The sequence below is a fragment of the Saccoglossus kowalevskii genome, chromosome 12 (assembly GCF_978046115.1).
Source record: "Saccoglossus kowalevskii chromosome 12, keSacKowa6.1, whole genome shotgun sequence".
Lineage (NCBI taxonomy): Eukaryota > Metazoa > Hemichordata > Enteropneusta > Harrimaniidae > Saccoglossus > Saccoglossus kowalevskii.
Genome location: NC_140652.1, coordinates 33,352,878 through 33,476,660, shown reverse-complemented (window position 1 = coordinate 33,476,660; position 123,783 = coordinate 33,352,878). Strand labels below are relative to the sequence as shown.

Below are 123,783 nucleotides of genomic sequence, written 5' to 3'. Positions count from 1 at the left end.
ATTCAAGGGTTAATATTTATTGGTATTTATTATTGGTATTTGTGTCAAACCAAAAATACTGCGCTATATCACGAATCGACGGATGCGATAAAACCGCAGTAAAAATTTCATTTGCTTTTCTATTGATAAAGACCGATTCCGTGTCGATGTTTTAAACCCACTTGCGATGTTACAGTATTGACTCTAGTGGTATTTATTTCGCAAAATGTTGGATAATGGCTAACTCGAGTCAAAGATCACAATCATTAGTCACTTAATGAATATATATTTGAATGTTTATTGATAGAGGCAGTACTTAGAACTAGACTATATTTTAAATTGAGACTTAAATGACGAAAATAGTTCCATACGTTTAGCCAATCACTTGCACATCTCGCCACATTACGCATTTTCTTGTTGTTTTGTTTCTTGTTGTTATTGGTCAGATCACCTACCACTTTCGTTCAGCATGTCAGCTGCATATGGTGTCACTGACAATGTAACCAACGAACCAATTTGTGCTCCATCCAGGTACATGTAATCACCAGATCGTGGAAATTTCTTCAACCAAATTATACTAGCAAATACAGCTGTTAATATAGAGTATTGGTGTTGACATTGGCAGAGCTAAACTTCTATGAACAAATTGTTTCGTTTTGCCGCACAAAATGACACATGTTTAAATACGTGGCCATTTTGCCAAACAAATTTGTGGTGTGATTCAGTATATTAACAACTTAAACGAAGGTACATGTGAAATTGTCTCGCACCAGACAAAATCCAACATATACTCCTAATCTATGTAACATGTGTTTGAAATATGAATTAAATTACTGGACTTCCTTGCCTATATCAAATCTACTGCGAAAAAAACACTTTTTTTTAAATAAACTATTTTTAAGTAAACTAAACAGCTGATTGTTCAAGTAGTTGGTTATAGATCAAATTACATACACAAAAACAAATGTCAAGCAAAAAATGCTAGCCTTCGTACTTTATATTGGTTTCGTTTTATTTTTCTCAACTCCAATAAAGACAAGACCCATCGATATGTGGCTAGCTGGCAAATGCCTAACTGAATTAGTTATCATGCTAACTATTACAATATATGTAAAGCTGTATTTTGACAATAATGGAACACAGAAAACATTACCAATGAAATATTAACATGTAATACAACTCAGCCTTTTAATTGCAATGACTGTCCATGTTGCTAGTCCCTTAACGATTGAATCTTAAGGCCTTGCATACTTCTATGACCTTGCCTCACTACTTGGAACTATATCGACCATCAAAACAACATTTCCACAGCAAGATACCTTTGCGGTTTCAATCATTTCCCGTAGTCAGTGCAATATTTCTGAGCCATTCTTCCGGAAAATTTGCTGAGATATTACACTTGGCGCCTGTGACTCAAATCTGTTAAAGATCCTAGACTGTAAAGCACAATTTGACTTAATTAAAGAAGGTGATATGATCTTTTACCCCTCAATTGATTTTTATGACACCACAAAGATAGGTCGTCCATTACACATGGTTTCCACTTCGCATAATAGTGCAGGCAATGCTTGACCCTTTAGTTGAACTGTCTCAAATATACCACCAAAATGGGATTAAGTGGTCTTGGTGAAACATGTCACCAATATTTCGTTACTTTCGTTACTAAACGTTACTTTCAGTAGTGTGAATCACTCACTTTATCGAGTACAAAATTATTGGAATGAAAAGCAAGTTATTTTCTCACTCGACAGATAGAAATGTCAGAATGGAAGTGACTGCTATGACTTCCGCACGAAATTACCACATCTTCTATCTGCATTCACAAGTCAACCCTCATAGTGAAGATGAAGAACACACCGCAACAAACCAGATGTGACGTTTCAATGGCGGCTTTGCTTAAAATAAAGAATAATCTGAACACCTGTCTATTTCGGATGGTTAAAGTTCTTTCAAAACATTGTAAGCAACACCAAAAGCAACAGCGGCCGGGACAGCAGCAGTTCAGCGCAGTATCGTTGCGCAGTGGTTTCAGTGAAGCCATCCATGTGATATACTATGTAATATTCATTTTTATTCAATGTCATGTGTCTGTGTCTCAACCAGTGACAACATGTGTCACAACAGTGGGATGTGATAATACAAAAAAATGAACGCCTGTACATTGTACATGTCAATGGAAGATTGGCTGACATTATTTGTTCATCATGTGCAATCTTTTGCTGACCAGCCTCAGCACGTCAATGCCGACAGATGACTCATATGAATACAAGCATTACCACTCAGTGGGTGTAACGACTTGCATGCAACAGTGTGTTGACCTGGTATCAAAATCTTTGAACTTCAGAAAACATTGTCCCTGATTACTGTGTCAACTATTAAGTATGACATTTATGGGAGACGCGTATGTTTGAAAACATTCTTGGAACTCGTCAATGCGCTGCCTTTAATATTTTCATTCTTTTTTCAATGATCTATGTCACCATAATTCATCATCACTGTCTTACATTTGTCTTGTTTCAACCCTTTGATTACTCTTATGATACAAGCTACTGTCAATCTGAGTTTCATTCAATCCTTGAGTACTTTAGGCATAGACGCCGTTTAATTCAATCTGGGAAAGTTTCAGAATCGCAATCAAGCTTTTTATAACCAGAAGGCTACATTCTTGTTCATTCATCAAGTTGAAATCTTCGTTCACTGGCATAAGGGATCTTACATATTTGACACAAGAATACTTTTCTGAAGTCGGCTAGTTCAAAACATCTTAGTACATTTAACTGTGGAAGTGCTATTTTTTGTGGGTATTTCTTGTTGATTTTATCATTCCAGTCGATGTCCTTATGGTATTTTTTTTAAATATAGAGAATCGCCAATCCAATTGAATTATAAACAGAGCTGACTACTGACTCACAACCCTGTAATTGGCAGTTAGGGATTACAAAGCAAAATGACTTTTTCTTGAAACCTCCTTGTTGACATATTCCAATGAAATTTTTGACTAAGGATATTGCTTTTGTCTCAATCTAATATGATTTGAGACATCCACAGAGTGAATCTTAAGAACTGTATTCAACAATTTGACATTTCTTTATTACCTATAACTGTTTGGTACCAAATAAATAAACCACCACGCTATACTTCTCAGGGTCCTGACTAAAGTCCCCATCCAACCAAAATTTTAATCTAAGACAATTCATATAATCAATCACAAAGACAGGTTTTGTCTGAAGTTCAGAAGTACACCTTGTAGCAATAAGTCATTCAAGGATAAATAACGCCATTTTTCTAGACTATGTAAATCGTGTTCATTGGGGTGATAGGCACCGCCATATGGTATTACTTAAAATACCATTATTCTGATCAAGCAGCTTATTTAAAATAAGCACCATATTTTTGTTGTTTTCTGCAACAACAGCAGCATAACTTTCGTTTGAACTAATGAAATAGCCATGTGGTTTGTTACACATGTATGTTTGATATACATGTTTTCCAACCTTTTGGAATCTGCGCTCACAAATTTCATTAATAGCTTGCAGGTGACAGACTCCCGCTGCATGTACCATACTTTTACACTTTACATACATATAATATGGCAGCTTTTGCACCAAACTTTCAGATGATTATGCACAGTGTGCCCGTATTCGCATAGAACTATACGTCCAGTGATCTGGTATGATGATGGACTAAGACAAGAACATGTGAAACATGTGCTCTTCCTTTCTTTGGGTTTTATGTTGCTGTAATTGCTATGGATTTTTGATTCCTGCACTGAACTATTTAATGTATACAAATATGGCTCATCACATTGATTGCTATGTAAGTGATTTGCCTGAAATTACAAATAATTAACGGAAAGATAATTCTCAGAGCACCATGGTTAATATTGTAGAGTCTGCTACACCAACTGTTATTGTTTTGGATTCCTTTATTAGGAAGTGAAATCAGAAAATCTCCCCAATACTGATGTAAATTTTCATTGCAGTAGTGCAATGAGGTATTCAGATGTTGAATTATGTTTCAAGCAAGGGCGCAGAGTACGTGTACGTATATCAACTACCTTGACGTAATGCAACGTGTACATTCTACTAATGTCACATTATTTTTCGACTGAATAGACCTGAATCTTATACATCTAAGCATGTTCGTAATTTGATGGCTATTGTGCCTGACATTTCTACCCATGGTAATGCTTGGTTATTCAATTGTAAAAGCAAACAAAATCCATCTATTTATCACAGATATTATTCGTCGATGATAACATTACTAGCATAAACAGTCGGGCATACGTTAGTTAATTCATTAAAGGGTGCAATTCTGGTAATGTTAATTACCATACTTAAGGCATCAGCCATCATGTCATGTGAACTGAACCCTCTTCCTACGAGTTTGTATGTAGGCTATATACAATATATTGTTAATCTCACACTGTCACATTAAAGTTAAATTTTTGACGTGACATATATATAACTATTCGGTATCGAATGTATTAGTTGTCACAGTGTTGTATTGCGTGACATGTGTTAACAGAAAGGTTAATGATCAGCGTGACATTTTGCACAATATATAGCGTAATATGTAACATTTATTGTGTCTAAAATTAGAAGTAAATAATGAAAATGTCAATTTTTCAAGAAATATTGACAGATTAAAAGCATCTATTTAAAAGACCAGCTTGGAAAAATGGAAAAATTTATACGTGGATTATCATCAAAATCAAGTTTCAAATCATCCGTAAAGTGAGGTTATATCTCGTGAATTCAACCCGAAATTATAGATGTGTTATGTCACTTATTCACTGTCAAATTATAAGCATTGTCAATTTTTACTAAAAAGGTTTTTAGATGAAACTAACTGAAGTGTAATTAATATATCACACATATGTCTCCATTAAAATATCTCATGTGTGGATTAGGATTAGGATGTTAGAACTAGTCCACAAACGAAAATATATTTACTGCAGTCGTTATTAGATGTTTACCTACTAGGTAAGTTACCTTTTATTTATTTATTCATTTGTTACTCAGATAAAAAAAACATATAGCAAAATTACAGATCTGTAATGAGGGTGTGTTGCTGCAATGATTGCTGTAATTTGCACACAACAGCACACTGAACAAACAGTTTTACACCCCTTTCAACTACTAGACGCCATATTCCCAGCTCTATATTCCGGTTGATATTGCTACAGGTCGAATGAATCACGCTGCGGTGCTTACAAAGTTATTGTTTCCATACGAGTTTAAAAAATAGGCGATGTAACCTACACATTGTGTTGCAAGTAATCATCTTATGCAACAAATCAATGATGGACATTAGAAGAAAATAAAGACATATGTAAATTTCTCTAACATCTATCTATCTTTCACACCTACTACTGACTTGGCATCTAACAACAGCATGAACATGCACACAACCTGCTATTATAATAATCACTAGCCCATACTGGAACATAAGTAAACCAATGTATGGTTAGCGCCTCCCCCATATTATATAATGCTAACACTTGCTTTCAGTCGCCATTGTTTTAGTGGATGATATGTTACTTTAACTTTTCATTAACTATCACAATTTGTTCATTCTGTACATTGACTATTCCAATCAGCTTTATGGATATGTTGCTCAATAATAATGACATCGCTTTACGTCTACCACTAGAAACTCAACTATGCGTTTTCTTTTTCATTCTTTGGGTTTACCATAGTTAACGAAGAACTGTCAATGCTAGCGCTGTTACATGTTGTTACAAGATATACTTGAAATTGTACTCGGTTCTTGTTAATAATTACTATAAACTTTCCTGGACCTTTGCATTTCATGTGGTAAAAGAGTTACTGAATGTACCTTCAGCACTGTAAATGACCATGATGCAAATTGGTTCATTGTCATGCAGTTCTGTCAATGCTTTCTTCCGTGATTCTTAGCATAATATTTACACACTGACTGCTGCACTAAAATATTTAAAAAAAAATTGCAATTTCCTTTTCTTTCCATTTTCTCAGGTAGACATTGAATTTTGGGCCACCATCCCTTCTCTCTCACTTGTTTAAAACATTGGTTGTTACAATGTTTGCAGTTCAATCAATGCGTTCGATCTTGCTGTAGATTGGTGAAAATTGACAAAACCATATAATGTTAATTAGTAAAAATGAATGTTTTCGTGCTTGCTGTAGATTGGTGAATCTTGACAACAGCATTGAATGTTAATTAGTAAAAATGAATGCTTTCGTACTTGTTGTAGATTGGTGGGTATTGACAACAGCGTTGAATGTTGACAAAAATGAATGCTTTCATGCTTGCTGTAGATTGATGGATATTGACAACAGCATTGAATGTTAATTAGTAAAAATGAATGCTTTCGTGCTTGCTGTAGATTGGTGGGTATTGACAACAGCATTGAATTTTAATTAGTAAAAATGAATGCTTTTGTGCTTGCTGTAGATTGGTTGATATGACAACAGCATTGAATGTTAATAAAAATGAATGCTTTCGTGCTTGCTGTAGATTGGTGGGTATTGACAACAACATTGAATGGTAATTAGTAAAAATGAATGCTTTTGTGCTTGCTGTAGATTAGTTGATATGACAACAGCATTGAATGTTAATAAGAATGAATGTTTTCGTGCTTGCTGTAGATTGCTGGCTATTGACAACAGCATTGGATGTTAATAAAAATGAATGCTTTCATGCTTGCTGTAGATTGGTTGATATGGACAACCGCATTGAATGTTAATAAAAATGAATGCTTTCGTGTTTGTTGTAGATTGGTGGCTATTGACAACAGCATTGGATGTTAATAAAAATGAATGCTTTCATGCTTGCTGTAGATTGGTTGATATGGACAACCGCATCGAATGTTAATAAAAATGAATGCTTTCCTGCTTGTTGTAGATTGGTGGCTATTGACAACAGCATTGGATGTTAATAAAAATGAATGCTTTCATGCTTGCTGTAGATTGGTTGATATGGACAACCGCATTTAATGTTAATAAAAATGAATGCTTTCGTGTTTTTTGTAGATTGGTGGCTATTGACAACAGCATTGAATGTTAATAAAAATGAATGCTTTCGTGCTTGTTGTATAATGGTGGCTATTGACAACAGCATTGAATGTTAATAAAAATGAATGCTTTCATGCTTGTTGTAGATTGGTGGTTATTGAAAAAATCATTGAATGTTAATTAGTAAAAATGAATGCTTTCATGCTTGCTGTAGATTGGTTGATATGGACAACAGCATTGAATGTTAATACAAATGAATGCTTTCCTGCTTGTTGTAGGTTGGTGGCTATTGACAACAGCATTGGATGTTAATAAAAACGAATGCTTTCATGCTTGCTGTAGATTGGTTGATATGGACAACAACATTGAATGTTAATAAAAATGAATGCTTCCGTGCTTGTTGTAGATTGGTGGCTATTGGCTATTGACAACATCATTGGATGTTAATAAAAATGAATGCTTTCATACTTGCTGTAGATTGGTGGTTATTGACAAAATCATTGAATGTTAATTAGTAAAAATGAATGCTTTCGTGCTTGCAGTAGATTAGTGGATATTGACAACAGCATTTAATGTTAATAGAAATGAATATGTAGCAATGGATGTGTTGGGATTGCACAGTAATTTTGATTGTGTTAGGGTTGTCGATGAATGATCGAAGTTTGTAGGTGATGATTGTCTACTTATGGTATATTGAATGTTGCTGACTAAAGATGTGTGTTTTGATTTGCTGAGTAAAGTTGGATGCTTTGCGGGTAGCCGGGCAATGATTCTGCACAAACTGGCATATTTGAACGATGCTGCAAGTAATAGTCAAAACAGTGATCAAAGATTGCTTTAGGCTTATTTCTCTTAATTATATGTAGATTCGTCGGTAAAATACCAAACAACTCATATACAGTGTCACTCGGCGTTGGTAGTGCCTAGAGCTGAGATAATACATATTCCCTGGCGTTGCTTACAGACAAATCTTGATGTTCAGATTGAATCACAGGGCACATCTTAGTCACAAAACAAACTGAGTAACAAAACAATATATTTGGTAATCGTTGTCCTAAATGACAAAGTGGTTATTTCATACACTTATTTGTTTGTTTGTTTGTTTGTTTATTTACTTTTTATTTGGATATTCAATGTAACGATATGTTTATTTTACAGATACGTCGTATAAACTCTCTAAAGGTAAAATGAAGTATTATAGAACAGCCACAGCAATTTGTGTATTCATCTTAGGCGTTGGGTTGGGTGTGCAACTGTACAGCTTAGTGAGTATTCTTCATCATTGTCATAGATTTAAAGGATTGTGTTTATTTTCTTATAATCTCATATAAAATAAGTGTTGAAAAACGTTTACGTTGTTAAACATTGTTTAAATGTTATTGTAAAAGAGTACACTGTTTGTGTCGATTTATTCATCTAAGTCATTTAAAGTTATATGGTTTTCTATAGAATGAGTGTGGTTAATTTCATAAATAGTGTACCTCGTCATGTCCTTCTATACAGCATCGTGTCATTTTTGTGGATGTGGGTATCTCAGCGTTTTAAAATATGGATACAAATACCTGTCATTTACATACATAGAGTGCAACGGCTAAGACCTTAATGCAGAGTTGAATATATTTACTCTAGAGTAATGCACACAATTAATTAGTTCATCTCCATTTTATTTACCCTGATTTTCATAAACCAGGCTTCTTGATATGTCAAGAACCACTTTAGAAATGTATATGAGTATTGCCATGAAACGATACATATATTATTTAATTTTTACCTTTCTACATATATCCCCCAAATTAATATCAAAATAATTTCAAATTGCTTTCACATTATAAATCTCAAATGACAAAACATTAAAAAAGTTCATAATTTCAAATACATGGATATCAGTAGATGTCAAATTCAAAACAGAAGTGACTGCAAGGATTTAGATTTGTTTTCTACATAGTGTGTGTCAGTATGACATTACATTTTCACTTCATGATACAATCTAAACATTCCACTGTCCCCTAATGATATGCCGAATGCAGAATGAAGGTAGCATTAATCTGCATTTTATATTTAGGTCTAACTGGCTAGTTCTAATTTGTCATGTTTATAATTATGTTTTATTTTCACTAAAATAGGATCTGGAAAGAATTAGAAGACCTACACTTCCTGCACCATATATTACCCAACCAAAACCAGATACGGTCAAATCACACCATTCTTCTACGAATACTAAGAATGAGTCAGAACATTTCCAATCTGACAATACGCATCAAGATACAATACTTCAATTCCCCCCATCAACACTACGCTTACATAAACAGCATGATGAGTCACAAAGTACAAACTCCAAATCACAAATTAATAATCGCGCCATAACTGATATGAATTCCTATGACTCGTATAACCGTTATGGACTGGAGTGGATGGGTAAAGTCACAGAATTGGAATGGGCTGAAAGCCATTCTACACAAAGTACAGCCACGCGTCAAAGAAGAACTCTTATTAATTTCGATATTGGTAAAGGTTCTCTTGGATTAACATCTGCTGATAACACAGTGTAGGTAACAAATCACAATTGTTGCACATAACATAAAGTGAAATATCTGTCAGGCATCTAAACCTCTTATTTTAGCTATCAAGTCTCAGTATCAAATCGGAAACATGATAATATTATTCAGATTTGTCAGCACTAGCACTTGCAATTTGCACATACAAAAAAAATGTCAGGAGAGACAACAGTGACACTCAATGTCCAGAACTGTCGCCTTGAACACAAAAATATTTTAATGGTGGTACGCAATATTATATGCATGTAAATGCATTTGTCTATGTTCATATAATCATTTTTTGTGTATGTAGTGCTCGGTCAATAATGGGAGTTATTGTAATGTCACTCTTGAAAACTACAATTTGAGATATTACCAGCATATACAATTATCGCCCGAATGCAATAAAATCTGTTTTGTCAAAGGTTAGCTGTCAAACCTATATTACTGAAGAGGTGTGCACAATGTCTCACATAATTGTGATGAGCATGACATTACCTATAACTCAAACTAGTCAAAATCACCACTGGATTTCATTTCGAAGTGAATAATTCTGCTTACAGCTTTTCAAGGGGCGTTTGGATAACACGATCTATATTCTACTTTAAGCTGAACGACATTTGTTGCGTTTAGTGCTGAGCTACTTTGATAAGTACAATGTAATATTCGGTTTGAGAGGCGCTGGGTTCAAATAAGTACACCAAATGAATCAAACATCCTGTACTTAATCCAATTAAATATATATAAATATAATTTATTTTTTTATTTTTAGTAATGTATGCATTTATTCAATACAGAAAGTTCACACAATTCTTAAAATATATCTTTTCAATTTCCATTATTTAAATGAGATATATATGGTTTGAGGTTTCTTACTGTCTTTCTGGACAGAATATTAACCAAATAAAATGTGACATTAGTTAGATTTTATTTCTTTTTTGGTATATTTCATTTATTTATTTTTGTATTTCAAGTATTCGTAATATGTACAGCTTACATAATAGTCGAATTCTGTCATAAGTTTCGATTAATTATGGGATGTTTTTACTGGATGTGTAGAGTTTGAGGTCTTTTTATTGTTATTCTGCACTTAGGCCGAAGATTTTTGGATTTATACATCCCTCTGCGTTCACGATAACAGTGTACGGCATTCATTGGCGTGTTCGGCTTCACTGATAACTGTCTACTATTTTTAGTTGTATTGTGCTGCAAGTAGTTCCCATTTTGCGTTATATATACATTTGTTTCCTGTCTACCTATATTTGTCAATTATCATTCTCAATTTCTGGCCATATATATGGTTAAGTTATTGCAACTTATACTTGTATGCTTCGGTTTACATATACTATAAATATGGTTTCTATTTTCAATAAGTGCTACCTCATTTTGTGATTTATGGTATGACTTTAAAATCTCAAATTCCATTGTCCTCAAAACTTCACATTTTTGTCCCATCACAATGCACTATTTGCATTACCCGTTTTATTAAATGTCTTTGTTTTCCATGAGACCTTTCATTTCAGCCGAGTATTTAATAACATGTCCGTTAGAATGTCAACGGCTTTCTGTGTGACAATCTGCTGAATAGCTTGCTGAAACCGTGCTGTCTGATTCCATCGTGTAATTTATATATAAACATCAAACACAAATCTGGTTTCCATTTAACCTTGTAAGTTGTCTGACGTAAATGCTACTAACCCATTTCAGCATTTCTAGCTGAAAACTGTAACAGGTGACACATCAATAGTATCAACGGAAAAGCTATGAATGAAATGAAACAAATAGTTATTTAAGATTATACAATCAACAACACAGTTTGTGCAACATGTGTTATTACGACGGCGTCGCCAGAGAAACGCCAATTTACAATATACACTTGGCTTTCATAACAAAATTCAAATATAAAAAGTTCGTCAACCTAATCATCAAGCTGATAAATTTCATTCAAATTGTTTACATTCCTCTATGAAATCGAGTGAAGCTTTCAAAGTTTGCAATAATATAATTGTCAGGTCGTATAATTCCATTTGGCTCTCCTTCGCTGTAAACTGAAGCACTTTCAGGTGAAATATACCAACTACTTAGAAGAATTTCTTGCCCAAATCCACAAATACAGAAATCCACAGTTTCCATTTCTAAAGTGTAGATCCGGTCGTTTGGTTTTCCATTTTCTCGAATAAGTTCATCTTGTTTCGTCTGTATGTTTACGACAGTCTTAGTGACATTCTTCATCTCTTCAAATCTTTCATATCAGCTCCAATGGCTTTTAAGAGTGGAAGCATTTTATCAGACATTTCTTATTCCTCTGTACATAAATCTCGTTTTCAGGACCAACCAAAATGCCGGTGGGTAATGTCATTTGTCTAGTCATCAGAAAATACCAACAATCGCAAAACAAGGGGATTGAGTACAGATTTTAAATTCATGTCCATTGCTAATGTTACATAATAATTAATATAAACTGCAACGACATGCATAGCGTTACTGGTTAGTGGTATAAATACCCCCAGGTGTGGATGCTTTGCTTTCAAGTTTAATAGTACATCATACCAGATAGTTCCAACCATGTAAGCCATTTTTGCATAATACATAGTGCACCATGAGTAGCACATACACTTGGATATATCCAAATAAAACAACACACCAGTCGGTTGAGCATGGTATTTGGCGAGTGGGACACTGAGCTCAGACATTTTGGGTGTGAAAAACAACCAATCGTCATCTTCCATGCTTCAGTATTAATACCTATTGCTGTTTGGACCTTTCCTAGTCACCTGATAGTAAACTCAAATACAAAAAGAGCTATAACAATTGTTAGGTTCCAAGAACCATAAAAACATTCGTGTGTGCGAAAGGTATTTGAGTCATTAAGTACAAAGAAGGAATATAATAATTACTATATTAGAAGCAATGATTTAAATATATGTATTTTGATCTAGACTTTTGCAGTTATGCTTCTAATAGAGCAAATGCAGCACTGGTTGAACATAGCTAAAAGTAGAGATACGAGTGGTGTATACTGACTATGCTATAAATATAATTAGGATGAATTGATAGTTTGTTAATACATCTTTCCGGGATAGTATTGGTTTCATGCATGTTACTATCTGCAGCAATGTGCGGGAGAATACAGTAATGTTACCCATATATATGGTTATATGAGACCGACATATCTCTATTCCGATACCTTTATAAATTGCTTAAGTGAGATATTATAGTTTTGCCTAATAATGAGATCATGAACAATTTATAAATCAGAATACATAAGTTAAACATAATATAAATAATAAAATATAAATAGTTGTTTTGACCTTTTGCATGTGTAATCTTGAACATGATTTAACTGTTATTGAGTATTGAGTATGATGTTGAAATTGAGAATGATAAAGAACGAGAAAAACACACAAACAATTTAAACAACAATTGTAAAAAAAATGACGCCACAAAAAGTATTAATTAAATACGTTAGATACTCTGCTAACTCATGAGTGGGTAAAACTAATCTGACCCACGACGGTCTAAACAAAGATCGCGTTTCCCATACAATGTACAGCCATAGTCTATACTTGTAGTAGCTATTTTAAACGCGTTCTTTGCATTTTATCTCGTCTATTTCTGTTTACGCAACAGCGAACATTTTCAAGAATCCACTGTCTTCTTTGACGCTATTGGTTAAATATTGACGTAAATGTAGATGTAAACTAAACAAAATTTAACACATTAAATCAATCAGAAATACAATTCATTTATTGTTTAGATACATTCGTTTGCAATCTTTTTCATCCACAGATTTAAATTGTATGGCAAAGAGACCACAATCCAGACAAGAAGCATTGTACACGTTGTCATAGAAACCCATGACATTTATGGCAATGCAAAACGTCGAGGTGGTGATTACTTTTCGGCTGTTATGTCCAATGATGAACTACAGAAGTATACATCCGGTAGAGTGAGGGATTATGGGAATGGAACATATTCAGTGTTTTTTTATGCTGCATGGACAGGAGATGCAAATATATATGTGTCGCTTGTACTAATCCGAGAAGCAATTGACTTTGTCCAAAACGTCATAAGAGAAAGCAAAGTTTTGCATTTCCGTGCTCAATTTGTTGATGGAGAAACACGTGAATACGTTAATTGTCAACTAGAGAACAACGGATTATGGAAAGATAAGTGTACATATACAAATCACAATTCCCTGGGAATAACAACAACAATTGCTTGCAACAAGCCAAACAAACTGGGATGTGACAAACTGTATGACATCACTACCATTGTGAGTGAGTTAAATAATCTTATACACGAAGAGATTAAAGATGTTCAGTATCTGTTCGATAGGTAAGATAGAGTCTAATGATTACTTTACAATGAATGTAGATGTTTATTGTTAAGATATAAGATCTGTGATGAAATGATTACTATTTGTTCTGATTTTTTCTGATTTGTTGGTGAGTGTAATAAAGCCCATTTATAAACATTTGTTGTAAAGTGTAATTGTGAGGATGTGGAATATATATTCATTTGTTACCAGTCAAGTGGTACAACATATGTCAATGCTGTTTTTACCAAGTGTTCAGAATAGCTAATTTAGTGAATACTTTGGTACTATGTGTTTGTAATAGATAATAGAATACCAACAATCGCAAAAGGCGACGAATGTTTTCGACTGACTTTTTCATCATATACAAAGTGTTAGCTATGAATTAAAGATTAGTGTTTTTTTTCAAATGTTTAGAATACCAATGGTTGGGATAAGTTTTGATGATTACTTTCCTGCCAGGTGTTTATGATGACGCAATGATAACATATTATATGACTGGGAGCATATAATTAATAGTTACATTGCTTTGGTATTTTCTCTTACTAAACATTAATCACATATTAGCATAATGCACTAAAACAATGAACGTGATTTTTGCCGCTGTCGAATATATTGACATTTTTCCTCCTTTATTGGCAGTTTAATAATTTTCTACTCACAATACCATACGCTATTATCTAGTACATGACTAAACGCTATAAAAGAATGTATTCTATTTACATGTAGGAACTATCACCAAACGATGATAGCTGGAAGTCCAATGAAAGTAAAAATAACAGGTGAGAAGCATTTGTACTATTAACTCTTCTAGCTATATAAACAAATCAGTACGTTAGATGGCATCAATACTGTATCAAATGACCAACAGTAAATTTCGCCAAGCTGTTTGAACCTAATATTGAATATTTTAATATGAATGTTGTTACACCAAATCAAACAAAATAAAATATCAGATCGCACGGCTTGTACTTAACGACAGTTCCAGTCCTATATCTGCTCCGAGCAGAGCTAGCAACTAAAGCTCCCACCAAGCCCGTCTACTACTCTCGACATACATTCTAAACATAAAATTTACTCTAAAGTTGCACTAGCTAATCACAAGGTAATCACTCATCATATCCGAAAAAGTAAGCCGATTATAGACACTTTCGTTGACTTTATTATTAACATATTTCACCTTTGGGTTAGGTTTGTATCTATCGATGCCAAAGGTTACTATTCTAGTTTCATATGTCAAGATCACATATTCTAATCGGATAATATCCACTCGGCTTGGTACGAATGCCAATTACTCGCTTTAAAATGCCGTTTAGATAAAATCTGCTGACGGCATATACTTTTATGTCAAACAATGTCACCAATTCATGGCAACTGAGATATTGTCTAAAATAAGTTGTCAAAATATCACGTTAGACATATTTTACAATTGATATTTCAGAGCATGATCTTGATTATAGTTTTACATTTTAACACAATTAATTTGTCTCAATGTTGAATATTTTGAAAATTGTCTTTTTTGTTCGTTTTTTCGGGGTGTTTATGTTTAAGTTACTATCATTTATCCACAAAAGGCTGAACACATAATTTAACAACATTTTAATGTTATTAATTGCAAATTACGGTTAATTTTACGATATTAATGTATACTCTTTTATCTAGATTCCAAGTTACCATCACCAATATTGCCTGTATGTGGTCCTGATTTACCTATTCCTATATCTGATGGATACTGGGTCAATAACGTCACATTCATTCCCATGGTTTGTCAAAGTATGCAGTGGTCACAGGTTGAAGCAAATAAATGTTTGTCTAATAAACTTTTCAAAATATATGGAGATTCTACTTTAGGGCAAGTTCGACGTAGGTTATTTGGCGCACTCAGAAGCTATTCTAGTATAGAGTACCAGTTTATTGCTCCACGCATGGGTGGCGGAGCAAGGTTAGTGGAAAATATGGTTATGGAAAGTGACTACTTGGACAGCCTTTCACAAGACGAATGTAGCACAAAACAGCTCATTGTAATTTTGAATTTCTCTTTTCATTTTGGTATGTGGTCGAATAGAGCATACCTGGAGAGAGTTTTCCACGCAAGAGCGGCGGTAGAGAGGTTAATAGGACGTTGTCATGACAATGTACTCATCTTCATTAAAATGGCGCATCCACGTGAGAACGAATATGCAGAACAATCAGCCCATAGCAGCAACTGGACTTTCTACGCATTGAACCGTATGATCAGACGTATCTTTGGCGGCATAGGTGTTCACTTCTGGGAACTTTGGGATTTGGTAGATTCTCATCCTTCACCCAATGTGATTCATGTTTCCAAATACCTCCTCGATCAGCAAGTACAGCTGTTATTTTCATACATTTGTCCTAAACTTGGAGCAACAAACTAGATGTTGTACATATCATATCAATGCACAGTATTTGGTGAAAGGTAAATTGTATTGTAATTGTTTAATCACAAGTATACAATTGTAACTGAACGTACACTAGTTGTAATTCACATACACATTAGCTGTTAATAATTAACTATTTCGTTTAATAAGTACATTATTAATTTGGTCATATTAATAGTCTAATTAGTTGGGGAACACTTTTTTTTAATAGATGTGAATATATATATGAATATGTTGTATATGTTCAGATTGCTTGGCCTTTTTTTTCATAATATAAATTAAAAATAATTATTGTTTCATGAATACACTGCTTATTAGAAATAATAAACAACCCAAACGTGTATAGAAGGTAAATTATAAAATTAAACATTTTCTAATCTGTATTATTTAAATCCTCCATATGATGTCCAACAGTTTTATATAGTACAGCCAACATATCTTATCACAATAACAAATGGGAGTTGCTGCAAGGTTTTATAAAAGGTGTTTGAAATAAAAAGATCAGATAAAAAATGTAATTCTACACTCTCCAACTTTGAGTCCATATGTATATTTCATTGCATAAATTGTTGATATATGCTGGAGAAGTAATGTGTATTGACAGTGGGATGTTATCATTGGGCATTACTTTTACTATGCACATATTGTGTATTGACAGTGGGATGTTATCATTGGGCATTACTTTAACTATGCACATATTGTGTATTGACAGTGGGATGTTATCATTGGGCATTACTTTAACTATGCACATATTGTGTATTGACAGTGGGATGTTATCATTGGGCATTACTTTAACTATGCACATATTGTGTATTGACAGTGGGATGTTATCATTGGGCATTACTTTAACTATGCACATATTGTGTATTGACAGTGGGATGTTATCATTGGGCATTACTTTAACTATGCACATATTGTGTATTGACAGTGGGATGTTATCATTGGGCATTCCTTTAACTATGCACATTTTGTGTATTGACAGTGGGATGTTATCATTGGGCATTACTTTAACTATGCACATATTGTGTATTGACAGTGGGATGTTATCATTGGGCATTACTTTAACTATGCACATATTGTGTATTGACAGTGGGATGTTATCATTGGGCATTACTTTAACTGTGCATATATTGTGTATTGACAGTGGGATGTTATCATTGGGCATTACTTTAACTATGCACATATTGTGAATTGACAGTGGGATGTTATCATTGGGCATTACTTTAACTATGCACATATTGTGTATTGACAGTGGGATGTTATCATCGGGCATTACTTTAACTATGCATATATTGTGTATTGACAGTGGGATGTTATCATTGGGCATTACTTTAACTATGCACATATTGTGTATTGACAGTGGGATGTTATCATTGGGCATTACTTTAACTATGCACATATTGTGTATTGACAGTGGGACGTTATCATCGGGCATTACTTTAACTATGCACATTTTGTGTATTGACAGTGGGATGTTATCATTGGGCATTACTTTAACTATGCACATATTGTGTATTGACAGTGGGATGTTATCATTGGGCATTACTTTAACTATGCACATATTGTGTATTGACAGTGGGATGTTATCATTGGGCATTACTTTAACTATGCACATATTGTGTATTGACAGTGGGATGTTATCATCGGGCATTACTTTAACTATGCATATATTGTGTATTGACAGTGGGATGTTATCATTGGGCATTACTTTAACTATGCACATATTGTGTATTGACAGTGGGATGTTATCATTGGGCATTACTTTAACTATGCACATATTGTGTATTGACAGTGGGATGTTATCATTGGGCATTACTTTAACTATGCACATATTGTGTATTGACAGTGGGATGTTATCATTGGGCATTACTTTAACTGTGCATATATTGTGTATTGACAGTGGGATGTTATCATTGGGCATTACTTTAACTATGCACATTTTGTGTATTGACAGTGGGATGTTATCATTGGGCATTATTTTAACTATGCACATATTGTGCCAATGGGTTATTTGCTTGGCGCGTGAAAAAGTGTTTCAATATGCCCAACGCAGTATTTAATTTTTTTGATATTATGTATAATCTGCATGGGTGACATGTACATCCTAAATAAACTCATACGGAGGGCAACATGCCTGGAATGTGATCAGTTTACATATAAACACATATATGCATGAATAGAATCCAGTAATTGAATAGTACGAAGCAAGTTTGGAATGTATTCTAATTAAACGAACATTTAGACTTGTGAAGACAACTGATCGAATGGCTTTATGCATACAGCACATATTCTGATTATGCTCTGTAAGGAAGATGACTGGCAAATTCGGGAAACACCCAGTGTGTACATGGTAGTACAGAAGCGAGTGAAGATATAAACCATTACACGCTTTTTTCATATAAAAAATCCACTGTGGTAGGTCAAAAATGTGATGAGTCTATTGGATAAGCTTGTTGTACATATATGCACATGAGTATAGGAATAATTAATGCTGTAAGTATTGGAAGGGGTGGAGGATTTCATGTTTACAATAACTGGTTGTAATGTACTATCTCGTTGTTTTAAGGATGCAGTTTGATATTTGTTGCTTTCTTGTGGTGGGTGGAAGATGTGTTGATTGGTTGTTGGGTCATTGTTTAGACATGGTCATGGCATGGTCCCAATCAAAATTTGATATGGCGGTGTCTCCTAAAAACATGGCATCAACATTTATTTACTGTTGTAGATCCTGAGAACTAGCCATTGAATATGATGAATAAATGGTATGCTGAACAAGATTTATTAATTATGACTGACAATGATTCATTTTGAATTGGGAGCAAACTTTGACATCTAGTCGTTGTATTGTTACGCTTCTAAAATAAATTCCTAAAATGTCTTGAAACTGATTTAAAGGATATCGATTGTAAAATATAAAAATAAAATAGTTGTCAACAAATTAATGTATTTTGTGGTCATTTTTAATTTTCAAAGGCAGTGTTTATCAAATTGTATTGTAGCAACGGCTCAGGTGACATGCCTTTGCTGTGTCCGTCAAGTTGGGTGTTCGTTTGACCAAAGTTCTTCTGGCATAAATTTCGCTTCTACGTATTGCAACATTTGGGTGAATTTGTTCTTGATTTCAACTATGAATGCCCCTGAGATGGTTCTGTACATCGCGTCTTGCATTCTTCCTTCTGTGGTTTTCAATTTGATTTTTGACTTTGTTAATAAAGTTTGAATTTTTGAGTTTCTGTTTGAATGATCGAGAATTTGTGTTAGGTATATTGATTATTAGTCAGTTCCTTCAATAAACAGTTTTATTTATTTTATTTATTTTGCAGAATTGTATTGTTTATGCAATTCCGTAATTTCGGATTCACTGTCAGTTGTTCCTGAGTTTATTGTCAGTTTGTGTGATGTAATACTGACATTTATATAAGTAATAATTTAGTTACAATTTTTGTTTAGTCTCAATAAATTTCAATAAATTTTCACGAGAGGCATGATTGCGGTAATAAAATGAGATAAACAATGGAAAAATCAAATGAAGACGTTATTCATCCTGAATTTCCTGTAAATTTCAAAAGGAACAAAATCATGTACTTGTACTCGTTTGAAAACAAAGCATCTTACCAGCCTAGAAGGTGATAGGATAATAATAATGACATATTCGTTTTTATCTGAAGATGTTTTGAAAATTCTGTGTCTACTTATCAAGTGTTGCAACGTCGCCGTACTATTCCCAATATACCACCTAACTTGATATTTTTGAGAACAACTCGACAAATACACGGTACATCTCATCTATACTCATCTGTAATATTTTTTACAGTTTACTGTGAACTTCACGCTTCTAATCCCTCGTCTGGTACGACTGACTGACGTTCCGCGAGACGTCGGTAGTGAATCCCGAGTAAAACTACGCGTCGCAAATTGAACATTCTGAGCCAATAGGGTTGACGTAACTAACAATCAAAGACGTTCATTGGAAAATTGCAATTGGTGAAACAATCTATGAATAGAGCTGAATATTCGCAGTACTATGGAGTACGAAAACCGTGCATGTCGCATTGTGTCAGTAGTACAGTATCTGATTGAGTGGCAGGTCTTAACAGATTAATGACCCCTGTGACATATCATAAAATTTATAGTGTAACAGACTGTGTGTGTGTGTGTAACATTTATTGTGTCTAAAAATATAAACAAATAATGACAATGTCAGATTTTCATAAAATATTGACAAGTTAAAAACTTATGTTAAACAGTTTACAGTTGATGAACTATTTATACATAGATTATTTTCAAACATTTAAAAAAGTCAAGTTGTAAATCACCTGTAGTGTGAGTTCACAACTTTTGAGTTCAAACTTAATCGGTAGATGTGTTATGCCACTTATTCACTGTCATTGTTTATAAGAATCGTATTTTACTGGAACCCATGGTGGGTGAAACTATTTGAAGCGTAATTAATATACAACAAATGTGTCTCCATCGAATATCTCGTCTGTGGATTATGATTTATGTTGCAACTAGTGGACAAAATATACTATATTTAGTGCAGTCGTTATTAGACGTTTACGCAGGTAAGCTTACTTTTTATTTATTCATTTGGTACACAGATCAATAAACATAGAGCACAATACGAGATATGAAATGAGAATATGTTTTAGTCATCCTCTTGTAATCCGCTACTTGTTGCGACAATGGTTGTAATCTGTATGTTAACTAGGCACAAAATAGGCACACAAACAAAAATATTTACGTCACCCTCCCCGACTCGACTGGACGCCATATTGATAACTGCAAATGCAGCGTGCCTGGCGTGTGGGCAATTTATTTTTGTATATTACTTTTGACTTTGTCAAGCGTAGCTATGGGTGATTGTTCTTTGTTGTCGGTCGTCTAGGTAATTTCTTTTACTATTTCGACTTCTTATTGAAAACGACAAGCCTGATTGCCTTGATACTTGGTTTATATGTACCTTGCGTAGATCTAAGTTACATTTGTTCATTTTATGATGATCCTTGATTCTATAAGTGTGGTGAATATTTTATCATTTCTAGTAAAAAGTGGTATTTTTGACATCTTGTTGAAAACCGCCAGGCCGATGGCCGATAATATATACATTATATGGACTAAAAGTTGGTTCTCTCCTAGTTTAGTTCATTTCATGATAATATTTATCTTTAATTGAAATGTGCATTGCTAACAGCAGAGGTATAATAATGTAATAATGTAGATTGTGGTATCGCTATAGGTGTAATGATGTAGATTGTGGTATTGCTATAGGTGTAATGATGCACATTGTGGCATCGCTATAGGTGTAATGACGTAGATTGTGGTGCCGCTATAGGGATAATGACGTAGATTGTGGTATCGCTATAGGTGTAATGATGTAGATTGTGGTATCGCTATAGGTGTAATGATGTAGATTGTGGTATTGCTATAGGTGTAATGATGCACATTGTGGCATCGCTATAGGTGTAATGACGTAGATTGTGGTGCCGCTATAGGGATAATGACGTAGATTGTGGTATCGCTATAGGTGTAATGATGTAGATTGTGGTATCGCTATAGGTGTAATGATGTAGATTGTGGTATTGCTATAGGTGTAATGATGTAGATTGTAGTATTGCTATAGGTGTAATTATGCAGATTGTGGAATTGCTATAGGTGTAATGATGTAGATTGTAGTATTGCTATTGGTGTAATTATCTGGATTGTAGTATTGCTATAGGTGTAATTATGTAGATTGTGGTATTGCTATAGGTGTAATGATGTAGATTGTAGTATTGTTATAGGTGTAATTATGTAGACTGTGGTATTGCTATAGGTGTAATGTCGTAGATTGTAGTATTGCTATAGGTGAAATGATGCAGATTGTGGTTTTGCTATAGGTGTTATGATGTAGATTGTAGTATTGCTATATGTGTAATTATGTAGATTGTAGTATTGCTATATGTGTAATTATGTAGATTGTAGTATTGCTATAGGTGTAATTATGTAGATTGTGGTATTGCTATAGGTGTAATGATGTAGATTGTAGTATTGCTATAGGTGTAATTATGTAAATTGCAGTATTGCTATAGGCGTAATTATGTAGATTGTGGTATTGCTATAGGTGTAATGATGTAGATTGTGGTATCGCTATAGGTGTTATGATGCAGATTGCGGTATCGCTGTATGTGTAATGATGTAGATTGTGGTATCACTGTAGGTGTAATGATGTAGATTGTGGTATTGCTATAGGTGTAATGATGTAGATTGTGGTATCGCTGTAGGTGTAATGATGTAGATTGTGGTATCGCTATAGGTGTAATTTTGGAGATTGTAGTATTGCTATAGGTGTAATTATGTAGATTGTGGCATCGCTATAGGTGTAATGACGTAGATTGTGGTGCCGCTATAGGGATAATGACGTAGATTGTGGTATCGCTATAGGTGTAATGATGTACATTGTGGTATCGCTATAGGTGTAATGATGTAGATTGTGGTATTGCTATAGGTGTAATGATGTAGAATGTAGTATTGCTATAGGTGTAATTATGTAGACTGTGGTATTGCTATAGGTGTAATTATGTAGATTGTGGTATTGCTATAGGTGTAATTATCTAGATTGTAGCATTGCTATAGGTGTAATTATGTAGATTGTGGTATTGCTATAGGTGTAATGATGTAGATTGTAGTATTGCTATAGGCGTAATTATGTAGACTGTGGTATTGCTATAGGTGTAATTATGTAGATTGTAGTATTGCTATAGGTGTAATTATGTAGATTGTAGTATTGCTATAGGTGTAATTATGTAGATTGTGGTATTGCTATAGGTGTAATGATGTAGATTGTAGTATTGCTATAGGTGTAATTATGCAGATTGTGGTATTGCTATAGGTGTAATGATGTAGATTGTAGTATTGCTATAGGTGTAATTATCTGGATTGTAGTATTGCTATAGGTGTTATGATGTAGATTGTAGTATTTCTATAGGTGTAATTATCTACATTGTAGTATTGCTATATGTGTAATTATGTAGATTGTAGTATTGCTATATGTGTAATTATGTAGATTGTAGTATTGCTATAGGTGTAATGATGTAGATTGTGGTATTACTATAGGTGTAATGATGTAGATTGTAGTATTGCTATAGATGTAACTATGTAAATTGCAGTATTACTATAGGTGTAATTATGTAGATTGTGGTATTGCTATAGGTGTAATTATGTAGATTGTAGTATTGCTATAGGTGTAATTATGTAGATTGTAGTATTGCTATAGGTGTAATGATGTAGATTGTGGTATCGCTATAGGTGTTATGATGCAGATTGCGGTATCGCTGTATGTGTAATGATGTAGATTGTGGTATCACTGTAGGTGTAATGATGTAGATTGTGGTATAGCTATAGGTGTAATGATGTAGATTGTGGTATCGCTATAGGTGTAATGATGTAGATTGTGGTATCGCTATAGGTGTAATTTTGGAGATTGTAGTATTGCTATAGGTGTAATTATGTAGATTGTGGTATTGCTATAGGTATAATGATGTAGATTGTAGTATTGCTATAGGTGTAATTATGTAGATTGTAGTATTGCTATAGGTGTAATTATGTAGATTGTGGTATCGGTATAGATGTAATTATGTAGATTGTGGTATTGCTATAGGTGTAATGATGTAGATTGTAGTATTGCTATAGGTGTAATTATGTAGATTGTGGCATTGCTATAGGTGGAATGTTGTAGATTGTAGTATTGCTATAGGTGTAATTATGCAGATTGTGGTATTGCTATAGGTGTAATGATGTAGATAGTAGTATTGCTATAGGTGTAATTATGTAGATTGTAGTATTGCTATAGGTGTAATTATGTAGATTGTGGTATTGCTATAGGTGTAATGATGTAGATTGTGGTATTGGTATAGGTGTAACGATATAGATTGTGGTATTGCTATTGGTGTAATGATGTAGATTGTAGTATTGCTAAAGGTGGAATGATGTACATTGTGGTATTGCTATAGGTTTAGTGATGTAGATTGGGGTATCGCTATAGGTGTTATGATGCAGATTGTGGTATCGCTGTATGTGTAATGATGTAGATTGTGGTATCACTGTAGGTGTAATGATGTAGATTGTGGTATTGCTATAGGTGTAATGATGTAGATTGTGGTGTCGCTATAGGTGTAATGATGTAGATTGTGGTATCGCTATAGATGTAATTTTGGAGATTGTAGTATTGCTATAGGTGTAATTATGTAGATTGTGGTATTGCTATAGGTGTAATGATGTAGATTGTAGTATTGTTATAGGTGTAATTATGTAGATTGTAGTATTGCTATAGGTGTAATTATGTAGATTGTGGTATCGCTATAGGTGTAGTGATGTAGATTGTGGTATTACTGTAGGTGAAATGATGTAGATTGTGGCATTGCTATAGGTGTAATGTTGTAGATTGTAGTATTGCTATAGGTGTAATTATGCAGATTGTGGTATTGCTATAGGTGTAATGATGTAGATTGTAGTATTGCTATAGGTGTAATTATGTAGATTGTAGTATTGCTATAGGTGTAATTATGTTGATTGTGGTATTGCTATAGGTGTAATGATGTAGATTGTGGTATTGGTATAGGTGTAACGATGTAGATTGTGGTATTGCTATTGGTGTAATGATGTAGATTGTAGTATTGCTAAAGGTGGAATGATGTACATTGTCGTATTGCTATATGTGTAGTGATGTAGATTGGGGTATCGCTATAGGTGTTATGATGCAGATTGCGGTATCGCTATATGTGTAATGATGTAGATTGTGGTATCACTGTAGGTGTAATGATGTAGATTGTAGTATTGCTATAGGTGTAATTATGTAGATTGTGGTATCGCTATAGATGTAATTATGTAGATTGTGGTATCGCTATAGGTGTAATGATGTAGATTGTGGTATCGCTATAGGTGTAATTTTGGAGATTGTAGTATTGCTATAGGTGTAATTATGTAGATTGTGGTATTGCTATAGGTATAATGATGTAGATTGTAGTATTGCTATAGGTGTAATTATGTAGATTGTAGTATTGCTATAGGTGTAATTATGTAGATTGTGGTATCGATATAGATGTAATTATGTATATTGTGGTATTGCTATAGGTGTAATGATGTAGATTGTAGTATTGCTATAGGTGTAATTATGTAGATTGTGGCATTGCTATAGGTGGAATGTTGTAGATTGTAGTATTGCTATAGGTGTAATTATGCAGATTGTGGTATTGCTATAGGTGTAATGATGTAGATAGTAGTATTGCTATAGGTGTAATTATGTAGATTGTAGTATTGCTATAGGTGTAATTATGTAGATTGTGGTATTGCTATAGGTGTAATGATGTAGATTGTGGTATTGGTATAGGTGTAACGATGTAGATTGTGGTATTGCTATTGGTGTAATGATGTAGATTGTAGTATTGCTAAAGGTGGAATGATGTACATTGTGGTATTGCTATAGGTTTAGTGATGTAGATTGGGGTATCGCTATAGGTGTTATGATGCAGATTGTGGTATCGCTGTATGTGTAATGATGTAGATTGTGGTATCACTGTAGGTGTAATGATGTAGATTGTGGTATTGCTATAGGTGTAATAATGTAGATTGTGGTGTCGCTATAGGTGTAATGATGTAGATTGTGGTATCGCTATAGATGTAATTTTGGAGATTGTAGTATTGCTATAGGTGTAATTATGTAGATTGTGGTATTGCTATAGGTGTAATGATGTAGATTGTAGTATTGTTATAGGTGTAATTATGTAGATTGTAGTATTGCTATAGGTGTAATTATGTAGATTGTGGTATCGCTATAGGTGTAGTGATGTAGATTGTGGTATCACTGTAGGTGAAATGATGTAGATTGTGGCATTGCTATAGGTGTAATGTTGTAGATTGTAGTATTGCTATAGGTGTAATTATGCAGATTGTGGTATTGCTATAGGTGTAATGATGTAGATTGTAGTATTGCTATAGGTGTAATTATGTAGATTGTAGTATTGCTATAGGTGTAATTATGTTGATTGTGGTATTGCTATAGGTGTAATGATGTAGATTGTGGTATTGGTATAGGTGTAACGATGTAGATTGTGGTATTGCTATTGGTGTAATGATGTAGATTGTAGTATTGCTAAAGGTGGAATGATGTACATTGTCGTATTGCTATATGTGTAGTGATGTAGATTGGGGTATCGCTATAGGTGTTATGATGCAGATTGCGGTATCACTATATGTGTAATGATGTAGATTGTGGTATCACTGTAGGTGTAATGATGTAGATTGTAGTATTGCTATAGGTGTAATTATGTAGATTGTGGTATCGCTATAGATGTAATTATGTAGATTGTGGTATTGCTATAGGTGTAATGATGTAGATTGTAGTATTGCTATAGGTGTAATTATGTAGATTGTGGCATTGCTATAGGTGGAATGTTGTAGATTGTAGTATTGCTATAGGTGTAATTATGCAGATTGTGGTATTGCTATAGGTGTAATGATGTAGATAGTAGTATTGCTATAGGTGTAATTATGTAGATTGTAGTATTGCTATAGGTGTAATTATGTAGATTGTGGTATTGCTATAGGTGTAATGATGTAGATTGTGGTATTGGTATAGGTGTAACGATGTAGATTGTGGTATTGCTATTGGTGTAATGATGTAGATTGTAGTATTGCTAAAGGTGGAATGATGTACATTGTGGTATTGCTATAGGTTTAGTGATGTAGATTGGGGTATCGCTATAGGTGTTATGATGCAGATTGTGGTATCGCTGTATGTGTAATGATGTAGATTGTGGTATCACTGTAGGTGTAATGATGTAGATTGTGGTATTGCTATAGGTGTAATGATGTAGATTGTGGTGTCGCTATAGGTGTAATGATGTAGATTGTGGTATCGCTATAGATGTAATTTTGGAGATTGTAGTATTGCTATAGGTGTAATTATGTAGATTGTGGTATTGCTATAGGTGTAATGATGTAGATTGTAGTATTGTTATAGGTGTAATTATGTAGATTGTAGTATTGCTATAGGTGTAATTATGTAGATTGTGGTATCGCTATAGGTGTAGTGATGTTGATTGTGGTATCACTGTAGGTGAAATGATGTAGATTGTGGCATTGCTATAGGTGTAATGTTGTAGATTGTAGTATTGCTATAGGTGTAATTATGCAGATTGTGGTATTGCTATAGGTGTAATGATGTAGATTGTAGTATTGCTATAGGTGTAATTATGTAGATTGTAGTATTGCTATAGGTGTAATTATGTTGATTGTGGTATTGCTATAGGTGTAATGATGTAGATTGTGGTATTGGTATAGGTGTAACGATGTAGATTGTGGTATTGTTATTGGTGTAATGATGTAGATTGTAGTATTGCTAAAGGTGGAATGATGTACATTGTCGTATTGCTATATGTGTAGTGATGTAGATTGGGGTATCGCTATAGGTGTTATGATGCAGATTGCGGTATCGCTATATGTGTAATGATGTAGATTGTGGTATCACTGTAGGTGTAATGATGTAGATTGTGGTATTGCTATAGGTGTAATTATGTAGATTGTGGTATCGCTATAGGTGTAATGATGTAGATTGTGGTATCGCTATAGGTGTAATTTTGGAGATTGTAGTATTGCTATATGTGTAATTATGTAGATTGTGGTATTGCTATAGGTGTAATGATGTAGATTGTAGTATTGCTATAGGTGTAATTATGTAGATTGTAGTATTGCTATAGGTGTAATTATGTAGATTGTGGTATCGCTATAGGTGTAGTGATGTAGATTGTGGTATCACTATAGGTGTTATGATGTAGATTGCAGTATCGCTGTATGTGTAATGATGTTGATTGTGGTATCACTGTAGGTGTAATGATGTAGATGGTGGTATTGCTATAGGTGTAATGATGTAGATTGTGGTATCGCTATAGGTGTAGTGATGTAGATTGTGGTATCACTATAGGTGTTATGATGTAGATTGCAGTATCGCTGTATGTGTAATGATGTAGATTGTGGTATCACTGTAGGTGTAATGATGTAGATTGTGGCATTGCTATAGGTGTAATGTTGTAGATTGTAGTATTGCTACAGGTGTAATTATCCAGATTGTGGTATTGCTGTCGGTGTAATGATGTAGATTGTAGTATTGCTATAGGTGTAATTATGTAGATTGTAGTATTGCTATAGGTGTAATTATGTAGATTGTGGTATTGCTATAGGTGTAATGATGTAGATTGTGGTATTGGTATAGGTGTAATTATGTAGATTGTGGTATTGCTATAGGTGTAATGATGTAGATTGTAGTATTGTTATAGGTGTAATTATGTAGATTGTAGTATTGCTATAGGTGTAGTGATGTAGATTGTGGTATCGCTATAGGTGTAGTGATGTAGATTGTGGTATCACTGTAGGTGAAATGATGTAGATTGTGGCATTGCTATAGGTGTAATGTTGTAGATTGTAGTATTGCTATAGGTGTAATTATGCAGATTGTGGTATCGCTATAGGTGTAATTTTGGAGATTGTAGTATTGCTATAGGTGTAATTTTGGAGAATGTAGTATTGTTATAGGTGTAATTATGTAGATTGTGGTATTGTTATAGGTGTAATGATGTAGATTGTATTATTGATATAGGTGTAATTTTGGAGATTGTAGTATTGCTATAGGTGTAATTATATAGATTGTAGTATTGCTATAGGTGTAATTATGTAGATTGTGGTATCGCTATAGGTGTTATGATGTAGATTGCAGTATCGCTGTATGTGTAATGATGTAGATTGTGGTATCACTGTAGGTGTAATGATGTAGATTGTGGTATTGCTATAGGTGTAATGATGTAGATTGTGGTATCGCTATAGGTGTAATTTTGGAGATTGTAGTATTGCTATAGGTGTTATTATGTACATTGAGGTATTGTTATAGTGTAATGATGTAGATTGTATTATTGATATAGGTGTAATTTTGGAGATTGTAGTATTGCTATAGGTGTAATTATATAGATTGTAGTATTGCTATAGGTGTAATTATGTAGATTGTGGTATCGCTATAGGTGTTATGATGTAGATTGCAGTATCGCTGTATGTGTAATGATGTAGATTGTGGTATCACTGTAGGTGTAATGATGTAGATTGTGGTATTGCTATAGGTGTAATGATGTAGATTGTGGTATCGCTATAGGTGTAATTTTGGAGATTGTAGTATTGCTATAGGTGTTATTATGTACATTGAGGTATTGCTATAGGTGTAATGATGTAGATTGTAGTATTGCTATAGGTGTAATTATGTAGATTGTAGTATTGCTATAGGTGTAATTATGTAGATTGTGGTATCGCTATAGGTGTAGTAATGTAGATTGTGGTATCACTATAGGTGTTATGATGTAGATTGCAGTATCGCTGTATGTGTAATGATGTAGATTGTGGTATCACTGTAGGTGTAATGATGTAGATTGTGGTATCACTGTAGGTGTAATGATGTAGATTGCGGTATTGCTATAGGTGTAATGATGTAGATTGTGGTATCGCTATAGGTGTAATGATGTAGATTGTGGTATCGCTATAGGTGTAATTTTGGAGATTGTAGTATTGCTATAGGTGTAATGATGTAGATTGTGGTATCACTGTAGGTGTAATGATGTAGATTGTGGCATTGCTATAGGTGTAATGTTGTAGATTGTAGTATTGCTACAGGTGTAATTATCCAGATTATGGTATTGCTGTAGGTGTAATGATGTAGATTGTAGTATTGCTATAGGTGTAATTATGTAGATTGTAGTATTGCTATAGGTGTAATTATGTAGATTGTGGTATTGCTATAGGTGTAATGATGTAGATTGTGGTATTGGTATAGGTGTAACGATGTAGATTGTGGTATTGCTATTGGTGTAATGATGTAGATTGTAGTATTGCTAAAGGTGGGATGATGTACATTGTGGTATTGCTATAGGTGTAGTGATGTAGATTGGGGTATCGCTATAGGTGTTATGGTGCAGATTGCGGTATCGCTGTATGTGTAATGATGTAGATTGTGGTATCACTGTAGGTGTAATGATGTAGATTGTGGTATTGCTATAGGTGTAATGATGTAGATTGTGGTATCGCTATAGGTGTAATGATGTAGATTGTGGTATCGCTATAGGTGTAATTTTGGAGATTGTAGTATTGCTATAGGTGTAATTATGTAGATTGTGGTATTGCTATAGGTGTAATGATGTAGATTGTAGTATTGCTATAGGTGTAATTATGTAGATTGTAGTATTGCTATAGGTGTAATTATGTAGATTGTGGTATCGCTATAGGTGTAGTGATGTAGATTGTGGTATCACTATAGGTGTTATGATGTAGATTGCAGAATCGCTGTATGTGTAATGATGTAGATTGTGGTATCACTGTAGGTGTAATGATGTAGATTGTGGTGTTGCTATAGGTGTAATGATGTAGATTGTGGTATTGGTATAGGTGTAACGATGTAGATTGTGGTATTTTCTATTGGTGTAATGATGTAGATTGTAGTATCGCTATAGGTGGAATGATGTACATTGTGGTATTGCTATAGGTGTAGTGATGTAGATTGGGGTATCGCTATAGGTGTTATGATGCAGATTGCGGTATCGCTGTATGTGTAATGATGTAGATTGTGGTATCACTGTAGTTGTAATGATGTAGATTGTGGTATTGCTATAGGTGTATGATGTAGATTGTGGTATCGCTATAGGTGTAATGATGTAGATTGTGGTATCGCTATAGGTGTAATTTTGGAGATTGTAGTATTGCTATAGGTGTAATTATGTAGATTGTGGTATCGCTATAGGTGTAGTGATGTAGATTGTGGTATCACTATAGGTGTTATGATCTAGATTGCAGTATCGCTGTATGTGTAATGATGTAGATTGTCGTATCACTGTAGGTGTAATGATATAGAATGTGGTATTGCTATAGGTGTAACGATCTAGATTGTGGTATCGCTATAGGTGTAATGATGTAGATTGTGGTACCGCTATAGGTGTAATTTTGGAGAATGTAGTATTGTTATAGGTGTAATTATGTAGATTGTGGTATTGTTATAGGTGTAATTATGTAGATTGTGGTATTGTTATAGGTGTAATGATGTAGATTGTATTATTGATATAGGTGTAATTTTGGAGATTGTAGTATTGCTATAGGTGTAATTATGTAGATTGTAGTATTGCTATAGGTGTAATTATGTAGATTGTGGTATCGCTATAGGTGTAGTAATGTAGATTGTGGTACCGCTATAGGTGTAATTTTGGAGAATGTAGTATTGTTATAGGTGTAATTATGTAGATTGTGGTATTGTTATAGGTGTAATGATGTAGATTGTATTATTGATATAGGTGTAATTTTGGAGATTGTAGTATTGCTATAGGTGTAATTATGTAGATTGTGGTATCGCTATAGGTGTAGTGATGTAGATTGTGGTATCACTATAGGTGTTATGATGTAGATTGCAGAATCGCTGTATGTGTAATGATGTAGATTGTGGTATCACTGTAGGTGTAATGATGTAGATTGTGGTGTTGCTATAGGTGTAATGATGTAGATTGTGGTATTGGTATAGGTGTAACGATGTAGATTGTGGTATTTTCTATTGGTGTAATGATGTAGATTGTAGTATCGCTATAGGTGGAATGATGTACATTGTGGTATTGCTATAGGTGTAGTGATGTAGATTGGGGTATCGCTATAGGTGTTATGATGCAGATTGCGGTATCGCTGTATGTGTAATGATGTAGATTGTGGTATCACTGTAGGTGTAATGATGTAGATTGTGGTATTGCTATAGGTGTATGATGTAGATTGTGGTATCGCTATAGGTGTAATGATGTAGATTGTGGTATCGCTATAGGTGTAATTTTGGAGATTGTAGTATTGCTATAGGTGTAATTATGTAGATTGTGGTATCGCTATAGGTGTAGTGATGTAGATTGTGGTATCACTATAGGTGTTATGATCTAGATTGCAGTATCGCTGTATGTGTAATGATGTAGATTGTCGTATCACTGTAGGTGTAATGATATAGAATGTGGTATTGCTATAGGTGTAACGATCTAGATTGTGGTATCGCTATAGGTGTAATGATGTAGATTGTGGTACCGCTATAGGTGTAATTTTGGAGAATGTAGTATTGTTATAGGTGTAATTATGTAGATTGTGGTATTGTTATAGGTGTAATTATGTAGATTGTGGTATTGTTATAGGTGTAATGATGTAGATTGTATTATTGAAATAGGTGTAATTTTGGAGATTGTAGTATTGCTATAGGTGTAATTATGTAGATTGTAGTATTGCTATAGGTGTAATTATGTAGATTGTGGTATCGCTATAGGTGTAGTAATGTAGATTGTGGTACCGCTATAGGTGTAATTTTGGAGAATGTAGTATTGTTATAGGTGTAATTATGTAGATTGTGGTATTGTTATAGGTGTAATGATGTAGATTGTATTATTGATATAGGTGTAATTTTGGAGATTGTAGTATTGCTATAGGTGTAATTATGTAGATTGTGGTATTGCTAGGTGTAATGATGTAGATTGTAGTATTGCTATAGGTGTAATTATGTAGATTATAGTATTGCTATAGGTGGAATGATGTACATTGTGGTATTGCTATAGGTGTAGTGATGTAGATTGGGGTATCGCTATAGGTGTTATGATGCAGATTGCGGAATCGCTGTATGTGTAATGATGTAGATTGTGGTATCACTGTAGGTGTAATGATGTAGATTGTGGTATTGCTATAGGTGTAATGATGTAGATTGTGGTATCGCTATAGGTGTAATGATGTAGATTGTGGTATCGCTATAGGTGTAATTTTGGAGATTGTAGTATTGCTATAGGTGTAATTATGTAGATTGTGGTATCGCTATAGGTGTAGTGATGTAGATTGTGGTATCACTATAGGTGTTATGATCTAGATTGCAGTATCGCTGTATGTGTAATGATGTAGATTGTGGTATCACTGTAGGTGTAATGATGTAGATTGTGGTATTGCTATAGGTGTAACGATCTAGATTGTGGTATCGCTATAGGTGTAATGATGTAAATTGTGGTACCGCAATAGGTGTAATTTTGGAGAATGTAGTATTGTTATAGGTGTAATTATGTAGATTGTGGTATTGTTATAGGTGTAATGATGTAGATTGTATTACTGATATAGGTGTAATTTTGGAGATTGTAGTATTGCTATAGGTGTAATTATGTAGATTGAGGTATTGCTATAGGTGTAATGATGTAGATTGTAGTATTGCTATAGGTGTAATTATGTAGATTGTAGTATTGTTATAGGTGTAATTATGTAGATTGTGGTATCGCTATAGGTGTAGTGATGTAGATTGTGGTATCACTATAGGTGTTATGATGTAGATTGCAGTATCGCTGTATGTGTAATGATGTAGATTGTGGTATCACTGTAGGTGTAATGATGTAGATTGTGGTATTGCTATAGGTGTAATGATGTAGATTGTGGTATCGCTATAGGTGTAATTTTGGAGATTGTAGTATTGCTATAGGTGTAATTATGTAGATTGAGGTATTGCTATAGGTGTAATGATGTAGATTGTAGTATTGCTATAGGTGTAATTATGTAGATTGTAGTATTGCTATAGGTGTAATTATGTAGATTGTGGTATCGCTATAGGTGTAGTGATGTAGATTGTGGTATCACTATAGGTGTTATGATGTAGATTGCAGTATCGCTGTATGTGTAATGATGTAGATTGTGGTATCACTGTAGGTGTAATGATGTAGATTGTGGCATTGCTATAGGTGTAATGTTGTAGATTGTAGTATTGCTATAGGTGTAATTATGCAGATTGTGGTATTGCTATAGGTGTAATGATGTAGATTGTAGTATTGCTATAGGTGTAATTATGTAGATTGTAGTATTGCTATAGGTGTAATTATGTAGATTGTGGTATTGCTATAGGTGTAATGATGTAGATTGTGGTATTGGTATAGGTGTAACGATGTAGATTGTGGTATTGCTATTGGTGTAATGATTTAGATTGTAGTATTGCTAAAGGTGGGATGATGTACATTGTGGTATTGCTATAGGTGTAGTGATGTAGATTGGGGTATCGCTATAGGTGTTATGGTGCAGATTGCGGTATCGCTGTATGTGTAATGATGTAGATTGTGGTATCACTGTAGGTGTAATGATGTAGATTGTGGTATTGCTATAGGTGAAATGATGTAGATTGTGGTATCGCTATAGGTGTAATGATGTAGATTGTGGTATCGCTATAGGTGTAATTTTGGAGATTGTAGTATTGCTATAGGTGTAATTATGTAGATTGTGGTATTGCTATAGTGTAATGATGTAGATTGTAGTATTGCTATAGGTGTAATTATGTAGATTGTAGTATTGCTATAGGTGTAATTATGTAGATTGTGGTATCGCTATAGGTGTAGTGATGTAGATTGTGGTATCACTATAGGTGTTATGATGTAGATTGCAGTATCGCTGTATGTGTAATGATGTAGATTGTGGTATCACTGTAGGTGTAATGATGTAGATTGTGGTATTGCTATAGGTGTAATGATGTAGATTGTGGTATTGGTATAGGTGTAACGATGTAGATTGTGGTATTGCTATAGGTGTAATTATGTAGATTGTGGTATTGCTATAGGTGTAGTGATGTAGATTGTGGTATCACTATAGGTGTTATGATCTAGATTGCAGTATCGCTGTATGTGTAATGATGTAGATTGTGGTATTGGTATAGGTGTAACGATGTAGATTGTGGTATTTTCTATTGGTGTAATGATGTAGATTGTAGTATCGCTATAGGTGGAATGATGTACATTGTGGTGTTGCTATAGGTGTAGTGATGTAGATTGGGGTATCGCTATAGGTGTTATGATGCAGATTGCGGTATCGCTGTATGTGTAATGATGTAGATTGTGGTATCACTGTAGGTGTAATGATGTAGATTGTGGTATTGCTATAGGTGTAATGATGTAGATTGTGGTATCGCTATAGGTGTAATGATGTAGATTGTGGTATCGCTATAGGTGTAATTTTGGAGATTGTAGTATTGCTATAGGTGTAATTATGTAGATTGTGGTATCGCTATAGGTGTAGTGATGTTGATTGTGGTATCACTATAGGTGTTATGATCTAGATTGCAGTATCGCTGTATGTGTAATGATGTAGATTGTCGTATCACTGTAGGTGTAATGATATAGAATGTGGTATTGCTATAGGTGTAACGATCTAGATTGTGGTATCGCTATAGGTGTAATGATGTAGATTGTGGTACCGCTATAGGTGTAATTTTGGAGAATGTAGTATTGTTATAGGTGTAATTATGTAGATTGTGGTATTGTTATAGGTGTAATGATGTAGATTGTATAATTGATATAGGTGTAATTTTGGAGATTGTAGTATTGCTAAAGGTGTAATTATGTAGATTGTGGTATTGCTATAGGTGTAATGATGTAGATTGTAGTATTGCTATAGGTGTAATTATGTAGATTGTAGTATTGCTATAGGTGTAATTATGTAGATTGTGGTATCGCTATAGGTGTAGTAATGTAGATTGTGGTATCACTATAGGTGTTATGATGTAGATTGCAGTATCGCTGTATGTGTAATGATGTAGATTGTGGTATCACTGTAGGTGTAATGATGTAGATTGTGGTATTGCTATAGGTGTAATGATGTAGATTGTGGTATCGCTGTAGGTGTAATTTTGGAGATTGTAGTATTGCTGTAGGTGTAATTATGTACATTGAGGTATTGCTATAGGTGTAATGATGTAGATTGTAGTATTGCTATAGGTGTAATTATGTAGATTGTAGTATTGCTATAGGTGTAATTATGTAGATTGTGGTATCGCTATAGGTGTAGTAATGTAGATTGTGGTATCACTATAGGTGTTATGATGTAGATTGCAGTATCGCTGTATTTGTAATGATGTAGATTGTGGTATCACTGTAGGTGTAATGATGTAGATTGTGGCATTGCTATAGGTGTAATGTTGTAGATTGTAGTATTGCTATAGGTGTAATTATGCAGATTGTGGTATTGCTATAGGTGTAATGATGTAGATTGTAGTATTGCTATAGGTGTAATTATGTAGATTGTAGTATTGCTATAGGTGTAATTATGTAGATTGTGGTATTGCTATAGGTGTAATGATGTAGATTGTGGTATTGGTATAGGTGTAACGATGTAGATTGTGGTATTGCTATTCTTGTAATGATGTAGATTGTAGTATTGCTAAAGGTGGGATGATGTACATTGTGGTATTGCTATAGGTGTAGTGATGTAGATTGGGGTATCGCTATAGGTGTTATGGTGCAGATTGCGGTATCGCTGTATGTGTAATGATGTAGATTGTGGTATCACTGTAGGTGTAATGATGTAGATTGTGGTATTGCTATAGGTGTAATGATGTAGATTGTGGTATCGCTATAGGTGTAATGATGTAGATTGTGGTATCGCTATAGGTGTAATTTTGGAGATTGTAGTATTGCTATAGGTGTAATTATGTAGATTGTGGTATTGCTATAGGTGTAATGATGTAGATTGTAGTATTGCTATAGGTGTAATTATGTAGATTGTAGTATTGCTATAGGTGTAATTATGTAGATTGTGGTATCGCTATAGGTGTAGTGATGTAGATTGTGGTATCACTATAGGTGTTATGATGTAGATTGCAGTATCGCTGTATGTGTAATGATGTAGATTGAGGTATCACTGTAGGTGTAATGATGTAGATTGTGGTATTGCTATAGGTGTAATGATGTAGATTGTGGTATTGGTATAGGTGTAACGATGTAGATTGTGGTATTGCTATTGGTGTAATGATGTAGATTGTAGTATCGCTATAGGTGGAATGATGTACATTGTGGTATTGCTATAGGTGTAGTGATGTAGATTGGGGTATCGATATAGGTGTTATGATGCAGATTGCGGTATCGCTGTATGTGTAATGATGTAGATTGTGGTATCACTGTAGGTGTAATGATGTAGATTGTGGTATTGCTATAGGTGTAATGATGTAGATTGTGGTATCGCTATAGGTGTAATGATGTAGATTGTGGTATCGCTATAGGTGTAATTTTGGAGATTGTAGTATTGCTATAGGTGTAATTATGTAGATTGTGGTATCGCTATTGGTGTAGTGATGTAGATTGTGGTATCACTATAGGTGTTATGATCTAGATTGCAGTATCGCTGTATGTGTAATGATGTAGATTGTGGTATCACTGTAGGTGTAATGATGTAGATTGTGGTATTGCTATAGGTGTAACGATCTAGATTGTGGTATCGCTATAGGTGTAATGATGTAAATTGTGGTACCGCTATAGGTGTAATTTTGGAGAATGTAGTATTGTTATAGGTGTAATTATGTAGATTGTAGTATTGTTATAGGTGTAATGATGTAGATTGTATTACTGATATAGGTGTAATTTTGGAGATTGTAGTATTGCTATAGGTGTAATTATGTAGATTGTGGTATTGCTATAGGTGTAATGATGTAGATTGTAGTATTGCTATAGGTGTAATGATGTAGATTGTAGTATTGCTATAGGAGTAATTATGTAGATTGCAGTATTGCTATAGGTGTAATTATGTAGATTGAGGTATTGCTATAGGTGTTATGATGTAGATTGCAGTATCGCTGTATGTGTAATGATGTAGATTGTGGTATCACTGTAGGTGTAATGATGTAGATTGTGGTATTGCTATAGGTGTAATGATGTAGATTGTGGTATCGCTATAGGTGTAATTTTGGAGATTGTAGTATTGCTATAGGTGTAATTATGTAGATTGAGGTATTGCTATAGGTGTAATGATGTAGATTGTAGTATTGCTATAGGTGTAATTATGTAGATTGTAGTATTGCTATAGGTGTAATTATGTAGATTGTGGTATCGCTATAGGTGTAGTGATGTAGATTGTGGTATCACTATAGGTGTTATGATGTAGATTGCAGTATCGCTGTATGTGTAATGATGTAGATTGTGGTATCACTGTAGGTGTAATGATGTAGATTGTGGCATTGCTATAGGTGTAATGTTGTAGATTGTAGTATTGCTATAGGTGTAATTATGCAGATTGTGGTATTGCTATAGGTGTAATGATGTAGATTGTAGTATTGCTATAGGTGTAATTATGTAGATTGTAGTATTGCTATAGGTGTAATTATGTAGATTGTGGTATTGCTATAGGTGTAATGATGTAGATTTTGGTATTGGTATAGGTGTAACGATGTAGATTGTGGTATTGCTATTGGTGTAATGATGTAGATTGTAGTATTGCTAAAGGTGGGATGATGTACATTGTGGTATTGCTATAGGTGTAGTGATGTAGATTGGGGTATCGCTATAGGTGTTATGGTGCAGATTGCGGTATCGCTGTATGTGTAATGATGTAGATTGTGGTATCACTGTAGGTGTAATGATGTAGATTGTGGTATTGCTATAGGTGTAATGATGTAGATTGTGGTATCGCTATAGGTGTAATGATGTAGATTGTGGTATCGCTATAGGTGTAATTTTGGAGATTGTAGTATTGCTATAGGTGTAATTATGTAGATTGTGGTATTGCTATAGGTGTAATGATGTAGATTGTAGTATTGCTATAGGTGTAATTATGTAGATTGTAGTATTGCTATAGGTGTAATTATGTAGATTGTGGTATCGCTATAGGTGTAGTGATGTAGATTGTGGTATCACTATAGGTGTTATGATGTAGATTGCAGTATCGCTGTATGTGTAATGATGTAGATTGTGGTATCACTGTAGGTGTAATGATGTAGATTGTGGCATTGCTATAGGTGTAATGTTGTAGATTGTAGTATTGCTATAGGTGTAATTATGTAGATTGTGGTATTGCTATAGGTGTAATGATGTAGATTGTGGTATTGGTATAGGTGTAACGATGTAGATTGTGGTATTGCTATTGGTGTAATGATGTAGATTGTAGTATCGCTATAGGTGGAATGATGTACATTGTGGTATTGCTATAGGTGTAGTGATGTAGATTGGGGTATCGCTATAGGTGTTATGATGCAGATTGCGGTATCGCTGTATGTGTAATGATGTAGATTGTGGTATCACTGTAGGTGTAATGATGTAGATTGTGGTATTGCTATAGGTGTAATGATGTAGATTGTGGTATCGCTATAGGTGTAATTTTGGAGATTGTAGTATTGCTATAGGTGTAATTATGTAGATTGTGGTATCGCTATAGGTGTAGTGATGTAGATTGTGGTATCACTATAGGTGTTATGATCTAGATTGCAGTATCGCTGTATGTGTAATGATGTAGATTGTGGTATCACTGTAGGTGTAATGATGTAGATTGTGGTATTGCTATAGGTGTAATGATGTAGATTGTGGTATCGCTATAGGTGTAATTTTGGAGATTGTAGTATTGCTATAGGTGTAATTATGTAGATTGTGGTATTGCTATAGGTGTAATGATGTAGATTGTAGTATTGCTATAGGTGTAATTATGTAGATTGTAGTATTGCTATAGGTGTAATTATGTAGATTGTGGTATCGCTATAGGTGTAGTGATGTAGATTGTGGTATCACTATAGGTGTTATGATGTAGATTGCAGTATCGCTGTATGTGTAATGATGTAGATTGTGGTATCACTGTAGGTGTAATGATGTAGATTGTGGCATTGCTATAGGTGTAATGTTGTAGATTGTAGTATTGCTATAGGTGTAAATATGCAGATTGTGGTATTGCTATAGGTGTAATGATGTAGATTGTAGTATTGCTATAGGTGTAATTATGTAGATTGTAGTATTACTATAGGTGTAATTATGTAGATTGTGGTATTGCTATAGGTGTAATGATGTAGATTGTGGTATTGGTATAGGTGTAACGATGTAGATTGTGGTATTGCTATTGGTGTAATGATGTAGATTGTAGTATTGCTAAAGGTGGGATGATGTACATTGTGGTATTGCTATAGGTGTAGTGATGTAGATTGGGGTATCGCTATAGGTGTTATGGTGCAGATTGCGGTATCGCTGTATGTGTAATGATGTAGATTGTGGTATCAATGTAGGTGTAATGATGTAGAATGTGGTATTGCTATAGGTGTAATGATGTAGATTGTGGTATCGCTATAGGTGTAATGATGTAGATTGTGGTATCGCTATAGGTGTAATTATGTAGATTGTAGTATTGCTATAGGTGTAATTATGTAGATTGTAGTATTGCTATAGGTGTAATTATGTAGATTGTGGTATTGCAATAGGTGTAATTATGTAGATTGTAGTATTGCTATAGGAGTAATTATGTAGATTGTGGTATTGCTATAGGTGTAATGTTGTAGATTGTAGTATTGCTATAGGTGTAATTATGCAGATTGTGGTATTGCTGTAGGTGTAATTATGTAGATTGTAGTATTGCTATAGGTGTAATTATGTAGATTGTGGTATCGCTATAGGTGTAGTGATGTAGATTGTGGTATCACTATAGGTGTTATGATGTAAATTGCAGTATCGCTGTATGTGTAATGATGTAGATTGTGGTATCACTGTAGGTGTAATGATGTAGATTGTGGTATTGTTATAGGTGTAATGATGTAGATTGTGGTATTGGTATAGGTGTAACGATGTAGATTGTGGTATTGCTATTGGTGTAATGATGTAGATTGTAGTATCGCTATAGGTGGAATGATGTACATTGTGGTATTGCTATAGGTGTAGTGATGTAGATTGGGGTATCGCTATAGGTGTTATGATGCAGATTGCGGTATCGCTGTATGTGTAATGATGTAGATTGTGGTATCACTGTAGGTGTAATGATGTAGATTGTGGTATTGCTATAGGTGTAATGATGTAGATTGTGGTATCGCTATAGGTGTAATGATGTAGATTGTGGTATCGCTATAGGTGTAATTTTGGAGATTGTAGTATTGCTATAGGTGTAATTATGTAGATTGTGGTATCGCTATAGGTGTAGTGATGCAGATTGTGGTATCACTATAGGTGTTATGATCTAGATTGCAGTATCGCTGTATGTGTAATGATGTAGATTGTGGTATCACTGTAGGTGTAATGATGTAGATTGTGGTATTGCTATAGGTGTAATGATGTAGATTGTGGTATCGCTATAGGTGTAATTTTGGAGATTGTAGTATTGCTATAGGTGTAATTATGTAGATTGTGGTATTGCTATAGGTGTAATGATGTAGATTGTAGTATTGCTATAGGTGTAATTATGTAGATTGTAGTATTGCTATAGGTGTAATTATGTAGATTGTGGTATCGCTATAGGTGTAGTGATGTAGATTGTGGTATCACTATAGGTGTTATGATGTAGATTGCAGTATCGCTGTATGTGTAATGATGTAGATTGTTGTATCACTGTAGGTGTAATGATGTAGATTGTGGCATTGCTATAGGTGTATTGTTGTAGATTGTAGTATTGCTATTGGTGTAAATATGCAGATTGTGGTATTGCTATAGGTGTAATGATGTAGATTGTAGTATTGCTATAGGTGTAATTATGTAGATTGTAGTATTACTATAGGTGTAATTATGTAGATTGTGGTATTGCTATAGGTGTAATGATGTAGATTGTGGTATTGGTATAGGTGTAACGATGTAGATTGTGGTATTGCTATTGGTGTAATGATGTAGATTGTAGTATTGCTAAATGTGGGATGATGTACATTGTGGTATTGCTATAGGTGTAATGATGTAGATTGTAGTATTGCTATAGGTGTAATTATGTAGATTGTAGTATTGCTATAGGTGTAATTATGTAGATTGTAGTATTGCTATAGGTGTAATTATGTAGATTGTGGTATCGCTATAGGTGTAGTGATGTAGATTGTGGTATCACTATATGTGTTATGATGTAGATTGCAGTATCGCTGTATGTGTAATGATGTAGATTGTGGTATCACTGTAGGTGTAATGATGTAGATTATGGTATTGCTATAGGTGTAATGATGTAGATTGTGGTATTGGTATAGGTGTAACGATGTAGATTGTGGTATTGCTATTGGTGTAATGATGTAGATTGTAGTATCGCTATAGGTGGAATGATGTACATTGTGGTATTGCTATAGGTGTAGTGATGTAGATTGGGGTATCGCTATAGGTGTAATGATGTAGATTGTGGTATCGCTGTAGGTGTAATTTTGGAGATTGTAGTATTGCTATAGGTGTAATTATGTAGATTGTGGTATCGCTATAGGTGTAGTGATGTAGATTGTGGTATCACTATAGGTGTTATGATCTCTATTGCAGTATCGCTGTATGTGTAATGATGTAGATTGTGGTATCACTGTAGGTGTAATGATGTAGATTGTGGTATTGATATAGGTGTAACGATCTAGATTGTGGTATCACTATAGGTGTAATGATGTAGATTGTAGTATTGCTATAGGTGTAATTATGTAGATTGTGGTATCGCTATAGGTGTAGTGATGTAGATTGTGGTATCACTATAGGTGTTATGATGTAGATTGCAGTATCGCTGTATGTGTAATGATGTAGATTGTTGTATCACTGTAGGTGTAATGATGTAGATTGTGGCATTGCTATAGGTGTAATGTTGTAGATTGTAGTATTGCTATTGGTGTAAATATGCAGATTGTGGTATTGCTATAGGTGTAATGATGTAGATTGTAGTATTGCTATAGGTGTAATTATGTAGATTGTAGTATTACTATAGGTGTAATTATGTAGATTGTGGTATTGCTATAGGTGTAATGATGTAGATTGTGGTATTGGTATAGGTGTAACGATGTAGATTGTGGTATTGCTATTGGTGCAATGATGTAGATTGTAGTATTGCTAAATGTGGGATGATGTACATTGTGGTATTGCTATAGGTGTAGTGATGTAGATTGGGGTATCGCTATAGGTGTTATGGTGCAGATTGCGGTATCGCTGTATGTGTAATGATGTAGATTGTGTTATCACTGTAGGTGTTATGATGTAGAATGTGGTATTGCTATAGGTGTAATGATGTAGATTGTGGTATCGCTATAGGTGTAATGATGTAGATTGTGGTATCGCTATAGGTGTAATTTTGGAGATTGTAGTATTGATATAGGTGTAATTATGTAGATTGTGGTATTGCTATAGGTGTAATGATGTAGATTGTAGTATTGCTATAGGTGTAATTATGTAGATTGTAGTATTGCTATAGGTGTAATTATGTAGATTGTGGTATCGCTATAGGTGTAGTGATGTAGATTGTGGTATCACTATAGGTGTTATGATGTAGATTGCAGTATCGCTGTATGTGTAATGATGTAGATTGTGGTATCACTGTAGGTGTAATGATGTAGATTATGGTATTGCTATAGGTGTAATGATGTAGATTGTGGTATTGGTATAGGTGTAACGATGTAGATTGTGGTATTGCTATTGGTGTAATGATGTAGATTGTAGTATCGCTATAGGTGGAATGATGTACATTGTGGTATTGCTATAGGTGTAGTGATGTAGATTGGGGTATCGCAATAGGTGTTATGATGCAGATTGCGGTATCGCTGTATGTGTAATGATGTAGATTGTGGTATCACTGTAGGTGTAATGATGTAGATTGTGGTATTGCTATAGGTGTAATGATGTAGATTGTGGTATCGCTATAGGTGTAATGATGTAGATTGTGGTATCGCTGTAGGTGTAATTTTGGAGATTGTAGTATTGCTATAGGTGTAATTATGTAGATTGTGGTATCACTATAGGTGTAGTGATGTAGATTGTGGTATCACTATAGGTGTTATGATCTCTATTGCAGTATCGCTGTATGTGTAATGATGTAGATTGTGGTATCACTGTAGGTGTAATGATGTAGATTGTGGTATTGCTATAGGTGTAACGATCTAGATTGTGGTATCGCTATAGGTGTAATGATGTAGATTGTGGTATTGGTATAGGTGTAACGATGTAGATTGTGGTATTGCTATTGGTGTAATGATGTAGATTGTAGTATTGCTAAATGTGGGATGATGTACATTGTGGTATTGCTATAGGTGTAGTGATGTAGATTGGGGTATCGCTATAGGTGTTATGGTGCAGATTGCGGTATCGCTGTATGTGTAATGATGTAGATTGTGTTATCACTGTAGGTGTTATGATGTAGAATGTGGTATTGCTATAGGTGTAATGATGTAGATTGTGGTATCGCTATAGGTGTAATGATGTAGATTGTGGTATCGCTATAGGTGTAATTTTGGAGATTGTAGTATTGCTATAGGTGTAATTATGTAGATTGTGGTATTGCTATAGGTGTAATGATGTAGATTGTAGTATTGCTATAGGTGTAATTATGTAGATTTTAGTATTGCTATAGGTGTAATTATGTAGATTGTGGTATCGCTATAGGTGTAGTGATGTAGATTGTGGTATCACTATAGGTGTTATGATGTAGATTGCAGTATCGCTGTATGTGTAATGATGTAGATTGTGGTATCACTGTAGGTGTAATGATGTAGATTATGGTATTGCTATAGGTGTAATGATGTAGATTGTGGTATTGGTATAGGTGTAACGATGTAGATTGTGGTATTGCTATTGGTGTAATGATGTAGATTGTAGTATCGCTATAGGTGGAATGATGTACATTGTGGTATTGCTATAGGTGTAGTGATGTAGATTGGGGTATCGCTATAGGTGTTATGATGCAGATTGCGGTATCGCTGTATGTGTAATGATGTAGATTGTGGTATCACTGTAGGTGTAATGATGTAGATTGTGGTATTGCTATAGGTGTAATGATGTAGATTGTGGTATCGCTATAGGTGTAATGATGTAGATTGTGGTATCGCTGTAGGTGTAATTTTGGAGATTGTAGTATTGCTATAGGTGTAATTATGTAGATTGTGGTATCGCTATAGGTGTAGTGATGTAGATTGTGGTATCACTATAGGTGTTATGATCTCTATTGCAGTATCGCTGTATGTGTAATGATGTAGATTGTGGTATCTCTGTAGGTGTAATGATGTAGATTGTGGTATTGCTATAGGTGTAACGATCTAGATTGTCGTATCGCTATAGGTGTAATGATGTAGATTGTAGTATTGCTATAGGTGTAATTATGTAGATTGTGGTATCGCTATAGGTGTAGTGATGTAGATTGTGGTATCACTATAGGTGTTATGATGTAGATTGCAGTATCGCTGTATGTGTAATGATGTAGATTGTTGTATCACTGTAGGTGTAATGATGTAGATTGTGGCATTGCTATAGGTGTAATGTTGTAGATTGTAGTATTGCTATTGGTGTAAATATGCAGATTGTGGTATTGCTATAGGTGTAATGATGTAGATTGTAGTATTGCTATAGGTGTAATTATGTAGATTGTAGTATTACTATAGGTGTAATTATGTAGATTGTGGTATTGCTATAGGTGTAATGATGTAGATTGTGGTATTGGTATAGGTGTAACGATGTAGATTGTGGTATTGCTATTGGTGTAATGATGTAGATTGTAGTATTGCTAAATGTGGGATGATGTACATTGTGGTATTGCTATAGGTGTAGTGATGTAGATTGGGGTATCGCTATAGGTGTTATGGTGCAGATTGCGGTATCGCTGTATGTGTAATGATGTAGATTGTGTTATCACTGTAGGTGTTATGATGTAGAATGTGGTATTGCTATAGGTGTAATGATGTAGATTGTGGTATCGCTATAGGTGTAATGATGTAGATTGTGGTATCGCTATAGGTGTAATTTTGGAGATTGTAGTATTGCTATAGGTGTAATTATGTAGATTGTGGTATTGCTATAGGTGTAATGATGTAGATTGTAGTATTGCTATAGGTGTAATTATGTAGATTGTAGTATTGCTATAGGTGTAATTATGTAGATTGTGGTATCGCTATAGGTGTAGTGATGTAGATTGTGGTATCACTATAGGTGTTATGATGTAGATTGCAGTATCGCTGTATGTGTAATGATGTAGATTGTGGTATCACTGTAGGTGTAATGATGTAGATTATGGTATTGCTATAGGTGTAATGATGTAGATTGTGGTATTGGTATAGGTGTAACGATGTAGATTGTGGTATTGCTATTGGTGTAATGATGTAGATTGTAGTATCGCTATAGGTGGAATGATGTACATTGTGGTATTGCTATAGGTGTAGTGATGTAGATTGGGGTATCGCTATAGGTGTTATGATGCAGATTGCGGTATCGCTGTATGTGTAATGATGTAGATTGTGGTATCACTGTAGGTGTAATGATGTAGATTGTGGTATTGCTATAGGTGTAATGATGTAGATTGTGGTATCGCTATAGGTGTAATGATGTAGATTGTGGTATCGCTGTAGGTGTAATTTTGGAGATTGTAGTATTGCTATAGGTGTAATTATGTAGATTGTGGTATCGCTATAGGTGTAGTGATGTAGATTGTGGTATCACTATAGGTGTTATGATCTCTATTGCAGTATCGCTGTATGTGTAATGATGTAGATTGTGGTATCACTGTAGGTGTAATGATGTAGATTGTGGTATTGCTATAGGTGTAACGATCTAGATTGTGGTATCGCTATAGGTGTAATGATGTATATTGTGGTACCGCTATAGGTGTAATTTTGGAGAATGTAGTATTGTTATAGGTGTAATTATGTAGATTGTGGTATTGTTATAGGTGTAATGATGTAGATTGTATTATTGATATAGGTGTAATTATGTAGATTGTGGTATTGCTATTGGTGTAATTATGTAGATTGTAGTATTGCTATAGGTGTAATTATGTAGATTGTGGTATTGCTATAGGTGTAATGTTGTAGATTGTAGTATTGCTATAGGTGTAATTATGCAGATTGTGGTATTGCTGTAGGTGTAATTATGTAGATTGTAGTATTGCTATAGGTGTAATTATGTAGATTGTGGTATCGCTATAGGGGTAGTGATGTAGATTGTGGTATCACTATAGGTGTTATTATGTAGATTGCAGTATCGCTGTATGTGTAATGATGTAGATTGTGGTATCACTGTAGGTGTAATGATGTAGATTGTGGTATTGCTATAGGTGTAATGATGTAGATTGTGGTATTGGTATAGGTGTAACGATGTAGATTGTGGTATTGCTATTGGTGTAATGATGTAGATTGTAGTATCGCTATAGGTGGAATGATGTACATTGTGGTATTGCTATAGGTGTAGTGATGTAGATTGGGGTATCGCTATAGGTGTTATGATGCAGATTGCGGTATCGCTGTATGTGTAATGATGTAGATTGTGGTATCACTGTAGGTGTAATGATGTAGATTGTGGTATTGCTATAGGTGTAATGATGTAGATTGTGGTATCGCTATAGGTGTAATTATGTAGATTGTGGTATCGCTATAGGTGTAATTTTGGAGATTGTAGTATTGCTATAGGTGTAATTATGTAGATTGTGGTATCGCTATAGGTGTAGTGATGTAGATTGTGGTATCACTATAGGTGTTATGATCTAGATTGCAGTATCGCTGTATGTGTAATGATGTAGATTGTGGTATCACTGTAGGTGTAATGATGTAGATTGTGGTATTGCTATAGGTGTAATGATGTAGATTGTGGTATCGCTATAGGTGTAATTTTGGAGATTGTAGTATTGCTATAGGTGTAATTATGTAGATTGTGGTATTGCTATAGGTGTAATGATGTAGATTGTAGTATTGCTATAGGTGTAATTATGTAGATTGTAATATTGCTATAGGTGTAATTATGTAGATTGTGGTATCGCTATAGGTGTAGTGATGTAGATTGTGGTATCACTATAGGTGTTATGATGTAGATTGCAGTATCGCTGTATGTGTAATGATGTAGATTGTGGTATCACTGTAGGTGTAATGATGTAGATTGTGGCATTGCTATAGGTGTAATGTTGTAGATTGTAGTATTGCTATTGGTGTAAATATGCAGATTGTGGTATTGCTATAGGTGTAATGATGTAGATTGTAGTATTGCTATAGGTGTAATTATGTAGATTGTAGTATTACTATAGGTGTAATTATGTAGATTGTGGTATTGCTATAGGTGTAATGATGTAGATTGTGGTATTGGTATAGGTGTAACGATGTAGATTGTGGTATTGCTATTGGTGTAATGATGTAGATTGTAGTATTGCTGAATGTGGGATGATGTACATTGTGGTATTGCTATAGGTGTAGTGATGTAGATTGGGGTATCGCTATAGGTGTTATGGTGCAGATTGCGGTATCGCTGTATGTGTAATGATGTAGATTGTGTTATCACTGTAGGTGTTATGATGTAGAATGTGGTATTGCTATAGGTGTAATGATGTAGATTGTGGTATCGCTATAGGTGTAATGATGTAGATTGTGGTATCGCTATAGGTGTAATTTTGGAGATTGTAGTATTGCTATAGGTGTAATTATGTAGATTGTGGTATTGCTATAGGTGTAATGATGTAGATTGTAGTATTGCTATAGGTGTAATTATGTAGATTGTAGTATTGCTATAGGTGTAATTATGTAGATTGTGGTATCGCTATAGGTGTAGTGATGTAGATTGTGGTATCACTATAGGTGTTATGATGTAGATTGCAGTATCGCTGTATGTGTAATGATGTAGATTGTGGTATCACTGTAGGTGTAATGATGTAGATTGTGGCATTGCTATAGGTGTAATGTTGTAGATTGTAGTATTGCTATTGGTGTAAATATGCAGATTGTGGTATTGCTATAGGTGTAATGATGTAGATTGTAGTATTGCTATAGGTGTAATTATGTAGATTGTAGTATTACTATAGGTGTAATTATGTAGATTGTGGTATTGCTATAGGTGTAATGATGTAGATTGTGGTATTGGTATAGGTGTAACGATGTAGATTGTGGTATTGCTATTGGTGTAATGATGTAGATTGTAGTATTGCTGAATGTGGGATGATGTACATTGTGGTATTGCTATAGGTGTAGTGATGTAGATTGGGGTATCGCTATAGGTGTTATGGTGCAGATTGCGGTATCGCTGTATGTGTAATGATGTAGATTGTGTTATCACTGTAGGTGTTATGATGTAGAATGTGGTATTGCTATAGGTGTAATGATGTAGATTGTGGTATCGCTATAGGTGTAATGATGTAGATTGTGGTATCGCTATAGGTGTAATTTTGGAGATTGTAGTATTGCTATAGGTGTAATTATGTAGATTGTGGTATTGCTATAGGTGTAATGATGTAGATTGTAGTATTGCTATAGGTGTAATTATGTAGATTGTAGTATTGCTATAGGTGTAATTATGTAGATTGTGGTATCGCTGTATGTGTAATGATGTAGATTGTGGTATCACTGTAGGTGTAATGATGTAGATTATGGTATTGCTATAGGTGTAATGATGTAGATTGTGGTATTGGTATAGGTGTAACGATGTAGATTGTGGTATTGCTATTGGTGTAATGATGTAGATTGTAGTATCGCCATAGGTGGAATGATGTACATTGTGGTATTGCTATAGGTGAAGTGATGTAGATTGGGGTATCGCTATAGGTGTTATGATGCAGATTGCGGTATCGCTGTATGTGTAATGATGTAGATTGTGGTATCACTGTAGGTGTAATGATGTAGATTGTGGTATTGCTATAGGTGTAATGATGTAGATTGTGGTATCGCTATAGGTGTAATGATGTAGATTGTGGTATCGCTGTAGGTGTAATTTTGGATATTGTAGTATTGCTATAGGTGTAATTATGTAGATTGTGGTATCGCTATAGGTGTAGTGATGTAGATTGTGGTATCACTATAGGTGTTATGATCTCTATTGCAGTATCGCTGTATGTGTAATGATGTAGATTGTGGTATCACTGTAGGTGTAATGATGTAGATTGTGGTATTGCTATAGGTGTAACGATCTAGATTGTGGTATCGCTATAGGTGTAATGATGTAGATTGTGGTACCGCTATAGGTGTAATTTTGGAGAATGTAGTATTGTTATAGGTGTAATTATGTAGATTGTGGTATTGTTATAGGTGTAATGATGTAGATTGTATTATTGATATAGGTGTAATTATGTAGATTGTGGTATTGCTATTGGTGTAATTATGTAGATTGTAGTATTGCTATAGGTGTAATTATGTAGATTGTGGTATTGCTATAGATGTAATGATGTAGATTGTGGTATCGCAATAGATGTAATGATGTAGATTGTAGTATTGCTATAGGTGCAATTATGCAGATTGTGGTATTGCTATAGGTGTAATGATGTAGATTGTAGTATTGCTATAGGTGTAATCATGTAGATTGTGGCATTGCTATAGGTGTAATGTTGTAGATTGTAGTATTGCTATAGGTGTAATCATGTAGATTGTGGCATTGCTATATGTTTAATGTTGTAGATTGTAGTATTGCTATAGGTGTAATTATGCAGATTGTGGTATTGCTATAAGTGTAATGAAGTAGATTGTAGTAATGCTATAGGTGTAATTATCTAGATTATAGTATTGCTATAGGTGTAATTATGTAGATTGTGGTATTGCTATAGGTGTAATAATGTAGATTGTAGTATTGCTATAGGTGTAATTATGCAGATTGTGGTATTGCTATAGGTGTAATGATGTAGATTGTAGTATTGCAATAGGTGTAATTATGCAGATTGTGGTATTGCTATAGGTGTAATGATGTAGATTGTAGTATTGCTAAAAGTGTAATTATGTAGATTGTGGTATTGCTATAGGTGTAATGATGTAGATTGTAGTATTGTAATAGGTGTAATTATGTAGATTGTGGTATAGCTATAGATGTAATGATGTAGATTGTGGTATCGCTATAGATGTAATTATGTAGATTGTGGTATTGCTATAGGTGTAATGATGTAGATTGTAGTATTGCTATAGGTGTAATTATGTAGATTGTGGTATTGCTATAGGTGTAATTATGTAGATTGTAGTATTGCTATAGGTGTAATTTTGTAGATTGTGGTATTGCTATAGGTGTAATGTTGTAGATTGTAGTATTGCTATAGGTGTAATTATGCAGATTGTGGTATTGCTGTAGGTGTAATTATGTAGATTGTGGTATTGCTATAGGTGTAATTATGTAGATTGTAGTATTGCTATAGGTGTAATGGTGTAGATTGTGGTATTGCTATAGATGTAATTATGTAGATTGTGGTATTGGTATAGGTGTAATGATGTAGATTGTAGTATTGCTATAGGTGTAATTATGTAGATTGTGGCATTGCTATAGGTGTAATGTTGTAGATTGTAGTATTGCTATATGTGTAATTATGCAGATTGTGGGATTGCTATAGGTGTAATGATGTAGATTGTAGTATTGCTATAGGTGTAATTATGTAGATTGTAATATTGCTATAGGTGTAATTATGTAGATTGTAGTATTGCTATAGGCGTAATTATGTAGATTGTGGTATTGCTATAGGTGTAATTATGTAGATTGTAGTATTGCTATAGGTGTAATTATTTAGATTGTGGTATTCCTATAGATGTAATGATGTAGACTGTGGTATCGCAATAGATGTAATGATGTAGATTGTGGTATTGTTATAGGTGTAACGATGCAGATTGTAGTATTGCTATAGGTGCAATTATGCAGATTGTGGTATTCCTATAGGTGTAATGAAGTAGATTGCAGTATTGCTATAGGTGTAATTATGTAGATTGTAGTATTGATATAGGTGTAATTATGCAGATTGTGGTATTGCTATAGGTGTAATGATGTAGATTGTAGTATTGCTAAACGTGTAATTATGTAGATTGTGGTATTGCTATAGGTGTAATGATGTAGATTGTAGTATTGCTATAGTTGTAATTATGCAGATTGTGGTATTGCTATAGGTGTAATTATGTAGATTGTAGTATTGCTATAGGTGTAATTGTGTAGATTGTGGTATTGTTATAGATGTAATGATGTAGATTGTGGTATCGCTATAGATGTAATTATGTAGATTGTGGTATTGCTATAGGTGTAATGATGTAGATTGTAGTATTGCTATAGGTGTAATTATGTAGATTGTGGCATTGCTATAGATGTAATGTTGTAGATTGTAGTATTGCTATAGGTGTAATTATGCAGATTGTGGTATTGCTATAGATGTAATGATGTAGATTGTGGTATCGCTATATGTGTAATGATGTAGATTGTGGTATCAATGTAGGTGTAATGATGTAGATTGTGGTATCGCTATAGATGTAATGATGTAGATTGTGGTATTGGTATAGGTGTAACGATGTAGATTGCAGTATTGCTATTGGTGTAATGATGTAGATTGTAGTATCACTATAGGTGGAATGATGTACTTTGTGTGTGTTGCTATCGGTGTAGTGATGTAGATTGGGGTATCGCTATAGGTGTTATGCTGCAGATTGCGGTATCGCTGTATGTGTAATGATGTAGATTGTGGTATCACTGTAGGTGTAATGATGTAGATTGTGGTATTGCTAAAGGTGTAATTATGTACATTGTGGTATTGCTATAGGTGTAATGATGTAGATTGTAGTATTGCTATAGTTGTGATTATGCAGATTGTGGTATTGCTATAGGTGTAATGATGTAGATTGTAGTATTGCTATAGGTGTAATTATGTAGATTGTGGCATTGCTATAGGTGTAATGTTGTAGATTGTAGTATTGCTATAGGTGTAATTATGTAGATTGTGGTATTGCTATAGGTGTAATTATGTAGATTGTGGTATTGCTATAGGTGTAATTATGTAGATTGTAGTATTGCTATAGGTGTAATTATGTAGATTGTGGTATTGCTATAGATGTAATGATGTAGATTGTGGTATCGCAATAGATGTAATGATGTAGATTGTGGTATTGTTATAGGTGTAACGATGTAGATTGTAGTATTGCTATAGGTGTAATTATGTAGATTGTGGTATTGCTATAGGTGTAATGATGTAGATTGCAGTATTGCTATAGGTGTAATTATTCAGATTGTGGTATTGCTATAGGTGTGATGATGTAGATTGTAGTATTGCTATAGGTGTAATTATGCAGATTGTGGTATTGCTATAGGTGTAATGATGTAGATTGTAGTATTGCTATTGGTGTAATTATGTAGATTGTAGTATTGCTATAGGTGTAATTATGTAGATTGTGGTATTGCTATAGGTGTAATGTTGTAGATTGTAGTATTGCTATAGGTGTAATTATGCAGATTGTGGTATTGCTGTAGGTGTAATTATGTAGATTATAGTATTGCTATAGGTGTAATTATGTAGATTGTGGTATCGCTATAGGGGTAGTGATGTAGATTGTGGTATCACTATAGGTGTTATGATGTAGATTGCAGTATCGCTGTATGTGTAATGATGTAGATTGTGGTATCACTGTAGGTGTAATGATGTAGATTGTGGTATTGCTATAGGTGTAATGATGTAGATTGTGGTATTGGTATAGGTGTAACGATGTAGATTGTGGTATTGCTATTGGTGTAATGATGTAGATTGTAGTATCGCTATAGGTGGAATGATGTACATTGTGGTATTGCTATAGGTGTAGTGATGTAGATTGGGGTATCGCTATAGGTGTTATGATGCAGATTGCGGTATCGCTGTATGTGTAATGATGTAGATTGTGGTATCACTGTAGGTGTAATGATGTAGATTGTGGTATTGCTATAGGTGTAATGATGTAGATTGTGGTATCGCTATAGGTGTAATGATGTAGATTGTGGTATCGCTAAAGGTGTAATTTTGGAGATTGTAGTATTGCTATAGGTGTAATTATGTAGATTGTGGTATCGCTATAGGTGTAGTGATGTAGATTGTGGTATCACTATAGGTGTTATGATCTAGATTGCAGTATCGCTGTATGTGTAATGATGTAGATTGTGGTATCACTGTAGGTGTAATGATGTAGATTGTGGTATTGCTATAGGTGTAATGATGTAGATTGTGGTATCGCTATAGGTGTAATTTTGGAGATTGTAGTATTGCTATAGGTGTAATTATGTAGATTGTGGTATTGCTATAGGTGTAATGATGTAGATTGTAGTATTGCTATAGGTGTAATTATGTAGATTGTAGTATTGCTATAGGTGTAATTATGTAGATTGTGGTATCGCTATAGGTGTAGTGATGTAGATTGTGGTATCACTATAGGTGTTATGATGTAGATTGCAGTATCGCTGTATGTGTAATGATGTAGATTGTGGTATCACTGTAGGTGTAATGATGTAGATTGTGGCATTGCTATAGGTGTAATGTTGTAGATTGTAGTATTGCTATTGGTGTAAATATGCAGATTGTGGTATTGCTATAGGTGTAATGATGTAGATTGTAGTATTGCTATAGGTGTAATTATGTAGATTGTAGTATTACTATAGGTGTAATTATGTAGATTGTGGTATTGCTATAGGTGTAATGATGTAGATTGTGGTATTGGTATAGGTGTAACGATGTAGATTGTGGTATTGCTATTGGTGTAATGATGTAGATTGTAGTATTGCTGAATGTGGGATGATGTACATTGTGGTATTGCTATAGGTGTAGTGATGTAGATTGGGGTATCGCTATAGGTGTTATGGTGCAGATTGCGGTATCGCTGTATGTGTAATGATGTAGATTGTGTTATCACTGTAGGTGTTATGATGTAGAATGTGGTATTGCTATAGGTGTAATGATGTAGATTGTGGTATCGCTATAGGTGTAATGATGTAGATTGTGGTATCGCTATAGGTGTAATTTTGGAGATTGTAGTATTGCTATAGGTGTAATTATGTAGATTGTGGTATTGCTATAGGTGTAATGATGTAGATTGTAGTATTGCTATAGGTGTAATTATGTAGATTGTAGTATTGCTATAGGTGTAATTATGTAGATTGTGGTATCGCTATAGGTGTAGTGATGTAGATTGTGGTATCACTATAGGTGTTATGATGTAGATTGCAGTATCGCTGTATGTGTAATGATGTAGATTGTGGTATCACTGTAGGTGTAATGATGTAGATTATGGTATTGCTATAGGTGTAATGATGTAGATTGTGGTATTGCTATAGGTGTAATTATGTAGATTGTGGTATTGCTATAGATGTAATGATGTAGATTGTGGTATCGCAATAGATGTAATGATGTAGATTGTGGTATTGTTATAGGTGTAACGATGTAGATTGTAGTATTGCTATAGGTGTAATTATGTAGATTGTGGTATTGCTATAGGTGTAATGATGTAGATTGCAGTATTGCTATAGGTGTAATTATTCAGATTGTGGTATTGCTATAGGTGTGATGATGTAGATTGTAGTATTGCTATAGGTGTAATTATGCAGATTGTGGTATTGCTATAGGTGTAATGATGTAGATTGTAGTATTGCTATTGGTGTAATTATGTAGATTGTAGTATTGCTATAGGTGTAATTATGTAGATTGTGGTATTGCTATAGGTGTAATGTTGTAGATTGTAGTATTGCTATAGGTGTAATGATGTAGATTGTGGTATCGCTATAGGTGTAATTTTGGAGATTGTAGTATTGCTATAGGTGTAATTATGTAGATTGTGGTATTGCTATAGGTGTAATGATGTAGATTGTAGTATTGCTATAGGTGTAATTATGTAGATTGTAGTATTGCTATAGGTGTAATTATGTAGATTGTGGTATCGCTATAGGTGTAGTGATGTAGATTGTGGTATCACTATAGGTGTTATGATGTAGATTGCAGTATCGCTGTATGTGTAATGATGTAGATTGTGGTATCACTGTAGGTGTAATGATGTAGATTGTGGCATTGCTATAGGTGTAATGTTGTAGATTGTAGTATTGCTATAGGTGTAAATATGCAGATTGTGGTATTGCTATAGGTGTAATGATGTAGATTGTAGTATTGCTATAGGTGTAATTATGTAGATTGTAGTATTACTATAGGTGTAATTATGTAGATTGTGGTATTGCTATAGGTGTAATGATGTAGATTGTGGTATTGGTATAGGTGTAACGATGTAGATTGTGGTATTGCTATTGGTGTAATGATGTAGATTGTAGTATTGCTAAAGGTGGGATGATGTACATTGTGGTATTGCTATAGGTGTAGTGATGTAGATTGGGGTATCGCTATAGGTGTTATGGTGCAGATTGCGGTATCGCTGTATGTGTAATGATGTAGATTGTGGTATCAATGTAGGTGTAATGATGTAGAATGTGGTATTGCTATAGGTGTAATGATGTAGATTGTGGTATCGCTATAGGTGTAATGATGTAGATTGTGGTATCGCTATAGGTGTAATTATGTAGATTGTAGTATTGCTATAGGTGTAATTATGTAGATTGTAGTATTGCTATAGGTGTAATTATGTAGATTGTGGTATTGCAATAGGTGTAATTATGTAGATTGTAGTATTGCTATAGGAGTAATTATGTAGATTGTGGTATTGCTATAGGTGTAATGTTGTAGATTGTAGTATTGCTATAGGTGTAATTATGCAGATTGTGGTATTGCTGTAGGTGTAATTATGTAGATTGTAGTATTGCTATAGGTGTAATTATGTAGATTGTGGTATCGCTATAGGTGTAGTGATGTAGATTGTGGTATCACTATAGGTGTTATGATGTAAATTGCAGTATCGCTGTATGTGTAATGATGTAGATTGTGGTATCACTGTAGGTGTAATGATGTAGATTGTGGTATTGTTATAGGTGTAATGATGTAGATTGTGGTATTGGTATAGGTGTAACGATGTAGATTGTGGTATTGCTATTGGTGTAATGATGTAGATTGTAGTATCGCTATAGGTGGAATGATGTACATTGTGGTATTGCTATAGGTGTAGTGATGTAGATTGGGGTATCGCTATAGGTGTTATGATGCAGATTGCGGTATCGCTGTATGTGTAATGATGTAGATTGTGGTATCACTGTAGGTGTAATGATGTAGATTGTGGTATTGCTATAGGTGTAATGATGTAGATTGTGGTATCGCTATAGGTGTAATGATGTAGATTGTGGTATCGCTATAGGTGTAATTTTGGAGATTGTAGTATTGCTATAGGTGTAATTATGTAGATTGTGGTATCGCTATAGGTGTAGTGATGCAGATTGTGGTATCACTATAGGTGTTATGATCTAGATTGCAGTATCGCTGTATGTGTAATGATGTAGATTGTGGTATCACTGTAGGTGTAATGATGTAGATTGTGGTATTGCTATAGGTGTAATGATGTAGATTGTGGTATCGCTATAGGTGTAATTTTGGAGATTGTAGTATTGCTATAGGTGTAATTATGTAGATTGTGGTATTGCTATAGGTGTAATGATGTAGATTGTAGTATTGCTATAGGTGTAATTATGTAGATTGTAGTATTGCTATAGGTGTAATTATGTAGATTGTGGTATCGCTATAGGTGTAGTGATGTAGATTGTGGTATCACTATAGGTGTTATGATGTAGATTGCAGTATCGCTGTATGTGTAATGATGTAGATTGTTGTATCACTGTAGGTGTAATGATGTAGATTGTGGCATTGCTATAGGTGTATTGTTGTAGATTGTAGTATTGCTATTGGTGTAAATATGCAGATTGTGGTATTGCTATAGGTGTAATGATGTAGATTGTAGTATTGCTATAGGTGTAATTATGTAGATTGTAGTATTACTATAGGTGTAATTATGTAGATTGTGGTATTGCTATAGGTGTAATGATGTAGATTGTGGTATTGGTATAGGTGTAACGATGTAGATTGTGGTATTGCTATTGGTGTAATGATGTAGATTGTAGTATTGCTAAATGTGGGATGATGTACATTGTGGTATTGCTATAGGTGTAATGATGTAGATTGTAGTATTGCTATAGGTGTAATTATGTAGATTGTAGTATTGCTATAGGTGTAATTATGTAGATTGTAGTATTGCTATAGGTGTAATTATGTAGATTGTGGTATCGCTATAGGTGTAGTGATGTAGATTGTGGTATCACTATATGTGTTATGATGTAGATTGCAGTATCGCTGTATGTGTAATGATGTAGATTGTGGTATCACTGTAGGTGTAATGATGTAGATTATGGTATTGCTATAGGTGTAATGATGTAGATTGTGGTATTGGTATAGGTGTAACGATGTAGATTGTGGTATTGCTATTGGTGTAATGATGTAGATTGTAGTATCGCTATAGGTGGAATGATGTACATTGTGGTATTGCTATAGGTGTAGTGATGTAGATTGGGGTATCGCTATAGGTGTAATGATGTAGATTGTGGTATCGCTGTAGGTGTAATTTTGGAGATTGTAGTATTGCTATAGGTGTAATTATGTAGATTGTGGTATCGCTATAGGTGTAGTGATGTAGATTGTGGTATCACTATAGGTGTTATGATCTCTATTGCAGTATCGCTGTATGTGTAATGATGTAGATTGTGGTATCACTGTAGGTGTAATGATGTAGATTGTGGTATTGATATAGGTGTAACGATCTAGATTGTGGTATCACTATAGGTGTAATGATGTAGATTGTAGTATTGCTATAGGTGTAATTATGTAGATTGTCGTATCGCTATAGGTGTAGTGATGTAGATTGTGGTATCACTATAGGTGTTATGATGTAGATTGCAGTATCGCTGTATGTGTAATGATGTAGATTGTTGTATCACTGTAGGTGTAATGATGTAGATTGTGGCATTGCTATAGGTGTAATGTTGTAGATTGTAGTATTGCTATTGGTGTAAATATGCAGATTGTGGTATTGCTATAGGTGTAATGATGTAGATTGTAGTATTGCTATAGGTGTAATTATGTAGATTGTAGTATTACTATAGGTGTAATTATGTAGATTGTGGTATTGCTATAGGTGTAATGATGTAGATTGTGGTATTGGTATAGGTGTAACGATGTAGATTGTGGTATTGCTATTGGTGCAATGATGTAGATTGTAGTATTGCTAAATGTGGGATGATGTACATTGTGGTATTGCTATAGGTGTAGTGATGTAGATTGGGGTATCGCTATAGGTGTTATGGTGCAGATTGCGGTATCGCTGTATGTGTAATGATGTAGATTGTGTTATCACTGTAGGTGTTATGATGTAGAATGTGGTATTGCTATAGGTGTAATGATGTAGATTGTGGTATCGCTATAGGTGTAATGATGTAGATTGTGGTATCGCTATAGGTGTAATTTTGGAGATTGTAGTATTGATATAGGTGTAATTATGTAGATTGTGGTATTGCTATAGGTGTAATGATGTAGATTGTAGTATTGCTATAGGTGTAATTATGTAGATTGTAGTATTGCTATAGGTGTAATTATGTAGATTGTGGTATCGCTATAGGTGTAGTGATGTAGATTGTGGTATCACTATAGGTGTTATGATGTAGATTGCAGTATCGCTGTATGTGTAATGATGTAGATTGTGGTATCACTGTAGGTGTAATGATGTAGATTATGGTATTGCTATAGGTGTAATGATGTAGATTGTGGTATTGGTATAGGTGTAACGATGTAGATTGTGGTATTGCTATTGGTGTAATGATGTAGATTGTAGTATCGCTATAGGTGGAATGATGTACATTGTGGTATTGCTATAGGTGTAGTGATGTAGATTGGGGTATCGCAATAGGTGTTATGATGCAGATTGCGGTATCGCTGTATGTGTAATGATGTAGATTGTGGTATCACTGTAGGTGTAATGATGTAGATTGTGGTATTGCTATAGGTGTAATGATGTAGATTGTGGTATCGCTATAGGTGTAATGATGTAGATTGTGGTATCGCTGTAGGTGTAATTTTGGAGATTGTAGTATTGCTATAGGTGTAATTATGTAGATTGTGGTATCACTATAGGTGTAGTGATGTAGATTGTGGTATCACTATAGGTGTTATGATCTCTATTGCAGTATCGCTGTATGTGTAATGATGTAGATTGTGGTATCACTGTAGGTGTAATGATGTAGATTGTGGTATTGCTATAGGTGTAACGATCTAGATTGTGGTATCGCTATAGGTGTAATGATGTAGATTGTGGTATTGGTATAGGTGTAACGATGTAGATTGTGGTATTGCTATTGGTGTAATGATGTAGATTGTAGTATTGCTAAATGTGGGATGATGTACATTGTGGTATTGCTATAGGTGTAGTGATGTAGATTGGGGTATCGCTATAGGTGTTATGGTGCAGATTGCGGTATCGCTGTATGTGTAATGATGTAGATTGTGTTATCACTGTAGGTGTTATGATGTAGAATGTGGTATTGCTATAGGTGTAATGATGTAGATTGTGGTATCGCTATAGGTGTAATGATGTAGATTGTGGTATCGCTATAGGTGTAATTTTGGAGATTGTAGTATTGCTATAGGTGTAATTATGTAGATTGTGGTATTGCTATAGGTGTAATGATGTAGATTGTAGTATTGCTATAGGTGTAATTATGTAGATTTTAGTATTGCTATAGGTGTAATTATGTAGATTGTGGTATCGCTATAGGTGTAGTGATGTAGATTGTGGTATCACTATAGGTGTTATGATGTAGATTGCAGTATCGCTGTATGTGTAATGATGTAGATTGTGGTATCACTGTAGGTGTAATGATGTAGATTATGGTATTGCTATAGGTGTAATGATGTAGATTGTGGTATTGGTATAGGTGTAACGATGTAGATTGTGGTATTGCTATTGGTGTAATGATGTAGATTGTAGTATCGCTATAGGTGGAATGATGTACATTGTGGTATTGCTATAGGTGTAGTGATGTAGATTGGGGTATCGCTATAGGTGTTATGATGCAGATTGCGGTATCGCTGTATGTGTAATGATGTAGATTGTGGTATCACTGTAGGTGTAATGATGTAGATTGTGGTATTGCTATAGGTGTAATGATGTAGATTGTGGTATCGCTATAGGTGTAATGATGTAGATTGTGGTATCGCTGTAGGTGTAATTTTGGAGATTGTAGTATTGCTATAGGTGTAATTATGTAGATTGTGGTATCGCTATAGGTGTAGTGATGTAGATTGTGGTATCACTATAGGTGTTATGATCTCTATTGCAGTATCGCTGTATGTGTAATGATGTAGATTGTGGTATCTCTGTAGGTGTAATGATGTAGATTGTGGTATTGCTATAGGTGTAACGATCTAGATTGTCGTATCGCTATAGGTGTAATGATGTAGATTGTAGTATTGCTATAGGTGTAATTATGTAGATTGTGGTATCGCTATAGGTGTAGTGATGTAGATTGTGGTATCACTATAGGTGTTATGATGTAGATTGCAGTATCGCTGTATGTGTAATGATGTAGATTGTTGTATCACTGTAGGTGTAATGATGTAGATTGTGGCATTGCTATAGGTGTAATGTTGTAGATTGTAGTATTGCTATTGGTGTAAATATGCAGATTGTGGTATTGCTATAGGTGTAATGATGTAGATTGTAGTATTGCTATAGGTGTAATTATGTAGATTGTAGTATTACTATAGGTGTAATTATGTAGATTGTGGTATTGCTATAGGTGTAATGATGTAGATTGTGGTATTGGTATAGGTGTAACGATGTAGATTGTGGTATTGCTATTGGTGTAATGATGTAGATTGTAGTATTGCTAAATGTGGGATGATGTACATTGTGGTATTGCTATAGGTGTAGTGATGTAGATTGGGGTATCGCTATAGGTGTTATGGTGCAGATTGCGGTATCGCTGTATGTGTAATGATGTAGATTGTGTTATCACTGTAGGTGTTATGATGTAGAATGTGGTATTGCTATAGGTGTAATGATGTAGATTGTGGTATCGCTATAGGTGTAATGATGTAGATTGTGGTATCGCTATAGGTGTAATTTTGGAGATTGTAGTATTGCTATAGGTGTAATTATGTAGATTGTGGTATTGCTATAGGTGTAATGATGTAGATTGTAGTATTGCTATAGGTGTAATTATGTAGATTGTAGTATTGCTATAGGTGTAATTATGTAGATTGTGGTATCGCTATAGGTGTAGTGATGTAGATTGTGGTATCACTATAGGTGTTATGATGTAGATTGCAGTATCGCTGTATGTGTAATGATGTAGATTGTGGTATCACTGTAGGTGTAATGATGTAGATTATGGTATTGCTATAGGTGTAATGATGTAGATTGTGGTATTGGTATAGGTGTAACGATGTAGATTGTGGTATTGCTATTGGTGTAATGATGTAGATTGTAGTATCGCTATAGGTGGAATGATGTACATTGTGGTATTGCTATAGGTGTAGTGATGTAGATTGGGGTATCGCTATAGGTGTTATGATGCAGATTGCGGTATCGCTGTATGTGTAATGATGTAGATTGTGGTATCACTGTAGGTGTAATGATGTAGATTGTGGTATTGCTATAGGTGTAATGATGTAGATTGTGGTATCGCTATAGGTGTAATGATGTAGATTGTGGTATCGCTGTAGGTGTAATTTTGGAGATTGTAGTATTGCTATAGGTGTAATTATGTAGATTGTGGTATCGCTATAGGTGTAGTGATGTAGATTGTGGTATCACTATAGGTGTTATGATCTCTATTGCAGTATCGCTGTATGTGTAATGATGTAGATTGTGGTATCACTGTAGGTGTAATGATGTAGATTGTGGTATTGCTATAGGTGTAACGATCTAGATTGTGGTATCGCTATAGGTGTAATGATGTATATTGTGGTACCGCTATAGGTGTAATTTTGGAGAATGTAGTATTGTTATAGGTGTAATTATGTAGATTGTGGTATTGTTATAGGTGTAATGATGTAGATTGTATTATTGATATAGGTGTAATTATGTAGATTGTGGTATTGCTATTGGTGTAATTATGTAGATTGTAGTATTGCTATAGGTGTAATTATGTAGATTGTGGTATTGCTATAGGTGTAATGTTGTAGATTGTAGTATTGCTATAGGTGTAATTATGCAGATTGTGGTATTGCTGTAGGTGTAATTATGTAGATTGTAGTATTGCTATAGGTGTAATTATGTAGATTGTGGTATCGCTATAGGGGTAGTGATGTAGATTGTGGTATCACTATAGGTGTTATTATGTAGATTGCAGTATCGCTGTATGTGTAATGATGTAGATTGTGGTATCACTGTAGGTGTAATGATGTAGATTGTGGTATTGCTATAGGTGTAATGATGTAGATTGTGGTATTGGTATAGGTGTAACGATGTAGATTGTGGTATTGCTATTGGTGTAATGATGTAGATTGTAGTATCGCTATAGGTGGAATGATGTACATTGTGGTATTGCTATAGGTGTAGTGATGTAGATTGGGGTATCGCTATAGGTGTTATGATGCAGATTGCGGTATCGCTGTATGTGTAATGATGTAGATTGTGGTATCACTGTAGGTGTAATGATGTAGATTGTGGTATTGCTATAGGTGTAATGATGTAGATTGTGGTATCGCTATAGGTGTAATTATGTAGATTGTGGTATCGCTATAGGTGTAATTTTGGAGATTGTAGTATTGCTATAGGTGTAATTATGTAGATTGTGGTATCGCTATAGGTGTAGTGATGTAGATTGTGGTATCACTATAGGTGTTATGATCTAGATTGCAGTATCGCTGTATGTGTAATGATGTAGATTGTGGTATCACTGTAGGTGTAATGATGTAGATTGTGGTATTGCTATAGGTGTAATGATGTAGATTGTGGTATCGCTATAGGTGTAATTTTGGAGATTGTAGTATTGCTATAGGTGTAATTATGTAGATTGTGGTATTGCTATAGGTGTAATGATGTAGATTGTAGTATTGCTATAGGTGTAATTATGTAGATTGTAATATTGCTATAGGTGTAATTATGTAGATTGTGGTATCGCTATAGGTGTAGTGATGTAGATTGTGGTATCACTATAGGTGTTATGATGTAGATTGCAGTATCGCTGTATGTGTAATGATGTAGATTGTGGTATCACTGTAGGTGTAATGATGTAGATTGTGGCATTGCTATAGGTGTAATGTTGTAGATTGTAGTATTGCTATTGGTGTAAATATGCAGATTGTGGTATTGCTATAGGTGTAATGATGTAGATTGTAGTATTGCTATAGGTGTAATTATGTAGATTGTAGTATTACTATAGGTGTAATTATGTAGATTGTGGTATTGCTATAGGTGTAATGATGTAGATTGTGGTATTGGTATAGGTGTAACGATGTAGATTGTGGTATTGCTATTGGTGTAATGATGTAGATTGTAGTATTGCTGAATGTGGGATGATGTACATTGTGGTATTGCTATAGGTGTAGTGATGTAGATTGGGGTATCGCTATAGGTGTTATGGTGCAGATTGCGGTATCGCTGTATGTGTAATGATGTAGATTGTGTTATCACTGTAGGTGTTATGATGTAGAATGTGGTATTGCTATAGGTGTAATGATGTAGATTGTGGTATCGCTATAGGTGTAATGATGTAGATTGTGGTATCGCTATAGGTGTAATTTTGGAGATTGTAGTATTGCTATAGGTGTAATTATGTAGATTGTGGTATTGCTATAGGTGTAATGATGTAGATTGTAGTATTGCTATAGGTGTAATTATGTAGATTGTAGTATTGCTATAGGTGTAATTATGTAGATTGTGGTATCGCTATAGGTGTAGTGATGTAGATTGTGGTATCACTATAGGTGTTATGATGTAGATTGCAGTATCGCTGTATGTGTAATGATGTAGATTGTGGTATCACTGTAGGTGTAATGATGTAGATTGTGGCATTGCTATAGGTGTAATGTTGTAGATTGTAGTATTGCTATTGGTGTAAATATGCAGATTGTGGTATTGCTATAGGTGTAATGATGTAGATTGTAGTATTGCTATAGGTGTAATTATGTAGATTGTAGTATTACTATAGGTGTAATTATGTAGATTGTGGTATTGCTATAGGTGTAATGATGTAGATTGTGGTATTGGTATAGGTGTAACGATGTAGATTGTGGTATTGCTATTGGTGTAATGATGTAGATTGTAGTATTGCTGAATGTGGGATGATGTACATTGTGGTATTGCTATAGGTGTAGTGATGTAGATTGGGGTATCGCTATAGGTGTTATGGTGCAGATTGCGGTATCGCTGTATGTGTAATGATGTAGATTGTGTTATCACTGTAGGTGTTATGATGTAGAATGTGGTATTGCTATAGGTGTAATGATGTAGATTGTGGTATCGCTATAGGTGTAATGATGTAGATTGTGGTATCGCTATAGGTGTAATTTTGGAGATTGTAGTATTGCTATAGGTGTAATTATGTAGATTGTGGTATTGCTATAGGTGTAATGATGTAGATTGTAGTATTGCTATAGGTGTAATTATGTAGATTGTAGTATTGCTATAGGTGTAATTATGTAGATTGTGGTATCGCTGTATGTGTAATGATGTAGATTGTGGTATCACTGTAGGTGTAATGATGTAGATTATGGTATTGCTATAGGTGTAATGATGTAGATTGTGGTATTGGTATAGGTGTAACGATGTAGATTGTGGTATTGCTATTGGTGTAATGATGTAGATTGTAGTATCGCCATAGGTGGAATGATGTACATTGTGGTATTGCTATAGGTGAAGTGATGTAGATTGGGGTATCGCTATAGGTGTTATGATGCAGATTGCGGTATCGCTGTATGTGTAATGATGTAGATTGTGGTATCACTGTAGGTGTAATGATGTAGATTGTGGTATTGCTATAGGTGTAATGATGTAGATTGTGGTATCGCTATAGGTGTAATGATGTAGATTGTGGTATCGCTGTAGGTGTAATTTTGGATATTGTAGTATTGCTATAGGTGTAATTATGTAGATTGTGGTATCGCTATAGGTGTAGTGATGTAGATTGTGGTATCACTATAGGTGTTATGATCTCTATTGCAGTATCGCTGTATGTGTAATGATGTAGATTGTGGTATCACTGTAGGTGTAATGATGTAGATTGTGGTATTGCTATAGGTGTAACGATCTAGATTGTGGTATCGCTATAGGTGTAATGATGTAGATTGTGGTACCGCTATAGGTGTAATTTTGGAGAATGTAGTATTGTTATAGGTGTAATTATGTAGATTGTGGTATTGTTATAGGTGTAATGATGTAGATTGTATTATTGATATAGGTGTAATTATGTAGATTGTGGTATTGCTATTGGTGTAATTATGTAGATTGTAGTATTGCTATAGGTGTAATTATGTAGATTGTGGTATTGCTATAGATGTAATGATGTAGATTGTGGTATCGCAATAGATGTAATGATGTAGATTGTAGTATTGCTATAGGTGCAATTATGCAGATTGTGGTATTGCTATAGGTGTAATGATGTAGATTGTAGTATTGCTATAGGTGTAATCATGTAGATTGTGGCATTGCTATAGGTGTAATGTTGTAGATTGTAGTATTGCTATAGGTGTAATCATGTAGATTGTGGCATTGCTATATGTTTAATGTTGTAGATTGTAGTATTGCTATAGGTGTAATTATGCAGATTGTGGTATTGCTATAAGTGTAATGAAGTAGATTGTAGTAATGCTATAGGTGTAATTATCTAGATTATAGTATTGCTATAGGTGTAATTATGTAGATTGTGGTATTGCTATAGGTGTAATAATGTAGATTGTAGTATTGCTATAGGTGTAATTATGCAGATTGTGGTATTGCTATAGGTGTAATGATGTAGATTGTAGTATTGCAATAGGTGTAATTATGCAGATTGTGGTATTGCTATAGGTGTAATGATGTAGATTGTAGTATTGCTAAAAGTGTAATTATGTAGATTGTGGTATTGCTATAGGTGTAATGATGTAGATTGTAGTATTGTAATAGGTGTAATTATGTAGATTGTGGTATAGCTATAGATGTAATGATGTAGATTGTGGTATCGCTATAGATGTAATTATGTAGATTGTGGTATTGCTATAGGTGTAATGATGTAGATTGTAGTATTGCTATAGGTGTAATTATGTAGATTGTGGTATTGCTATAGGTGTAATTATGTAGATTGTAGTATTGCTATAGGTGTAATTTTGTAGATTGTGGTATTGCTATAGGTGTAATGTTGTAGATTGTAGTATTGCTATAGGTGTAATTATGCAGATTGTGGTATTGCTGTAGGTGTAATTATGTAGATTGTGGTATTGCTATAGGTGTAATTATGTAGATTGTAGTATTGCTATAGGTGTAATGGTGTAGATTGTGGTATTGCTATAGATGTAATTATGTAGATTGTGGTATTGGTATAGGTGTAATGATGTAGATTGTAGTATTGCTATAGGTGTAATTATGTAGATTGTGGCATTGCTATAGGTGTAATGTTGTAGATTGTAGTATTGCTATATGTGTAATTATGCAGATTGTGGGATTGCTATAGGTGTAATGATGTAGATTGTAGTATTGCTATAGGTGTAATTATGTAGATTGTAATATTGCTATAGGTGTAATTATGTAGATTGTAGTATTGCTATAGGCGTAATTATGTAGATTGTGGTATTGCTATAGGTGTAATTATGTAGATTGTAGTATTGCTATAGGTGTAATTATTTAGATTGTGGTATTCCTATAGATGTAATGATGTAGACTGTGGTATCGCAATAGATGTAATGATGTAGATTGTGGTATTGTTATAGGTGTAACGATGCAGATTGTAGTATTGCTATAGGTGCAATTATGCAGATTGTGGTATTCCTATAGGTGTAGTGATGTAGATTGTGGTATCACTATAGGTGTTATGATGTAGATTGCAGTATCGCTGTATGTGTAATGATGTAGATTGTGGTATCACTGTAGGTGTAATGATGTAGATTGTGGCATTGCTATAGGTGTAATGTTGTAGATTGTAGTATTGCTATTGGTGTAAATATGCAGATTGTGGTATTGCTATAGGTGTAATGATGTAGATTGTAGTATTGCTATAGGTGTAATTATGTAGATTGTAGTATTACTATAGGTGTAATTATGTAGATTGTGGTATTGCTATAGGTGTAATGATGTAGATTGTGGTATTGGTATAGGTGTAACGATGTAGATTGTGGTATTGCTATTGGTGTAATGATGTAGATTGTAGTATTGCTGAATGTGGGATGATGTACATTGTGGTATTGCTATAGGTGTAGTGATGTAGATTGGGGTATCGCTATAGGTGTTATGGTGCAGATTGCGGTATCGCTGTATGTGTAATGATGTAGATTGTGTTATCACTGTAGGTGTTATGATGTAGAATGTGGTATTGCTATAGGTGTAATGATGTAGATTGTGGTATCGCTATAGGTGTAATGATGTAGATTGTGGTATCGCTATAGGTGTAATTTTGGAGATTGTAGTATTGCTATAGGTGTAATTATGTAGATTGTGGTATTGCTATAGGTGTAATGATGTAGATTGTAGTATTGCTATAGGTGTAATTATGTAGATTGTAGTATTGCTATAGGTGTAATTATGTAGATTGTGGTATCGCTATAGGTGTAGTGATGTAGATTGTGGTATCACTATAGGTGTTATGATGTAGATTGCAGTATCGCTGTATGTGTAATGATGTAGATTGTGGTATCACTGTAGGTGTAATGATGTAGATTATGGTATTGCTATAGGTGTAATGATGTAGATTGTGGTATTGCTATAGGTGTAATTATGTAGATTGTGGTATTGCTATAGATGTAATGATGTAGATTGTGGTATCGCAATAGATGTAATGATGTAGATTGTGGTATTGTTATAGGTGTAACGATGTAGATTGTAGTATTGCTATAGGTGTAATTATGTAGATTGTGGTATTGCTATAGGTGTAATGATGTAGATTGCAGTATTGCTATAGGTGTAATTATTCAGATTGTGGTATTGCTATAGGTGTGATGATGTAGATTGTAGTATTGCTATAGGTGTAATTATGCAGATTGTGGTATTGCTATAGGTGTAATGATGTAGATTGTAGTATTGCTATTGGTGTAATTATGTAGATTGTAGTATTGCTATAGGTGTAATTATGTAGATTGTGGTATTGCTATAGGTGTAATGTTGTAGATTGTAGTATTGCTATAGGTGTAATTATGCAGATTGTGGTATTGCTGTAGGTGTAATTATGTAGATTATAGTATTGCTATAGGTGTAATTATGTAGATTGTGGTATCGCTATAGGGGTAGTGATGTAGATTGTGGTATCACTATAGGTGTTATGATGTAGATTGCAGTATCGCTGTATGTGTAATGATGTAGATTGTGGTATCACTGTAGGTGTAATGATGTAGATTGTGGTATTGCTATAGGTGTAATGATGTAGATTGTGGTATTGGTATAGGTGTAACGATGTAGATTGTGGTATTGCTATTGGTGTAATGATGTAGATTGTAGTATCGCTATAGGTGGAATGATGTACATTGTGGTATTGCTATAGGTGTAGTGATGTAGATTGGGGTATCGCTATAGGTGTTATGATGCAGATTGCGGTATCGCTGTATGTGTAATGATGTAGATTGTGGTATCACTGTAGGTGTAATGATGTAGATTGTGGTATTGCTATAGGTGTAATGATGTAGATTGTGGTATCGCTATAGGTGTAATGATGTAGATTGTGGTATCGCTAAAGGTGTAATTTTGGAGATTGTAGTATTGCTATAGGTGTAATTATGTAGATTGTGGTATCGCTATAGGTGTAGTGATGTAGATTGTGGTATCACTATAGGTGTTATGATCTAGATTGCAGTATCGCTGTATGTGTAATGATGTAGATTGTGGTATCACTGTAGGTGTAATGATGTAGATTGTGGTATTGCTATAGGTGTAATGATGTAGATTGTGGTATCGCTATAGGTGTAATTTTGGAGATTGTAGTATTGCTATAGGTGTAATTATGTAGATTGTGGTATTGCTATAGGTGTAATGATGTAGATTGTAGTATTGCTATAGGTGTAATTATGTAGATTGTAGTATTGCTATAGGTGTAATTATGTAGATTGTGGTATCGCTATAGGTGTAGTGATGTAGATTGTGGTATCACTATAGGTGTTATGATGTAGATTGCAGTATCGCTGTATGTGTAATGATGTAGATTGTGGTATCACTGTAGGTGTAATGATGTAGATTGTGGCATTGCTATAGGTGTAATGTTGTAGATTGTAGTATTGCTATTGGTGTAAATATGCAGATTGTGGTATTGCTATAGGTGTAATGATGTAGATTGTAGTATTGCTATAGGTGTAATTATGTAGATTGTAGTATTACTATAGGTGTAATTATGTAGATTGTGGTATTGCTATAGGTGTAATGATGTAGATTGTGGTATTGGTATAGGTGTAACGATGTAGATTGTGGTATTGCTATTGGTGTAATGATGTAGATTGTAGTATTGCTGAATGTGGGATGATGTACATTGTGGTATTGCTATAGGTGTAGTGATGTAGATTGGGGTATCGCTATAGGTGTTATGGTGCAGATTGCGGTATCGCTGTATGTGTAATGATGTAGATTGTGTTATCACTGTAGGTGTTATGATGTAGAATGTGGTATTGCTATAGGTGTAATGATGTAGATTGTGGTATCGCTATAGGTGTAATGATGTAGATTGTGGTATCGCTATAGGTGTAATTTTGGAGATTGTAGTATTGCTATAGGTGTAATTATGTAGATTGTGGTATTGCTATAGGTGTAATGATGTAGATTGTAGTATTGCTATAGGTGTAATTATGTAGATTGTAGTATTGCTATAGGTGTAATTATGTAGATTGTGGTATCGCTATAGGTGTAGTGATGTAGATTGTGGTATCACTATAGGTGTTATGATGTAGATTGCAGTATCGCTGTATGTGTAATGATGTAGATTGTGGTATCACTGTAGGTGTAATGATGTAGATTATGGTATTGCTATAGGTGTAATGATGTAGATTGTGGTATTGGTATAGGTGTAACGATGTAGATTGTGGTATTGCTATTGGTGTAATGATGTAGATTGTAGTATCGCTATAGGTGGAATGATGTACATTGTGGTATTGCTATAGGTGTAGTGATGTAGATTGGGGTATCGCTATAGGTGTTATGATGCAGATTGCGGTATCGCTGTATGTGTAATAATGTAGATTGTGGTATCACTGTAGGTGTAATGATGTAGATTGTGGTATTGCTATAGGTGTAATGATGTAGATTGTGGTATCGCTATAGGTGTAATGATGTAGATTGTGGTATCGCTGTAGGTGTAATTTTGGAGATTGTAGTATTGCTATAGGTGTAATTATGTAGATTGTGGTATCGCTATAGGTGTAGTGATGTAGATTGTGGTATCACTATAGGTGTTATGATCTCTATTGCAGTATCGCTGTATGTGTAATGATGTAGATTGTGGTATCACTGTAGGTGTAATGATGTAGATTGTGGTATTGCTATTGGTGTAACGATCTAGATTGTGGTATCGCTATAGGTGTAATGATGTAGATTGTGGTACCGCTATAGGTGTAATTTTGGAGAATGTAGTATTGTTATAGGTGTAATTATGTAGATTGTGGTATTGTTATAGGTGTAATGATGTAGATTGTATTATTGATATAGGTGTAATTATGTAGATTGTGGTATTGCTATTGGTGTAATTATGTAGATTGTAGTATTGCTATAGGTGTAATTATGTAGATTGTGGTATTGCTATAGATGTAATGATGTAGATTGTGGTATCGCAATAGATGTAATGATGTAGATTGTAGTATTGCTATAGGTGCAATTATGCAGATTGTGGTATTGCTATAGGTGTAATGATGTAGATTGTAGTATTGCTATAGGTGTAATCATGTAGATTGTGGCATTGCTATAGGTGTAATGTTGTAGATTGTAGTATTGCTATAGGTGTAATCATGTAGATTGTGGCATTGCTATATGTGTAATGTTGTAGATTGTAGTATTGCTATAGGTGTAATTATGCAGATTGTGGTATTGCTATAAGTGTAATGAAGTAGATTGTAGTAATGCTATAGGTTTAATTATCTAGATTATAGTATTGCTATAGGTGTAATTATGTAGATTGTGGTATTGCTATAGGTGTAATAATGTAGATTGTAGTATTGCTATAGGTGTAATTATGCAGATTGTGGTATTGCTATAGGTGTAATGATGTAGATTGTAGTATTGCTATAGGTGTAATTATGCAGATTGTGGTATTGCTATAGGTGTAATGATGTAGATTGTAGTATTGCTAAAAGTGTAATTATGTAGATTGTGGTATTGCTATAGGTGTAATGATGTAGATTGTAGTATTGCTATAGGTGTAATTATGTAGATTGTGGTATTGCTATAGATGTAATGATGTAGATTGTGGTATCGCTATAGATGTAATTATGTAGATTGTGGTATTGCTATAGGTGTAATGATGTAGATTGTAGTATTGCTATAGGTGTAATTATGTAGATTGTGGTATTGCTATAGGTGTAATTATGTAGATTGTAGTATTGCTATAGGTGTAATTATGTAGATTGTGGTATTGCTATAGGTGTAATGTTGTAGATTGTAGTATTGCTATAGGTGTAATTATGCAGATTGTGGTATTGCTGTAGGTGTAATTATGTAGATTGTGGTATTGCTATAGGTGTAATTATGTAGATTGTAGTATTGCTATAGGTGTAATGGTGTAGATTGTGGTATTGCTATAGATGTAATTATGTAGATTGTGGTATTGCTATAGGTGTAATGATGTAGATTGTAGTATTGCTATAGGTGTAATTATGTAGATTGTGGCATTGCTATAGGTGTAATGTTGTAGATTGTAGTATTGCTATATGTGTAATTATGCAGATTGTGGGATTGCTATAGGTGTAATGATGTAGATTGTAGTATTGCTATAGGTGTAATTATGTAGATTGTAATATTGCTATAGGTGTAATTATGTAGATTGTAGTATTGCTATAGGCGTAATTATGTAGATTGTGGTATTGCTATAGGTGTAATTATGTAGATTGTAGTATTGCTATAGGTGTAATTATTTAGATTGTGGTATTCCTATAGATGTAATGATGTAGATTGTGGTATTGTTATAGGTGTAACGATGCAGATTGTAGTATTGCTATAGGTGCAATTATGCAGATTGTGGTATTACTATAGGTGTAATGAAGTAGATTGCAGTATTGCTATAGGTGTAATTATGTAGATTGTAGTATTGATATAGGTGTAATTATGCAGATTGTGGTATTGCTATAGGTGTAATGATGTAGATTGTAGTATTGCTAAACGTGTAATTATGTAGATTGTGGTATTGCTATAGGTGTAATGATGTAGATTGTAGTATTGCTATAGTTGTAATTATGCAGATTTTGGTATTGCTATAGGTGTAATTATGTAGATTGTAGTATTGCTATAGGTGTAATTGTGTAGATTGTGGTATTGTTATAGATGTAATGATGTAGATTGTGGTATCGCTATAGATGTAATTATGTAGATTGTGGTATTGCTATAGGTGTAATGATGTAGATTGTAGTATTGCTATAGGTGTAATTATGTAGATTGTGGCATTGCTATAGGTGTAATGTTGTAGATTGTAGTATTGCTATAGGTGTAATTATGCAGATTGTGGTATTGCTATAGGTGTAATGATGTAGATTGTAGTATTGCTATTGGTGTAATTATGTAGATTGTAGTATTGCTATAGGTGTAATTATGTAGATTGTGGTATTGCTATAGGTGTAATGTTGTAGATTGTAGTATTGCTATAGGTGTAATTATGCAGATTGTGGTATTGCTGTAGGTGTAATTATGTAGATTGTAGTATTGCTATAGGTGTAATTATGTAGATTGTGGTATCGCTATAGGGGTAGTGATGTAGATTGTGGTATCACTATAGGTGTTATGATGTAGATTGCAGTATCGCTGTATGTGTAATGATGTAGATTGTGGTATCACTGTAGGTGTAATGATGTAGATTGTGGTATTGCTATAGGTGTAATGATGTAGATTGTGGTATTGGTATAGGTGTAACGATGTAGATTGTGGTATTGCTATTGGTGTAATGATGTAGATTGTAGTATCGCTATAGGTGTAATTATGTAGATTGTGGTATCGCTATAGGGGTAGTGATGTAGATTGTGGTATCACTATAGGTGTTATGATGTAGATTGCAGTATCGCTGTATGTGTAATGATGTAGATTGTGGTATCACTGTAGGTGTAATGATGTAGATTGTGGTATTGCTATAGGTGTAATGATGTAGATTGTGGTATTGGTATAGGTGTAACGATGTAGATTGTGGTATTGCTATTGGTGTAATGATGTAGATTGTAGTATCGCTATAGGTGTAATTATGTAGATTGTGGTATTGCTATAGGTGTAATGATGTAGATTGTGGTATTGGTATAGGTGTAACGATGTAGATTGTAGTATTGCTATAGGTGTAATTATGTAGATTGTAGTATTGCTATAGGTGTAATTATGTAGATTGTGGTATCGCTATAGGTGTAGTGATGTAGATTGTGGTATCACTATAGGTGTTATGATGTAGATTGCAGTATCGCTGTATGTGTAATGATGTAGATTGTGGTATCACTGTAGGTGTAATGATGTAGATTATGGTATTGCTATAGGTGTAATGATGTAGATTGTGGTATTGGTATAGGTGTAACGATGTAGATTGTGGTATTGCTATTGGTGTAATGATGTAGATTGTAGTATCGCTATAGGTGGAATGATGTACATTGTGGTATTGCTATAGGTGTAGTGATGTAGATTGGGGTATCGCTATAGGTGTTATGATGCAGATTGCGGTATCGCTGTATGTGTAATGATGTAGATTGTGGTATCACTGTAGGTGTAATGATGTAGATTGTGGTATTGCTATAGGTGTAATGATGTAGATTGTGGTATCGCTATAGGTGTAATGATGTAGATTGTGGTATCGCTGTAGGTGTAATTTTGGAGATTGTAGTATTGCTATAGGTGTAATTATGTAGATTGTGGTATCGCTATAGGTGTAGTGATGTAGATTGTGGTATCACTATAGGTGTTATGATCTCTATTGCAGTATCGCTGTATGTGTAATGATGTAGATTGTGGTATCACTGTAGGTGTAATGATGTAGATTGTGGTATTGCTATTGGTGTAACGATCTAGATTGTGGTATCGCTATAGGTGTAATGATGTAGATTGTGGTACCGCTATAGGTGTAATTTTGGAGAATGTAGTATTGTTATAGGTGTAATTATGTAGATTGTGGTATTGTTATAGGTGTAATGATGTAGATTGTATTATTGATATAGGTGTAATCATGTAGATTGTGGCATTGCTATATGTGTAATGTTGTAGATTGTAGTATTGCTATAGGTGTAATTATGCAGATTGTGGTATTGCTATAAGTGTAATGAAGTAGATTGTAGTAATGCTATAGGTGTAATTATCTAGATTATAGTATTGCTATAGGTGTAATTATGTAGATTGTGGTATTGCTATAGGTGTAATAATGTAGATTGTAGTATTGCTATAGGTGTAATTATGCAGATTGTGGTATTGCTATAGGTGTAATGATGTAGATTGTAGTATTGCTATAGGTGTAATTATGCAGATTGTGGTATTGCTATAGGTGTAATGATGTAGATTGTAGTATTGCTAAAAGTGTAATTATGTAGATTGTGGTATTGCTATAGGTGTAATGATGTAGATTGTAGTATTGCTATAGGTGTAATTATGTAGATTGTGGTATTGCTATAGATGTAATGATGTAGATTGTGGTATCGCTATAGATGTAATTATGTAGATTGTGGTATTGCTATAGGTGTAATGATGTAGATTGTAGTATTGCTATAGGTGTAATTATGTAGATTGTGGTATTGCTATATGTGTAATTATGTAGATTGTAGTATTGCTATAGGTGTAATTATGTAGATTGTGGTATTGCTATAGGTGTAATGTTGTAGATTGTAGTATTGCTATAGGTGTAATTATGCAGATTGTGGTATTGCTGTAGGTGTAATTATGTAGATTGTGGTATTGCTATAGGTGTAATTATGTAGATTGTAGTATTGCTATAGGTGTAATGGTGTAGATTGTGGTATTGCTATAGATGTAATTATGTAGATTGTGGTATTGCTATAGGTGTAATGATGTAGATTGTAGTATTGCTATAGGTGTAATTATGTAGATTGTGGCATTGCTATAGGTGTAATGTTGTAGATTGTAGTATTGCTATATGTGTAATTATGCAGATTGTGGGATTGCTATAGGTGTAATGATGTAGATTGTAGTATTGCTATAGGTGTAATTATGTAGATTGTAATATTGCTATAGGTGTAATTATGTAGATTGTAGTATTGCTATAGGCGTAATTATGTAGATTGTGGTATTGCTATAGGTGTAATTATGTAGATTGTAGTATTGCTATAGGTGTAATTATTTAGATTGTGGTATTCCTATAGATGTAATGATGTAGATTGTGGTATTGTTATAGGTGTAACGATGCAGATTGTAGTATTGCTATAGGTGCAATTATGCAGATTGTGGTATTACTATAGGTGTAATGAAGTAGATTGCAGTATTGCTATAGGTGTAATTATGTAGATTGTAGTATTGATATAGGTGTAATTATGCAGATTGTGGTATTGCTATAGGTGTAATGATGTAGATTGTAGTATTGCTAAACGTGTAATTATGTAGATTGTGGTATTGCTATAGGTGTAATGATGTAGATTGTAGTATTGCTATAGTTGTAATTATGCAGATTGTGGTATTGCTATAGGTGTAATTATGTAGATTGTAGTATTGCTATAGGTGTAATTGTGTAGATTGTGGTATTGTTATAGATGTAATGATGTAGATTGTGGTATCGCTATAGATGTAATTATGTAGATTGTGGTATTGCTATAGGTGTAATGATGTAGATTGTAGTATTGCTATAGGTGTAATTATGTAGATTGTGGCATTGCTATAGGTGTAATGTTGTAGATTGTAGTATTGCTATAGGTGTAATTATGCAGATTGTGGTATTGCTATAGGTGTAATGATGTAGATTGTAGTATTGCTATTGGTGTAATTATGTAGATTGTAGTATTGCTATAGGTGTAATTATGTAGATTGTGGTATTGCTATAGGTGTAATGTTGTAGATTGTAGTATTGCTATAGGTGTAATTATGCAGATTGTGGTATTGCTGTAGGTGTAATTATGTAGATTGTAGTATTGCTATAGGTGTAATTATGTAGATTGTGGTATCGCTATAGGGGTAGTGATGTAGATTGTGGTATCACTATAGGTGTTATGATGTAGATTGCAGTATCGCTGTATGTGTAATGATGTAGATTGTGGTATCACTGTAGGTGTAATGATGTAGATTGTGGTATTGCTATAGGTGTAATGATGTAGATTGTGGTATTGGTATAGGTGTAACGATGTAGATTGTGGTATTGCTATTGGTGTAATGATGTAGATTGTAGTATCGCTATAGGTGGAATGATGTACATTGTGGTATTGCTATAGGTGTAGTGATGTAGATTGGGGTATCGCTATAGGTGTTATGATGCAGATTGCGGTATCGCTGTATGTGTAATGATGTAGATTGTGGTATCACTGTAGGTGTAATGATGTAGATTGTGGTATTGCTATAGGTGTAATGATGTAGATTGTGGTATCGCTATAGGTGTAATGATGTAGATTGTGGTATCGCTAAAGGTGTAATTTTGGAGATTGTAGTATTGCTATAGGTGTAATTATGTAGATTGTGGTATCGCTATAGGTGTAGTGATGTAGATTGTGGTATCACTATAGGTGTTATGATCTAGATTGCAGTATCGCTGTATGTGTAATGATGTAGATTGTGGTATCACTGTAGGTGTAATGATGTAGATTGTGGTATCGCTATAGGTGTAATTTTGGAGATTGTAGTATTGCTATAGGTGTAATTATGTAGATTGTGGTATTGCTATAGGTGTAATGATGTAGATTGTAGTATTGCTATAGGTGTAATTATGTAGATTGTAGTATTGCTATAGGTGTAATTATGTAGATTGTGGTATCGCTATAGGTGTAGTGATGTAGATTGTGGTATCACTATAGGTGTTATGATGTAGATTGCAGTATCGCTGTATGTGTAATGATGTAGATTGTGGTATCACTGTAGGTGTAATGATGTAGATTGTGGCATTGCTATAGGTGTAATGTTGTAGATTGTAGTGTTGCTATTGGTGTAAATATGCAGATTGTGGTATTGCTATAGGTGTAATGATGTAGATTGTAGTATTGCTATAGGTGTAATTATGTAGATTGTAGTATTACTATAGGTGTAATTATGTAGATTGTGGTATTGCTATAGGTGTAATGATGTAGATTGTGGTATTGGTATAGGTGTAACGATGTAGATTGTGGTATTGCTATTGGTGTAATGATGTAGATTGTAGTATTGCTGAATGTGGGATGATGTACATTGTGGTATTGCTATAGGTGTAGTGATGTAGATTGGGGTATCGCTATAGGTGTTATGGTGCAGATTGCGGTATCGCTGTATGTGTAATGATGTAGATTGTGTTATCACTGTAGGTGTTATGATGTAGAATGTGGTATTGCTATAGGTGTAATGATGTAGATTGTGGTATCGCTATAGGTGTAATGATGTAGATTGTGGTATCGCTATAGGTGTAATTTTGGAGATTGTAGTATTGCTATAGGTGTAATTATGTAGATTGTGGTATTGCTATAGGTGTAATGATGTAGATTGTAGTATTGCTATAGGTGTAATTATGTAGATTGTAGTATTGCTATAGGTGTAATTATGTAGATTGTGGTATCGCTATAGGTGTAGTGATGTAGATTGTGGTATCACTATAGGTGTTATGATGTAGATTGCAGTATCGCTGTATGTGTAATGATGTAGATTGTGGTATCACTGTAGGTGTAATGATGTAGATTGTGGTATTGCTATAGGTGTAATGATGTAGATTGTGGTATCGCTATAGGTGTAATGATGTAGATTGTGGTATCGCTGTAGGTGTAATTTTGGAGATTGTAGTATTGCTATAGGTGTAATTATGTAGATTGTGGTATCGCTATAGGTGTAGTGATGTAGATTGTGGTATCACTATAGGTGTTATGATCTCTATTGCAGTATCGCTGTATGTGTAATGATGTAGATTGTGGTATCACTGTAGGTGTAATGATGTAGATTGTGGTATTGCTATTGGTGTAACGATCTAGATTGTGGTATCGCTATAGGTGTAATGATGTAGATTGTGGTACCGCTATAGGTGTAATTTTGGAGAATGTAGTATTGTTATAGGTGTAATTATGTAGATTGTGGTATTGTTATAGGTGTAATGATGTAGATTGTATTATTGATATAGGTGTAATTATGTAGATTGTGGTATTGCTATTGGTGTAATTATGTAGATTGTAGTATTGCTATAGGTGTAATTATGTAGATTGTGGTATTGCTATAGATGTAATGATGTAGATTGTGGTATCGCAATAGATGTAATGATGTAGATTGTAGTATTGCTATAGGTGCAATTATGCAGATTGTGGTATTGCTATAGGTGTAATGATGTAGATTGTAGTATTGCTATAGGTGTAATCATGTAGATTGTGGCATTGCTATAGGTGTAATGTTGTAGATTGTAGTATTGCTATAGGTGTAATCATGTAGATTGTGGCATTGCTATATGTGTAATGTTGTAGATTGTAGTATTGCTATAGGTGTAATTATGCAGATTGTGGTATTGCTATAAGTGTAATGAAGTAGATTGTAGTAATGCTATAGGTGTAATTATCTAGATTATAGTATTGCTATAGGTGTAATTATGTAGATTGTGGTATTGCTATAGGTGTAATAATGTAGATTGTAGTATTGCTATAGGTGTAATTATGCAGATTGTGGTATTGCTATAGGTGTAATGATGTAGATTGTAGTATTGCTATAGGTGTAATTATGCAGATTGTGGTATTGCTATAGGTGTAATGATGTAGATTGTAGTATTGCTAAAAGTGTAATTATGTAGATTGTGGTATTGCTATAGGTGTAATGATGTAGATTGTAGTATTGCTATAGGTGTAATTATGTAGATTGTGGTATTGCTATAGATGTAATGATGTAGATTGTGGTATCGCTATAGATGTAATTATGTAGATTGTGGTATTGCTATAGGTGTAATGATGTAGATTGTAGTAATGCTATAGGTGTAATTATGTAGATTGTGGTATTGCTATAGGTGTAATTATGTAGATTGTAGTATTGCTATAGGTGTAATTATGTAGATTGTGGTATTGCTATAGGTGTAATGTTGTAGATTGTAGTATTGCTATAGGTGTAATTATGCAGATTGTGGTATTGCTGTAGGTGTAATTATGTAGATTGTGGTATTGCTATAGGTGCAATTATGTAGATTGTAGTATTGCTATAGGTGTAATGGTGTAGATTGTGGTATTGCTATAGATGTAATTATGTAGATTGTGGTATTGCTATAGGTGTAATGATGTAGATTGTAGTATTGCTATAGGTGTAATTATGTAGATTGTGGCATTGCTATAGGTGTAATGTTGTAGATTGTAGTATTGCTATATGTGTAATTATGCAGATTGTGGGATTGCTATAGGTGTAATGATGTAGATTGTAGTATTGCTATAGGTGTAATTATGTAGATTGTAATATTGCTATAGGTGTAATTATGTAGATTGTAGTATTGCTATAGGCGTAATTACGTAGATTGTGGTATTGCTATAGGTGTAATTATGTAGATTGTAGTATTGCTATAGGTGTAATTATTTAGATTGTGGTATTCCTATAGATGTAATGATGTAGATTGTGGTATTGTTATAGGTGTAACGATGCAGATTGTAGTATTGCTATAGGTGCAATTATGCAGATTGTGGTATTACTATAGGTGTAATGAAGTAGATTGCAGTATTGCTATAGGTGTAATTATGTAGATTGTAGTATTGATATAGGTGTAATTATGCAGATTGTGGTATTGCTATAGGTGTAATGATGTAGATTGTAGTATTGCTAAACGTGTAATTATGTAGATTGTGGTATTGCTATAGGTGTAATGATGTAGATTGTAGTATTGCTATAGTTGTAATTATGCAGATTGTGGTATTGCTATAGGTGTAATTATGTAGATTGTAGTATTGCTATAGGTGTAATTGTGTAGATTGTGGTATTGTTATAGATGTAATGATGTAGATTGTGGTATCGCTATAGATGTAATTATGTAGATTGTGGTATTGCTATAGGTGTAATGATGTAGATTGTAGTATTGCTATAGGTGTAATTATGTAGATTGTGGCATTGCTATAGGTGTAATGTTGTAGATTGTAGTATTGCTATAGGTGTAATTATGCAGATTGTGGTATTGCTATAGATGTAATGATGTAGATTGTGGTATCGCTATATGTGTAATGATGTAGATTGTGGTATCACTGTAGGTGTAATGATGTAGATTGTGGTATCGCTATAGATGTAATGATGTAGATTGTGGTATTGGTATAGGTGTAACGATGTAGATTGCAGTATTGCTATTGGTGTAATGATGTAGATTGTAGTATCACTATAGGTGGAATGATGTACTTTGTGTGTGTTGCTATCGGTGTAGTGATGTAGATTGGGGTATCGCTATAGGTGTTATGCTGCAGATTGCGGTATCGCTGTATGTGTAATGATGTAGATTGTGGTATCACTGTAGGTGTAATGATGTAGATTGTGGTATTGCTAAAGGTGTAATTATGTACATTGTGGTATTGCTATAGGTGTAATGATGTATATTGTAGTATTGCTATAGTTGTGATTATGCAGATTGTGGTATTGCTATAGGTGTAATGATGTAGATTGTAGTATTGCTATAGGTGTAATTATGTAGATTGTGGCATTGCTATAGGTGTAATGTTGTAGATTGTAGTATTGCTATAGGTGTAATTATGTAGATTGTGGTATTGCTATAGGTGTAATTATGTAGATTGTGGTATCGCTATAGGTGTAGTGATGTAGATTGTGGTATCACTATAGGTGTTATGATCTCTATTGCAGTATCGCTGTATGTGTAATGATGTAGATTGTGGTATCACTGTAGGTGTAATGATGTAGATTGTGGTATTGCTATTGGTGTAACGATCTAGATTGTGGTATCGCTATAGGAGTAATGATGTAGATTGTGGTATTGCTATAGGTGTAATTATGTAGATTGTAGTATTGCTATAGGTGTAATTATTTAGATTGTGGTATCACTATAGGTGGAATGATGTACTTTGTGTGTGTTGCTATCGGTGTAGTGATGTAGATTGGGGTATCGCTATAGGTGTTATGCTGCAGATTGCGGTATCGCTGTATGTGTAATTATGTAGATTGTAGTATTGCTATAGGCGTAATTACGTAGATTGTGGTATTGCTATAGGTGTAATTATGTAGATTGTAGTATTGCTATAGGTGTAATTATTTAGATTGTGGTATTCCTATAGATGTAATGATGTAGATTGTGGTATTGTTATAGGTGTAACGATGCAGATTGTAGTATTGCTATAGGTGCAATTATGCAGATTGTGGTATTACTATAGGTGTAATGAAGTAGATTGCAGTATTGCTATAGGTGTAATTATGTAGATTGTAGTATTGATATAGGTGTAATTATGCAGATTGTGGTATTGCTATAGGTGTAATGATGTAGATTGTAGTATTGCTAAACGTGTAATTATGTAGATTGTGGTATTGCTATAGGTGTAATGATGTAGATTGTAGTATTGCTATAGTTGTAATTATGCAGATTGTGGTATTGCTATAGGTGTAATTATGTAGATTGTAGTATTGCTATAGGTGTAATTGTGTAGATTGTGGTATTGTTATAGATGTAATGATGTAGATTGTGGTATCGCTATAGATGTAATTATGTAGATTGTGGTATTGCTATAGGTGTAATGATGTAGATTGTAGTATTGCTATAGGTGTAATTATGTAGATTGTGGCATTGCTATAGGTGTAATGTTGTAGATTGTAGTATTGCTATAGGTGTAATTATGCAGATTGTGGTATTGCTATAGATGTAATGATGTAGATTGTGGTATCGCTATATGTGTAATGATGTAGATTGTGGTATCACTGTAGGTGTAATGATGTAGATTGTGGTATCGCTATAGATGTAATGATGTAGATTGTGGTATTGGTATAGGTGTAACGATGTAGATTGCAGTATTGCTATTGGTGTAATGATGTAGATTGTAGTATCACTATAGGTGGAATGATGTACTTTGTGTGTGTTGCTATCGGTGTAGTGATGTAGATTGGGGTATCGCTATAGGTGTTATGCTGCAGATTGCGGTATCGCTGTATGTGTAATGATGTAGATTGTGGTATCACTGTAGGTGTAATGATGTAGATTGTGGTATTGCTAAAGGTGTAATTATGTACATTGTGGTATTGCTATAGGTGTAATGATGTATATTGTAGTATTGCTATAGTTGTGATTATGCAGATTGTGGTATTGCTATAGGTGTAATGATGTAGATTGTAGTATTGCTATAGGTGTAATTATGTAGATTGTGGCATTGCTATAGGTGTAATGTTGTAGATTGTAGTATTGCTATAGGTGTAATTATGTAGATTGTGGTATTGCTATAGGTGTAATTATGTAGATTGTGGTATCGCTATAGGTGTAGTGATGTAGATTGTGGTATCACTATAGGTGTTATGATCTCTATTGCAGTATCGCTGTATGTGTAATGATGTAGATTGTGGTATCACTGTAGGTGTAATGATGTAGATTGTGGTATTGCTATTGGTGTAACGATCTAGATTGTGGTATCGCTATAGGAGTAATGATGTAGATTGTGGTACCGCTATAGGTGTAATTTTGGAGAATGTAGTATTGTTATAGGTGTAATTATGTAGATTGTGGTATTGTTATAGGTGTAATGATGTAGATTGTATTATTGATATAGGTGTAATTATGTAGATTGTGGTATTGCTATTGGTGTAATTATGTAGATTGTAGTATTGCTATAGGTGTAATTATGTAGATTGTGGTATTGCTATAGATGTAATGATGTAGATTGTGGTATCGCAATAGATGTAATGATGTAGATTGTAGTATTGCTATAGGTGCAATTATGCAGATTGTGGTATTGCTATAGGTGTAATGATGTAGATTGTAGTATTGCTATAGGTGTAATCATGTAGATTGTGGCATTGCTATAGGTGTAATGTTGTAGATTGTAGTATTGCTATAGGTGTAATCATGTAGATTGTGGCATTGCTATATGTGTAATATTGTAGATTGTAGTATTGCTATAGGTGTAATTATGCAGATTGTGGTATTGCTATAAGTGTAATGAAGTAGATTGTAGTAATGCTATAGGTGTAATTATCTAGATTATAGTATTGCTATAGGTGTAATTATGTAGATTGTGGTATTGCTATAGGTGTAATAATGTAGATTGTAGTATTGCTATAGGTGTAATTATGCAGATTGTGGTATTGCTATAGGTGTAATGATGTAGATTGTAGTATTGCTATAGGTGTAATTATGCAGATTGTGGTATTGCTATAGGTGTAATGATGTAGATTGTAGTATTGCTAAAAGTGTAATTATGTAGATTGTGGTATTGCTATAGGTGTAATGATGTAGATTGTAGTATTGCTATAGGTGTAATTATGTAGATTGTGGTATTGCTATAGATGTAATGATGTAGATTGTGGTATCGCTATAGATGTAATTATGTAGATTGTGGTATTGCTATAGGTGTAATGATGTAGATTGTAGTATTGCTATAGGTGTAATTATGTAGATTGTGGTATTGCTATAGGTGTAATTATGTAGATTGTAGTATTGCTATAGGTGTAATTATGTAGATTGTGGTATTGCTATAGGTGTAATGTTGTAGATTGTAGTATTGCTATAGGTGTAATTATGCAGATTGTGGTATTGCTGTAGGTGTAATTATGTAGATTGTGGTATTGCTATAGGTGTAATTATGTAGATTGTAGTATTGCTATAGGTGTAATGGTGTAGATTGTGGTATTGCTATAGATGTAATTATGTAGATTGTGGTATTGCTATAGGTGTAATGATGTAGATTGTAGTATTGCTATAGGTGTAATTATGTAGATTGTGGCATTGCTATAGGTGTAATGTTGTAGATTGTAGTATTGCTATATGTGTAATTATGCAGATTGTTTGATTGCTATAGGTGTAATGATGTAGATTGTAGTATTGCTATAGGTGTAATTATGTAGATTGTAATATTGCTATAGGTGTAATTATGTAGATTGTAGTATTGCTATAGGCGTAATTACGTAGATTGTGGTATTGCTATAGGTGTAATTATGTAGATTGTAGTATTGCTATAGGTGTAATTATTTAGATTGTGGTATTCCTATAGATGTAATGATGTAGATTGTGGTATTGTTATAGGTGTAACGATGCAGATTGTAGTATTGCTATAGGTGCAATTATGCAGATTGTGGTATTACTATAGGTGTAATGAAGTAGATTGCAGTATTGCTATAGGTGTAATTATGCAGATTGTGGTATTGCTATAGGTGTAATGATGTAGATTGTAGTATTGCTAAACGTGTAATTATGTAGATTGTGGTATTGCTATAGGTGTAATGATGTAGATTGTAGTATTGCTATAGTTGTAATTATGCAGATTGTGGTATTGCTATAGGTGTAATTATGTAGATTGTAGTATTGCTATAGGTGTAATTGTGTAGATTGTGGTATTGTTATAGATGTAATGATGTAGATTGTGGTATCGCTATAGATGTAATTATGTAGATTGTGGTATTGCTATAGGTGTAATGATGTAGATTGTAGTATTGCTATAGGTGTAATTATGTAGATTGTGGCATTGCTATAGGTGTAATGTTGTAGATTGTAGTATTGCTATAGGTGTAATTATGCAGATTGTGGTATTGCTATAGATGTAATGATGTAGATTGTGGTATCGCTATATGTGTAATGATGTAGATTGTGGTATCACTGTAGGTGTAATGATGTAGATTGTGGTATCGCTATAGATGTAATGATGTAGATTGTGGTATTGGTATAGGTGTAACGATGTAGATTGCAGTATTGCTATTGGTGTAATGATGTAGATTGTAGTATCACTATAGGTGGAATGATGTACTTTGTGTGTGTTGCTATCGGTGTAGTGATGTAGATTGGGGTATCGCTATAGGTGTTATGCTGCAGATTGCGGTATCGCTGTATGTGTAATGATGTAGATTGTGGTATCACTGTAGGTGTAATGATGTAGATTGTGGTATTGCTAAAGGTGTAATTATGTACATTGTGGTATTGCTATAGGTGTAATGATGTATATTGTAGTATTGCTATAGTTGTGATTATGCAGATTGTGGTATTGCTATAGGTGTAATGATGTAGATTGTAGTATTGCTATAGGTGTAATTATGTAGATTGTGGCATTGCTATAGGTGTAATGTTGTAGATTGTAGTATTGCTATAGGTGTAATTATGTAGATTGTGGTATTGCTATAGGTGTAATTATGTAGATTGTGGTATTGCTATAGGTGTAATTATGTAGATTGTAGTATTGCTATAGGTGTAATTATGTAGATTGTGGTATTGCTATAGATGTAATGATGTAGATTGTGGTATCGCAATAGATGTAATGATGTAGATTGTGGTATTGTTATAGGTGTAACGATGTAGATTGTAGTATTGCTATAGGTGTAATTATGTAGATTGTGGTATTGCTATAGGTGTAATGATGTAGATTGCAGTATTGCTATAGGTGTAATTATTCAGATTGTGGTATTGCTATAGGTGTGATGATGTAGATTGTAGTATTGCTATAGGTGTAATTATGCAGATTGTGGTATTGCTATAGGTGTAATGATGTAGATTGTAGTATTGCTATAGGTGTAATTATGTAGATTGTGGTATTGCTATAGGTGTAATTATGTAGATTGTGGTATTGCTATAGGTGTAATTATGTAGATTGTAGTATTGCTATAGGTGTAATTATGTAGATTGTGGTATTGCTATAGATGTAATGATGTAGATTGTGGTATCGCAATAGATGTAATGATGTAGATTGTGGTATTGTTATAGGTGGAACGATGTCGATTGTAGTATTGCTATAGGTGTAATTATGTAGATTGTGGTATTGCTATAGGTGTAATGATGTAGATTGTAGTATTGCTATATGTGTAATTATTCAGATTGTGGTATTGCTATAGGTGTGATGATGTAGATTGTAGTATTGCTATAGGTGTAATTATGCAGATTGTGGTATTGCTATAGGTGTAATGATGTAGATTGTAGTATTGATATTGGTGTAATTATGTAGATTGTAGTATTGATATAGGTGGAATTATGTAGATTGTGGTATTGCTATAGGTGTAATGATATAGATTGTGGTATCGCTATAGGTGTAATGATGTAGATTGTGGTATCGCTATAGGTGTAATTTTGGAGATTGTAGTATTGATATAGGTGTAATTATGTAGATTGTGGTGTTGCTATAGGTGTAATGATGTAGATTGTAGTATTGCTATAGGTGTAATTATTCAGATTGTGGTATTGCTTTTGGTGTAATTATGTAGATTGCAGTATTGCTATAGGTGTAATTATGTAGATTGTGGTATCGCTATAGGTGTAGTGATGTAGATTGTGGTATCACTATAGGTGTAATGATGTAGATTGCGGTATCGCTGTATGTGTAATGATGTAGATTGTGGTATCACTGTAGGTGTAATGATGTAGATTGTGGTATTGCTATAGGTGTAATGATGTAGATTGTGGTATCGCTATAGGTGTAATGATGTAGATTGTGGTATTGCTATAGGTGTAATTATGTAGATTGTAGTATTGCTATAGGTGTACTTATGTAGATTGTGGTATTGATATAGATGTAAAGATGAAGATTGTGGTATCGCTATAGATGTAATGATGTAGATTGTGGTATTGTTATAGATGTAATGATGTAGATTGTGGTATCGCTATATGTGTAATGATGTAGATTGTGATATTGCTATAGGTGTAAGGATGTAGATTGCGGCATCGCTGTATGTGTAATGATGTAGATTGTGGTATCGCTATAGATGTAATGATGTAGATTGTGGTATTGCTATAGGTGTAATGATGTAGATTGTGATATTGCTATAGGTGTAAGGATGTAGATTGCGGCATCGCTGTATGTGTAATGAAGTAGATTGTGGTATTACTGTAGGTGTAATGATGTAGATTGTGATATCGCTATAGGTGTAATGATGTAGATTGTGGTATCGCTATAGGTGTAATGATGTAGATTGTGATATCGCTGTAGGTGTAATGATGTAGATTGTGGTATCGCTATAGGTGTAATGATGTAGATTGTGGTATCGATATAGGTGTAATGATGTAGATTGTGGTATTGCTATAGGTGTAACGATGTAGATTGTGGTATTGCTATTGGTGTAATGATGTAGATTGTAGTATCGCTATAGGTGGAATGATGTACATTGTGGTATTGCTATAGGTGTAATGATGTAGATTGTGGTATTGCTATAGGTGTAACGATGTAGATTGCGGTATCGCTATAGGTGGAATGATGTAGATTGCGGTATCGATATAGGTGTAATTATGTAGATTGTGATATCGATGTAGGTGTAAGGATGTATATTTGTGGTATTGCTTTAAGAATATATATAGCAACTAACAACAACATGAATATCTTATTTTATTCTATCTGGATATTCAGTGTATCAATATGTTTATTTCACAGATACGTCGTATGAACTCCCTAACACGGTAAAATGAAGTATTATAGAACAGCCACAGCAATTTGTGTATTCATCTTAGGCGTTGGGTTGGGTGTGCAACTGTACAGCTTAGTAAGTATTTGTCATGATTGTCATAGAATAAAAGGATCGTGTAATATAATATAATAAAATATACACCTCATACGCAAAATAACAATAGACTTTGAGGTTGTTGTTTTTTTAATAAGAACCTCCAACTCAGGCGATATTTGAAAGGAATGGGTGATATTATTCGACCAGTTATACTCTCGGCATGATTTCCGATATCATGCCTCGAAATGACACTCCGCTGGTACGGTCGTGATATCATCACTTGGCGAAGCCGAGGGATGTTATCACGACCTATCTCCTGATAAATTACACAAACAGGTTAAACGCTTGTTGCATATTTATTGTTTTCAATCAAATATTATGTTGACACATAATACTGCTATAATTGATCAGATATTTCCGGTAATAGTAAACACGCAATTGTTGTAAACTCCAGTGTCTCGGGTGTTTAGTTTATGGATTCCAACATCCGCAGGAGATGACTGTGTCGGGAAATTCATCAAGGTCGACGTTTACTTGCTTGGAGGTTGTAGCAGCTGCGGTACCATTCAAAATATCACTTTTTGTTTTCTCCTGGTTCAGTGTTATTGATAAAATAATTTAAATTTTTAAAGTTTTTCATGTGACCATGCATTTATTTAAACTTTCTTTAGTGAAGTTAGTTTACAGTGATAGCAATATATTAATACTGTTCAAGTCTAGTTACCTTCTACTGAGCGGTGTCCCGTTCGTTCCATTATGAGTTGCTCATCAACAATATGCTCATAAAGACTGGTCGCAGCTGTAGCACGTAAACTATGGTTTGTAAAGTTTCCAACGATTCCAGCAGATCGGAATAAATCTCGCAATTGTGATCCATCGGCTGCTTAGTAAACCATATCTTGTCGGATTTTTCGTATTTACGCCGGAGTTGCATGTAGAATGCTTTTTGTTTTCCCTCGGGTGGGCAGAGTGATGGTACTTCTTGTACATTCTAATATGGCATTGTTGGGGGTTTTCAGCATTTGCATAATGCACTACCTCCTTTCGTCTTACTCTGCCATGCTTAAGGCCACCCTAGTTGCTTTTCGAGAAGTCTTCCACATACATCAAATAAGGCGTTTCACCTGGTGACTCGTGTAAAGTGATTTGGGGTGGGTCAAAACGTAGAGCTCGATATTGTATTCCGCTTCTGAGAGTATAGCAAAGTTTTTGCCATTTAGAAATACCATAGTGCGAACAAGAATCCGGGGAGAATAGTTTCCTAGCAGCTTCATTTTCCACAGTAACTCGGTTTGGTCTTTTGTAATTACTACAGCTTGTTTTGTTTTTGATCCCAACCCCAAACTGGACAATCTTTTCATTTCTGAATCGAGCACTTGACGAAAACCATGGAATTCTTTATCACTTAGAACTTTTAGAGGCGTTTGCAGCTCAGAACAACGGTAGCTTTGCAAACCCATGATCAAAGATAACAATGTTTTTGGCCTGTACAGCAGAATCCGACACTTGGTCGCAAATCCAAATCCACTCTGGATTTACTGCAATATGATAAAACTGGGGAAAGTTGGCCATGTGTGATTTTGCATTTATACGCACATTCAGCCGATATTACGTAGCCAATCAAACAATTTCAATATTGTGAATACCAAATGTCCGTGACATGATTGGTTGAATACAATTAAGATGCATCCAGGTGCGGATGATGAATTCCACAAAATCTGCGTATCAATTTTTTGACTTCAATGATATTTTTTGTTGTTCAAATTACCAGCTATGAAAATATATTAACGCGGAACTTAGTGTTGTAATGATTAACTAGCATTGCGTTTGGCCTAGCTGTAGTATATTGTATATTTAAGCAATAACCCCCGCCTAAGGCGGGTATACCACGAAATATCGAGTGATATGCCCGACTTCCACGGGGGGGGGGGTATTGCTATTATGTTATACCAGTTTATTGACAATTCGATAAAACTAGTATTTATAAAAGCAGAAAGTAGTTGTACACTAAACGCACACTTCTTTAGTCCGGCTAAAAACAAAACGTATTCACTGTATACTGTAGTGTATTGACTAAACGTATCTTTACCTCTGGGTCACATCTCATTTGCATATTGTAAGACGATGTGAGTTGATAAATAAAGATGGCTGCACAATTTAGTTGAATCTTTTGTTTGTGACAAATTCGACGTATCCAGCATTTAAACATCGGCCAGGATCGTTCAATTGGCGACGAGGATGGGATCGAGTTTAATTTTAGATGGCCTCGAATATTGATATTGGTAGCATTCCACCGTTTGACTGCAAAGTGACCCAAGCATTCCACCGTTTGACTGCAAAGTGACCCACTAGCGTATCGACTAGGCGGAAAGAAAGCATTCGAGTCTATCGTCGGAAAGGGTGTCAAAGATAACAACAAAACGTAAGCCTTGTTGTTACACTGTGTTGACATGGACGTACAGGACTTATTTGAGACACTTGTTGATCCCGGACCTGGAAACTTGCCTGAGGGACAACAAGACGATGCAGGTAATTACGAGAAAGCGTTACGAACATTGAACGCGTATTTCATACCTCAGCTAAATGCAATATATGAGAGACATGTGTTTCGTCAAATGAAACAAGAGGAGGGTAAAACTATAGATTGGTTCATTTCAAGACTGCAACGTCAAGCACAAAATTGTGAGTTCACAGATACTGATGAACGAATCAGAGATCAAGTGATAGATAAGTGCAAGTTGTGATTGTTGCGCCGTAAGCTCCTAGAAAAATGAAAAGCCCTAACCCTAAAAGTGAATTGGGCCTGCTGTTCAAAAGGCGCAGTTATTTCCGTTAACTGTTCTTGATTTTCAAGAAGTAGTGTTGTTTTTATTGATTTTGTAAACACATATAGCTTATTACTACATTAATATAGTTATTACTAGTATTTTTTAAATAAACAAATAATTATGATTGGAGTGTATGAACCCTGCCATTAGCAAATGTGCAAATGTATTATTATTCTCATAATACAAGATTCGCTTGTATCACTGTCATAACCTTGCCTTTTACTGATTGCTTAATTTATGATAGTTTTTTTAGTGGTTCAATCAACAATAAATAATATACAGAATATTTATTACCACTTACCTCAGAGAAACAAAACATCTGACAGTGAGGTATGCAACACAAGTGATTTAATACTTACCATAATTACCAACAAAATAGTCAAAGTATTTACAAAAGTTTAATATTCTCTAAATGTCTTCTACAATTCATAATCATATATATTTACTAGCTTCTCAGTATTCCAATTGTACCTCTGAAGTTTAGTATTATGCCACCAACTGTTTATTTCGCTTTCAACCTTTTAGTGATTTACTTGATGTACTTTCAACGATATGAATAAGATGACCAGTGTACATCACTAATGTATTGGCTAGGTTTACATGTAATATATAGTAACTGGTTTACGAGTATTCGATCTAAGTTAATAATTTTCTTGTAATTCATCGGCCAATAGTTATGAGGTGCATGGGTTTTAATGTCAAATCACGTCAAAATCGTAGCACATCGAACCAATAAAACGATATGTTTTCATGTTTTTGCATTATTGATTTGCTTTCTCGTAGTGTGATTTGTATTAGGTGTGCAACGTATGGTGTATTAACCTGCAATTATGTTAAACCAAATTGTACGTTTCACCACGATTTTTTGTAATTTTCTGCATCTGTGGCTATGTGATCTTGACTTATTTATTGTATAGCAATGTGTAACGTTTTTTCTGCTCTGGGAAGGGAAGAATCATTTTGTGAGATTAACCTTTTATGCTATATTTATTTGCCGAATGAATATTAGTTTCAGACAATTGCATTCCAACAATACTGTGATAATTGTTGGCTAACCATTCACACCCGGACTTAGGCGCTGGTTGAAATATAAATATTTGTCTAGAGACACAGCGCTAAAATGTATCTTCAGTGATGGTTGTGATGAGGTTTTGCCAATACGATTATATTTGACATTCAAATACTAAACCAGATACTCCATCTTGTCAATAGGGTTATGTCTAATGTAAATGAATTTATGGGTTCTTACATTCTTGCTACTGTCTTTCTATTTCGCTTATGTATATACTTGTTTGCCTCTTCTCCATTCCAGTACAGTCATGTCATAAACACTCTAGTAATAGGGCATGTACAATCTGGAAGATTAGCAAATTATATGAATATTAAAAGATTCAATCGTTTTTGATAAGTTTACAACATAATATGTGCCAGATTGGTAATACATTTTCACTTCATTACACAACCTAATTACCCCACTGTTCGTTGCTATGCTAGATGGTATAATATTCAGTATGAAGGCAACATTAGTTTGCATTTTGTATTTATATTAGAATTTGTCATCTTTATAATTAAACTTTGATTTACATTAACAAAGGAACTGGAAAGAAATAGAAGACCTACACGTCCTGCACCATACATTATTCAACCAAAACCAGATACCGTCAAATCATACCATCCTTCTAAGAACAATAAGAATGAGTCGCAACATTCACAATATGATACAACGAATCAAGATACAATGAGACAGTTCTCTTCATCCGCACTAAGCTTAGAAAAACAGCATGAGGAGTCACAAACTACACACTCCAAATCACAAATGAGCAAGCGCACCATAACAGATACGATTTCTTATGACTCGTACAATCGTTATGGATTGGATTGGATGGGTAAAGTCGTCGAATTGGAATGGGCTGAAAGCCACTCTACACACAGTACTGGCACGCGTCAAAAAAGAACTCTTGTTAATTTTGATGTTGGTGTAGGTTCTCTTGGATTAACATCTGCTGATAACACAAAGTGAGTACAAAGTTACAACTTGACATAAAATTAATATTGTATTCTAAGACCCAATTTGCCACTTTTCAATATGCTGGTCATCATATAGGTTTCTAATTTGATTTGATTTTACTTGCTAATACTAGTTATCGTGCTATAGATAATGTAATTGCAAGAACAACATTTCATGTGTAGTGTCATAGGCTAGTCTGTCGAAATATGCTAGATGGGTTGTCGATTTTGGCATGCGCGTCTCCCATCTATGCAAATGTTCTGGAGTAAATGGAGTGCATTTAAGCCCTGGAATATGAATACGATATATAGAACGCACGCTACACGACGGGTAAAAAAACGCTGGGTTCTATGACACTATTGAGTTTACAAGTTCAATTGATGTGCAATGTTCTGAAATGGCGAGTGTTCGATTCCATCTTCATATCAGTATATATAATAACCATGAAAATCATCAAAGGTTGCCTTATAAACAGTCATTTAATTCATACTGAGGTGAGCGGAGTATGGGGTGCTTATTTTTGGCCACCTATCTTGCCTTTTACAGTGACCATTTCCATGTATACAAATGCTCCATCCAATGTCAGACTTGACAATCCTATCTAAATTGTGGCACTTTAAATATTGTTGTGACACGTTTCAAATAAGATCGACTAAATTTCAACAAAAAAACAGGAAAACCTGTCTATCTGCTTGTATTTGAAAAATCAAAGATATTGCAAAAAACACAGGCATATAAACATGTCTAGGATCTTTATTTGCTCCACGTAACCCATAGTAGACATGATAAATCAACACTATAGTCCGCTATTTTAATACCATTTCATTATTATTGGATACAACCATTATCTTATGAAGAGACCACAAGCCATACATTGAGCGAGTTACATTCCTAATTTTAAAAATGCCTTGATCAATACAGGATAACATTATTTTGATTTTTCTCGAAAACCAACAAATGCATTTGCCAGGGATAAATAAAAACAGCAAATAAACTGTAAAATTATTGGTCCATGCTTATTCGAAGCCGGACAGAACAGGCAACGTAGATCACGCCCTGTTAGATTCGAACTTCCATTTAATCAGAAAATTCTAAACAAAGATGATTTCCAACAAATGCTATAAGTTGTCATTATTGAAAATATTGACAGCTGTCTAGTGAATAACGATTTCTGTTCACTTTTGTATGATCACAATTTACAATAATAACATTATTTCAGGCATTTCGGTTACATATATAAATTTATTGGTTTATTAAATAATTTTGGAATTGATTTTAGGCAACTTTGTCTATTATATTATGTATGTATAGACAGACAGACAGACAGACAGACAGACAGACAGACAGACAGACAGACAGACAGACAGACAGACATGTGTAGGTAATGCACAATTGCTCTCAATAGATCTGTTTCATCAACAGATTTAAACTGTATGGCAAAGAGACGACACTCAAGAAAGGAAGCATTGTACACGTTGTCATGGAAACATATGACATTCATGGCAATGCAAAACGTCGAGGGGGTGATTTCTTTTCGGCTGTCATGTCCAATGACGAACTACAGAAGTATACATCCGGTAGAGTGATGGATTATGGGAATGGCACATATTCAGTATTTTTTTATGCGGCATGGACGGGGGATGCTTATATATACGTATCGCTCGTACTATTCCGAGAAGAAATTGACTTTGTCGTAAATGTTATCAAAGAAAGCAAAGTTTTGCATTTTCGTGCTCAATTCGTTGATGGAGAAACACGTGAATATGTTAATTGTCAACTAGAGAACAACGGATTATGGAAAGATAAATGTACATATACAAATCACAATTCCCTGGGGATAACAACAACAATTGCTTGCAACAAGCCAAACAAATTAGGATGTGACAAAATGTATGATCTTATTACTATTGTAAGTGAGTTGAATGAACTTATACTGGAAGAAATAGAAGGAGTTCAGTATCTTTTTGATGGGTAAGACCTTGTCTTAATGATTATTTCCCAATGGATGAGTGATATGATACATAGATTTATGTTTATTTTGTTTATAATATACGATTAATAAGATGTGAGATATGCTAGGTTTTGACATTGGTCGTAATATAGCTCACTTTTCTTTGCAAGTTTTTAGAATATGGAATATGTATTCTTTTGTTACCAGTTCTTCAGAATAAACAATGGGTACAATATAGATCAATGTTTTTATACTAAGTGTTCTTAATAATATAGTGATTAAAATAAGTACTGTGTGTTTCGAATATCCGATTTTATCTACATTCATTTTGGGATTACATTAGTATTACTCATTTTCTTTATTATGTTTAGTTGTATATGATTAGAATTGTCTATGGGATGCGACAAATGTCATAACTGTTGACAAATACCGTGATCTCATAGATAAAGCTTTCGTTATGATATACGGTTTTATTGTGTTACCAAGTCCATGTTAGTTGTGTAGATGTGTAGGATATATATTTATAAGTACTTTGTTATAAAATTGTCATAATAGACAAGCAGTTATTTATAACATACGGATTACTTTCATGCATGATTATTTTATTTCTGTAGTCTTAACATCACATATTAGTATAGTGCACTACAATAACGAGCGTTCTCTGTTCACTTCTTTATTGGCAGTTTATTATTTTCCTTGTTGATATGTATTCACAAACAAATTGTATTCACATATACTACTCACAATACTAAACGCTATTCTTCGGTATTGAACGAAAATAAACGCTATAAAAAAATTATTCTGTTTACATCCAGGAAATATCATCAAACCATGATTACTGGAAGTCCAATGAAAGTAAAAATAACAGGTAAGAATCTATAAACAAATGTAAGGCAGAAGCACACAAAAATGACAACAAAAACATGTTTTAAATGACCAAAAGTATTTTTTGCCATAAAATTGAGTTAAAATGACTTTTGTACACCACAATAATTATCCAAACAATTTATGCGTCAAACTACAATTAATATGTCAGTAGTATGGGTGTTATGTTGATGGATACAGTTTTGCATTCATTCGGGTGTGTATGGTTTAATGAGTATGTGGCTCCCTCATTCATTTATCGATGGTAGATACGTGTACAAGTATGTCATACACGCAATTTGAACAGCATTTATGTGTTGTTTTTTTTAGAAATTATTATTGTTATGTGTACTTTTTTATTTAGATTGCAAGCTACCATCACCAACATTGCCTGTATGTGGTCCTGATTTACCAATTCCTATAACTGATGGATATTGGGAAAATAACGTTACATTCATTCCTATGGTTTGTCAAAGTAAGCAATGGTCACAGATAGAAGCAAACAAATGCTTGTCGAATAAACTTTTCAAAATATATGGAGATTCTACATCGGAGCAAGTTCAACGTAGATTGTTTGGCGCACTCAGAAGCTATTCCAATATAGAACACCAGTTTATCGCCCCGCGCCTTGGTGGCGGGGCAAGGTTAGTGAACAATATGGTTATGGAAAGTGACTACTTGGACAGTCTTCCACAAGAAGCATGTACCGCAAAACAGCTCATTGTAATTTTGAATTTCGCTTTTCATTTTCGAGTGTGGTCGAATAGATCTTTCTTGGAAAGAATTTTCCATGCAAGGGAGGCGGTAAAGAGATTAATGAGGCGATGTCATGACAATGTACTCATCTTCATTAAGATGGCACATCCACCTGGGTATGGAAAACAATCAGTCCGTAGCAGCAACTGGACTTACTATGCGCTGAACCGTATGATTCGAAGCGTCTTTGGCGGCATTGGTGTTCACTTCTGGGAACTTTGGGATTTGGTTGATTCTCACCCATCACCCAATGTGGTTCATGTGTCCAAATACCTCCTCGATCAGCAAGTACAGTTGTTATTTTCGTACATTTGTCCTAAATTTGGAGCAAAAAACTAGATGTTGCACATATCCTATATCTCCGTGCAGTATATGGTTAAAGGTACCCTTCACTGTTTGAATCAATAAACTATGTAAATTATATTGAAATTGTTTAAACACAGGCAAACGATTGTAGAACGTACACTAATCAAAATTTACATACATTTGTTGATAATTGACCATTTCGTTTAAATGTATACAATATATATATATATATATGATCGCAAGTAACAATTATTGTCTTGAAATCGATTGCTGAGAATTTGATAAGTACATTCTTAATTAGGTCATGTTAATAGTCTAATTAGTTGGGAAACACTTTTTTTAATAGATGTTAATTTATGTGTATTTTGGTTTCGACATAGGTTAATGACGGGACTGAATCAATAGAATTATCAATTTATGTAAGTCTTTGTATAATGATGCATGAAAATACTATGATGTATGTGTGAATGTAAATGTACTTTTCTTCAAAAGGCTGTTCAAAATTTTCATTTATGTGGAAAATATTCAAATTGCTTGGCTTTTTCATAATAAAAATCCGAAATCTAGGCTAATTATTGCTTCATGAAAACATTGCTTATTACAAATAATACAATGCAGAAATATACCAAACAACCCAAACGTTTATAGAAGGCAAACTATAAAATTAAACATTTCTTTGTTCTGTATTATTGAAGTCCTACATGCTATTCAGTTATATACAGCCAACATTTCTTATCACAGTAACAGATGGGAGTAGCTGTAATGTTTTATGAAGATGTGATTGAAATATAATGATCAGTTAAAACGTGTAATTCTACAGTCTCCAACTTTGAGTCCAAGTAATGTATATTTCATGCCATGAAATATTCTGCAGAAAGAGAGTAATGTGTATTTACAGTCACCGGACATAATGGCACCTGTCAATAAAATTCGCTAGTGTATATTTTTAGATGTAAGTGAGCAGTAGCATATAAGCACTGCAATGTTCTGGTTTTGTATAGTTACAAAGTCAAGAAAAGATATTAATCGACCATAGTTCACAACCAAATTTCCATAAGAATGTATTGAGAATGAGATTGTTCCAGAATTGAAGTCACTTGTTGATTCTGACTCTACTATATGTTGATCTTTTTTTATGAAAACAATTAAGATGAAACAGGACCTTGTGTATGACAAGTAAACGTTGGAATTAATTAGATTCATAAATGTTGGTTGTAAAACAATGCAGATACTATGTTATGAAGCTTGCCCAGAACTAAGATTCTGGAGGTCATCGTCTCACCAGTGGTTGTAAATGGTTATGGCGGTTCACAGTAAAATGTGGGAAGCAATGTTTTTTCTCTACCGGTGATGGAACTATGTTGCTTAAACGAATATGTTACAAGGAACTGTTTGCCAAATTCCGATACCCATAAGAGGTCTAGAAGTTGGTGTGTATTCTAAAATGTTTAGTTCCTCTATTCGAGCATGCATAGTCTGCGAGTAGCGCTGCAAGCTGTGTGATTAAAATGTAATATGATAATGTACATTAGATGACACACGTGAAGGCAATAGTGTTTTAGTCATTGCAATATTTGCACTCATTTTAAGTTTACAAATATTCAACTTCTGTATTCTCTCGTGTGTTGCACACGCATGGGGTAGTCTTGTTACACTGTTCAGGGATGTCTCAATAACCGTCTCAAAGTACCGTTTTCTGAGCGTTTTCTGCCTTTGTTTTTACCGTAATGGTTGCCAGGCGGTGAACATGCCCGGATGTCCGCCCCGAGAAATACAACTAGTTTCTGATGAACTATAACAATTTAGTAGCCGTTATGGGGTCAATCATTGGCAACAGATAATATGGATTTGAGTATGATAATGCGTATCAGCAAGCATCACAACTGTTTAAACATACAAATACATTTATATAAATACATACAAATATATTTATATAGAGTCATATGATAGCTGGTTAACACGAATGTGAAAATTAGTATTTTCTTACTGAATTATTATTTTTAGTTCTCAAAGATCAGATATTATTTTATGAGATCAATATACCTCTTAATAATCAATTACGATTGTAAATGCTTTATATAAAAATTATACATTGTAATTGTACGTGCCCATTTGTTTTCATTGGCGGCCCATATATCAGTCCACTTATGAAAACTGGTTCACTACTTGTAAAGAAATTAGTCTTCTACTTGAACATTTGTATATACAAAAGTCAACACATTTTAATATATTTTAATATAGAATATTAATCCGTCATGTCATCTTCAAATCCATTTTACATAACTAATTACACCAATGTAACACATGTATTTTAATTAGAATAATGACCCGTGATGTTACTTTTAATTCATTAGGAAAAATACACGGTAGACTCGGCGTTGTTTACATGGAACTGCGAGCAAAATACGAGCTTCTAATCTCCTCGCTGTTACGACTGTTTTGATATCGCGAGACAAATGACTCGGTAGAAAAGGTATGGGCTATACAAGTAGCTATCATTGTGATACCTTGAGTAAATCTACGCATTGTCGACCGTTCTAGGACAATAGGATTGACGTAACTAACAATCAACTACATTCATTAAAACACTGCATTTTATAAGTGAAACAGTCTATGAATAGAAATGAATATTTCTAGTAATCAGGAGTACATGCACGCCGTTTGTATTGTATCAGTAACACACTATTTTATTAGGTGGCACGTTTTTACAAAAAAGATGAATGACCTGCTGTGTGACATGTCAAACGACAATATAGTGTAACATATTGTGTATGTGTAACATTTATCGTATCTACAATTCACACATAGATTATCCATACATTTAAACAAATCAAGTTTTAAATCATCTCTAATTACAATTTTTGAATTCAACCTAAAACGATAGATGTGTTATGCTACTTATTCACTCCCAAATTATGTTTACAATCGTTTATACACATTTTTACTGTAACTGAAATCTATATTAGGTGAAACTAAGTGAAGCGTAATTAATAGGTCACACATATGTATCCATCAAAATATCCCATCTGTTGATTGGGATTCATTTCGAAGCTAGTCTACAAACGAAATTATATTTAGTGCAGTCGTTATTAGATGCTTAGTAGGTAAGCTTAATTTTTATTTATATATTCCTACTTGTTACTGTAACTGAGGACTGTAACAGCACACAAACCAACAGTTTTACGTCCTCTCGGGCTCGACTGGACGTCATATTGCCAAATCTAAGCGCCGCGAGCTTTGCGTGTGGGCAATGTATAACTGTTTTCAGTGATATTATGAAGATTGCGTTATTGGAATGATGTAGATTGTGTGCTGTACATTAAATCACTCACAAGTTAAAAAACGACCACGTGTTTATGTCCAGGTCTCCATGGGACGCCATATATTGTAATTCATTCAATTCGGTCATCATGATATGGCTATTTTATCTTCAGAATCACAGATTTAAGTCTAACAATCTACATTTATTTAGTTATCTTGATGACTGTATTAATTAACTAATGTGTTGCACTAATATTATCGTACGTTAATCGACCGAATTGATGTGCAGGCTGTGCATATGGAAACAACTTAGATTCAACAACGCCATGTCCCGTATTCTATATATCTATATACCACATCTACTGCTGACTCGGCAACTAACAACAACATGGACATATCATAGTGTATTCCATCAGAATATTCAATGTAACGTTATGTTTACTTACTTAACAGATACGTCGTATAAACTCTCTAAAGGTAAAATGAAGTATTATAGAACAGCCACAGCAATTTGTGTATTCATCTTAGGCGTTGGGTTGGGTGTGCAACTGTACAGCTTAGTGAGTATTTGTCATGATTGTCATAGATTTAAAGGATTGTGTTTATTGTATTATATAATCCCATGTAAAATAATATTTTTTTAAACAAAAGCACACCGTCTGTATCGATTGCAAGACATCATTCAAGGGAGCTCAACAATTGAGGGCTGAGGTCTTATATGGTAATGTGTTTAAAATCACATATGTGATATTGTGCCTTGGAACGTTCAGGTGGTATTGTGTCATATCAGTGTATACTTTTGTGTAGAGATCCCAGTGTTTCAATGCATGGATAGTATTCGTAACCACACCTTATACAAAGTTCAACATGAGTTACGGTTGCAAGATGAACATACTAATGTAAAGATCAATATTGTTACAAAAATAAATACTGTTATAAAAATAAATACTATATATAAATATTCAATTTGTTTTATAATTAGCAATGTTAAGTGCGCACGTGAGTAGTAGAATAGACTACAGCAGTGATTATGATTAGTTTAGTGTTTACATCCATGCATAAATTTGATTTTAATTTAATTGTTTGTGCTCTCTTTTGATACTTTTCTATATAAATTCAATTTACACTTATCCACTTCATATCTAGGCCACTATGATCTACCACATATTTACTGACATGTATTTTCTGAGCAAGCCTTTTAAGTTTTATCCCGTAAGAAATTGTAACTTATTTGAAGTCAGCCTCATTGGCGGGGTTTGTATGGTTTCAACCGAATTGTATATTGTTCTTATAAATTAATTGAAGTTTTAATTTGAAATTAAATTTAATTTGTTTTGTTAGTGCAATTGATCGAATTGCAAGCTATATTTAAATGTATTAACACAGAATTTTGAAGTGATGTAATGAATAACTAGCATTGTATTTGGCCAATGGTACATTCTCATATATAGCAATAAATTTCCAATGGGTTACTTCTTTACTGAATTTGGTCTGCTGTTCGAAGGGCACTCAAGTTCTGTTTGATTTTTAAGAAACTGGGTGAGGAATAGCTTTGTTGGTATTGACATTGTGGCCACATGTAGCATGGTATTATTTGTATTAGCTGCAGGCATTTTGTTTATTCCAGCACGATTTAATCTCATCGAACAAGTGGTAATTATTTCCGAGACATTCACTACCAGACGTGCAGCTCTATGAAATATAATTAAATATATTGAAAATTTTATTAGATATTCAAATACTAAACCAGATTATCAATCCTGTCAATAAGATTATTTCTATTGTACGCTATATTATGGATATTATATTGTTTATGTTCTCTTACCACTTTGCTATTGTATTCTATATTTGTATTACATATCGACATTACAAAGAAGGATCTTAAACACGCTAGTGATAGGGCTTGTAAATTCTGGAAGATTAGCAAATTATAATGGTTTTGGATTGGTTTCTCAAGTGTATGTCAGTCCAACATTAAATTTTCATCTCATTACACGACCTAAATTGTCCGCTGCTTTCCGTTACTATACAATATGCTGTAATGTTCAGATGAAGACGATTTGTATTCAGATCCGATTGGCTAGAAGAACCTAATTTCTTTTGTCTAATTTGCCACGTTTATAGCTACGTTATGATTTACATTAACATAGGACCTTGAACGAATTAGAAGACCGTCACATCCTGCTGTATACATTAGCCAACCAAAACCAGACATCAGCATACCATACCATCCTTCTACGAACACAGAAAATGAGTCGCAACATTCGCATTCTCAAACCACGCATCAGGATATAATAGGACAAATATCGCCATCACCACCACGCTTAGAAAAACGGCATGATAAACCACAAAGTACACACTCCAATTCCCAAATAAACAATCGCGATACAACTAATACGATTTCATATGATTCATATAATCGTTATGGATTGAAATGGACGGGGTAAAGTCGCCGAATTGGAATGGGCTGAAAGCCACTCTATCCACACTACAGGCACGCGTTACAAAAGAGCTCTTGTTAATTTTGATGTTGGTAAAGGTTCTCTTGGATTAACATCTGCTGATAACACAAAGTAGGTAACACATTTCAATTGTTACACATGACATTTTTTGTGGTACTTTCAACCCACACCGGGACATAAGGCTGCAATCAGCTTCTATCATTCCTGTCTATCCTTGGCCACCATTTCTGCACTACTCCAGGCCAGGTTCGCTTGGGAAAGTTCTGTTGTAATGGTTCTTCTCCATGTGGTTTTTGGCCTCCCACTGTTTTGTTAACCCTGTGGTGTCCAGCGAAGTGATATTTTGGGGATTGAGTCTTAGTTATCAGTTTTAATTACAAATATAATTTATAATCATGGCCTGATAATAACAGATAATTACACTATGGTTTTTTATATCTTTTTCGTCCACAGATTTAAATTGTATAATAAAGAGACCACACTCCAGAAAAATAGCATTGCACACGTTGTCATAGATACATATGACAAGCCGGTAGGCTGGTTGGCGATCCGCTCCGCTCAAAAACAAGCAACATGGTTTTGGCTGTTTTCATAGTGTGACATAAACGTGAAGCTAACGTCGGTTTATAACTAATACGAAGTTCGCAAACACCATTCAGTCTTTAGAAGTCACTTAGTTTATTACTAGGACCACAGTCACTCTCCCAGTAGAGTGACTGTGCTAGGACGTATTCTGCTGTTACATTTATTATTCCCAACCGTTTTGCGATAGCATTTTCTACAATGAAGCGTTTCCTGTAAATGCTGGAAAGCGAAATAATGAAATAACGAAATGGTAAATATTTACCTAAATTGCAGTGTGTTGACCTTTATAACAATATACTTCACAATGCAAAACACTAGTCACGGTGAGTTATTTAAATATACGACTCCTAATCGAAAAATATAACCACAGTCCAGAATTTCAGACGGATATTAAGCAACCTAAGAGCATAACAGAAGCATTTACTCTAAAATATAAAAATGAACTGCAGTCAAAAGTCAAGAATGCCAGCAAATAAAGGACTCTGTCCCACAATCCTTTGTGCGCGTTATTACGGACACGCGCAAAAAACTGTAGCAAGCTTGTCAAATCTGGGTCAAATAGTACGATACTATTATCGTTATTACCATGTGATACATGTATTTTTCATGTTATTTAACCATAACTTCGTTTCTTTTTATCAGATTTACTTCATTGTTGTATGTAACTATCAGTGTTTATTATCTCCAGTTATGTTATCAAGATTGAGTAGTAGTAGCCAAATTTCCTATAGCTTTATGCTGTTTTCGTGACGCAAAGAAACACACTTTGGCCTGTATTCAGCCATTTCTATCAGTTTACATAAGTGTGTTCTCCCTGATTGGCTCAATTAAAACAACCAATTATACTAATTGACGCCAGGGATTAAAATTCTAAGGTGTGAATCCACCCTTCTCTTTAATTGACAAAGAGTGTTAATTAAGACAGACTTCATCTTTTGTACTCCAAGTGATACATTGTTCCAAATCGTCCTAGCGTATGTAGTTTTTCAACTAGCTCTATCTCCTTGCTGTACAACTGAATAAATGCGTGTTCACCATTAGAACATTGCACACTGGTATACCGTCTACAGTCTATCTGGTGAGATTTAAAGATCATATACTGTTTGTGGCAGTTTCCCCCACAACTATCTTACCACAGATTGTTTAGTAGTGGAGTGTTCGGTGACCATTGAATTAGCCCGTGATTCATATTTTATGTGTATTAATTTATTCATCAATTTTCGTGACTGACAGTACTGCCAAAATTTTAGTAAAAAAAACGCAACTGGTGAAACGGAAGAGCATCGCCAGGCGATGGACGCAGGGCTCTTTGGCAACGACCGCATAGAGGTCAAAATACGCGTTCTATTTTTACATTTTAAATTTGGCTCTTCCGTTTCGCCCCCTCCGGAATGTTCTACTTTCGCAGCCTAATCGCAGGTTTTTCGACAAACCTCGAAAAAACACAAGAATTAGTAGAAATGTTCCTGTTTTGGGCGGATTATTGATAGAAAATAATGTCTTTATTACAGAAATGCTGAAAAAACCGTGAGTTGTTGCCTTAGTTATTTTTTTTATTGGCGAAAAACTGCGAACTCGGCAAATTTGGTTGCACAACTTCCCTTTATCATATACACCCAGCGACACCGATGCCAGCTGACTGTGTACAAAACTGGTAGGAGGTAATACATTTGGGGCGAAAGTATTCAAAAATCAGTTTTTGGATGTTGCAATGGCAGTGGTGGGCCAGGTTTTTTTTTCCAATTAGTGATGGCACGACCTACCTGTGAAGTATGAACAAAACCAGTCGAGCCGAAAAAATCACAGAGGAGTTAAAAGCCGTTGCTGGTGAAAAGTTACCCCAACTTTGGGGTCAAATTTCTCGGTAATGAAAACAGATATCAAAAAATCAAATAGCAACTTTGTGCCCCCACTCAAGCTGAGTAGAATGAGCTATGTCTGAAGTGTTTTATCCCAAATTTGTAGGAGGAGATATATTTGGCGCGAAGCTATCCAAAAATCAGTTTTTTGGCTGTTGCTATGGCAACGGTGGGCCAAACATTTTTTTCAGATTTTTCCTAATAACTAGGGTGAAGGTGTGACCTACCTGCCAAGTTTGAACGAAATCGGCCAAGCCAAAAAATCACAGAAGAAATCATACGTGAAAACACTGGAAATGTACACACACAGACACACAAAACGACAAGCCGGTAGGCTGGTTGGCGATCCGCTCAAAAACAAGCAACATGTTTTTGGCTGTTTCCATGGTGTGACATAAACGTGAAGCTAACGTCGGTTTATAACTAATACGAAGTTCGCAAACACCATTCAGTCTTTAGAAGTCACTTAGTTTATTAGTAGGACCACAGTCACTCTCCTCGTAGAGTGACTGTGCTAGGACGTATTCTCCTGTTACATTTATTATTTCGAACCGTTTTGCGATAGCATTTTCTAGAATGAAGCGTTTCCTGTAAATGCTGGAAAGCGAAATAATAAAATAACGAAATGGTAAATATTGGTCAGTTACTTCGGCCTAGGGGGGGTCGGTGGATCAGTAGGGGGGGGGGTTACCCTGTTTTTGATTGTGCGAATAGGGGGGGTCACCCTGTTTTTGATATCATGTTTTACAGAGTTCACACACGCTCATGCATATAATTTTAAAAATTTTATTTCAGAACAAACGATAAAAAAGTTAATCGTACAAATGTGTTCTTAATAACTATTACCTATATTAACTATAAATTTGTTGATGCGAAAAATGTTATAGGCTAAATATTTTGAGGTTAAAGTTGCCAAATAACTAACAGATTATGCAATGCGGCTAGAACCCCAATTATAGAGTTAAGTTTTAAACACATCCCAAGTACATGTGCTGCTGATATCAGATTATTTTATTTAAAGTCTGAAGTCACTCACCATTGCATAAGATATTTACTGGATTTATCCAATTATAACAGGAGACAGAAAGACAACAAAGCAATTAGTACAAAGAGCAGTGACAGTTAAAAGTTAAATTTGTGAAAATGCTGATATAGTATAGTATAGTATATTTTATTTGACTCAAATTAATGAATTGAAATATATATTTTATAAGGGATTGGTATAAATATAAATTAAAATATAAGGGCGTATATCGAATGAGTACTCCACAGCTTTGCTTTTATTTACTATCTTTAGCAACATAGATTTCCCTCCTTCCTGCAGTCTTTTCTGTAGTCATTTTTTTGCTTTATGCTTCCTCTCCCCTCCTAAGGTCTATTAAATGCAAACGCTAAAGATTATGTCAAAATTATGGCAAACCATGATATTTTCAATGCACATATAATACATTTTGTAATCATGTCAAAGCCAAAACTGTTAATGTTTCTTTGTTTTTTTTAGGGGGTTCAGCATGTTTAAAGTTTTAAAATATAATGTTTTTTGGGGGGGTCATCCACTTTTTTTTATTTGATAGGGGGTGGGTCAACTGAGATTTACAGCTGGCAAAATGGAATCTGCCGACCCCCCTAGGCCGAAGTAACTGACCAATCCCTTAGCCCGTGATTCATATTTTATGTGTATTAATTTATTCATCAATTTTCGTGACTGACAGTACTGCCCAAATTTTAGTCAAAAAACGCAACTGGTGAAACGGAAGAGCATCGCCAGGCGATGGACGCAGGGCTTTTTGGCAACGACCGCATAGAGGTCAAAATACGCGTTCTATTTTTATGCATTAAATTTGGCTCTTCCGTTTCGTCCCCTCCGGAATGTTCTACTTTCGCAGCCTAATCGCAGGTTTTTCGAAAAACGTCGAAAAAACACAAGAATTAGTAGAAATGTTCCTGTTTTGGGCGGATTATTGATAGAGAATAATGTCTTTATTACAAAAATGATGAAAAACCGTGAGTTGTTGCCTTAGTTATTTTTTATTGGCCAAAAACTGCGAACTCGGCAAATTTGGTTGCACAACTTCCCTTTATCATATACACCCAGTGACACCGATGACAGCTGACTGTGTACAAAACTGGTAGGAGGTAATACATTTGGGGCGAAAGTTTTCAAAAATCAGTTTTTGAATGTTGCAATGGCAGTGGTGGGCCAGTATTTTTTTTCAATTAGTGACGGCACGACCTACCTGTGAAGTATGAACAAAACCAGTCGAGCCGAAAAAATCACAGAGGAGTTAAAAGCCGTTGCTGCTGAAAAGTTACCCCAACTTTGGGGTCAAATTTCTCGGTAATGAAAACAGATATCAACAATTTAAATAGTAACTTTGTTCCCACACTCAAGCTGGGTAGAATGAGCTATGTCTGAAGTGTTTTATCCCAAATTTGTAGGAGGAGATACATTTGGCGCGAAGCTATCCAAAAATCAGTTTTTTGGCTGTTGCTATGGCAACGGTGGGCCAAACATTTTTTTCAGATTTTTCCTAATAACTAGGGTGAAGGTGTAACAAAAAACGACAAAAGTGATTATAAGGGCAATCCTAGCGGAGCGGATCGCCAACATTTATGGCAATGCAAAACGTCGAGGTGGTGATTACTTTTCGGCTGTTATGTCCAATGATGTACTACAGAAGTATACATCCGGTAGAGTGAGGGATTATGGGAATGGAACATATTCAGTGTTTTTTATGCTGCATGGACGGGAGATGCCAATATATATGTGTCGCTTGTACTAATCCGAGGAGCAATTGATTTTGTTCAAAACGTCGTCAGAGAAAGCAAAGTTTTGCATTTCCGTGCTAAATTCGTTGATGGAGAAACACGTGAATACAGTAATTGTCAACTAGAGAACAACGGATCATGGAAAGATAAATGTACATATACAAATCACAATTCCCTGGGAATAACAACAACAATTGCTTACAACAAGCCAAACAAACTGGGATGTGACAAACTGTATGACGTCACTACCATTGTGAGTGAGTTGAATTCCCTTATGCACGAAGAGATCAGAGGTGTTCAGTATCTTTTCGATAGGTAAGATACAGTATAATGGATGGGTGAGATGTAGATTAATGTTTACCATGTTTATAATATACAACTAGAAAGATATAAATTTGTGCTAAATGTATTGCCATGTGTTTGCAGTTGACAGCGGTTGTAATATAGCTCACTTATATGATAATTTGTTTGTAAAGTGTTCAGAATATGGGAGATGTATTCTTTTGTTACCAGTTGTAGCAATAGATACAATATACTCAAAGCTTTTTTTTCAAAATGTACATAATAATATATAATTACTACGGTTTAGATTATATGAACTATATTTAATTTGCGATGTAGTGTGTCAGTTATCTGTATTGAGGCCCATAAGAAAGATAAGTAAAATCGTAATATGTTACTATCGTTGAATAAAAATGTCAAATTTACTTCTCATAATACCACATGCTATTATTTTGTACACGACTAAACGCTATAAAAAACTACATACGCTAGGACGATTTGGAACAATGTATCACTTGGAGTACAAAAGATGAAGTCTGTCTTAATTAACACTCTTTGTCAATTTAAAGACAAGGGTGGATTCACACCTTAGAATTTTAATCCTTGGCGTCAATTAATATGATTGGTTGTTTTAATTGAGCCAATCAGGGAGAACACACTTATGTAAACTGATAGAAATGGCTGAATACAGGCCAAAGTGTGTTTTTTTGCGTCACGAAAACAGCATAAATCTATAGGAAATTTGGCTACTACTACTCAATCTTGATAACATAACTGGAGATAATAAACACCAAACCATGATTGCTGGAAGTCCAATGAAAATAATAATAACAGGTAAGAATCACTTATACTATAAATCCTCTTGCTACTAACTAAACATAATTTATCCGGTTTCATACCCTGTACTTATGATAACAAAACAAGTGTTATCAGATGATAATCTTTTTATCGCATGATTAAAACGGGGGTGTCGTCACCTGCGCATGCGTCAGATGGCCATAGCATGCCGATGTTTACAAACAAGTGTCTACCAATGAGTTCTTTTGTGTGTGTGGTTATCGTCAATTGGGACTCAATTCCTGTGTGTGCGCATGTGACGACCCTCTCGGTTTAAATTCAAGGTCAAAATAGACAGAGAAATCATAATCTTTTAGACTATACGTTAATGAATCATATGCAAATAAAGGACGATGTTTGAGGACGTCAGTTGACGCATATATCTGGTTAGGGCCGCCAATGGTTGACCAAATATCATCATTCTGTCAATATACTTTCATAAATATATCACAAATAATAGTATTTTTGCCGATTCCTTACTGCATAATTGCGCCCACTAATATACATGTATGCTATAGACAACTTGTGGAATAGGTGATACGGGTAATACGCTTAACCTTAACCAGCTCCTTCACAATCACAAATTGACAAAATGGTCCTATTTATAGTCTGCATTTTTCTTCAGAAGTTTGGGGAAAAAAATTTTGAGTAAAGACTGAAAATTGATTCAAATTTTGTCTGTTGGCTCCAAAATTAGGCGTCGTTTCCAGAAAAATTGAAGAATATTAGAAAAAAGTACAGAAAAATTTGGGCGGGAAAGTCTGGTGACGAAAAGGTTAAAGGATCACTGCTGTCATATCGCATGCACTTAAATGTTGTGAAAACAAACAATCTGTTTAATACACACATAGAAAGGAATCCATATCCAACACAATACAGTGCAATAACTGTAGCATTTGAAAATATCACAAAAAGTCTGATCATCTGATGCAACAGTTTCATTTACAAACTTGAGCAGCAATGAGTTGCTGTCCGTTTACCTTTTGTGGAAAGGCAAGATGTGATTGGATGCTTTAATGAGTAGGCATGACCAATGAGAGTACAGTTGTAACAACTATTGTTGAGTTGATATGGTTAGAGACTAAACTTTAGAAAGTGTTTTTTTTATCTCAGCAAATGAGAAGCCTGTGAACATTGTACCTTGCCGATGTTAGGAATTTCATGAAAATTATCTAAAGAGTTGTTTGTAATTGGCTGTTTTTAATTCAGAAAAAAAAAACTTTTGGTTTCTAAACTTAGTTTTTGCATTATGAACCTCAAGTGTATAAATTCCCACAATTCCCAATCCAAAATGGCTGCCTATGTAGGGTTTAGCAATTTAAAGAAATTGCAGCGGGACTTTTTCCATGGAAACAACTTTTGATGCCCACAATTTTTATTTTATTTGCTTTTTGTCTTCATTTAATGGGTCTAAAATCTAAAATAGCCACCTAAGTACGATAGGGCTCAAAAATTTTGAGAAATTTCATGGAAACCAGTTATGATACACCCAATTTTTTTTTTTTTTTTTTTTTTTATTTGATGGGTTCTTTCAATATTCAAATAATTGCAGAACCTGCCAACAGCATAGAAGGTACCTCTTAATCAATGTAACAATTCAAGTTTTTGAGAGTTACAAACATATTGTTCAGACAGTATATACAGTATGGATATACAGCTTAGTTTTCCAAACAGTGGCGGCTACCGCCCTATTTACGACACTATGGAGAGTACACAACATTATAACTTAAAGCCCCAAAAATGCTGTCAAGATAATTGGTGCCAGTGATGTGTGGTATGCGTATTTATTGTGAGAGACTGACACTATACTATAGAGAATAATAAGTACATTCAAAAGTAAAATGTACTGAAAAAAAGTCAGTGACTCCCCTGCAGCAGTAACAGAGTTACAATGCAATGTGTGGAATTGAGTAGAAGTTCACACACCGGTAACATAAATGAACAAAGAGCCGTACAAATCTAAAAGGTTATTTAAAGGTTAGGTTTCAAACATGGGTGGTGCATGACATATTAATTGAAAAATGCTATCATCACATTTACCAATTTACGAAAAATAAAGACATTCTGTCAATATTTATAATTAGTATCATTTGATTTGAGAAAACTTTAAAAAGAATGTAATTTAACAGCAACTGTGCACAACATCTTGTGGAGAATATTAAAAATAATTCTTTCCAAATATCTTCATGCGATTCTTCATGAATTGCAGCACAAAAATGCATTGTTGTAATATTTTCATTAAATGTTTACATGCAATACGGCTGATAGACTGCTTTAAAACACCTGATATACATAAAATGACATTTTTGCCACCTATTTAACATGTTATGATTACATATACTTAAAGAAGTCTGTTAAAAATCATCTATAAACATAAAATAAAAATTCCCAAGTATACAATTATTATTAAACCAAAAATCGTTTTCCCTGGACTTAACGAACAGCAGAGTATCTTTGTGTCATCTATATTCATCTGCTCAAAACTGAATGCCATATCATAAACATATTATTCTAATCTGACCTTGCCGAGGTCAAAGTTCAAATAAGTTCATAGTCGTAAACATAATAAAAACTGTTCTTTTATTTTGTTATTTTTTAATTCCCTCCCCATAAGGACCTTTTCTCATCACTTTGTTTCACAGATACACATTTTTGAGCATATTTTCGACATTTTCTTTGTTTATTTATTCTTTTTCAATTTATTGTTATGAATTTTCAAAGAACACTTCTTAAATTTTGTAAGAACATTATTTTTTAATTCCCTCACCATAAGAAATTGTTATCACAATGTTTCACAGATGCACATTTTTTGAGCATTTATTAGATATTTTCTCTGATTATTGATTTTCTTGATCTTTTTATAAATTTTTAATGAATACTATTTTTTTTTATTTACTGGTAGTAAGTTTTTATTTTTTGGGGGTTATGAATAACAGGTACAACAACCTGTGTGGCCAGAATGTGTGACCTTTAGGGATCATGCATAAGGCAGGCTAATTGTGATCTAACATGGTCCTACATGATATAAAATAAACCAGTATATATAGCTACATGTCAAGGAATGGATTATTTTCAACACGAACATAAGTATGTACGTAATCTTTGGGGTTGAGCTACGTCACAGAACATTCTATGTAGCTTAGATGCACCAACGGGCTCTACACGAGCTGCCGTATCTACCGCCAGTCAAAAAGCCAGTGAAAAACAGCTAATGACGAGAAAACAAAACAAACTATGAGACACTCCTGAACAACTAAATTTATATATATTGCACATATAATGGTAATCTTGTTACACTGTTCACGAGAATCTCAACAACTATCCCAAAATACTGTTTTCTGAGAGGTTTCAGTCTTTGTTTTCACCCTGGTGAATAATTGGCATGGATTCAGAGATAACTACAGCTCTGAATTTTTTTCAGTGTTACCGGTACTATAAAAATTTTTAATTGAAAAAATAATAAATAACAACCTTTTTATTATCTCTTGGTATTTAGTTTCACTATTGTTATTAGTGTTTTAAAATCATGGATTTTCCAGGAAAACATAGAGTTCTTTTGTTATTTTACATATATGTGTAAAAATTACAACGATTAAATGGTTTAATTATTCACTGTTTTTAATTTTGCTATTTACAATTCACTAAATCATTTTGAGATATTTGGTAAATTTTAATACAAACAAAAAGAACACAGTACAATAGCACAATAAATCAAAGTGGTATTAATCAAACACAACACAAAAATCTGAGAAATTTATCACCAGTTTTATTATACATGTAACAACATGTACTTGGACTGGTATCAAGCCATGATTCCCAAAAGGTGCAATAAAAATAAGATTCCAGCTAGAATCCCTTCTGAAATTGTTTTTTTTTCTTTTCTTTTTACAGAGATCAATCCTGACTTGAAAAATTACCCGCTACATGTGGTCATGCGACATGTAGTCTTGATGTTCAAATTTGAAATGTAAGATATGCTTTGTGATTATTGTTGTTATCAAGTGTTCATAATAGATGATGATAAGATATGCTTTGTGATTATTGTTGTTATCAAATGTTCATAGTAGATGACGATAAGATATGCTTTGTGATTATTGTTGTTATCGGGGGTTCATAATAGACGATGGGTAAGATATGATTTGAGATTATTATTGTTATCAAGTGTTCATAATCGATGATGGTAAGATATACTTAGTGATTATAGTTGTTATCAAGTGTTCATAATAGACGATGGGTAAGATATGCTTAGTGATTATTGTTGTTATCAAGTGTTCATAATGGATGATGGGTAAGATTTGCTTAGTGATTATTGTTGTTATCAAGTGTTCATAATATACGATGTGTAATATATGCTTTGGGATTATTGTTGTTTTCTGGGGTTCATAATAGACGATGTTAAGATATTCTTATTGAATATTGTTGTTATCAAGTGGTCATAATAGACGATGGGTAAGATATGCTTTGGGATTATTGTTGTTATCAAAGGTTCATGATAGACGATGTTAAGATATTCTTAGTGATTATTGCTGTTATCAATTGTTCATAATAGACGATGGGTAAGATATGCTTAGTGATTATTGTTGTTATCAAGTGTTCATAATAGATGATGGGTAATATATGCTTTGTGAGTATTGTTGTTATCAAGTGTTCATAATAGACGATGGGTAATATATGCTTTGTGATTATTGTTGTTATCAAGTGTTCATAAGAGACGATGGGTAATATATGCTTAGTGATTATTGTTGTTATCAAGTGTTCATAAGAGACGATGGGTAATATATGCTTTGTGATTATAGTTGTTATTTGGGTTTCATAATAGACGATGTTAAGATATTCTTAGTGAATATTGTTGTTATTAAGTGGTCATAATAGACGATGGGTAAGATATGCTTTGGGATTATTGTTGTTATCAAGGGTTCATAATAGACGATGTTAAGATATTCTTAGTGAATATTGTTGTTATCAAGTGTTCATAATAGACGATGGGTAATATATGCTTTGTGATTATTGTTGTTATCAAGGGTTCATAATAGACGATGTTAAGATATTCTTAGTGATTGTTGTTATCAAGTGTTCATAATAGACGATGGGTAATATATGCTTTGTGATTATTGTTGTTATCGGGTGTTCATAATAGATGATGATAAGATATGTTTAGTGATCATTGTTGTTATCAAGTGTTCATAATAGACGATGGGTAAGATATGCTTTGTGATTATTGTTGTTATCAAATGTTCATAATAGACGATGGGTATGATATGCTTTGTGATTATTGTTGTTATCAAGTGTTTATAATAGACGATGGGTAAGATATGTTTAGTGATCATTGTTGTTATCAAGTGTTCATAATAGACGATGGGTAAGATATGCTTTGTCATTATTGTTGTTATCAAGTGTTCATAATAGACGATGTGTAATATATGCTTTGTGATTATTTTTGTTATTTGGGTTTCATAATAGATGATGGTAAGATACGTATTGTGATTATTGTTGTTATCAATTGTTCATAATAGACGATGGGTAAGATATGCTTTGTGATTATTGTTGTTATCAAGTGTTTATAATAGACTATGGGTATGATATGCTTTGTGATTATTGTTGTTATCGGGTGTTCATAATAGATGATGATAAGATATGCTTTGTGATTATTGTTGTTATCAAGTGTTCATAATAGATGATGATAAGATATGCTTTGTGATTATTGTTGTTATCAAGTGTTCATAATAGACGATGGGTAAGATATGCTTTGTGATTATAGTTGTTATCAAGTGTTCATAATAGATGATGATAAGATATGCTTTGTGATTATTGTTGTTATCAAGTGTTCATAATAGATGATGATAAGATATGCTTTGTGATTATTGTTGTTATCAAGTGTTCATAATAGACGATGGGTAAGATATGCTTTGTGATTATTGTTGTTATCAAGTGTTCATAATAGACGATGGGTAAGATATGCTTTGTGATTATTGTTGTTATCGGGTGTTCATAATAGATGATGATAAGATATGCTTTGTGATTATTGTTGTTATCAAGTGTTCATAATAGACGATGGGTAAGATATGATTTGAGATTATTATTGTTATCAAGTGTTCATAATCGATGAATGTAAGATATACTTAGTGATTATAGTTGTTATCAAGTGTTCATAATAGACGATGGGTAAGATATGCTTAGTGATTATTGTTGTTATCAAGTGTTCATAATGGATGATGGGTAAGATATGCTTAGTGATTATTGTTGTTATCAAGTGTTCATAATATACGATGTGTAATATATGCTTTGGGATTATTGTTGTTTTCTGGGGTTCATAATATACGATGTTAAGATATTCTTAGTGAATATTGTTGTTATCAAGTGGTCATAATAGACGATGGGTAAGATATGCTTTGGGATTATTGTTGTTATCAAGGGTTCATGATAGACGATGTTAAGATATTCTTAGTGATTATTGCTGTTATCAATTGTTCATAATAGACGATGCGTAAGATATGCTTTGTGATTATTGTTGTTATCAAGTGTTCATAATAGATGATGGGTAAGATATGCTTTGTGATTATTGTTGTTATCAAGTGTTCATAATAGGCGATGGGTAAGATATGCTTTGTGATTATTGTTGTTCTCAAGTGTTCATAATAGACGATGGGTAAGATATGCCTTGTGATTATTGTTGTTATCGGGTGTTCATAATAGATGATGATAAGATATGCTTTGTGATTATTGTTGTTATCAAGGGTTCATAAAAGACGATGTTAAGATATTCTTAGTGGATATTGTTGTTATCAAGTGGTCATAATAGACGATGGGTAAAATATGATTTGAGATTGTTGTTGTTATCAAGTGTTCATAATAGACGATGGGTAAGATATGCTTTGTGATTATTGTTGTTCTCAAGTGTTCATAATAGACGATGGGTAAGAAATGCTTTGTGATTATTGCTGTTATCGGGTGTTCATAATAGATGATGATAAGATATGCTTTGTGATTATTGTTGTTATCAAGGGTTCATAATAGACGATGTTAAGATATTCTTAGTGGATATTGTTGTTATCAAGTGGTCATAATAGACGATGGGTAAAATATGATTTGAAATTATTGTTGTTATCAAGTGTTCATAATAGACGATGGGTAAGATATGCTTTGTGAGTATTGTTGTTATCAAGTGTTCATAATAGATGATGGGTAATATATGCTTTGTGATTATAGTTGTTATTTGGGTTTCATAATAGATGATGGTAAGATACGCTTTGTGATTATTGTTGTTATCAAGTGTTCATAATAGGCGATGGGTAAGATATGCTTTGTGATTATTGTTATCTGGGGTTCATAATAGACGATGTTAAGATATTCTTAGTGAATATTGTTGTTATCAAGTGGTCATAATAGACGATGGGTAAGATATGCTTTGGGATTATTGTTGTTATCAAGGGTTCATAATAGACGATGTTAAGATATTCTTAGTGATTATTGTTGTTATCAAGTGTTGTTCATAATAGACGATGGGTAACATATGCTTTGGGATTATTGTTGTTATCAAGGGTTCATAATAGACGATGTTAAGATATTCTTAGTGATTGTTGTTATCAAGTGTTCATAATAGACGATGGGTAAGATATGCATTGGGATTATTGTTGTTATCGGGGGTTCATAATAGATGATGGGTAAGATATGCTTTGGGATTATTGTTGTTATCAAATGTTCATAATAGACGATGGGTAATATATGCTTTGTGATTATTGTTGTTATCGGGTGTTCATAATAGATGATGATAAGATATGTTTAGTGATCATTGTTGTTATCAAGTGTTCATAATAGACGATGGGTAAGATATGCTTTGTGATTATTGTTGTTATCAAATGTTCATAATAGACGATGGGTAAGATATGCTTTGTGATTATTGTTGTTATCAAGTGTTTATAATAGACGATGGGTAAGATATGTTTAGTGATCATTGTTGTTATCAAGTGTTCATAATAGACGATGGGTAAGATATGCTTTGTGATTATTGTTGTTATCAAATGTTCATAATAGACGATGGGTAAGATATGCTTTGTGATTATTGTTGTTATCAAGTGTTTATAATAGACGATGGGTAAGATATGTTTAGTGATCATTGTTGTTATCAAGTGTTCATAATAGACGATGGGTAAGATATGCTTTGTCATTATTGTTGTTATCAAGTGTTCATAATAGACGATGTGTAATATATGCTTTGTGATTATTTTTGTTATTTGGGTTTCATAATAGATGATGGTAAGATACGTATTGTGATTATTGTTGTTATCAATTGTTCATAATAGACGATGGGTAAGATATGCTTTGTGATTATTGTTGTTATCAAGTGTTTATAATAGACTATGGGTATGATATGCTTTGTGATTATTGTTGTTAACGGGTGTTCATAATAGATGATGATAAGATATGCTTTGTGATTATGGTTGTTATCAAGTGTTCATAATAGATGATGATAAGATATGCTTTGTGATTATTGTTGTTATCAAGTGTTCATAATAGACGATGGGTAATATATGGTTTGTGATTATTGTTGTTATCAAGTGTTCATAATAGACGATGGGTAAGATATGCTTTGTGATTATTGTTGTTATCGGGTGTTCATAATAGATGATGATAAGATATGCTTTGTGATTATTGTTGTTATCAAGTGTTCATAATAGACGATGGGTAAGATATGATTTGACATTATTATTGTTATCAAGTGTTCATAATCGATGATGGTAAGATATACTTAGTGATTATAGTTGTTATCAAGTGTTCATAATAGACGATGGGTAAGATATGCTTAGTGATTATTGTTGTTATCAAGTGTTCATAATGGATGATGGGTAAGATATGCTTAGTGATTATTGTTGTTATCAAGTGTTCATAATATACGATGTGTAATATATGCTTTGGGATTATTGTTGTTTTCTGGGGTTCATAATAGATGATGGTGAGATATGCTTAGTTATTATTGTTGTTCTTCGAGGTTTATAATAGATGATGGTAAGATATGCTTTGTGATTATTGTTGTTATCAAGTGTTCAGAATAGACGATGGGTAAGATATGCTTTGGGATTATTGTTGTTATCGGGGGTTCATAATAGATGATGGTGAGATATGCTTAGTGATTAATGTTGTACTTGGGGGTTTATAATAGATGATGGTAAGATATGCTTAGTGATTATTGTTGTTATCAAGTGTTCATAATAGACGATGGGTAAGATATGCTTAGTGATTATTGTTGTTATCAAGTGTTCATAATGGATGATGGGTAAGATATGCTTAGTGATTATTGTTGTTATCAAGTGTTCATAATATACGATGTGTAATATATGCTTTGGGATTATTGTTGTTTTCTGGGGTTCATAATAGACGATGTTAAGATATTCTTAGTGAATATTGTTGTTATCAAGTGGTCATAATAGACGATGGGTAAGATATGCTTTGGGATTATTGTTGTTATCAAGGGTTCATGATAGACGATGTTAAGATATTCTTAGTGATTATTGCTGTTATCAATTGTTCATAATAGACGATGGGTAAGATATGCTTTGTGATTATTGTTGTTATTAAGTGTTCATAATAGATGATGATAAGATATGCTTTGTGATTATTGTTGTTATCAAGTGTTCATAATAGATGATGGGTAAGATATGCTTTGTGATTATTGTTGTTATCAATTGTTCATAATAGACGATGGGTAAGATATGCTTTGTGATTATTGTTGTTATTAAGTGTTCATAATAGATGATGATAAGATATGCTTTGTGATTATTGTTGTTATCAAGTGTTCATAATAGATGATGGGTAAGATATGCTTTGTGATTATTGTTGTTATCAAGTGTTCATAATAGACGATGGGTAATATATGCTTTGTGATTATTGTTGTTATCAAGTGTTCATAATAGATGATGATAAGATATGCTTTGTGATTATTGGTGTTATCAAGTGTTCATAATAGACGATGGGTAAGATATGCTTTGTGATTATTGTTGTTATCGGGTGTTCATAATAGACGATGGGTAAGATATGCTTTGTGATTATTGTTGTTCTCAAGTGTTCATAATAGACGATGGGTAAGATATGCTTTGTGATTATTGTTGTTATCGGGTGTTCATAATAGATGATGATAAGATATGCTTTGTGATAATTGTTGTTATCAAGGGTTCATAATAGACGATGTTAAGATATTCTTAGTGGATATTGTTGTTATCAAGTGGTCATAATAGACGATGGGTAAAATATGATTTGAGATTATTGTTGTTATCAAGTGTTCATAATAGACGATGGGTAAGATATGCTTTGTGAGTATTGTTGTTATCAAGTGTTCATAATAGATGATGGTAAGATATACTTAGTGATTATTGTTGTTATCAAGTGTTCATAATAGACGATGGGTAAGATATGCTTTGTGATTTTTGTTGTTATCGGGTGTTCATAATAGATGATGATAAGATATGTTTAGTGATCATTGTTGTTATCAAGTGTTCATAATAGACGATGGGTAAGATATGCTTTGTGATTATTGTTGTTATCAGGTGTTCATAATAGATGATGATAAGATATGTTTAGTGATTATTGTTGTTATCAAATGTTCATAATAGACGATGGGTAATATATGCTTTGTGATTATTGTTGTTATCAAGTGTTCATAATGGACGATGGGTAATATATGCTTTGTGATTATTGTTGTTATTTGGGTTTCATAATAGATGATGGTAAGATACGTATTGTGATTATTGTTGTTATCAATTGTTCATAATAGACGATGGGTAAGATATGCTTTGTGATTATTGTTGTTATCATGTGTTTATAATAGACGATGGGTAAGATATGCTTTGTGATTATTGTTGTTATCGGGTGTTTGTAATAGATGATGATAAGATATGCTTTGTGATTATTGTTGTTATCAAGTGTACATAATAGATGATGATAAGATATGCTTTGTGATTATTGTTGTTATCAAGTGTTCATAATAGACGATGGGTAAGATATGCTTTGTGATTATTGTTGTTATCGGGTGTTCATAATAGATGATGATAAGATATGCTTTGTGATTATTGTTGTTATCAAGTGTTCATAATAGATGATGGTAAGATATACTTAGTGATTATTGTTGTTATCAAGTGTTCATAATAGACGTTGGGTAAGATATGATTTGAGATTATTATTGTTATCAAGTGTTCATAATCGATGATGGTAAGATATACTTAGTGATTATAGTTGTTATCAAGTGTTCATAATAGACGATGGGTAAGATATGTTTAGTGATTATTGTTGTTATCAAGTGTTCATAATGGATGATGGGTAAGATATGCTTAGTGATTATTGTTGTTATCAAGTGTTCATAATATACGATGGGTAATATATGCTTTGGGATTATTGTTGTTATCTGGGGTTCATAATAGACGATGTTAAGATATTCTTAGTGAAAATTGTTGTTATCAAGTGGTCATAATAGACGATGGGTAAGATATGCTTAGTGATTATTGTTGTTATCAAGTGTTCATAATGGATGATGGGTAAGATATGCTTAGTGATTATTGTTGTTATCAAGTGTTCATAATAGATGATGGGTATGATATGCTTTGTGATTATTGTTGTTATCAAGTGTTCATAATAGACGATGGGTAATATATGCTTTGTGATTATTGTTGTTATCAAGTGTTCATAAGAGACGATGGGTAATATATGCTTTGTGATTATAGTTGTTATTTGGGTTTCATAATAGATGATGGTAAGATACGCTTTGTGATTATTGTTGTTATCTGGGGTTCATAATAGACGATGTTAAGATACTCTTAGTGAATATTGTTGTTATCAAGTGGTCATAATAGACGATGGGTAAGATATGCTTTGGGATTATTGTTGTTATCAAGGGTTCATAATAGACGATGTTAAGATATTCTTAGTGATTATTGTTGTTATCAAGTGTTGTTCATAATAGACGATGGGTAACATATGCTTTGGGATTATTGTTGTTATCAAGGGTTCATAATAGACGATGTTAAGATATTCTTAGTGATTGTTGTTATCAAGTGTTCATAATAGACGATGGGTAAGATATGCATTGGGATTATTGTTGTTATCGGGCGTTCATAATAGATGATGCGTAAGATATGCTTTGTGATTATTGTTGTTATCGGGTGTTCATAATAGATGATGATAAGATATGTTTAGTGATCATTGTTGTTATCAAGTGTTCATAATAGACGATGGGTAAGATATGCTTTGTGATTATTGTTGTTATCAAATGTTCATAATAGACGATGGGTATGATATGCTTTGTGATTATTGTTGTTATCAAGTGTTTATAATAGACGATGGGTAAGATATGTTTAGTGATCATTGTTGTTATCAAGTGTTCTTAATAGACGATGGGTAAGATATGCTTTGTCATTATTGTTGTTATCAAGTGTTCATAATAGACGATGTGTAATATATGCTTTGTGATTATTTTTGTTATTTGGGTTTCATAATAGATGATGGTAAGATACGTATTGTGATTATTGTTGTTATCAATTGTTCATAATAGACGATGGGTAAGATATGCTTTGTGATTATTGTTGTTATCAAGTGTTTATAATAGACTATGGGTATGATATGCTTTGTGATTATTGTTGTTATCGGGTGTTCATAATAGATGATGATAAGATATGCTTTGTGATTATTGTTGTTATCAAGTGTTCATAATAGATGATGATAAGATATGCTTTGTGATTATTGTTGTTATCAAATGTTCATAATAGACGATGGGTAAGATATGCTTTGTGATTATTGGTGTTATCAAGTGTTCATAATAGACGATGGGTAATATATGGTTTGTGATTATTGTTGTTATCAAGTGTTCATAATAGACGATGGGTAAGATATGCTTTGTGATTATTGTTGTTATCGGGTGTTCATAATAGATGATGATAAGATATGCTTTGTGATTATTGTTGTTATCAAGTGTTCATAATAGACGATGGGTAAGATATGATTTGAGATTATTATTGTTATCAAGTGTTCATAATCGATGAATGTAAGATATACTTAGTGATTATAGTTGTTATCAAGTGTTCATAATAGACGATGGGTAAGATATGCTTAGTGATTATTGTTGTTATCAAGTGTTCATAATGGATGATGGGTAAGATATGCTTAGTGATTATTGTTGTTATCAAGTGTTCATAATATACGATGTGTAATATATGCTTTGGGATTATTGTTGTTTTCTGGGGTTCATAATATACGATGTTAAGATATTCTTAGTGAATATTGTTGTTATCAAGTGGTCATAATAGACGATGGGTAAGATATGCTTTGGGATTATTGTTGTTATCAAGGGTTCATGATAGACGATGTTAAGATATTCTTAGTGATTATTGCTGTTATCAATTGTTCATAATAGACGATGCGTAAGATATGCTTTGTGATTATTGTTGTTATCAAGTGTTCATAATAGATGATGGGTAAGATATGCTTTGTGATTATTGTTGTTATCAAGTGTTCATAATAGATGATGGGTAAGATATGCTTTGTGATTATTGTTGTTATCAAGTGTTCATAATAGACGATGGGTAAGATATGCTTTGTGATTATAGTTGTTATCAAGTGTTCATAATAGACGATGGGTAAGATATGCTTTGTGATTATTGTTGTTATCAAGTGTTCATAATAGACGATGGGTAAGATATGCTTTGTGATTATAGTTGTTATTTGGGTTTCATAATAGATGATGGTAAGATACGCTTTGTGATTATTGTTGTTATCAAGTGTTCATAATAGGCGATGGGTAAGATATGCTTTGTGATTATTGTTGTTCTCAAGTGTTCATAATAGACGATGGGTAAGATATGCTTTGTGATTATTGTTGTTATCGGGTGTTCAAAATAGATGATGATAAGATATGCTTTGTGATTATTGTTGTTATCAAGGGTTCATAATAGACGATGTTAAGATATTCTTAGTGGATATTGTTGTTATCAAGTGGTCATAATAGACGATGGGTAAAATATGATTTGAGATTATTGTTGTTATCAAGTGTTCATAATAGACGATGGGTAAGATACGCTTTGTGATTATTGTTGTTATCAAGTGTTCATAATAGGCGATGGGTAAGATATGCTTTGTGATTATTGTTGTTCTCAAGTGTTCATAATAGACGATGGGTAAGATATGCTTTGTGATTATTGCTGTTATCGGGTGTTCATAATAGATGATGATAAGATATGCTT

General features: G+C 33.9%; 2 protein-coding genes and 1 long non-coding RNA gene across 3 annotated transcripts; all 3 read left to right on the top strand.

The window, feature by feature from the left end:
- The first annotated feature begins 9,381 nt into the window (after positions 1–9,381).
- LOC146735748 (NXPE family member 3-like) lies at positions 9,382–16,764 on the top strand. Its single transcript, XM_085506238.1, has 4 exons — positions 9,382–9,522; positions 13,301–13,849; positions 14,559–14,611; positions 15,492–16,764. Exons 1-4 carry the CDS (start codon positions 9,389–9,391, stop codon positions 16,226–16,228), a joined length of 1,473 nt encoding a protein of 490 aa, XP_085362364.1. The 5' UTR covers positions 9,382–9,388; the 3' UTR covers positions 16,229–16,764.
- Positions 16,765–20,708: 3,944 nt separating this feature from the next.
- On the top strand, positions 20,709–98,081 carry LOC144356787 (NXPE family member 4-like). The gene is made up of 6 exons (XM_085506237.1): positions 20,709–20,796; positions 88,727–88,835; positions 93,219–93,640; positions 95,055–95,603; positions 96,399–96,451; positions 96,812–98,081. The coding sequence occupies exons 2-6, from the start codon at positions 88,758–88,760 to the stop codon at positions 97,540–97,542; spliced, it is 1,833 nt and encodes a 610-aa protein (XP_085362363.1). The 5' UTR covers positions 20,709–20,796; positions 88,727–88,757; the 3' UTR covers positions 97,543–98,081.
- A 2,456-nt stretch (positions 98,082–100,537) lies between these two features.
- LOC146735747 (uncharacterized) lies at positions 100,538–102,594 on the top strand. The gene is made up of 3 exons (XR_014931195.1): positions 100,538–100,613; positions 101,224–101,330; positions 102,398–102,594. It is a non-coding gene; the product is annotated as an uncharacterized LOC146735747 (long non-coding RNA).
- The last annotated feature ends 21,189 nt before the right edge of the window (positions 102,595–123,783 follow it).

Bases quoted from the DNA above. Each gene is read 5' to 3' on its own strand.
- LOC146735748 (XM_085506238.1), top strand. From the start codon at position 9,389: ATGGGTAAAGTCACAGAATTGGAATGGGCTGAAAGCCATTCTACACAA. The intron at 9,523-13,300 runs GTAGGTAACAAA...TTTCATCCACAG, and splicing joins ACATCTGCTGATAACACAGT to ATTTAAATTGTATGGCAAAG. The intron at 14,612-15,491 runs GTGAGAAGCATT...TCTTTTATCTAG, and splicing joins AATGAAAGTAAAAATAACAG to ATTCCAAGTTACCATCACCA.
- LOC144356787 (XM_085506237.1), top strand. From the start codon at position 88,758: ATGAAGTATTATAGAACAGCCACAGCAATTTGTGTATTCATCTTAGGC. The intron at 93,641-95,054 runs GTGAGTACAAAG...TTTCATCAACAG, and splicing joins ACATCTGCTGATAACACAAA to ATTTAAACTGTATGGCAAAG. The intron at 96,452-96,811 runs GTAAGAATCTAT...TTTTTTATTTAG, and splicing joins AATGAAAGTAAAAATAACAG to ATTGCAAGCTACCATCACCA.